Genomic DNA, 144,179 nt, shown 5'->3' on the forward strand with positions numbered 1-144,179 from the left:
AAAGAGATGAAATCTCGAAGACAGAACGTCCTGTCCATCGACAACAAAAATTTCGTGATGAGTGGCTACATATGACATGTTTACGTAATTGGCTGGAGCGCGATAGTGATCCGCTCAGGGAGCGATGCAGATATTGCAATACCAGCGTGGTTTCCGAAATCCAGAATATTAAAAACCATTCCAGAAGTAAGAAGCACCTAAAAATGGTGCAGTCTGCTACTGTGCGACAGCCTTCAGTTGCTCAATTTGTCACAAACGCACAACCAGTTAAGAGGAAGGTTGCTATAGCTGAAATCAAATTATCAGCATTCTTAGCAGAACATAATGTGGCATTTTTAGCTGCTGACCATTTATCCGGTTTGTTAAAAGATATTTTTCCAGACTTGGATATTGCAAGGGCAATGACTCTTAAACGGCACAAAGCATGTGCCATTGTTTCTAATGTTATTGGGACGTTACACAAAGAAGTGTTGGCGAAAAAACTACAACACGCCAAATTTAGCATAATGACGGACAAGTCCACCGATATCGGAACTGTGAAAAATTCCTGCGTGGCGATCCGCTTTTATGACAAAGGTTCAGGTGAGTAATAATAAGAGCTAGTTTTGAAATAAAAACCACATTAATTCTAAAATAAATTTTCCTGTTAAGTTACCACTTCGTATCACTTCTCCTTTTACAGGTTGTATTGAAAGTAAGTTTTTGGAGCTATATAAAGTTTATGAAGATGGAGACTTAAATGTTGAGAAAGCTTCTACTGCAGAAAATCTCTACAATGGTGTAGTAAAAACGTTTCAACAGCATAACATTCCATTTGCCAATATTATTGGCTTAGGAGCAGATTGTTGCAATACTGTGATGGGAATTCGTAATTTTGTAGCAAGCAGATTCCGAGATAGCTGCCCGGGAATTTTTGTAATGAAGTGTGTTTGTCATTCGGTGCATATACGCGCAAGCGAGGCGTGCAAGAACCTTCCAAGAGCTTGTGAGGGCCTCGCGAGGAATATTTATGGTTTTTTCAAACTCAGTGCGATGAGGCAGGCAGAGTTCAAGGAATTTCAGGTATTGTAGCATTTTATATATTATAGACTTTATTTTACGTCCGATCGCGTGGAAATAGGCTAAACATTGTTTTATTCCAGGTATTTTTAAACTTGGAACCACACAAATTACTACATCCTGGAACACTGGGATGCTCTAATGCTGTTTTTTAACCAAAAATGGCTTCCTGAGCGAGTTCTAAGTGCTGAACAAGTTTTTAACTGTTATATGACTCCTTTGCAAAAATATATTATATGTTCTTAGAGTGGATTCTACCAAAATTTACTACTATCAACGAGTATTTCCAGTCTAGAGCAGTAGTAATTGTTGACCTTCATGATAAGATTAGAGCTCTCTATACAGAAATACTTATGGTTGGTTTAAAACGTTATTCGTGTGTGCTGCGTGTGTAATTAAGATGATGAGGTTGAAAGTGACGGCCATTGACTGGAATAGCACTCACACAGTGCATATTGAAAAGCATATTAAGCTTGCGTTCGAAAACATAAACGCACGAATATTTCGTCAGGCAGAACTACACAGCTCTGCAGCAAGCGAATAACATAAACAAAACTAGGTCCAACTAAGAATGCTTGTAATCTGCCATCTGAAGATGGATTTGTAAACAAAAATCCGAAACCGGTCATGGTCTGAAGATAATAAACCTTTTAAACCATACATGTGGCTGGTAGCTGTTTTTTTATATAAATTATAAACCTTAAGTACAACAGCCACGGTTCTTAACATGTCGATTTTCGACAAAATAGCGTTAAGCTATCCGGAAAATTTTTTCTGGCGCGCCCAAGCTGCCAGATTCGCGCATGAGAGGAGCAAACTGAGTTATAGTGGGGGGTCTTTCCCCACGTGATCCGTGTATATGTTTCGTGTCTTCGTTTACAGCTCTCAGTCAAATGAACTCAAAACAGATTTCTGTGGCCGAGAGCCATCAAGTGAATTAATATACATTCTCATAACCATGAAAGACCAAAATAAGTTCGTAGTTTCAATTTTCTGATTTTATATTATTTCCACATTATTAGCAATCAACCATTGATGTCTTAATGAAGCTAATTCTGTCTGTTTTATAGAGAAATTTGCTTCTATGAATTTTTTTCAGCTGAGGCAGTTAGTTTATTTGAAACGAAGTGTTTCATTCCGCACTATTGGCTACTCTCAACCTCGTTCAATTTAAAGTGCAAATTTTCATTTTCTGGGACGAATGGCATTATACCATAATAAAGAACCAAACATGAGAATACAGTACTGGAACTCCAAGAAAATTATTATCATGAAAACCACATGAAAAGCTGAATATCAGGTACTGAAGAGTGCATCTGGACATAGAAATGTGTAATTACAGCGGAATGAAGCATTTTAGTATGGTTTATGAAATTCCCATGCTGCTGGAGTAGTCTCTGATGTCCTGTTCCTTTTATGACACTGTAAGATCTCATAATGCTATATACGTACGAATTTACGTAAACATTAACATTCAAGCTGCTTCGCGAAAGTAAATCGCAATAATATACTTTCGCGTGACTGTAATCATCCGTGTAACGGCCGAGAAGCTGCCACAGAGATGTGTAACTCTGAACTCGAACTAAATGTGAAAAATGAAGTATTCAAAGACTTAAAAGCAGCTAGAAAGTACATTAAATTATTAGAAAACATGATTCAGCTTCTTACTGAACCTGCTGAAACATCAGTACTTACGCCAAAAACACCGTACTCTGCCAACAGCACAGAAAATGAGGTAGGCCTAAATATTTACTCCGATAGTCATGGACGCGGTCTTACGGAAATTCTCAATAATCATCATGCCTTAAAAGCCGTAAAACCAGGCGCTCCAATGAAGGAAATTATAAAGGACGTAATAAAAGACAACAAAAAAGCTCAAATCGTTATATTTTATTAATTGGACGTGCCAATGACATGTACAGGAATGAGTTACTGAATGCTGTGCACATCTTAAGGAAATTTCTGGACGGTACTAAGAAGCAGAACGTGATTGTCACTAGCATTCCTTGTAGACATGACCCTACCCCCACTTCGTGTGTAAACGCTGAAATTAGCGAAGCCAACTCACAATTTCAGGAAATATGCAAAATGTATCCAAATACAAACTTTCTTTGTACAGATTTTCTTAAGAGAGACTGCTTCACGAAACATGGGATGCATCTGAACATAAAGGGCAAGAAACTTTTGTGTGGGAAAATCAGTGAAATGTTAGAGAGACTGAACAAACATCGTGACAGCATGTCATTACCATTAGCTCCAACAGTTTTAAAGCAAGCACCAGCAGAAGTATTTTCACAAAAAATGCTAAAAGCATCAGAAACAATCACAGCAGCAACAACAACAACAAAAGCAGCAACAGCAGCTACATCAACAGCAGAGCCACCTCTGGTACCAGCAGCGGCAACAGAATCAATGGTAGCTGGACCAACTCCACCAAAACTAGTAAAAACATCAAGAACAGTTACACTAACAACAACAAATGCAGTAACAGCTCCATCAACTACAGAGCCAGCCCTAATACCAGCAGGAAAACCAACAGCAAAAGCAACAGAACCATCCACAATAGCAGCAGAATCAACTCCAACATTAGCAGAACCAGTACTGTCAACTAAAAAAACTTCAGACAGCAGACGGGAGCCAGTGCCTCCATCCCATTTAAATGATTTTTTAGTGGAAACCAGAAAAAGGAGGAAGCCCACAAGAGAAACAGAAATATGACCTTATTTAAGTCGGTAAAGCAGAGAAATCTACAACAAGGTATTTACAACTTTAAAATAATCCACCAGAATTTACAGGTATTGAGCAAGAAATGTGAACAATTAGACGTGTTTGTAAATGAAACTATGCCTGATGTGCTTGGTATTAGTGAACACTGGCTATCTGATGCCAAATTAGAACTTTTTAAACCTCTAAACATGGTACTAGCTAGGAAGTTTTGCAGATCTGCAATCAGACGTGGGGGTGGATGAATGTATGTAGAAAGCACATTTGATTTTAATTCTGTAAATGTAAGTAAATATTCATTAGAAGGAACAATTTAATTATGTGCAGCACATATAAAGGTACCAAATGATGAAATTTATGTTATATGTTTATACAGACCACCAGGCGGAAACTTTGAAGTTTTCTTAACAAAGTTTTGTGACATGATAGAGAATATTTTTATATCACATCTGAACAAGTTAGTAATTATTGGAGACTTCAACATAAATGTATTAGCAGATAAGTTACACGCCAGACAATTCAAGAATACTCTTCTTGAATATAATGTAAGATACCTGATAAACACTGAAACCAGGGAGACTGAAACATGCCAATCTGCAATAGATAACATAATCACTGGTATTTATCTTTACGATCTTACATCTTCTGTTATCACAAGTGCTTTGTCAGACCACCATGCAGTAGAACAAAGGGTGCACATAAAAATGGTTCCTACACACAGTTGCTATAGATATATTAGGATGAATACAGACCAAAATATAACTCATTTGAATAATATGCTAAGGAATGTGGATTGGAACAGTGTTCTAACTACACTTCATAGTTATGGCAAATTCTCAAGTGAACTATTCTACATTCTTAACCAAGCCTGCCCATTAATAAAAAATAGAATTCAGTCACATGCTGTAACCTGAAACTGGATATCAAGTTCAGTCACTGAGGCTAGAGAAAAACTAAGATGGTATGAGTATGCTATGTTAAATGACTTGAGCAATAAAAAAATTAAAAGAAGAGTTCAAAAAGTATCAGAAATACTATGTAGACCTCCTAATTTTGGAAAAACAGAAACATTTTGAAAGTGTCATTCAGAGCTCAAATAATATCTCCAAAACATCATGGTCACTATTAAATACAGAAATAGGCAAATCTGAGAAACACACAACTGAAAATCACTTACTGATAAATGGCACAATAGAAACTTATCAGAATAAGATAGCAGATCTATTTAACAATTACTTTGCTTCTGTTTGCTCCAGCATAAACAATCAGCTTAAAAATCATAAATGCAAATTCAGAGGAACACCTGTGTCAGGAAGTATATTTTTGATGCCAACAAGTAAAGAAGAAATAATTAGAATAGTGAGTAGCTTAAATTATTCCCATGCAGCAGGATATGATGGTCTTAGTCTGGACACTCTTAAGAAATATATACATAAAATTGCATCACCTTCATCAACAGTTATCAACTCTCATATGGAAGACGGTCTATTTCCAGATGAGTTGAAAATTGCTCGAGTTGTGCCTATTTTTAAAAAAGGAAACAGGAATCTAGCAGAAAACTTTCGACCCATTTCTGCTCTTCCAATAATATCCTAAATCTTTGAGAAAGTAATATACATAAGAATCTGGAACTTCCTGGTACGCAAAAAAGTGATTTCTAAGGGGCAGTATGGGTTTGTCAACGGGTCGTCCACCATTACAGCAGCATCCAACTTAATCGAAGGTGTCACTCAAGCAATAGATAATAAAGAACATGTATGTGGCATCTTTCTGGACTTACAAAAAGTATTTGACTGTTTTGATACGACCATATTGCTGGACAAACTGTGGAACTATGGTATTTGAGGCACAGCCCATAATCTGACGAGGTCCTACTTGACAAATAGGAAGCAGTTTGTGCCTGTTACCACTACAGAGGGAGCATACAAATCAAACACCACTGACATAAATTTTGGTATTCCACAGGGGTCAATATTAGGACCACTTCTTTTTATTATTTATGTTAACGATATTCAGTCCATAACAAACCATGCAACAGCTATCTTATATGCAGATGATACCAAGTTAATATGCTGCAATCCAAGCTATTCGCAGCTCGAAGTGGAATCCAATACTGCAGCAAGCATAATTTTGCAGTATTTAATGAAAACAAACTAAAATTAAACACAAATAAATCTGTCGATTTTGAATTTGATCTTGGGAGGCAAAAAACTCATGAAAACCAAACCTTAATGGGTGACTCGACCAAATTTCTTGGCCTGACACTTGATGCGGAGTTAAACTGGTCTGATCATGTGAATGATATTAGCAAAAAGGTATGTACTACCATATATGTCCTAAGAAAACTGACACCTTTTTGTAACATCACCACTCTGAGGCAAATATATTTTGCACTATTTGAATCCTATCTAAGCTGTGGGATAGAGGTATGGCGATCCAGCAGTAAAGATAATATGAAAAGTGTACTTATCTTACAAAAGAAGGCACTTAGCATTATGGGAAAGAAATGTGACAGGGAGTCCTGCAGAAATTTGTTTAAAGAATTTAAAATACTAACTGTTCATAAGCTGTATGTGCTGAAGATAATCATTATGGCAGTAAACAGTAACAAAACGCTTAATAAAGAAATGCACGATCACAACACTAAAGGTAGAGAGAGACCCCACATCATCTCTCATAGAACAACACTTTATGAGAAAAGCCCTCACTATGCAGGTATAAAATTACTGAATTGCTTCCATCCTAATATCTCCAAATTGCCCATTACAAAACTGAAAACGAAATTAAAATTATGGCTCCTAAACAATCCTGCATATTCAATAGATGAGTTTCTAGATTTAGTACACTCGTATGATGGAAGACCATCTATCTAAAAATATATGTAATCTCAATCTTAGACTGTGTCACAAACTGTAAGTATTTGAATGTCAGATATGAATACTGTGTCATAAACTGTAGATTCCTTAATCTAAGCAATAACAATTTCTTTATGTATAGTCCATATATGTAACTCTGTTCTCTCAACTAAATTTAGAAAAAGTTGTGTAGATAAAAGTGCCAGCCACTAATATGAAACCCTAGTAAGTAAGGCTCTGACTTATCCAGAAGACTGGAACAAAAAAACCTTTTTTTGTAATCAGTTGATGTTGGATCAAAATAAATAAATAAATAAAGCTGACTAAGTAGGCAAATTTGGTCAGTAGTTTTAAACTAAATATTTTGTTTCAAATATAATGACAGCTGTAGCAGACTTTTACAAATCTGCCTTCTGTGAAACTGGTTTTCGATCACAAGGCACATGTCTAGTACTTCCTCTAGGCCTGAAGTTATTTCTTAATTTGTGTTTACGTCTTAAATTTATAGAATGCCATTCTATGCTAAATTTTAGACTGGCCGCATACCGTGTTTTATCTTATTAACTCCCCACATGGCTTCATATTTCTTCCTAGAGTAGAATATAAACTGTCAGTTGTACAGTTTGTTTGCCTCTCAGATAACCATGTTAATTTTTTCACAGAAATTGTCATAAAATTTACTGTCCTTTATTCCGGTGTAAGCTACACAAGAAAATTTATTTATTTATTTTTTGCAAGAAATTTGTACTCCGTCCTACTAGCTTTTTGCAGTGCTATGTAGATGCAAACCTGTTGGAAATGCTACATAACAACATTGCAGAGGACGAAAAATAAATAAATAAATAAATCTGTCAAAGTCACCCCTTAGCAAAATTTTATGGTACTTCGAGCTTGGAGTCTAATTTTGAAATGATATTTTGCCAAGAACTGCTTCCTTATTTGCATCCTTAATCAGTGTGGGATATGATAAAGCAATTGCTCTAAGTACAACTCAGTATGTCCTCTCAACAATATGCCGCAGGGCTGCACATGGTCACGTGATGCCCTACCACGCACGTAATTCCACCAATGATACGACGAAAAGCATATGAGTAGAGCAAGCACCAAGCACGGGCTGCCTACGTCAGCGTAACTGCGCATGCGCAGTAAAGCCTGTTGTCTGGCGCTTTCTGGGAACTGCTCAAACGAACCTGGCGGCGCTCACGGGAACACGTTGAACTAAGTTTGAAAATAAGCGGGAAGGATGTATCTAGTCACTGCAAAACTTTCACACATGCAGAATGAAAACTGTATTTGTACAAAAATAGTATGCATTTCTTTTGGAATGACCCTCGTATACTACGTTTCCTATTTCCTCTCCAACAATATTGCTTTCGGTCTCTTAGAATTCAGAACAGCCTGAATGTTATTTCTGAGTTACTACTACAGGTCAGTGTGGCATTTAGATTTAGAATCTTGACGAAATAAACAACAAACACAGATGACAGATTTTTCTGCCCGCAAAAAATTTCGCCTACAAAGATAATACTCACAATACCATCAACTCAAGGAAGTAAATTTTATCCTCCTTGCTTCAACTGGATATGGTAACTACTGTGAACTAAAGTAACTTCCCGTGTTTCGCTGGTCTGTTGTCGCTAGTCTTGGTAACGTGGGAGAAGTAATCTGTACCCTGTAGTAACTTCCTCGAGGGATAAGTGCTGAACGTTTAATTATTCACATTGTCTTGATCAGTAGTTTAATGGCTGTATAATTTCCATTATACTGTGTCATAAACTACGTAAACTGATTGAATTACGCTTTGTCAATACGAAACGACAAAAGCTAAAATGGTGTAAGAAAGTTTATTTATTTAATTTCGTGTTACATAGAGCAGTGCTGCGAGTGTATCGTTAGGATGTAAAACGCGTCAGATTGTTACAGTAGTAACCGTATCCAAATGGTCACGAGGATTAGAAACTAAATCGTATATAAACAGATACATGAGGTTCAAGTGTTCAAACACCACCACACATTATAGTAGTAATAATGATTACACAGACAAATTATAAGTCTTGCGTTCTAATACATATAAAAAACATTCTGTCATAAATTCATATGCTAGTGCTATATAGTCAGTTCTTATAGGAATGATCAAAATTGAACACAGTGCACTAATTGTTACACACTGTAAAGAACACAAAGAACTATTGAAAAGATACAGTTTCAGCAGTTTCTCGAATATAGGCTTATCCCCAATGACTGATTTAACATGAAATGGAAGTATGTTGCATACTTGAATAATGTAGGCCTAATAATTTCTGTACCATGCTGAGATTTTTTATATTTTTGCGAAGATCACTTTTACTTCTTGTCTCATGACTGATTTGTAAATTGTATGATTATTGTTCACAAAGCACTTTAGTGGACAAATGCACTGAGATGGCATAGTGAGGATCCTGAGCTGTTCGAATAAGTTTCTGCAAGAGCATTTGGGGCGCCCTAGAGCCATAAATCTCGTGACACTTTTCTGAGCAGTAAAGACGTTATTTGCTCGTGATTGTTTACCCCATAATATCTTGCCACGTAAGTCACTAGTGAATGGAAATATCCTAGGTATGCAGCTTTGTTTGTAAGCCAGAAACAGATGAAATTGAGTGAATGGCACATATTGCTGAATTCAGTCTTTTACATAGGTTGTTGATGTTAACAGACCAGTTTATGTGTAATCTGAGGAATTTGAAAGATTCAGCTCTCAATATTTCTTTGTCATCACACTTCATTTCAATATTTAACAGTGAGTGACAGACTGTTTGATGTAAACTAGTCTAGAGCTTCTTTGAATACAGTGGTTGCAGTAATCTCTAGACTGCAACTGGGTGTTTAGTCAATCATAATTGTTGTCATCAGCAAGTGGGGTGAAGTGTGCCTTTTGTGTCATATAGCATGGCAGATCATTGATAAAGCTGAAGAAAAGTAAGGGACCAGGCACAGCTGCCTGTGACACTCCACATTGTACTGCACTCAAGTCAGAGCAGGCAGGTGCCATTGCACAATTGTTTAATACTACCTTCTCCTTTCTGTCATCTAGATATGACTCGAGCCACATCCTTACTTTACCATTTAATCCATAGTGGAAGATTCAGTCTTCGTATGTAGGTTTTGCGATAGCACAGTCGAATGCTTTAGAGCACAGAAGATTTAAGCTAGTGACATTTGTTTATGGATTCAAGGAGCTGGTTGACAAATGAGAAAATGGCATGTTCAGTTGAAGTACCCTTTTGGAATCCAAACTGATTTTTATTGAGGATTTTATTTCTATTAAGATGATTCATGATTCTTTTGACTGTTAGCTTCTCTAAGATTTTGGAGACACTCCTTGACAGTGACATTGGCCAGTAGCAGGAACATCAGCTTTATCACCTTTTTTTTGGACAGCAGTTCCACAATTGCATATTTGAGTCTATTAGGGACAGGACCATGATTTATGGGCTCATTAAATAAGTGACAGAGAACTTCAGGAAAAAAATTGTACCAGTGGAAAAAATTTGTACCAGTGTTCCAGCACTTTGACTGATATATTATCCACACCAGCAGAATTATTATTTTTCATGTGCCTTACTACCTACTCAATCTCTTTGGTTGTAACACAGGGTACATCCAACTACGCTGCTTTTTGTAGAAGACTCATGGCTTCAACTGTAGACACTTTAAACCAATTTGATCTGCTACTGTCAAAAAATGGGCGTTGAAGATATTGGCAACTATATCACCTTCATCTACTATGCTTCCATTATGACACATTTCGATACTGTGTTTCTTCTGTCATTTTTTCTGTCTCCCTTTTGACGACCTTCCAAATATTTTTTTAAAAATTATTATTCAATCTGTTAGTTTCAGATTTAATAAACATGCTCTTGGATTTATTAAATATACATTTCTTATATTATCTTGCTTCGGTTGTTTGCATCTGTGTAGGCAAAATATATATAAAGTGCTCCTTTCGTTTTGCTGGCTACAAGTCCAACTTACAACAGCTCGTAAGCCCTGCAATCAGTCCTACAAGTGGTAAGGCAGCTTCACAGACTAATGGCCTGTTAAATAACTAAAAGCCAGTAGCCCCTGTTAAAGTAAACTGTCCCCTGCTAGAAGCCCTCTGAAAGTCACAAAAACGGAGGCCCCTATTGCGATAAATTATTTCTTGTCCAGCTCCATCGTCCTTGAAAGAAGGATATGTATTCAGAAATAATCACTCAATTGGTAACATGTGTTATTCCATTTGTTTACAAGTATTCATTACTTGTACGTGGTTTTTAGTGAATGTGGAAATTACCTTGTAAATAGATTTCACTGTCATTTTGCAACAGAGTTTTGTCAAGAGAAACATAACTTATAGAGTGTATGCTTCAAACATTACTAGTTTCAGCTTTCCTTTCTAGTGTATATTGTTGATGCTGCAGTCGATTTGATTTTTCTTTTTAATAGTTATTTAATGTTTGTCATGGTTATATTTAGGTTGAGTGATATGCATATTCAGGTTATTATCGTGAAAGCCTTTGAAACACAAACACTACGTCTTTTTTCCTTGATTTCATTTTATGTATTCTGCGTTTGAATTAAGCATTACAATTTATGCCCCTTGTTTTGTTTTTAAATGTGAGAAATTGTAGCATGCAGAAGAAATAATTAGTAGGGAATACACAGCCTTCTGAAACCCAGTGGCCCATCTTTTTAGAGTGTACATATACTGTGACTCTAAACATGAATGTGATCATATTTCGCCAAGCACTTCAGCCTCCCTGTTACCAATGACTGCCACATCTGGGGAAATTAGCCAATGAGGCTGTAGCAGCCATCTGATAAGCCAGTGTGAAAGTCTTTTCCTGTACTGATAATTAATTTGGAGGAGACACGTGTAGTGGAGAGGATTGCTGTTTCTCAGCATTTATGGTGGAAACTTCTGGCAAGGCATTCATTATGTGTTGTAGAACATTGTTCCACTAATTTGGGCACTTGCTGATACTAGAGTGATAGCCACATCTGTTCAGTGCGTTAATAGACATATACCAAACATAACTGCTTAGTCTATGATAGATGGTGATACTTTATTGAAAATAAACATGCATGGTATCCTTTTTGTACAGGTTACATTCCTCACCACTGGCAAAGAGCTCGGTTCCCTACAATACCGGTGACTCCACTGGTACAGGTTCTGAGCCAGAGGGAGAGGGAGCTGCCAGAGACTCCAGCTCCAGTGGTCCCGGTGATGACTGTTTGGTCTCCAGCTCCAACAGCCAGACACTACCCCAGCACACCATCACAACTTCAAGTTCCGCCCCCATGCCTGCTTCCAGACGCAGTTTCCACATCCCACGCGGAAGTTGGCAAGTGATGGAACAGGTCACCACTCGTATGACTGACTGGGGCAACTGCACAAAGCCCCCTCCACCCCCTTCCACAACTGCAAATTCCGCCCCCATGCCTGCTCCCAGTCGCAGTGTCCACATCCCACGCGGAAGTTGGCAAGTGATGGAACAGGTCACCACTCGTATGACTGACTGGGGCAACTGCACAAAGCCCCCTCCACCAACTGCCACAACTGGAAGTTCCGTCCCCATGCCTGCTTCCAGTCGCAGTTTCCACATCCCACGCCCAAGTTGGCGAGTGGTGGAGCAGGTCACCACTCGTACGACTGACTTGGGCAACTGCACAAAGCCCCCTCCACCCCCTGCCACATCTGCTCCCGTAGCAGCTGCAGCCACAGCCTCTACCAAGGACTTGACTCCAGGGCCACCGCAGCAGTCCCAGTGGCCTGTATCTGTGCCTTCTCAGTAAGTACTTTGAGTACTGTATCTTCCATGATTTTCCATTGGTAATATTGAATTATGGAAGTTATTGGAGTGCAGTTCTATTTTTGGATTGGTATTGTATCAAAAGAAAAATCAACTGAGGAAACTGTAAATTGTTAGGAGACAGAATGATTGGTCAGTGCTTACTTTAAGGGGACCACACCATGGTTCAGGTCGAAAAAAATCGTTTTTCAGTTTTCATCATATTTCAATAGATTAAGGTTTTATTTAAGTACTCTGAAAAGGATTTTGATGAAAAAATCTTTTTTCAAACATTTAAAGAGCATTTTCCTACCATGTGTGTTTATGTGCCATGCCCACTTCTGTCACCAACTTTTCTGCATGTATTTTAGATCTTTATGTCCCCTACATTGCAGTTTAGGCAAGTGTGCTGGCTATCCTTGGAATGCAACGGTCGGTATTCTTTTATTTCTGCTGTTTGTAAACAATACATTTTCAAGCACGCAGTTAGGGAGTGTGATTGAGACTAGTTGTTATACTTACATTTGCAGTGCTTGTTTACATGTATTTTGTTGTGTTTATTGAAGATGACAAAATATAAAGGCATTTTCAAGAAATGACAATTTAGAGTGAACAAGTTTAGAAAGCTTTCTGTACAAGAGGTTACATCATCTGGCAATGATGTTTCTAATTGTAATTCTTCAACAAGTTCATCATCAAAGCAGCTCTCACCATTTCAAGAGTGTTACAACGAATTTACTGTAGGTGGCAGGGGGTGCAGTAACGTTATTATAAACGTTATTATAAATTTGAGAATATTATCAGATGTAATTTATAAATCCCAGTTCACGTCTCACCATCTCCTGAACCCATTCACCAAATTCTAACCTTCGATCTGGATTGTCATCACTTAGCTGTTGCACCAGCTTTGGAATGTACACACGAAACTTGCCTTTCTTCAGAATGCATAGCACACTACTAGCACTTACATTACTCTCATGTGCCACTTGCCTTGAAGATTTTTGAGGCGAATGCTGAAACAGTTCCAAGACCACAGTTGTGGAATCATCACTTGTAGCCGTACGAGGTCACCCTGATCGACCTTTATGCACATCACGCACTGTTCCATGAATTTCGAATTTGTCTCGTAGAAGTGCAATTGTTAACCTTGAAGGTGGTTCTGTACCGTACTCACTTCTCCACTGTCTTCGAACTGCAGCTACATTCTCAAACTTCCAGTACCACTTAATTATCTGCTTCCACGCATCAAAGCTCAAACACACGTCTGCCATGTTGCAGTTACTTCCTTGCCACTGCTGCCACCTGTTGAAGAAACATAACATTACTTTCTCGCAGATATTTAACCTTGTAGAATGGGAAATAAATTGTCTATGACAGTTCAAAGTGTTTATACATTTTTTTGATGCACCCTGTATTTATATTTCATTTAATAATGGTTAATATTTTATTCTTATGTTTAACTTTTTTGTTTGCTTCTATTCTTTGACTGCAGTTGTAACTGATAGGAAATAGTAGTGGAAGGGAGAAGAGAGGGCATACATTGTCGTTGTCATTACTGTTTATCTTAATGAATTTTTTTACATTTTCAGAGAGTCATATTTATGGAGTGGAAGTTAAAATTTTATGTACTCCTCGAAATTCTACTTTAAGGAATGCAATAATTTAGTGTCTGGTGGCAAATAATTTGTAAGCCAGTCACACATACCAAATAGATTAGTTTTAAACACCATCCTGAAGTTATTTCACATGCCTTTGCAGCATTTTTCCATTCCATGCTGCACGTCTAGCATCTCGCTATTCTTTTCCCCCCTCCATTGGGGAACATGTCTGTGGTATTATTGGGAATGTTCTGCATTCTGTCACTGACTAGCAAACAGTCTCACCTTTGTTTTTTGCTCCATTATCCTTTCTTTGTTTTCCTTCTCCTCTCATTCCTCCGCTTCGGCATTTAAGGATCCTCTTTTTTTTTTCTTCTTCATCCCTGTGCGCTCCTGAAGGCTGGCCCACGCGACACACGTAACAGGTGACTGGGTAATGCATAATTTCCAGCCCCAGGTTGAATGGTAGGGTTCACACGTACCCCCTGGTACAGGTCAGACCCAGGGAGGGGTGATTGTCAGAGCTGTAACCTTCCCAAATTGCGGATTGGTCCCTCTGGCAGGTGTTCGGGAGGTGTGACCTTAGGTGTGAACAATCGCCTAAGGCAGGTGTGCTTCCTTGTGGAAGGGGCCACAGTTGGAAGGAGCGTGCCATTGGAGACGCTGTCAATCGTGGGGATTTCCTCATAATGAGTCACTCATCTTCCCACTCAACATCTATAAAACGTAAACGTAATGAGGCTAATGATTCAAAGACCCTATCCATTGCACCACGGTTCCTTGTGGTCTCACATACTGAAGACGATTGCTCCTTCGCCACGGTAAATCCGTTTAGTATTCAGAAAGGTGTAGATGCAATTGCTGGCCCTGTGAAATTCTGCTCTTCTTTATGGAATGGCTTTTTGCTTTTGGAGACCACTTCTGATTCTTAAGCAGAACAACTTGTTGGCCGCATTGCTTCTCCACAGTTACCCTGTTCTTGTTGAGGCCCATAGAACTTTGAATTCTTCACGTGGTGTAATTTGCACCAGGCTGCTCGATGGTCTAACAGAGGCCGAAATCCACTCTTACCTCTCTTATCAGGGTGTCATCACTGTCCATCGTGTAATGAAAAAGGTAGATTCCTTCTTAGTGCCCACCCGCACTCTTTCTCACCTTTGATAGAGTGGTGTTTCCGTCCACGCTCAAAGCAGGCTATGAAATTATCACCGTCCGATCGTACATTCTGAACCCGATGCTCTGCTACAGTGTCATCGTTTCAACCACACTCGAATGTCTTGTTGACACCCAGCCACATGTCACCTGTGGTAGGGGTGTGCACGAGAGCGATTGTCCACCGTCTTCTCCCCGCTGTATCAACTGCAATGGCAGCCATGCCACCTCCTCTTGGGATTGTCCAGTGTATCTTGATGAGCGAACTGTCCAAGAATCCGGGTAAAGGAATTGGTGCCTTATCCAGTCGCTCACAGGTTACTGGTTTTGCATTCTCCCATCTGGAACCTATAGTTCTGTTTCTGTTACCCCTCACTCCATGAAGGACATGGCCACGCAGACGTGCGACTTCTGATTAGCTCTGAGGTTGTGAAATCACCCAGTGTCAAGGTAGCATCGCCATGCAGCTGTGCAACAGGTCATCAAACTCTTGCTTCAAGGGGCGAAGCCACCAGCTACGCAACCGGTAGGCTCGGAAAGGACAGGAGTAGTACTCCCGTGAAGACTTCCTCCATCCCTCCAGCCAAACAACACCCGAGTCTTCATCGAACTGGAAAGGCTCGAAGAAGCTCACCAAAGGCAAAAGGTCTTGTCCTTCACCACCTAGATCTCTTAGATGGTGTCACCACGTGGTACCTTAGCCCGACCAGCCCCCGTGTTGCCGGTGCACACCAACAACCATTTTTCAGCGCTGGACTCCACAGACCGACCACACATGCAAGCTGATGCTTCTGTGGACCCCATGGAGCAGGATCCTCCTGCTTCTGTGTCCTGTAGTAGCCCCTCTTCCCCAGCTGTCACTTGGCAGCTACCAAGGTGACACGTCTATTTCTCTTCATCATGAAGACTCTCCTCCAAAGGAACGTTCGCGGCCTGCAGTCCCACAAATAGGATTTATGGATGCTTTTAGCATCACAACTCCCCTTGTACTCTGCCTTCAGGAAACAAAATTGCACCCTCACGACTGCTTTGAGCTTTCTCATTTCTTGCCAATTCGTTTTGATCTTCTCTCTGAGGCCGGCATTCCATCACATGGGGGCATCACGCTGCTCATGCGGGATGACGTTCGTAGTCATCCATCTCCCTGACTACCAATCTTCAAGCTGTTGCAGTTTGCCTTTTCCTTCCCCACCTGACATTGTCTCTCTGTACCATATATGTCCCACAATCATTTGCTGTCACCAGGGCAGACTTCCTTCAACTTATTGGGCAGCTACCTCCCCCCTTTTTGCTACGCAGTGACTTTAATGCACATTATCCCTTTTGGGCTTCTCCCAGGACCTGTGAGAGAGGTGTGCTCTTGGCTGACCTTCTTAACCAACTTAACCTCTTCTGCCTTAACACTGGAGCACCCACTTTCCATTCCAGCTCCTCGCACACCTATTACCATTTGGACCTCTCTTTGCGCACTACCCAGCTTGCCCCTCGTCTTGAGTGGTCTGTCCCATGTGCTATCTGTTGGCTGACTCCTATCCCATCTGCGTGCATGCCTAAATGGCAGCTTCCTAAGGCTGACTAGCAGCTTTACTCCTCCCTGGCAACCTTCGAAGGACGAGTGATGACCAGTTGGAAAATCTCACAAACTTTATCCTTACTGCTGAACAATGTTCCATCCCCAGCACTTCTTCTTTACCACATTGTGTCCCAGTCCCTTGGTGGACTGAGGCATGCAGTGACACAATGCACGCGTGGACACATGCTCTGTGTGTTTTTAATCGCCGCCCTATGCTGGCAAACTGCATTTATTATAAACAGATCTGTGCAGTGTTGTCGTGTTCTTCGGGATAGCAAAAGAACTAGCTGGATTTCTTTCACTAGTTCTTTTAACAGTTCCACAGCTTCATTTTTCATGTGGGCCAACCTCCGACGGCTCTCTGGAACCAAGATCCATTCCCCAATTTCCGACCTGACAGTAGCTGACAATGTCATCATGGACCCTGTTGTTATCTCTAACACCTTGGGCTGCCATTTTGTGGAAGTTTCGAGCTCTTCCCACTATCACTCTGCCTTCCTCTATCAGAAATGAGCAGAGGCGGCTCGGGCAATACCCTTCTGTTCTCCAAATCGTGAGTGCTACAATGCCACCTTCACTGTGAGGGAGTTATATCATGGTCTCAGTTCATCCCGATCCTCCACCCAAGGGCCAGACGCCATCCACATTCAGATGTTGCAGTACCTTTCTCTTGTCAGCAAGCACTTTCTGCTTAACGTGTACAACCGCATCTGGGCAGAGGGCACATTTCCTGGACGCTGGCATGAAGCCCCCATCATACCCATACCTAAGCCTGGTAAGAGCAAAAAAACCTTCCTTCTAGCTACTGCCTCATCTCTCTTACCAGTTGCGTTTGCAAGGTGATGGAACATATGATTCATGCCCGGCTGGTGTGGTGGCTCGAGTCTTGCCATTTACTAATGTATGCACAGTGTGGATTTAGAGTGCAGCGTTCTGCAGTTGACCATCTCATTACTTTGTCCACTCATGTCATGAATGGTTCCTGTGGAAATTCCAGTCTGTGGCCGTGTTTTTTGATTTGGAGAAGGGCTACAACACCTGCTGGAGAACTGGTATCCTTCGTATTATTTATACATGGGCCTTCTTTGGATGCCTGCCCTGTTTTCGTCAGGCATTTTTACAAGACCTAGTTTTCAAGGTGCATGTAGGTTCTGCCTTCTCAGACACCTTTATCCAGGAAAATGGTGTGCCTCAGGGTTCCATGCTGAGCATCGTCCTCTTTGCTATCGCCATTAACCCTAGAAACACGAAGCATGGACTAAAATTGCCCGTACATTTTTTTTCTATGTTTTTGGATCTTTTTCTATTTGTCTGTTAGCTTATAATACACTATGCTGTACGTTTCTATGGTTAAATTTTTATAATTGCAAGTACAAAATAGTAATTTTATGCCCAAGGGCACATTTTGCCCAGGGTTAGTACTCCACGCGACCATAATTCTTATCATCTTCCCTACAACCACCAAGCATGGGCAAAATTTTCCTGTATGTTTTTCTTTCTTTTATTCAGGTGGCAACCTTGAACATGAGTTTTACAGTGGTTTGTTGAGTGTCTAATTGTTTAGTTTCACTTGCGTTGTTGTTTTTAGACTTGCCATTATTACTATTAGCAGTTTGCCACAGTAGAGCGACGCCTTTATTGTAAAGTAGATTTTGTAAGATGAGTTATAGAGGCTTGAACGACGCAGAAGTTCTTGCAGAACTGCTACTCGATGACGAATTATCAGATTTAAGTGATTTTGAGTCAGATCATACAGAAGTAGAAAAGGATTCCAGTGAAGAAGCGGAGGACAATGAAGAAGAAACAAACCATGCAGGTAACGCTCCAAATAAATGTTAAAAGTTCTGGCAGAGTGTATCTTGAAGAAGCTCAGAGACACAGTAAAAGGGATTTTGGTAGCATAGTCCATGAACGTCAAGGAATAACCAGTGCTGGGAAAGTAAGAAGCATATGTGAATCATTTAAAAAAAAATTTTCATTCCTGAATTAGTACGGAAAATACTTGACCATACAAATGAAGAAGCTGAAAGAGAAAACGTATCTCCCATTAGTGATTCTGAAGTATATGCATTGATTGGAATTTTAATTCTAATGGGAGTTTACCAGGACACCAATATCAATTTGTCTGATTTATGGTCAAATTTATTGGGAAGAGTGATTTGTAGAGGAGCTATGGATAAGACAAAAGCATATCAGCTATTGAAAATTCTTTGGTTTGATGATAAAGGCACCAGGTCAGAAAGACATGTACACGACAAATTTGTGCCGCTGCATGAAGTATTTGAAGTATTGAATGGAATATTCCCGCGGTACTTCAGAAGTGGATCTGACAATACAATTGATGAAATGTTGTGTCTTTTCAGAGGTCTCCTTTCAAAGTTTCCCTCAGAGACAAAACTGGAAAATATGGAATATTAGTCAGAATGCTTTGTAGTGCAACTGAACGATACATAATAAAAATGGAAGTGTATGCTGGAAAATACAGTAGACCTGCCAGTGAACGAGGTCCTCTTGAGATTGTAAAGAGACTGGTGGAACCAATAAAGAACACAGGCTACAATGTCACAACTGATCGCTTCTACACTTCTGTGGAGTTGGCGGACATTCTCTATCAAGACTACAAAGTTACATTGGTTGGGACACTCAAATCAAACAGAAAACATGTACCACAGGAACTTAAGACAATGACAGGCAGAGAGCTGTATTCCTCCAAATTTGCATTCAGACACATCTTCTAAGAAGCCGCCAGTAACAATTGTCTCTTACATCACAAAGGAAAAACTAAAGAAAAACCTGTTGATGTTGTCTACACAACATCGTAATGCAGGAGTAGAAGTTGACACACCAAAAAAGAAAACACTCATAAACCTGTGCTATAATTCCACTATGGGAGGAGTGGATGCTATAGATCAAATGGTTAGGACATACTCTACAAAAAGGGGTACGAGAAGATGGCCACTATCAATGTTCTACAGCCTACTTGATATAGCTGCAGTTAACTCATACACACTGTTCAAGATGAATGCGCCTAAATGGAATGAAGGGAAACCAAATGCCAGAAAACTGTATCTTCAAGAATTAGGCCATGAACTTTTGAAATAGTACATAGAAGAGCGAGCCATGGATTTGAAAGGACTCCAGTTGCCTATTATTTGCATGATGGGAGAGATCCTAGGAAAGAAACTAGAGGTAAACAAAATTGCTGCAAATGAAGAACCAACTAGGAAAGCAAGGTGCTACTTATGCTTGAAGAATGCAAGTAACCAGAGAGCAAAAGACAACATCACAAAAACCAAATTAACGTGTGGAAGCTGTGGGCGCCATCTGTGTAAGACTGATTCAGAATCAACCATTTTGTTTGCAGGAGGTAAATGTCATCTGTAAGTGCAATTATTCTCTCCGAGTGAAAAGTGTTTTCCGAGAGTTTTCAATGTACAATGACATGTATTTTAGCAAGTGTTTTCATTTCTGTTTTTGAAACTTTCTCTCAATGACAGAGCTGTATTATTCAGTTAATAGATCAAAGAGTACATAGAAACTTTAGACAGCTTTTGTATTCAATTACAAACCTTCTTATCTTGTTTACACAAACTTTCATTGACCAAGATCGGTCAAATCTTGGTTGTTATATTCACTCTGAGAGTTAAAAAAGTAAGCTTTCAATTATGTTGTCACTATTTCCTGTTAAACTAATATCTCAGTGTAAACAGAATTACATAAAATAAATACATATTACAACAAATTACAAGATTTACAACTTATTGCAACATGGGCAAAATTTGCCCTTGATTGGTGCTCCGTGTTACCTAAAACACCTTGGTGTTTCTAGGGTTAACCCTATAATGGTCTGTCTCCTGCTGGGCATCACCGGCTCCCTTGTTGTTGATGATTTTGCCATCTATTGCAGTTCTCCACAGACATGTCTCACTGAGTAGTGGCGTCAGTGCTGTCTTGATCATCTTTACTTCTGAAGCATCGACAGTTGCTTTTGCTTTTCCACTGACAAGACTGACTCTGAATTTCTGGCAGCGCAAATGATGTCTCCCGCCATCTCTCCATCTTGGGCCTGTTGCCCTTCCATTTGTTGAAACTACGAAATTCCTGGGGCTCATGCTCGATAGGAAACACTCTTGGTCCTCACATGTATCTTTCCTGGCAGCCCGCTGTACGCAGTCCTTCAGTGTCGTACGTGTCCTCAATGGTACTTCCTGGGGTGCCAATCGAACCACCCTCCTCCGTTTGTACTGGTCCCTTGTCCGTTCGAAACTAGACTATGGGTGCTTTGTTTATGCATCTGCAAGCCCATTCCTCTTACTCAGTCTCAACACTACCCACCATCGTGGCATCCATTTGGCCACGGGTGCCTTTTACACTAGCCTGGCTGAGAGTCTGTATGCTGAACTTTCTTCTCAGCAGGTATGCATGCCATTTGTCTGCCATGCGTGGCCACCCCTCCTATACCTCCTTCTTTGATTCCTTTGATGGTGAGAGAGGGTCTTGTCCCTCTTCTCTGTTCCCTCCTAGAGTCCACTTTCAGCAGTTCTTACAGTGGCCTAATTTCACACTACCTGCAACTTTCCCAGTGGGTGTGAACCCTTCACCATCTTGGCTTTGTGAAGTGGCCAATGTTAACCTTGGCCTTCATTCGCTTCCTAAGGACACTACTCCAGCCTTGGTCTATTGCCTTCAGTTTCACGACCTTCACATGGAACTTCATGATAGCACTTTTGTATAAACTGATGGCTTTCGGACTGACTGTGGGTTCGGGTGTGCCTTCTTCATTGGCACACTTGTCTTTTGATATCAGCTTCCAGCACACTCCTCAGTATTTACAGCCGAGCTCTTCACCCACTATTAGGGCCCGGAGTACATCCAGCACCACAGCCTTTTCAGTTGTGTCCTCTGCTTACTCATTCAGTGCCCTTCCAAGTCTATGTGGGCAGTACACTGCCCTTCCCTTAGGACAGTGGGTACAGGAAAACTGTCACTTGCTCACTCTTGCTGGAGCCAGTGTCATATTTCTGTGGTTTCTTGGTCATGTCGGTCTTTCAGGAAATGAGGCTGCTGCCAAGGCTGCAGTCCTTGTACCTCAACTTGCGAGTCCCTATATTCCCTCCAATGATCTCTTCATTGTTGTCTGCAGGAGGTGGTGTCCCTTTGGCATCACCAATGGTCCTCCCTTCACGGGAATAAGCTTCGGCTTAAGCCTCTCCCAGCATCTTGGATGACCTCATCTCACCCCCTGTGGGTCTGGGAGTTAGAATAGGCCTGAGGTATTCCTGCCTGTTGTACGAGGTGACTAAAAGGAGTTTCACACATTTCGGCCTTTATGTGATGGTCCCCTGTAGGGTTTGACCTCCATTCTTCAAAATTTTCTCGAAGAGCGAGCCAATTGGGGAAGGGCGCCTGACAAGGTGCATCGTGTCCATCGTGCATTGCGATCTTTAGCCCATTTTCTCGTCATCACATTGCAGTCCTGCGCATTCTCCCTCTCTTGGGCGAGGACACCTTTCTGCTTGCGTTATGCACTATGCAGTGTAGATTTCTGCGTTGACAGTGACCATGGACTTCTTTGCACCTGATATGCACCATGCTAGCCAGTCCGTTGTGGTGGGGCTGCCATGTACCCTGTTGGTTGTTGCCCCCTGACCACACAGGGATCGCTCTGCTGGTGCCTCCGCCATTAACTCCCTATGTATGCCAAGGGGTAGATGCTCATCCCCCTGGGGCATCGGGACTCCCGGCAGTGGCCATCCTGCCAGGAGGACTTTGCTGCGGCTGGGTGGCGCCCGTGGAGTCGGCACCTGGTCGGAGTGGATGGCATCAGGGCAGATGACACGTGATGAAGCATAGTCCATCTCTTGCTGGTGGTGAAACATCAGCAGTCTCTAAGCGATCATGAGCTCAATTCAATGCACAGAAGTATGACCCCAAATCGTTCCCCTCCATGGCCACACCAAGGGAGGGACGTCAAGCTAAGGATGGCAGTGGATCTTATTAGGCCCAGTACCTTGTATATTGGAGAGCTGATGGGGAATCTTTCATGACATGAAGCCTCTGTTTTTTGTTGAGCATTTAGAAGGCAAGTTTGGGGAGGTGGAGGGCTTGTCCAAAATGAGATCTGGGTCAGTCATGATCAAAACAACATCCTCTGCCCAGTCACAGGATTTACTCACCTGTGACAAGCTGGGGGGCGTTTCTGTAACCATCACACCCCATAAGAGCTTAAATATGGTCCAGGGTATCATATTTCACAGATAACTCCTTTTGCAGTCCGACGATGAGCTGCGAGTCAATTTAGACAGGCGAGGTGTACATTTTGTCCGGCATGTCCACTGGGGTCCGAAGGATAATCAGGTTGTCACCGGTGCCTTCATCTTGGCCTTTGAGGGTGATACATTGCTCGAGAAGGTCAAGGTGATGGTCTACCGTGTGATGTAAAGCCCTATATCCCTCCCCTGATGTGGTGCTTTAAGTGCTGGAAGTTCGGCCATAGAATCACATGCTGAGATTTCGGATGCCCATTACATCCCAATACTCCATGTGCTCTGCCTCCCATCTGTGTCAACTGTGGAGAGCCCTATTTGCCTTGCTCGTCTGACTGCAGGAGTCTCCAGAAAGAAAGAAAAATCATGGAGTACAAGACCCTGGACTGACTGACCTACACTGAGGCTAAGAGAAAATTTGAATGCCTGCATCCTGTGCGTATGACTTCTTACGCCGCCACAACAGTTCTGACACCATCAGCTCTGCCAACCCCAGGTCACCTCTCAGAGCCGCAAGACAACACCTGCACCCTTGATGGTGGGGGGGGGGGGATTTCCCTCCCTGTTGCTCCTGCGCCACCTACTTTGGGAGCAACACCCCCCCAACCATGAGGGACATCCGTCCCCACTTCCAAGCTGGAGAAGTGTAAGTCGTCTTTGGCTTCTCTCGCTAGGAAGGGGTCCCTTTGGTCACTTCCTTCTCAGGTTTCTTCTAGTGGGAAAGACTACACCCGCCAGTGGCTGAAGAGCCCAAAAGCAGCTGGTCGTAGGGCTTCATGCTCATCCTCAGTCCTGGAGACTGAGCCAGTGAAGTTCTCCCAGCCATGGAAACCCAAGGAGCAGTGACAGATATCCAGAAAGAAAACCCCAAAGACCAAGTAAATTGCACTGGCCCCCACACATCCGCTACCTACAGGCTCTGTGGCTGAGGATGGGGTGGAGATTTTGGTGTCTGTTGAGGACCTACATCTCGCCAGACCCTCAGACACAATGGATATAGACTGCTGAGGCAATAAATCGGTGGCAGAAGGTGACTCTGAGGTGTAAACTGCTTCATTGAGTGTTCCATGCCTTCCCAGTCTTACGATGTCATCCTCCAGTTGAATTGCGGCAGTTTTTTCCACCGCCTGGCTGAGCTACGGCAACTGTTAAGCTTTACACCTGCTATCTGCATTGCCCTCCAGCAAACCTGGTTCCCAGCAATGTGGACCCATGCCCTCTGGAGCTATAAGGGGTATTGCAGGAACTGTAGTGACTATAATCGAGTGTCGGGTGGAGTTTGCGTTTATGTCCTAAACTCGGCCTGTAGTGAATGTGTGCCCCTTCAAACCCCTCTTGAAGCTGTGGCGGTCAGAATAAAGATGACGCAGGAAATAACTGCCTGCAATGTATATCTTCCTCCAGATGGTGCAGTACCTCTGAATGTATTAGCTACACTGATGGATTAACTCCCTAAACCTTTCCTACTTCTGGGAGATTTTTATGCCCATAACCCCCTTGTGGGGTGGTATAATGCTTACTGGCCGAAGCAGAGATGTCGAAACTTTACTGTCACAATTCAACCTCTGCCTCTTAAATACTGGGGTAGCCACACATTTCAGTGTGGCTCATGGTAGTTACTCGGCCATTGATTTATCAGTTTGCATCCCAGGACTTATCCTATCTATCCACTGGAGAGCACATGACGACCTGTGTGGTAGTGACCACTTCCCCATCTTCCTGTCACTGCCCCAGCATCAGGCACATGGACACCTGCCCAGATGGGCTTTGAACGAGGAGGAATGGGGAACTTTCAGTTCTGCTGTCACCGCTGAATCTCCCCCACACGGTAACATCAATGTGATGGTTGAGCAGGTGAGTAGCACAATTGTTTCTGCAGCAGAAAACGTGGTCCCTCGCTCTTTAGGCTACCCAAGACATAAGACAGTGCCTTGGTGGTCGCTGGATTTCACTGAAGCAATTAATGTGTGTCGGCGAGCTCCACAGTGGCATAAGCAGCACCCTTCCCTGGAGCACCTCATAGCCTTTAAACAGCTCCGTGCCCATGTTCGCTACCTTATCAAACAACGGAAGGAGTTTTGGGAGAGGTAAGTCTCCGCCATTGGATGCCACGTGTCACTTTTCCAAGCCTGGGCAAAGATCAAACGTCTTTTCGGGTACCAGACCCCAACAGCTGTTCCCGGTGTTACCATAAATAGCGAGTTATGTACTGACTCAAATGCGATTGCCGAGCACTTTGCCCGAGCCTCTGTGTCAGAGAATTACTCCCAGCCTTTCACACACTCAAACAGTAGCTGGAAGGGAACGCCCTCTCATTCACTACACGCTGCAGTGAATCCTATAATGCCCCATTTACAGAGTGGGAGCTCCTTAGTGCCCTTGCACATTGCCCCGACACAGCTCCTGAGCCTGATCGCATCCACAGCCAGATGATTACACATCTCTCATCTGTCTACAAGTCACGTCTTCTCGTCATCTTCAACCGGCTCCAGTGTGATGCCGTCTTTCCATCGCAGTGGTAGGAGAACACCATCATTCCAGTGCTCAAACCCAGTAAAAACCTGCTTGATGTGGATAGCTATTGGCCCATCAGCCTCACCAACATTCTTTGTAAGCTGCTTTAATGTATAGTATGTCGGCAGTTGGTTTGGGTTCTGGAGTCACGTGGCTTGCTGGCTTCCGCCAGGGTCACTCTACCACTGATAATCTTGTGCCCATAGAGTCTGCCATCCACACAGAGCTTTTTCCAGATGGCAACACCTGATTGCCATCTTTTTTGACTTATGTAGAGCTTACGATATGCCTTGGAGACATCATATCCTTGCCACATTGTATGAGTGGGGTCTCCGGGGACAAATCCCGATTTTTTTATCCAAAACTTCCTGTTGCTCTGCACTTTCCATGTCCAAGCTGGTGACTTCCATAGTTCCATCAGTATCCAGGAGAACGTATTCCCACAGGGCTCTGTATTGAGTGTCTATTTTTAGTGGCCATTAATGGTCTAGCAGCAGCTATCAGGCCTTCCTTTTCAGCTTCTCTGTATGCAGACGACTTCTGCATTTTGTACTGCTGCTCCAGTACTGTTGTTGCTGAGCGGCGCCTCCGGGTAGACATCCACAAGGCGCAGTCATAGGCTCTAGACCACGGCTTCCAGTTTTCAGCCGTAAAGTCATGTGTCATGCGGTTCTGTCGGCGTTGTACCGTTCATCTGGAACCCGCACTTTACCCTAATGTATATCCATTCACTGTAGTGGAGACATACCAATTCCTAGGACTGGTTTTCAATGCTTGATTGACTTGGCTCCCTCATCTTCATCAGTGTAAGCAGAAGTGCTGGTAGCTAGTCAATGCCCTCCATTGCATGAGCAACACCAATTGGGGTGCAGATCCCTGTATGCTGCTGCAGCTCTACAGAGCCCTTATCCAATCCCAAATTGACTATGGGAGTGTGGTTTATGGTTCAGAAGCACCTTCAGCATTGCATTTACTTCACCCTCTGCACCACTGTGGGGTTCAATTGGCGACAGGATCTTGTAGGACGAGTCTGGTGACCAGCGTGCTGGTTGAGGCTGGTGTCCCTCCACTGCAGATCACACGTACACAACTGCTCGCCAGTTACGCAGCACACATTGCTAGTTCCCCTGAGCATCCGAATTACCGTCTCTTTTTCCCGTCCACGACAGTCCATTTCCTGCATCGGCTGCCCAGATTGAGGCTAACGGTTGTGGTTCGCGTGAGGTTCCTTCTCTCCAAACTGGAGTCCTTCCCTTTACCACCTCTACTACCGGTCCATTCACGGGTGCCTCCATGGTGTACGCCTCGGCCACAGCTTTGTCTGGATCTTTTGCATGGCCCTAAGGATCCCGTTAACCCCGCCCCTCTCTGCTGTCACTTCCTCTTGATTCTTGATGTGTTCCGGGACTCTGAAGCGGTTTACACTGATGGCTCAGTGGCTGATGGTCACGTGGGCTTCGCATATGTTCATGGAGGACATATTGAGCAGCACTCCTTGCCAATTGGCTGCAGTGTTTTCACTGCAGAGCTGGCGGCCATATCTTGTGCTCTTGAGTACATCCGCTCATGCCCTGGCGAGTCATTTCTCCTGTGTACTGACTCATTGAGCAGCCTATAAGCTGTCGACCAGTGCTACCCTTGCCACCCTCTGGTAGCGTCCATTCAGGAGTCCATCTATGCCCTGGAACAGTCCTGCCATTCCGTGGTGTTTGTGTGGACCTCAGGACACGTCAGAATTCCCGGCAACAAACTTGCCAAGAGGTTGGCCAAACAAGCGATGCGGAAACCGCTTCTGGAGATAGGCATCTCCGAAGCTGAGTTGTGTTGTCTTACATGGCAGGGTTTTCCAGCTTTGGGAGACGGAATGGCATAACAGCACGCAGAACAAACTGCGTGTCATTAAGGAGACTTTGAATGTGTGGAAGTCTTCCATGCAGGCCTCTCGCAGGGAATCAGTTGTCCTCTGGCGGCTCTGCATTGGCCATACGTGGCTACCACATGGTTACCTACTCCGTTGCGAGGACCCACCTCAGTCTCGCTGTGGCTCCCAAATGACAGTCATCCACTTCTTGTTAGACTGCCCACTTTTAACCACTCTGCGGCAGACTTTTAACTTTCCCAGCACCTTGCCTTTGGTGTCGGGCGACAATGTCTCCACAGCGGCTTTAGTTTTGTTTTATCGGTGAGAGTGGGTTTTATACTTCAATGTAGGTTTTAGCGCTCGTCCTCTGTCCCTGTGTGTCCTCCATCCTAGTGCTTTTAGGGTGGAGGTTTTAATGTGTTGCAGGCTGGCTGGCTTTCCCTTTTTATTCTCGTGGTTGGCCAGCTACTGTAATCTGCTTTCATGTTTTACTCTCTTCTGTTTCTAGTGTCTCTCTGTTTTCTTGTCCTCTTTTGTTCCTTTTGGTGTTCGTTGCCTTCCCTTTGTTCTTGTGGCTTTTCCTCTCTTTCCGTTTTGTGCTATATGTTTCGTCCGTTTTATTCTCACACTTGTGGCGTTGTTTTATTAGAAAAAAGGGGCTGATGACCTCGTAGTTTGGTCCCTTCTCCTGCTTTTAAACCAACTAACCAACCAACCTCGTCTCAGCCAGGAGGAGATTATTTTAACTCGGCTGCATATTGGGCACTGCCTTTTTAGCCATAGTCATTTGCTAAGGGACACTACCCCACCACTTTGTACATATTGCACCCAAATTTTAACTGTCTGCCACTTTCTGATGGACTGCCCTTTTTTTAACCTTTCACGTTCCAGCTTGGGTTTGCCATCTGATTTATCAGTTGTTTTAACAAATGACGCAAGAGGTGTCGACCGTGTTTTACTTTTCATCTGCCGAAGCAATATGGCGGAGGCCATTTAATTTTTAGTTTTGGACCTCTGTTTCTGTATGGTGTCTTTTTTTAGCCCTTTTTCCACGTGCCTGTTTTTAACTATCTTCTCTTCTGTCAATAAGGACTGACGTATAGTCATTTAACTCCTCTTTGTGTTTGTGTTCTATAGTTCTGACTTGGGTGCGTATGACACCGTTTTTTTTTTTTTTTTTTTTTTTTTTTTTTTTTCACCCTAAAACAAAACATACTTCTGAGACCTTTGGATCTTCTGAAAGACAGGTCACAAAAAGTTACACATATTTTCTTCATAATTGTTGGAGCAATTAATGACAAACTGCCTGGAAGTGATGATTTTTAAGTAATTTTGGAAAATGTGCTATCAAACTTAAGTATAATAGGTCACTCATAAAGATTGAGTAGTTTATTAGCAATTCTAATCTCCTCTATTAGAGTAGTGAAAATTTTTTTCTAACTTTGTAATTTTGTCTTAGCTGTGCTCTCCAAATTTGTATACAGCCTGTTTTTATATGTTTCATAATTTTTTAGATATAAAACTTTTCAATTACTTGTAAGTTTCATTTTATCTATTCAGCCAGAGTGCTTCCCAGTGTGACACCAAAACAGGATGTTCCCTGCTGAAATATGCAAATAATCATGCTGCCGGATGGCTTAAATCCTACTATAGTAAAAGTGTTGACAGTGAAAACAATCAATTTTTGAAAATATAAGGTACTTGAATAGATAAAAAATCTCCTCACCCAAGTGGCAGCAGAACACGCACATACAAGGGTGTTATAATTATAACCCTTCTGCCATCATTTGGTGAGTAGTTTATTTACCTAAAAGTGTTAAATGGATTTTCTTAAATCCTACATATATAGGACAAGTTTATGGCTGTGCAACTACACCTTGGATATCCAGGCCAAATGAATGGTTGGCTCATGTAGAAAAGAGTACAAGGTGACAATCATTACATTTGGTGGAGGTGAGACACACACACACACACACACACACACACACACACACACACACACACACACACACTCGCCAGAATTTTATATTGTGAAGAAAATGAAAGGGATATTATATCGTGGTGTGTGTGTGTGTGTGTGTGTGTGTGTGTGTGTGTGTGTGTGTGATGAAAGTTGAGACATTTGCCAAACATGAAGGAAAACTCTAAACATATTATTTGTATATAGGTCAGATCGGCAGTGTAACGGCAGCCAGAACATCAATGATGACAGCCTGAGACTACAGCGAGACAAAGTCAGATCCATAGTTGCTAAGGAAGTAGCCAAACGAGATGACAGACACCAAGGCTATGCTGGAGCACAAGGTAAGCTCTTTTTCCATGTCACCTGCATAAAATTGTATTTAATAGTATGAAACATGGGCTAGAATAAGCACAAGAGGCAGTATGAGTAGAAACAGATACTGGAGCCTGATACAAACTATTGGGATTTAATCAGGGAGGAGTCTGAGGAAATTAGAGTATGTGTAAACATCTTTAATAGAGGTTTGGTGCCAAGAGACTGAACAGGAATACAGTAAAACCCTGAAGTAACAGGCTTGCTTTTAAGGAAATCCCACTTTTAATGAATATTTCTGTCATTTCTGGTGAAACTCCTATAAGACCAATGTTTTTCCTCCTCACTTTTAACAAATAACGCCTTAAGTAATAGTCTGCTTTTAAGGAATAAACATGAAACATTATGCAAATTAAAATCAGTTTTTACACAGCACCTAACAAGTTAGTGAGTTTCAGATTTCTTTCACTTTCACACAGATCGTATTTTTTGTCGTGTGAGACAATAAATGCTAAAAGATTCAGTTAAGCGACATGTAGCTAGATCATAGTTAATAACTTAACTTCTCTTCTAGCAATCTGGCAGATATTGAATGAATTTGAAATATATTTCCACCCTGCACAATGACTTGGGTCTCATGATCTGATGTCAGTCATAAAGTCTACGAAGCTGAAAAGTGTAATTGTTCATGTATTGAAGTGTTATCAGTCCTCCTTTTTGTCAAGTTATGGCCTGCCAGCATATAGAGATTACAGTTTAGTGAAAGCTGACTGTCCTCTGCGATTTCTATGATAATTGTAACAAAAAACTTTCCAACAAGTCAAAGAAATAAGATTTAGCACCATCGAGGTGTGTGGCACGCACAAAAATAAGGAACTGTTGTTAAATGCCAAAGCCAGCGATTCCTGTGGATTTAAGAGGAACAACATTCATATGTCTACATTCAATAATGTGGCAAATATTCTCATAAAATGGTTTCAAGGAATGAGAAAAATCGGCATTCCTATCAGCAGAAATACACTGAAAGAGATGACTTGTGAAATCACCCTGAAGTTTGATGTTGAAAATTTAATTGCATGGCATGGCTGATTTGATTATTGTAAAGAAGTCGTAATCTGTCATTTCAAAGTGTAAGTTGAGAAAGTTAGGCTGTGGCCATAGAAAGTGTATACTATCTGGAAGAACAAACATTACCACGACTGATACAGGGTCTGCCAATCTGTCGATTACTGTGGCCTCCGCTGCTACTGCATGCACTGAGGTTTGCCCCTCAACTGTAGTTGAGCGGGAAGTTGTTCAGAGCTGTGGTAGGCAACAAAAACTTTTGAGGAGGGGTGGGGGTTTGATAGCAAGGCCTCTCCAGCTTGTCTGACAAAGAGCTTTCAGGCACTATCTGTGACAGATAAAGATCCTGGGCCAGATGCTTTTGCTAATCCTGTTTCAGAGGAACCCTCAAAGATGTGAACAGTCACAGAAGGTGGGATAACTGGTTTCTTGGAGCTTCAATGTTAGGTGTGTAATGGGGCGCCTTAGGAATAGAGAGAGGAAGAAGTCCAGTGTGCTCTCTGTGTGCATACCAGGGAAGAGTCATCCCAAATGTGAAAAGGGTCCTCTCAGATGCTTCGAAGAGCACAGGGTGCAGTCATCTGCAGGTGGCATCTCATGTTGTTACCAATGATGTGTGCCACTTTGGATCGAGAGAAATTCTCTCTGGTTTCAGACAACTGTCTGGTGTGGTGAGGATTGCCAGTCTCAGTTGCAAGATGAAAATAGAGCTCATCATCTGTAGCATCATTTATAGGATTGCTCCCCCCTCCCCCCTCCTCCTCCTCCTCCTCCTCCTCCTCCTCCTCCTCCTCCAGACCTTTGATGCAAAGGCTGGAAAGGTTGGTATAGTATCGGTTTCCGCTTAATGGGTCTGGGGTCCATTACACACAGGAGGTGTCTGTGGTGGGGGCTGTGTGGAGTAGACTGGGTAGCTTTTTAGGTTAGAGAGCTTCAGTCTCAAAGGGTGCAAATCGAACACAGGATGAGGTTAGACCCAGGGACTGTAGGTATTACAGTAGTAAACTGTTGTAGCTGTGTTGGGAAAGAACAAGACCACCAAGTGCTAATAGAAAGCACTGAAGCTTAAATCATTGTTGGAACTGAAAGCTGGCTAAAGCAGGAGAAAAGGGCAGCTGAAGTTTTGCAAAGTACTCTAGTGGTTTTTCAGACAGTATAGATTATATACAGTCAGTTGTAGCATGTCTGCTGCTATTAGCAGTAGCTTATCTGGTAGCAGAATTGAAGTAGATAGGTTCTGCGAATTAGTATGGGCAAAGGTTGTACTCGACAGTTGAAACAGATTGATAATTGGTTTCTTTTACCAACCACTGTGACTCAAAATATATAGTTGCTGAAAGGTTCGAAGAAAACTTGAGTATCGTCTAAAATAGATAGGTCACTGATACAGTTATAGTTGGTGGTGACTTCAGTCTACCTTCGATGTGTTGATGAAAATGCATGTTCAAAACTGATGATAGGTGTAAAACATTGTCTGAAATTGTAATAAATGCTTACTTCGAAAATTGTTTGAGCAGATACTTCAGGAGCTCGCAGGATGTGTAAATAGTTGCAAAAACATACTTGACCTTTTAGCAATAAATAATCCCAAGGAAGCATCATGATGGATCCAAGGATTTGTGACCACAATATTGTTGTAGCGAAGCTGAATACTGTAACATTCAAATGTCGACAAAAATAAAAGCGAAATATATCTGTTTAAAAAATCACCTTAAAATTAACTTGACATCTTCAGCATCTTCATAAGAGCGAGTCTATATTCCTTATGAAATAATTATGGAAGCGTGGACCAGATGTGTCTTAAATTTAGAAAAATAACATTGATAGCAATTGAAATATTTATGCCATATAAATTAATAATAGATGGAATTATTACCCTATAGTACACAAAACAGATCAAAACATTGTCAAAAAAAAAAAAAGAATAATGCAAAATCCCCAAGACTGACGAAGTTTTGTGGAAGCTTGAAATTAAGTGCAGATTTCAGTGCGAGGTGCTTTTGATAGTTTCCACAATGAAACTTCGTCACAAAACAGGCAGAAAATCCAGAGAGATTCTGGCCATACATAAAGTACACCAATTGCAAGACACATTCAATACCTTCACTGTGTGACAGCAATGGTAACGTTGCTGACGACAGTGCCACTAAAGCGGAGTTACTAAATACAGTTTTTTTTTTTCCCCCCAGATTCCTTTACTAAAGGAGAAGAAATAAATATTCCAGAATTCTGATCAAAAACTGCTGCCAACATGAGTAACTTGGCAGTAGATATCCTCGGTGTAGTAAAGCAAGTCAAATCTCTTAATAGAGGCATGTATTCTTGGCCAGACTGTATGCCAGTTAGATACTTTCCAGAATATGGTGATATAACAGCTCCATATCTAGCAATTGTATGCAGTCACTTCCTCTATGAAAGATCCTTACCTAAAGACTGGAAAATTGCACAGGTCACACCGATACTCAATAAAAGAAATAGGAGTAATCCGCTGAATTAAAATTCATATTCTTGAGGAAAAAACATAGTTTCACAAAGCGACTAGCATCCAGCGCACATTAGTCTATTTTTTATTCATATGATATCAATATAATGGAAGGAAACATTCCACGTGGGAAAAATTATATATAAAAACAAAGATGAGGTGACTTACCGAACAAAAGCGCTGGCAGGTCGATAGACACACAAACAAACACAAACACACACACAAAATTCCAGCTTTCGCAACAAACTGTTGCCTCATCAGGAAAGAGGGAAGGAGAGGGGAAGACGAAAGGAAGTGGGTTTTAAGGGAGAGGGTAAGGAGTCATTCCAATCCCGGGAGCGGAAAGACTTACCTTAGGGGGAAAAAAGGACAGGTATACACACGCACATATCCATCCACACATACAGACACAAGCAGACATATTTATGTCTGCTTGTGTCTGTATGTGTGGATGGATATGTGCGTGTGTGCGAGTGTATACCTGTCCTTTTTTCCCCCTAAGGTAAGTCTTTCCGCTCCCGGGATTGGAATGACTCCTTACCCTCTCCCTTAAAACCCACTTCCTTTCGTCTTCCCCTCTCCTTCCCTCTTTCCTGATGAGGCAACAGTTTGTTGCGAAAGCTGGAATTTTGTGTGTATGTTTGTGTTTGTTTGTGTGTCTATCGACCTGCCAGCGCTTTTGTTCGGTAAGTCACCTCATCTTTGTTTTTATATATAATTTTATTCATATGACTTTGAAACACATCCCTGTCGGTTTTTGAACACATTCTAAGTTGATTTCTGAATGAATTGTAAGTTGATTTGTGAATGCGTGCATGGTGTACATATCTCTGTCAGGGGAATCTTCGTCGCGTGTAGAAACAGACTTTCCTACAGGCAAAAGGGGCTATACGAGCTGAGCGGAGTAAGGCGGAACAGATGAATGCCAACCACTGCCTGGTTATGTAGTTGATTGGGATTCTGAATGATGAGCGTTGTTATAATTACTAGCGAAATCCATCGATTCAGACTACAGGAGTGGAAATAAATGAATAACAGGTAAGAAAGATTACGCATTACCTTCTCGTTGTATCCAAGAAAATGAAATTTTGACAGAAAATTTTTGGCCAGATGGCTATACTAGTAAAGGCCAGTTGTACAGCCCCGGCTAGCAGCCACTCTAAGTTCTATTCTGGACGAAGCGGAAAACACGTTGTACGAACACGTAACAATGCCTAAGCGGAGAATAATCGCAGGATAACTAAACCGGTGATTCTGGAAGAGTTAGTGAAGTTAACCTGCAAATACGCTTTGACATTGGCAGGAATAGTTACAGAATTAATGATAACAAGACTGTTTGTTAGAACGAGGAAGGAGAAGAAACGGAGAAGTCACACATATTATGGAACAATATGACAATTCGAAGTTTGTACAAAAATTTCATACTACTACTTTTCGATCTCATGTTTGAGAAACTGGTGCATATGAATGAAATGTGAAACTACACTACTGGCCATTAAAATTCCTACACCACGAAAATGACATGCTACAGACGCGAAATTTAACCAACAGGAAGAAGATGCTGCGATATACAAATGATTAGCTTTTCAGAGCACTCACACAAGGTTGTGGCGCCAGTGGCGACACCTACAACATGCTGACATGAGGAAAGTTTCCAAGCGATTTCTCATACAGAAACAGCAGTTGACCAGCGTTTCCTGGTGAAACATTTTTGTGATACCTTGTGTAAGGAGGAGAAATGCGTACCATCACGTTTCCGACTTTGATAAAGGTCGGATTGTAGCCTGCCGCGATTGTGGTTTATTGTATCGCAACTTTGCTGCTCGCGTTGGTCGAGATCCAATGACTGTCAGCAGAATATGGAATCGGTGGGTTCAGGAGGGTAATACGGAACGCCGTGCTGGATCCCAACGGCCTCGTATCACTAGCAGTCGAAATGACGGGCATTTTATCTGCATGGCTGTAAAGGATCATGCAGCCACGTCTCGATGCCGGAGTCAGCAGATGGGGGCGTTTGCAAGACAACAACCATCTGCACAAACAGTTCGATGATGTTTGCAGCAGCATGGACTATCAGCTCCGAGACCACGGCTGTGTTACCCTTGACGCTGCATCACAGACAGGAACGCCAGCGATGGTGTACTCAACAACGAACCTGGATGCACGAATGGCAAAACGTCAGTTTTTCGGATGAATCCGGGTTCTGTTTGCAGCATCATGATGGTTCCATCAGTGTTTGGCGACATCGCGGTGAACGCACATTGGGAGCGTGTATTTGTCATCGCCATACTGGCATATCACCCGGCGGTATGGGGTGGGGTGCCATTGGTTACACATCTCGGTCACCTCTTGTTCGCATTGACGGCACTTTGAACAGTGGACGTTACATTTCAGATGTGTTAAGACCCGTGGCTCTACCCTTCATTCGATCCCTGCGAAACCCTACATTTCAGCAGGATAATGCACGACTGCATGTTGCAGGTCCTGTACAGGCCTTTCTGGATACAGAAAATGTTAGACTCCTGCCCTGGCCAGCACATTCTCCAGATCTCTCACCAATTGAAAACGTCTGGTCAATGGTGGCCGAGCAACTGGCTCGTCACAATACGCCAGTCACTACTCTTGATGAACTGTGGTATTGTGTTGAAGCTGCATGGGCAGCTGTACCTGTACACTCCATCCAAGCTCTGTTTGACTCAATGCCCAGGCGTATCAAGGCCGTTATTACGGCCAGAGGTGGTTGTTCTGGGTACTGATTTCTCAGGATCTATGCACCCAAATTGCATTAAAATGTAATCGGATGTCAGTTCTAGTATAATATATTTGCCCAATGAATACCCGTTTATCATCTGCATTTCTTCTTGGTGTAGCACTTTTAATGGCCAGTAGTGTATTTCCTAACGTAAAGCTTTTTGCTTGTAGTAGGCCTAATAGGCATTTGATATTGGTACACCGTGAATTATATTCTGTCGTTACAAAAAAGACCGTTTGTGCCAAAACAGTCTCGTTTGTTTGATGTGTATTACAATTGTTGCAGTATTAGAAAGGCTTATTTTGTTTTATCTAGCAGACAGTGACAAAATAGACTTAATCAGATCGAGAAACTGCGCCAGTCTTGGGTGTTATTTGTATTAACAGCTTTTTCAGTATTAGACTACAACATTTCGATTTTTCAGTTAGCAAATTGTTTGACGAACTTTGATGAGGGATAGATTCTTTTGCAGAAAGGAAATCACACCATTAAAGCTGTAGCAAGATTACAGAGAAAAAACTCCAGACACTAAGGATTGAAGAAATGTGTATTGTCTTGCTTGTCTCATGTCTTTACTGGGTTTATGTGTCCTATATTTAATTTTGTCACACAAAGCAGCAAGTTGTTAGCTGATAGGGAATATAGGGTGCAAATTTTCTGAAGAGGGACAGGATGTCAAACCCGCCGACTGTAAGCAGGAGAGGCACCACAGGACATTTTAATTTCCACTGTCCTGAATATGGTTTGATGGCATCCATTACAAAATATACACGTTTTCAATTCCACAGAGCGAAATACGGTGACGTAATATAGAAGAATGCTCTGTGGGGAGGCGAGGCTGTGCAGTTTGGCACACTTACCACCAAATTTATGCTTTCGTAATGAGAAAATATGCAGCGTGCATGTTGCTGCACACCAAAGATCTTTCCAAAACATGTTTTTTTCCCCTGTGTTTAGTTTTTTAAAGCGCTGGGAAATTCTACGCCCATGTATAAAACCATAATCATTCAAAGGACTGATAAGTTATACAGTTCCGAAAGAAAATACACTGTCAGTTAACAGGGAAAAAGTATGTTTTCACCCGGGACAAAGTGTATTTTTAATGACGAAATCCGGGTGAAATCCGGGAATTTTTTTTCCTTGTCTGCATATACACTCTGTTACTGTTATGAATAACTTAAATTGGAATGATCACATACATAATGTTGTGGGGAAGGCAAAACATAGGCTGTGTTTTATTAGTAGATCACTTAAAAGATGCAACAAATCCACTGAAGAGGCTGCCTGTATAAAGTTAACCATAAACTGCTGGAGTACTGTTGCACATTATGGGATCCTTACCTGACTATAGAGGACATCAAAAAAAGTTTAGAGGATTATAGCTCATTTTGTACTATTCCAAAATAGAGGATAGAGCATCACAGATATGATACGCGAGTTGGGGCAGCTGTCATTAAACTTAAGTTTCTCACTGCAGCAAGATCTTTTCATGAAATTTCAATCTCCTCCAAATGTGAAAAGATTCTGTTGATGTCCACCTACATAGAGGAAAGAGATCATGTGATCGTTGTAATAAAATAAGAGAAATCATAGGTCACTTGGAGAGATGTCAGTGTTCATTTTTCCCCCATGCTGTTTGAGAGTGGCACAGTAGAGAAATAGTGTGAAAATGGTTCAGTGAACCCTCTGCCAGGCACTTTGGTGTGAGTTCTAGAGAAGATGTTATGAGCCCAGAGATATTTTCAATGCTTGAAAGTGGCACCCTTTATTGATTTACACAAATGACAGCTTTCGTAATTACTTGCTGCAAAATCATATTTACTTAAGGGAGAAAAATGACATGGAGGTAAAAAAGGAAAGAATGGATGATAGAACTAGAGTGTGTATATAGGGATGGAAGTGAAAAGTTGGTTTCACTTAAAATAGGAAAATTTCAAGTTCCCAGGTGTTTCATAAACATGTGAAGATACTTTGTAACCCTTGAGTTCAACAGCAGTGCTTGGTTGATGTCAGAAATCTTTAACACAATTTTTCAGGCTTTTGGATGCCAAGGTAGTTCCAGAAAATTCTTAATTCTTAATTATTATTGATTGATGGCCTGTACATACCAAGGAAACATGATTTCTAAGGGCTATAAGCATTGTGTTCCTTTCTCCAAACTGCGCAAGTCATCTGCAGCATCTGGACCTGGACAAACATCATTTGTGAAGAAGTCAGTTTCATTTTTGGACAGGAAGAAAGTGATGAGACTCAACATTCCACATGGCATGCATACGTTTCTTGCTACCAGGAATTCTGTGGTACATCAGACAGTATTTGTTTCACGGAGGCTGGCTGCAATACATCAGTTGCTGTTGAAGATGACATTGTTCCAGAAGAAGAATGGAACAGGATTACTGATATTTCTGAAAATGGGACATTCCAGGCTATTGTTTGTTGTGATGAAGAAATCCTGATTTCGGCACCTGAGATTGATGCAAGTGAAATGTGGGAAATGCTGGTAAAGGAACACTGAAGTAGGTGTTGGGTGGGTGTTGGGTGGGTGTTGGGTGGGTGTTGGGTGGGTGTTGGGTGGGTGTTGGGTGGGTGTTGGGTGGGTGTTGGGTGGGTGTTGGGTGGGTGTTGGGTGGGTGTTGGGTGGGTGTTGGGTGGGTGTTGGGTGGGTGTTGGGTGGGTGTTGGGTGGGTGTCAAGGAATTTCTTGTCCTGTAGTAATGATGATTAATATTAATGAATCGGTGTATTGGAGCCACAACTTTGTTGACAACAACAGTCTGCCTGCTTAGCTGGGTGGTAACATGCTTGCCTCCCGTGCAAGCAAGGGTTCTAGTCACGGCCGGGTTGTAGGTTTTCTCCACTCTGGGACTGGGTGTTGTGTTTTCCTCATTACCGGTGTCAAAAGTTGCCCAATGTGGTGTCTAATGAAATAAGACTTGCACTTGGCAGCCGAACTTCCCTGAATAGGGGCCTCCTGGCCAACGATGCCATACGCTCATTTCTATTTTCACTACAACACACTGGTAGGACAAAACAAAAGTCTTCTTCCAGAATGAGATTTTCACTCTGCAGCAGAGTGTGCGCTGATATGAAACTTCCTGGCAGATTAAAACTGTGTGCCCGACCGAGACTCGAACTCGGGACCTTTGCCTTTCGCGGGCAAGTGCTCTACCAACTGAGCTACCGAAGCACGACTCACACAGTTTTAATCTGCCAGGAAGTTTCATATCAGCGCACACTCCGCTGCAGAGTGAAAATCTCACTCTGGAAACATCCCCCAGGCTGTGGCTAAGCCATGTCTCCGCAATATCCTTTCTTTCAGGAGTGCTAGTTCTGCAAGGTTCGCAGGAGAGCTTCTGTAAAGTTTGGAAGGTAGGAGACGAGGTACTGGCAGAAGTAAAGCTGTGAGTACCGGGCGTGAGTCATGCTTCGGTAGCTCAGTTGGTAGAGCACTTGCCCGCGAAAGGCAAAGGTCCCGAGTTCGAGTCTCGGTCGGGCACACACACAGTTTTAATCTGCCAGGAAGTTTCAAAAGTGTTCTTGATATTTTATTTATTTCTTTATTTTGAAAGCTGAAGGGTGCATTCCCCCCTGCGGGTCTGGAGGTTAGAATAGGCACGAGGTATTCGTGCCTGTTGTAAGAGGCGACTTAAAGTAGTCTAACATGTTTCGGCCTTTATGTGATGGTCCCCTGTAGGGTTTGACATCCATTTTTCAAAATTTTCCCGAAGAGTGAGCCAGTTGGGGGAGGGTGCCTTACGTGGTACATATTGTCCATCATGTGCTGAGACCTCCCGCATCCTTCATCGACGTGGATCTGCACTTCCTCTCACTCCAGCTGTTTGGCGAGGTCACCCTCCTGGGTGCATTTTCCTCCATCCTCTGTGCAGTATTGCTTTCTGCGCTGTCAACGATAATGTACTTCTTAGCTTGTTTGCACGTGATATCCAGCATGGTAGCCAGTCTGTTGTGGTGGGGCTGTCATGTACCCTGTTGGTTGTAGCACCCGGACCACACAGGGCTCTCTCTGCTGATGCTGCGCTGTTAACTCCCCATGTATGCCAAGGAGTAGATGCCCATCACCCTGGGGCCAGGGTTCTTTTGCTGCGGCTGGGTGGTGCCTGTGGGGAGGTCCCTTGGTCAGAGTGGGTGGCGTCAGGATGGATGACATGCCATGAAGTGTAGAACGTCATCTCTTGCTGGTGGTCAAACACCAGCAGTCTCTAAGTGATTGAGGTCTAACTTCAATGCTAAGAAATACGACCCCAAAGCTCCGTGCCTGCATTCACCAGCTTATAGAACGACAGAAACGAGACGGCTGGGAGAGGTATGTGTCAACCATTGGGTGACACTGATGACTCAAAGACCACATTTGGTGTCGGGAGTGCCTATATTGTTGGTGACATCCCTAATATATTTTGGCTTCCCGACCAGTGTTTGGTTTTTACTGCAGAGCTTTATGCTGTTCTCCAGGCTGTCCTATACATGCGTCGCCATAAGCAACTACAGTGTATTATATGCTCGGATTCGCTCAGCTCTCTTACCAACCTACAAGTTCTTTATCCCATCCACCCTCTGGTCCACTGGATTCAGGACAGCCTCCACTTGCTCAGAGTCTCTGTGGCATTCCTTTGGATCCTAGGGCACGTCGGTGTCTGCGGAAATGAGGCAGTGTTATAGTGGCCAAGGCTGCAGTCTCGGCCCACTGTTAGCATGGTTCCCTTTGCTGATCAACAGACTGTTTTATGCAGTTGTGAGTGTTTTATGCTGTCGTGAGCATTTTATGCTGTCGTGTTTTTCTTTTATGACACGCACATTGGTCTACACTTCCCGATAATAAATTTCAGGGTGTAAAACCTCTTCCCCCCGTCCTCGTTGTCGAAAGGAGGTAATTTTAACTATTATTTATTACTTATTTTAATCCGCCACGTGCCGGTTTACATTTGTTGCCCAATATATCTTCCCTTTCAGCAGATGACATGCACTCAGCCAATTACGTCCTTGAGATGACATCACTCATTTGAAGCTTCTTTTTGGGGGATACAAACCCCCCCTCCCCCTTTAATAGTAGTTTTATAAGGTTTTCTTTCCGTTTTTAGTTTTCCTCCTTCTTGAGTTTCGCTCCCATTGCTGCCGATTTCACATTCGGTTCTTTTACCCTTCCCTAAGCTTCAGAATGGGCGCTTATGACCATAGCACCATAGCAGTTTTGCACCCTAAAACCATAACAAAAAAACGAAACAAAAATGAGTGAGGTCTTCAGGATCTGCTCCTGATTTTTATCCAAAACTTCCTGTCGCTCCGTACTTTCCATGTCCAAGTCAGTGCCTCCCGTAGTTCCCCCCAATATTCAGGAAAATGGCATTCCACAGGGCTCCGTACTGAGTGTCTCTCTATTTTTAGTGGCTATTGACGGTCTAGCAGCAGCTGTAGGGCAGTCACTCTCACCTTCTCTGTATGCGGATGACTTCTGCATTTTGTACTGCTCCTCCAGCCTGAGTGGTGCCTACAGGGAGCCATTCACAAGGTGCTGTCGTGGGCTCTAGCCCACGGCTTCCAGTTTTCAGCTGCGAAGTTGTGTGTGTCATGCATTTCTGGCGGTCTCGCACCGTTCATCCATAATGACAGTCCACTCACTGTAATGGAGACATATCGATTCTTACGACTGGTTTTTGACGCCCGATTGTCTTGGCTGCCTCAGCTTTGTCAGCTTAAGCAGAAGTGCTGACAGCACCTCAATGCCCTCTGCTGCTTGAGCAACACGAACTGGGGTGCAGTTCGCTCTATGCTGCTGCAGCTCTACAGAGGCCTTGTTCAATCCCACCTTGACTATGGGAGTCGGGTATACGATTTACTCAACCCAGTGCACCACTGTGGCGTACGCCTAGCAGCGGGAGCTTTTAGATAGAGTCCGGTGACCAGTGTCCTGGTGGAAGCCGGAGTCCCTCCATTGAAGGTTAGGCATGCACAGCTGCTCACCAGTTACGTTGCATGTGTTTGTAGTTCTCCTGTGCATCCGAATTACCGTCTCCTTTTCCCAACTACAGCAGTTCATCACCCGCATCGACAGCCCGGGTCAGGACTTAAGATTGTGGTTCGTGTCCTGTCCCTTCTGTCTGAACTGGAGTCCTTCCCGCTATCACCTCTCCTTGAGTTTCATTCACGTACACCTCCCTGGTGTACACCTAGGCCGCAGATTCTTCTGGACCTTTCATATGGCCCTAAGGACTCCATTAACCCAGCGGCTCTATATCACTTCCTTTCGATTCTCGACATGTACCGGGGCCCTGGCAAGTCATTTCTCTTGTGTAATGACTCCTTGAGCAGCCTACAAGCTATCGACCAGTGCTACCCTTGCCATCCTTTGGTAGCGTCCATTCAGGAGTCCACCTATGCCGTGGAACAGTGCTGTCGTTCAGTGGTGTTTATGTGGACCTCAGGACACGTCGGAATCCCTGGCAACGAACTTGCCGACAGGCTGGCCAAACAGGCTACGTGGAAATCGCTTCTAGAGATGAGCATCTCCGAAACTGACCTGCATTTTGTCTTATGCCGCAGGTATTTTCGGCTTTGGAAGACGGAATGGCATAACAGTACACCCAACAAACTATGTATCATTAAGGATACTACGAATGTGTGGAAGTCTTCCATGCGGTCCTCTCGCATTGGCCATACGTGGCTAATGCATGGTTACCTCCTCCGTTGCGAGGACTCACCTCAGTGTCGCTGTGGCTCACAAATGACGGTTGTCCACCTCTTGCTGGACTGCCCACTTTTAGCCACTCTGAGGCGTACTTTTAACAGGGTGTATATGATCTGGGACAACCGGGAGATCCGGGAAAAACCCAGGAATGTTTTCATCTGGGAGAAAACCGGGAAAAACCTGGGATATTTTTAGAATTCCGGGAATTTTTCGTTGTTTTAGTTTTCAGTTAGATTTTTGTAATTTTGGCTGGTAAGAACCGATACTCTAACAAAGGATATTACTGTATCCCGCTACTGCAGAATAATACTTCAACAATACAACATAAACGAGAGAAAAAAACGAAAATAATTTAAATTGCAAAGTAAATGCGCCATATACAACACACAGTGCTCATGCAAGCATCTGCCAATTGAAAATGTGTCAAAGGCTTTAGGAAGACTATGCAGTGCTTCGTAACAACAAATTGCCTCCAATCTACCAGGAAAAGGAAGGCGCCAAATTCATATTCTTGAGGAAAAAAACTTGTTTCACAAAGCGCCTAGCATCCAGCGCACATTTGTATATCGATTTTTGAATATTTTTGAACACATTTTAAGTTGATTTCTGAATGAATCGTAAGTTGACTTACGAATCCATGCATAGTGTACGTGATGTCTCTGTCAGAAGAATCCTCATCGCATCTAGAAATAAACTTTCTGCAGACAAAAGGGGACGGTGCTATACGAGCTGAGGGAGTAAAGCCGAACGGATGAATGCCAATCGCTGTCTGATTGTGTTTGATTAGGTTTGAGAATGATCAGCATAGTTATAATTACTAGTGAAATCCATAGATTCAGACTACCAGAATGGAAATAAACGACTGACAGGAATAACAGGTGAGAAAGATTATGTAGTATCTTCTCGGTGTATCCAAGAAAATGAAATTTTGACTGGAAATTTTTGGCCTGATCGCTACGCTAGTAAGGACCAGTAGTACAGTCCCCGGCTAGCAGCTGCGTAAGTTCTATTCTGGAAGTAACGCGGAAAAAGTGTTGTTCAAACATGTAATAACGCCTAACCGGAAAATAATCACGGGATAACTAAACCTGTGATTCTGGCAGGGTTAGTGGTTAGTGAAGTTAATCAGTGAACAGAATTGGTGATGACAAGATTGTTTGTTAGAACGAGGAAGGAGAAGAAACGTGGACATCACACAAATTATGGAAGAATAAGAAGATTCCAAATTTATATAATAATTTCGTAATATTACTATTCAATCTCATGCTTGAGAAGCTGATGCATATGAATGAAATGTGAAACTGTTTCCTAACATAAAGCTTTTTGCTTCTAGTAGGCCTAATAGGCATTTGATATTTGTACTTCGTGGATTATATTCTGCCGTGTTATAAAAATGGCCATTTGTGCCAAAACAATCTCGTTTATTTGGTGTGTTACAAAATTGCTGCCACATTAGAAAGGCCTATTTTGTTTTATCTAGCAGACAGTGACAAAATAGACGTAATCAGATTGAGAAACCACACCAGTCTTGGGTATTGTTTGTATTAACAGATTTTTCAGTATTAGATAACGACATTTCAATTTTTCATGTAGCAAAACATTTGACGAACTTTGATGAGGTAATAGATTCTTTCGCAGAAAGGAAAGCACGCCATGTTAAGCTGTAGCAAGATTAGAGAGAAAAAAAATGCTAGTAGCTAAGGTTTGAAGAAATGTGTAATTTCTTACTTAACTCTTGTCAGTATTGGTTTTATACATCCTGTATTTAATTTTATGTCGCACAAAACACCAGGTTATTAACTAATAGGCAATAAAGAGTTCAGATTTTCTGAAGAGTTCTTGTTCTCTTGATTACAAATAATCCCATCAGCTATTAAATAGTTTGGACGTGTAGTAGAAAAATGCTTTATGAAGAGTCGTGGCACTGCACTTTGGCATACTTAAGATCAAATAATGTCTTTCATTTCCTCGAATACATATGTTTTATGTTTCAGACTTTTCAGAAAGATGTGCGCTACAAGATGAACATATTTTGAAAATTCGATTTTCTTTTAGCATTGACCCAGTTTGCAAATGTTGTAGATCCGGGGCTGATGCACAGAGCAGTCTGAGTTATAGTGGGTAGTCTCCACGTGACCTGTGTTTACATTTTGTAGAACAATGAAGTTATTTTTGTCTGTTTGCTAAAAAAATTTGACTTTTGTTAACCTTTTCTGCACAGGCAGTCAATGTATTTGAAACAAAATGTTGAATTCCACAGTACTGGCTGGTTTCAACTGTTCGCTGCATTTCTAGTGCACATTTTCATTTTCTAGCACATATGGCATTATGCCATAATAAAGAACCAAACATGATGTAATACAGTACTGGTGCTCCAAGAAAATTTACATCCCGAAAACCACATTGAAAAGCTTAATATCAGGTCAAGGTCTACTTCATTGGGATTCTGGACATATGAATGTGCCCTTTAAGTATGCACTTTAAATGTGCACACTTTAATATGATTCACGAAATTTCAATGCTCTTTCAGTATCCTCTCATGTCTTGTTTCTTTTATGACATAATGTATGATCTTTCAATGTTTTACACATACGTACATACGGGCTTCCTACGTCATGATAACCACCCAAGAGCGGTGTCACCTGTTATCTGCGCTCTCTGTTAACTGCTGAAACGAACCTATTTCCAACACTTCATGGGAAAATATTGTGAATGGTGGTTTGAAAAGCGTTACTTTCAGAGTAAATATCCTTTTACATAAGTTGAACTATGTGCAAGAATGTAGCATGAATTTATTAAGTCACAGAGCGTTTGACTCCCATTTAAAAACCAACTCTTCGATGACGAGCCATTTAGAAGAATTTCAAACCTTGAAGATCCGACATTTATGTCATTATTAAAAATTTTACTGCCACATTTGTGTGAAATATCTCAAAGTGTAACACGCGCAAAAAGATCAACAGTATACGCTAAAGCGTAGCTTCTCTTGCAGCTTGAGAACAATATCATATGTGAAAGCTTTTCTTTTCTTGTAGCAACACTATGTATATTAATTTAAACTATTAAATTTCCCCTGTTTGTGTGTTCGTGCTACTTACCAGTGATGTTGCTGTTGGCTGACTACATCGCATGTCCTTTTCTCAGAATATCCGCTCTCGTCGGCTGGTGAGATCACGTGACATGAGCTACAAACAGCTTACAAAAGCACATCGAAATCTCGATTTCAATGATTCGGAAAGTAACATGCTGTGTTTGGTGGAATTCCAATGTATACTTATGTAATACGAAAATACACAGTGTACATGTTGCTGCAGATAAAAGATATTTCCAAAACATCTTTTTCCCTGAGTTTCATTTTCTGAAGTGCCGGGAAATTGTACGCCTGTTTATAAAACCATAACCATTCAAAGGGTTGATAAGGGAAAATATACTGTCACCTGGGAGAAAGTGTATTTTTAACTGGGAAATCCAGGAATTTTTTTTCCTTGTCCACGTATACACCCTGTTTAACGTTCCCAGCACTCTGTCTTTGTTATTGGGTGACAGTGCCTCAGCAGCAGCTTTAGTTTTATGTTTCATTAGTGAGGGTGGGTTTTATCATTTGATCTAAGTTTTAGCACATGTCCTTTGTCCTCTGTCCCTAAATGCACTAGGGTGGAGATTTTAATGTTCACTCTCCACCCTCTCTTCACGCTCTCTCCACCCTCTCTCCACCCTCTCTCCACGCTCTCTCTCTCTCCACGCTCTCTCTCTCTCCACGCTCTCTCTCTCTCCACGCTCTCTCTCTCTCCACGCTCTCTCTCTCTCCACGCTCTCTCTCTCTCCACGCTCTCTCTCTCTCCACGCTCTCTCTCTCTCCACGCTCTCTCTCTCTCCACGCTCTCTCTCTCTCCACGCTCTCTCTCTCTCCACGCTCTCTCTCTCTCCACGCTCTCTCTCTCTCCACGCTCTCTCTCTCTCCACGCTCTCTCTCTCTCCACGCTCTCTCTCTCTCCACGCTCTCTCTCTCTCCACGCTCTCTCTCTCTCCACGCTCTCTCTCTCTCCACGCTCTCTCTCTCTCCACGCTCTCTCTCTCTCCACGCTCTCTCTCTCTCCACGCTCTCTCTCTCTCCACGCTCTCTCTCTCTCCACGCTCTCTCTCTCTCCACGCTCTCTCTCTCTCCACGCTCTCTCTCTCTCCACGCTCTCTCTCTCTCCACGCTCTCTCTCTCTCCACGCTCTCTCTCTCTCCACGCTCTCTCTCTCTCCACGCTCTCTCTCTCTCCACGCTCTCTCTCTCTCCACGCTCTCTCTCTCTCCACGCTCTCTCTCTCTCCACGCTCTCTCTCTCTCCACGCTCTCTCTCTCTCCACGCTCTCTCTCTCTCCACGCTCTCTCTCTCTCCACGCTCTCTCTCTCTCCACGCTCTCTCTCTCTCCACGCTCTCTCTCTCTCCACGCTCTCTCTCTCTCCACGCTCTCTCTCTCTCCACGCTCTCTCTCTCTCCACGCTCTCTCTCTCTCCACGCTCTCTCTCTCTCCACGCTCTCTCTCTCTCCACGCTCTCTCTCTCTCCACGCTCTCTCTCTCTCCACGCTCTCTCTCTCTCCACGCTCTCTCTCTCTCCACGCTCTCTCTCTCTCCACGCTCTCTCTCTCTCCACGCTCTCTCTCTCTCCACGCTCTCTCTCTCTCCACGCTCTCTCTCTCTCCACGCTCTCTCTCTCTCCACGCTCTCTCTCTCTCCACGCTCTCTCTCTCTCCACGCTCTCTCTCTCTCCACGCTCTCTCTCTCTCCACGCTCTCTCTCTCTCCACGCTCTCTCTCTCTCCACGCTCTCTCTCTCTCCACGCTCTCTCTCTCTCCACGCTCTCTCTCTCTCCACGCTCTCTCTCTCTCCACGCTCTCTCTCTCTCCACGCTCTCTCTCTCTCCACGCTCTCTCTCTCTCCACGCTCTCTCTCTCTCCACGCTCTCTCTCTCTCCACGCTCTCTCTCTCTCCACGCTCTCTCTCTCTCCACGCTCTCTCTCTCTCCACGCTCTCTCTCTCTCCACGCTCTCTCTCTCTCCACGCTCTCTCTCTCTCCACGCTCTCTCTCTCTCCACGCTCTCTCTCTCTCCACGCTCTCTCTCTCTCCACGCTCTCTCTCTCTCCACGCTCTCTCTCTCTCCACGCTCTCTCTCTCTCCACGCTCTCTCTCTCTCCACGCTCTCTCTCTCTCCACGCTCTCTCTCTCTCCACGCTCTCTCTCTCTCCACGCTCTCTCTCTCTCCACGCTCTCTCTCTCTCCACGCTCTCTCTCTCTCCACGCTCTCTCTCTCTCCACGCTCTCTCTCTCTCCACGCTCTCTCTCTCTCCACGCTCTCTCTCTCTCCACGCTCTCTCTCTCTCCACGCTCTCTCTCTCTCCACGCTCTCTCTCTCTCCACGCTCTCTCTCTCTCCACGCTCTCTCTCTCTCCACGCTCTCTCTCTCTCCACGCTCTCTCTCTCTCCACGCTCTCTCTCTCTCCACGCTCTCTCTCTCTCCACGCTCTCTCTCTCTCCACGCTCTCTCTCTCTCCACGCTCTCTCTCTCTCCACGCTCTCTCTCTCTCCACGCTCTCTCTCTCTCCACGCTCTCTCTCTCTCCACGCTCTCTCTCTCTCCACGCTCTCTCTCTCTCCACGCTCTCTCTCTCTCCACGCTCTCTCTCTCTCCACGCTCTCTCTCTCTCCACGCTCTCTCTCTCTCCACGCTCTCTCTCTCTCCACGCTCTCTCTCTCTCCACGCTCTCTCTCTCTCCACGCTCTCTCTCTCTCCACGCTCTCTCTCTCTCCACGCTCTCTCTCTCTCCACGCTCTCTCTCTCTCCACGCTCTCTCTCTCTCCACGCTCTCTCTCTCTCCACGCTCTCTCTCTCTCCACGCTCTCTCTCTCTCCACGCTCTCTCTCTCTCCACGCTCTCTCTCTCTCCACGCTCTCTCTCTCTCCACGCTCTCTCTCTCTCCACGCTCTCTCTCTCTCCACGCTCTCTCTCTCTCCACGCTCTCTCTCTCTCCACGCTCTCTCTCTCTCCACGCTCTCTCTCTCTCCACGCTCTCTCTCTCTCCACGCTCTCTCTCTCTCCACGCTCTCTCTCTCTCCACGCTCTCTCTCTCTCCACGCTCTCTCTCTCTCCACGCTCTCTCTCTCTCCACGCTCTCTCTCTCTCCACGCTCTCTCTCTCTCCACGCTCTCTCTCTCTCCACGCTCTCTCTCTCTCCACGCTCTCTCTCTCTCCACGCTCTCTCTCTCTCCACGCTCTCTCTCTCTCCACGCTCTCTCTCTCTCCACGCTCTCTCTCTCTCCACGCTCTCTCTCTCTCCACGCTCTCTCTCTCTCCACGCTCTCTCTCTCTCCACGCTCTCTCTCTCTCCACGCTCTCTCTCTCTCCACGCTCTCTCTCTCTCCACGCTCTCTCTCTCTCCACGCTCTCTCTCTCTCCACGCTCTCTCTCTCTCCACGCTCTCTCTCTCTCCACGCTCTCTCTCTCTCCACGCTCTCTCTCTCTCCACGCTCTCTCTCTCTCCACGCTCTCTCTCTCTCCACGCTCTCTCTCTCTCCACGCTCTCTCTCTCTCCACGCTCTCTCTCTCTCCACGCTCTCTCTCTCTCCACGCTCTCTCTCTCTCCACGCTCTCTCTCTCTCCACGCTCTCTCTCTCTCCACGCTCTCTCTCTCTCCACGCTCTCTCTCTCTCCACGCTCTCTCTCTCTCCACGCTCTCTCTCTCTCCACGCTCTCTCTCTCTCCACGCTCTCTCTCTCTCCACGCTCTCTCTCTCTCCACGCTCTCTCTCTCTCCACGCTCTCTCTCTCGCCACGCTCTCTCTCTCGCCACGCTCTCTCTCTCGCCACGCTCTCTCTCTCTCCACGCTCTCTCTCTCTCCACGCCAATCATAAAGGATGCATTCTGTGAAAAGTTTATTAATTATATATTTACTGCACAGGATATGGATATGGATAATTTTGTGATTAAATACCACCTGTGTTACCTAAATTTCCTTGAATTATGATTCTGGGTCATTCCGTGAGTGTACTCTTGGCAAACCACCATGTAAGGAATAATTTTCGAACGTACAGTGACCAGTTAAAATTGGGTTTTAGTGACGTCCTGTAGTATAAATTGTAATGAACATGAAGAGTATGCGGATTATGTATCATCACTGGCACCAGTGCAATACCTGGTTGCAGTTGTCACTATTACATCATTTACATCTGTTTGATTCTTTTTCTTCTGTGAGTCAGCTGCTGTCCTGGCAAATGAATTATTTTTTAGTTGCACATTGAATAGTTAATGTAGTTAGTTTCAACTTGGTGTGTTGCCTGTTCTCTCTAGTCTCTAGGTTTTTGACTGACATTTATGTAATGATTTTTCTGGTGCTCCACCAGCAATGAGAAATGAATCTTTGACATTTCCAGCCATTGGTGCTGGTGAAATGTCTCTAAAGTCATTTAATAAGTGCCAGGTGAAGATCCCAAGGCAAAAGCCAACAGACAAAATGTTCAACAACTGGCCATAAAAACCTGAACAGTTTTTTAGTTTTATATGGTTTGCTCTTGGTTAGCCTGGGTGGTAGATTAGTCAGTCAAAGCTGAGTATTTCCAGTAACTTCAGATTTCAGTGGTTTTAACATATTGTTGATATTACATACTTTCAAGATTGTTTCAAATTATGTTATACTAGCCATGAAAACAGTCATGTGATTAGTTATAAGAGCTGTTAGCTTAGCATATAGTAAATGTGATCAAGCAGTTTAAAATTTATCCATAAAGACCAGTTTAGTTAATACTTGATGCCCTGAGCAACACTGTAAAATTGGTCTCATCAGAGCTACCCTCAGGTTTGCAAGAAAATGGGTGGGTGGGGGCAGAACAATGACATCATTTCTTTTCACAAATATGGTAATTTACATCTTTAAACAGCTATTTCATCCTCAAAGAAATTACAAATATGTTCAGTGCAAACCAGTCACTACATGTTTTCCAATTGTGGTTTCACATTCGGCACATTGACAGCTGGCCCAGCACCCCACAAGGGATGCTAAAAGTTTTTCTCTCTTACAACCATCTTAAGTAAGTTGCTTTGCACATGAGACCACATACAGTGTTGGTGTACATAAGTATTTTCTATTCCATATTGTTTAAATCCTTAGACTTCCTACATCAGTTCAGGGGAAAACCAGTCCAAAGTTACAAATTTAACTTTTTTTTTTTAATTCACTAAATGACTAGTTTGAGCAATGAAAGATTTAGACTGAAGAGAAGTTGCTGTTCGTGTAGGGTTGCACATGCCACACTGTTTGACAGTGTGTACAAAGGAGTCTGCTTAATAACTTTGTTACTCTAGACAGTACCTAATTTAGAAAGCACAGAGATGCAGCATAATGTATTTCTCAAAATGACTTGGCACTAAAGGGCACATTGGAGACCAGAAAAAGTGGGAAATTGGTCTTAAGTAGCATACAGTTCCTTTTTTTTATGCGGCATTTCTTCCATTTTTTTCATTATGTAAAATAACCCTGGCACAGTGCACTTTACTAAAGATTCTCCCCCCCCAACTTCACTTTTTGGAAAAGATCAAATTGAAGCTGTGGTGTGTTTCGTTAAGTGTTGGTTTCACTACATATCTCCCTGTGCCCTTCTTGTCTTAACTTGCCACATCATTCATATAGTTTCTTTCTGTTGCAGTGACTAGTTGTCGTGGTGAATGGAGCTATGTGGGCACTGAACTGGAGGAAGAGCATGGTAAGGAACCTAAGAGGTGTTCAGAAAATTCGTATGATGAAGAGCTCAAAAGAGGAAGGGTAAGTTTGTTTGCTGATAAATTTCGTAGTTTTCGGTGACTGCAAAGTTTCTGATAATGCTCAGTAAGGGTTGTAATCGGTACATTAATTTAAGACTGGGGTTGATGCATGTGGGTCAATCCATATGCAATGGTCCAGTGATGGTTGCTTGACCATTTTTAAATATTTTAATTTTTTTGTATGTGATTGTCCTATATTTGAGAAGTTCAAAACAGTTTTTTAAAATAATTTATCTTGCACCTTTACTGGATGGTGGCCATTTTTATTTGTAGACGTGTGACTATTTTTCAGTCTGTAGACATTAGTGAAAATTTGAATATTTCTGCACTGGGTTAGGTTACAACATTGCAATTGACATGATTGTTTTTAGAAAAGTGTCCTCTACAACATTGCCTACTATACAAAATACCTTAAATTCAAAAATAACCAGTGAAAATGACATCCAAAGTTTGGTATCCAAATGTTCAAAAATCCACATTTTAGGCCCAAAAATAACAAACAAGGAGTGATTTATGAGAGTATTTTTTTTCCTGTAGTTAGATATCATACACTACTAGCCTTATATAGAGCAAGAACACTTACAAATGTTTCCTTAATTTTTTTATGAATTTTTGAAAATTGAAAATTTTCATTTTTTGTAAAGTTTGGGCTTATCTCAGGGGTGTCCCAAGAGTATATGTCTAACATACGATGACAAGAAGATAGAAGAAGTGGACAGTGTTAAATTCTTGGGATTACAGCTTGATAATACATTCAACTGGGAGGAGCACACCACAGAACTGCTGAAGCGTCTTAACAAATCTCTGTTTGCAATGCGAATTTTGTCAGACATAGGGGATATAAAAATGAAAAAGCTGGCATACTATGCTTACTTTCATTCCATAATGTCATATGGGATTATTTTTTGGGGTAATTCATCAAGCCAAGCTAAAGTTTTCCGGGCACAAAAACTTGCAGTAAGAGTTATATGTGGTGTGAACTCAAGAACATCCTGCAGAAGCCTGTTTAGGGAACTAGGGATACTAACTACTGCTTCCCAATATATTTATTCCTTAATGAAATTTGTCATTAAAAATATATCACTTTTTCAAACCAACAGCTCAATTCATGGAATCAATACTAGAAATAAGAATAATCTTCACAAGGATTTAAAGTCACTTAGTCTTGTACAAAAAGGTGTGCATTATTCAGGAACACACATTTTCAATAACTTGCCAGCAGCCATAAAAAGCTTAACAACCAATGAAATTCAGTTTAAGAGAAGCCCAAAGGATTTATTGGTGGCCAACTCCTTCTACTCCATTGATGAATTTCTTAGTAAAACCAACTGATTTCTATAATAACATTTATTCAACATCGAATAATCAAATACAATCCCTAGAAATAATACACTTTCAGGACATCATACAGATTATTCTTCTGCACCATTTCAGTGCAGTAATGTGTTCATTGTAAATAAGTATTACAGTAGTTGTATTACATGTTTATTACCTTATAAATAAATAAAAAACTTTTTTATTTTAAATTCAGTGCATTAGTATTTGTAAAATGACTCATAGTGTTCATTAAAAAATGACGATCATTCCACTTGGGACCTGTAGAATGGTACATTAGCTTATTTGTTTTAGTTGTAAATATTTGTCATGTATTGTTGTTTTTCTGACATGTTCCACATCCTGGAGGACCTCCTCACTACGGATCAATTGGAATGAAAGTAAATCTAATCTAAGTAGCAGAAAAGAATAGCAGCTATTGAAAATAAGGTACAACAAATTTCAGACAAAATTAGAAGAAACTTAATGCTTTAATAATACAGCTGCCAACATTATTTCTAAAGAAGAAGAAAACCTACCACCAGCATCATCAGACACTGAATATTTGAGCTTAATAGAGAAATTAAAAATTAAATGTTCAGTAACATCTAAAGAGGAAAAAGTTAAATAAGTTTGCTCCCTGACTCACGGTCAAGAGAAAAAATAGTTCATGAATTCAACATTTCTCATCGTTTGGTTAAACTAACCCATAAATTAGTGAAAGACCAAGGCATTCTTCCAGTTTTAGGAAAGAAGAAAGGAGTAGGTGTAAGTGAATAAGCAATTAAAAAGATCCAGCAGTTTTTTGAAGATGATGAAAACAGTAGAATGTGCCCAGGTTGTAAAGATAGCAAAAGAGTTGTTATAAATTGAGTTAAATTAACAAAGCAGAAACAACTAGTGCTGTCAAATTTAAATGAACTTTATGTAGTGTTCAAAAATTCTCATCCTGAATGCAAAATTGGAAGGTAAAAATTTTGTGACCTCTACCCTAAGTGGTGTATTTTTGCTGGATCCTCAGGGACACACTCTGTATGTGTTTGTTTATATCAGCAAAATGTCAAACTGATGAATGTGGGTGCAAAACTCAGTGATCTTAACTACAAAGAGTTACTAGATTTAATGGTCTGTGACACTGACAGCTATGACTGCATTATGAGTTTGTGTAATAAATGCCCTGGTAAAGAAACCTTTATTGAATTTTCACGAATATGATGAGGAAATGCCAGACAGTATTACCTTCAAACATTGGGTCACAACTGACAGGGTAGAAATGATAACAGTGGTTAAATCTCAGGAAGAGTACTTGGAATCTTTAATTGATAACATAACAAAAACTCAAAAGTCACCACTATGTTTCTAAAATCCAAGGTACGTTTTTGAAGGACAAAAAAGCACAACTTCATGAGACTGAATGCATAGTGCTAGCTGATTTTGCAGAAAATTTCACATTTGTGATTCAGGATGAAATACAGGGGTACCACTGGGTCAATGACCAGGCTAAAGTGCATCCATTTATTCTCTACTTTAAAAATGAGAAAGATGAAGTTTGCAGTTCTTCAGTTTGCATTCTAAGTGACTACTTGTAGCACAACACTTTGGCTGTACATGTGTTTCAAAAGTATGTAATAAATTACATAAACGAAAATTTTTCCCCAGGTTGAGAAACTGCTATACTTTTCGAATGGAAGGTGGTAGTCAGTGTAAGAACAAAAAGAATTTTTGAGATCTGTGCAACCACAAAGTAGACTTTGGGTTGGAGGCTGAATGGCACTTTTTTGCATCATGCCCTGTTAAAAATGCATGTGATTTAGTAGGAGGTACAACAAAATGTGAAGTAAAACCAGCCTACAAAGACCAGCCACAGACCATATTCTCACAGTACAGGACATGTATGTCTTTTGCAAGAATAATATTAAAGGCATTACCTCTTTTCTGATCAAGAAAGAAGAATTAGTCCTGCATATGAAAACAACACTCCAAACCAGATTTGAAAACTGTATAGCAATAAAAGGAACAAAGCATTTCCATAAATTCCTTGGCATTGCAGAAAAGTTAGTTCGATGCTATGTAACATCAGAAACTGAATTTTATGAGGATCATTGTGTCAATAAAATTACATCTCTGTCTTTAACATTGATGGACAGCGGTGGCTTGCAGAGGTTGAAAGAATAAGTTTGGAAGACAATGATGTTTTTGTGCATTTTTACCACCGTGCTGGCCCAATGAAAAATGTTTTAAGGAAACTTTCAGTGCATTTGTTCTGTCAGATATCAATGTTGAAATTTTTGCAGTACATTATCAGATAGGTGTACAAACTGTGCAGAAATCATATTTTTATATTCAGCCCCCCCCTCCCGAGATAACTAACCCCAAACTTAACAAAAATGAAAATTTTCAAATTTCAAAAATTCATAAAAATTAAGGAATCATTTATAAGTGTTCTTGCCCTATATGAGGCTAGTTGTGTATGATATCTAACTATAGGAAAACAATACTCTCATAAATCACTCCTTGTTTGTTATTTTTGGGCCTAAAAAGTGGATTTTTGAACATTTGGATACCAAACTTTGGATGTCAGTTTGACTGGTTATTTTTGAATTTAGGGTATTTTGTGTAGTAGACAATGTTGTAGAGGACATTTTCTAAGTCATGTCAGTTGCAATGTTGTAACTTCACCCAGTGCAAAGATATTCATGTTTTTGCTAACATCTCTAAACTGAAACATTGCCCTGTGCTTACAAACAAAAATGGCCGCCATTCAGTAAAGGTGAAAGGTAAAAAATTTTTAAAAACCGTTTTGAACTTCACAATTATAGGGTACGCACATATAAAAAATTAAAATATTTAAAAATGGCCAAGCAACCAACTTAATTTTTATTGGACCACCTCATTTGGATTGGCCCATGTGTAAGGAAGAAATAAACATATGATTCATATCTGAGTAACAAATTAATGAGGGCATAGTTGCTTGAAAAAATGCTGCAAAGGTTAGTAGGGTTGCTGAAGAATAGATGTGGAATGGCATAAGAGGAGCTTCTTAATACTGAGGATCATAGGCCTGTGAGGTAGTTGAAAGGCAGTCAATTATGAGACATGAAATCACTAAACAGTTTGAGCAGTGTCAGGGGAAAATGTTTACTAACCTATGAACTTTACCATTATTACGACTCCTCCTGTAGTTATTCTTCCATCTGATCAACTAGTTTTTTAAAAAAATATCTGTTGTGTGTTTGGATCTGTCTCCCATAATCTGTTTCATGTACCCTTGAAGGAAATGCAGTGGCACATTGTGGTTCTGAACTTTCATATTTCCTTTCTTCTATTTATGTTTCCTCCTCATTGTCTGTATTAAGATTTGAAACGTTTTTTAAACAGTGAATAACTAAATATTATGTTCACAGGTAAAGATTATGAAATCCAACAATAACAGCAGCTCACAGCACAATTTCCAACACAAGTCCAATTCATTCCAGCAGTTATCACAGCGAGAAGATTCGTTGGAATAACTCTGGTCACAGGTCTACAACCGCCCACACCATTCATATCCTCATCCATTAGGAAGTGTACTTTTGAGTTGCAGTGGCCTAAGGACCTACTCTGCCCAGTTTATTTATTTGTAAATGTTATTTCTTGTAGGAGTAGTACAAGAAATAGCATGTTTACTCATCTTGTGTTATGACAAGTGTTCCTGCCGTGGTATGTGTAGAGTTATGCTGCATTAAAAAACAAACCAGAATTATTATTTTCATTCTTTATGCTCTGCATGTATTTAATTCTGTTGATGTTAAATAACAGCCAAAGGCAATCTGTGTAAAACAAATCTTTATCAGTGTGATACTAAGTATTTCAAAAAATGAATGGTTTCCCCAATGCCGAATTTAAATACTTCTCTGTATTTACATGTTTATACGTATTTGTGTGCATAAGTGTATGGATCATTGCAGTATTATATTGAATTGTGATACCTGCAAAAGATGGCAATAAAATCAAATTACTAAAGTGGTTTCATTTCTATTGATTTCTATTGTGCAGACTATTAAAGATAAATGTGCAGCTGTTAAACAATTGTTACAAGAGGTTAAAACTGTAAAATGCTTCATGGTACATTATTAGTATACTACACTTTTCTTCTATAGGTTTAAAGAGTAGTTATAAAATTGTTATGCTTTGTCTGATTTTCAGTAATTAGGAATGATTCCAAGATAAACATGTTGGGTACTATTCATTTATTTAATCGAAATTAAAATTGTTGATTTATTGTCATCCCCCACCAACATGGCTTTTAATTAAAAGTTAATTTTGAATACCTCACCAACATTGATATCATTACATGAAAAAGTGTACTCTTTTCAGCCCATGTGTGGGGGAAGGGGAAGAGGAATGTGGAAATTGGGATGTCCTGTTCAGTATATAAAATGCTGAACATGATGTAAAAGTATGACTCAACGATATGAGTTAAAATTGCCTCCAATGGCAAAAAAACGAAGCAGACTTTGTTTTGATGAAAAAGCTTTGGGACAGTTATAAACAGTCTACATTAGACATCACCGCCGGTGTGGCCGAGCAGTTCTAGGCACTTGAGTCTGGAAACGCGTGGCCGCTACGGTCGCAGGTTCGAAACCTGTTTCAGGCATAGATGTGTGTGATGTCCTTAGGTTAGTTAGGTTTAAGCAGTTCTAAGTTCTAGGGGACGATGACCTCAGATGTTAAGTGCCATAGTGCTCAGAGCCAGTACAGACATCAGTGCAGACATGTTTCCAGAAAACTTCATCATGTTCTCTGATATTCTTTTCATACAGTACTACCACATGTTCTGTTTGATTGAATGTCATTAGAGTAAATGTGAAAGTAAATGGATGTTGCAACGTAAATGTTGTGACTAACATTATTGACCACACCATGGATGTGGTTGAGTTCAGAGTGGCCTGGGCCGATGGAGGAGTTATGTGACCACTACACAAATTGGTCCAGGTGCAAGAATACGTGTTTCGTGTAACTCAAATACCTGAACACCCAACTCTGATTACACAATGGTTCTGTACAGACGAAGGACTTACGTTGCATAGCTGATAGATTCTAAAGAAAGGGACTAATCCTGTAGCATCATTGCTGTGCTTTGGCTGTGACGTTTCCAGTCGTGCTGGCAGTTTAAGATAACTGTCCCACAGTGGCATTTGCCAACTGTAGTCTACTCTCTCTGAGGACTGCCAACTGTAAACTGAATACAGAAGACTACAGACCATGGGTTTTATCACTGCTCAGATTACTACATTGAATCCATGCAATTGGCTGCTGCAGCTGGAGATCCTGTGCTTCTTGCCTGTTGGCTCTCCAAGCAGTGTGGTGTCGTGGCATCTAGTTTGTGCTCATGATGGATGTGGCAAAATAGTTCAGTCACTGCTGTCAGTTTCTGATGAGCAACCACCAAAGTGTATGGTGCTCCTGGCCTCACATGTGATGTATGCTATGGAGTAAAAGGGGAGGACCACCTGGCATGGGTAATAGTGTGGGTTACAATAATGAAGGTGTCCTTAATTTGATTTGAACTCCAGAGTGTTTTTGTAAACCATGACCATGTTGTAAGTGGATGGTATGCTCTTTATTTCCTCTGACTTTAGAATTGACGTGTCCAACTAGATACCTTAAATACACTGTGGGACAATGAAAGGTTTGTGGCCTACAATACATATGATGGAATCTTTAATAATAATTTTCTCTTGCTGGTTTTGCAAGTTAAATGAGTAAGTTATTGGTGTGGGCCAATACTTAAAATTTTTACATGTTGGTCACATGGGAGACAATGAGGAGCCTGTTGGATTGCTCATTAAAGCTATGAGGTCCATGTTGGTGAGACATCCGCTAAACCCGCAGGGCAGAACGGGTGATTAGGATTGTGGAAAGGGCCAAATAAGGTGTCGGTCAGGTTCACTCAAAACTGTAATTTATTATAATTCAATAACACCTTTAAACCAAAATGGCACATAGCCAAACCTTTAGAACTAAGAGTTTCAAAGAGGCAATTATTTCATGGCTGAGGGCCTCCAAACAAGAAATCTTAAGTCATCAAAATATAAATGCAGTTAAAAAGCAAATAAAATAATTAAAATATATATGGTATCACGGCTAGGCTGGAAAGCCTAAAAGCAAAGTAGATAGAACAAACATGTGCAAGGTGCAATACAAGCAGCTGAGGGCCACAATTAAAATTGAAATTTTTAAAATGTATTACCATAAACATTTAAGGCAGAAGGCCGGAATGTTATGGCTTAAAGGGTAATTTCAAGAATAAGGTTTTAAGCGTCTTAAGGCCCACAATTTTCAAAAATACATAATGTCCAGAAAAAACAAGAAATTTTAAATCATTGGATATGATAGATTATAAGTAGACAATTAAACACTGGTGAGGACAATAAAGAAATCAGCACTCGGAAGCCTCCAGGGAGGCCCAACTACACTTGATCCATCGGAACCCAACCAGGGGACAGACATGGACTGACGGACACGATGACTTGCTTGCCACCAATCAGTACATGAGAACTCACACAAAAGGTTATGAATGTGATTATCCACAAGTATGTATTAGCTGTTGAAACTACACACCATGATGGACAGCAATAACAGGTGAGCAAAGGACACTGCCTGAAATTACATCAATGGCCAGGGCAGGTAACCGGGACACTAACGGCCACAAGGCAGAAAACTCCGCTGATGCACTCTAATTGTAGTCAACCAATATAGTTAACTGCACCGCATGATGGCTAAATTTCAGCAATAGAAACACTCAGTGTTGCTCACAGGAAAACTTCCCCAACAGCGAACCACCGAAATGAACCACACAACATGAATGGACGTGGCTTGGGTAGTTGAAACCACTACTCAATATTGATGTCCTGGGTCGGTGAACCACAAAGCTCATAGTGATCAGACAGCTCCATACACACTCCGACACTGTGCAGAGACTGCCAGCGAACCCAGCTGACTGCAACATGTGGAGATAACTTCCCTGGTCCACAGCAGCCGACCGACTTGCCTCAGAATGCCGAGATTTAAAATCATCGTCACGCCAACTACACACACAACTTGACAAACACTAGCACGAAGTCCTGAATGATTACGCACGAAGATAAATCGGTAGTTGATGCGCACACACACACACACACACACACACACACACACACACACACACACACACACACACACACACACAAAAAAAAAAAACAACCGACTCGTGAATGATCGGCGAGCCAAAACGCATCGTCCAGTAGGATGCCTGACCGACGATCCACCAAGACCGCGGCCCAGCTCAAGTGATGCGTGGCGACAGTGGTCGGGCGAGCCATGTCGATGCAGACCTCACTGCTACTCCAACCCGACTGCACTAGTGCCGCATTGCAACTCCCAGACTGGCAGGTCTGGACTGCGCTCCAGACGCATCCCAACTGACTGGCAGATCCGAACTCGCAACCCAAACTGCCTACGAAAGACGACGACTGGGAAGTAATAGCAGTAGAGCAAAGATATTTATTAGAGGGGATATATCGATACATGCTGCTAGCACTGGTCACGGTCAGGCAAAGCATCAACTCAGTGACAGTAGTAATTTAAATTAATTTAGTGAGGAGGGGGGGGGGGAAGTACATTAAAAACAGGGTGCAAAATACATGATGGCAGAAACATGAGCCACGCACGGCTCAGTGGGTACTGACCATTATCGAGTACAGTTGTGAAGTAGAGCTGTACTAAGTTACCTTTGAATTGTGTCTTTTTTTTTCAGTTGCAGTAAGCTTCCATTTTACTCTCTGTGTTCTCTCTGGTTTTCTCATCATGACTGATTAATGATGTGCTTTATGATGTACACGTTAAAGTATACCATTAAAATTACTCTTTAGTGAAACAAGTTAAAAAAAGACATGCTGCAGACCAACATCACTTCTAAATTTTCTGTAGTTGTATGAAAATATTCTACAAAATAATAGCAACATATCCCAGGACATTTAACCTGCTAATTTGGCATCAATATTATGAAAAGGATAGTAGCTACTCTCCATATAGCTGAGCTGCTGAGTCGCAGATAGGCACAACAAAAAGATTGACAGAAAGTGAGCTTTTGGCCAACAAGGCTTTCATCGGAAATAGACAACATACACATACGCACCCCCGCAAATGCAAATCACACTGACATGACCACAGTCTTTGGCTGCTATGGCTAGACTGCGAGCAACAGCGGCAGTTTATTACGGGAGTGGCAACTGGGTGGGGCTAAGGAGGAAGTTAGGGTGGGGAGGGGGAGACTGAAGTGCTGCTGGGGAGTGCGCAAGGGCAAGGTGGAGAGATTAGGGGAGCTAGGTGCAGTCAGGAGGTTAGACGGACTGGTGGTGGTGGTGGTGGTGGCGGCGGCGTCGGCGGCGTCGGCGGCGGGGGTTATGGAAAAGGAGAGAAGTAAAAAGACTGGGTGCATTGGTGGAATGAGGGCTGTGTTGTGCTGGAGTGGGAATAGGGAAGGGGTTGGATGGGTGAGAAAAATGATGTAATGAATGTTGAGGCCAGGAGGATTACAGGAACGTAGGATATATTGCAGGTAGAGTTCCCACCTGCACAATTCAGAAAAGCTAGTGTTGGTGGGAAGGATCCATATGACACAGGCTGTGAAGCAGTCGTTGAAATGAGGGATGTTGTGTTGGACAGCGCTCAGCAACAGGGTGGTCTACTTGTTTCTTGGCCATAGTTCGTCGGTGGCCATTCAGGCGGACAGACAGCTTGTTGGTTGTCATACCCACATAGAATGCAGCACAGTGGTTGCACGACTGGTTTCACAGGTGGGCTGCCTTTGATGGGATAAGTGACGTTTGTAACCGGACTGGAGCAGATGGTGATGGGAGGATGTACGGGACATGTCTTGCATCTAGGTCTATTACAGGTGTTTGAGCCATGAGGTAAGGGATTGAGAACAGGGGTTATGTAGGGATGGGCGAGCATATTGTGTAGGTTTGGTGGACGGCAGAATACAACTGTGGGAAGGATAGTGGGCAGGACATTTCTCATTTCTGGGCAAGACAAGAGGTAATCGAAACCCTGCTGGAGAATGTAATTCAGTTGCTCCAGTCTGGGTGGTACTGAGTTACAAAGGGAATGTTCCTCTGTGGCCGGACACAGACTTTGGGAGGTTGTGGGAGACTGGAAAGATAAGGCACAGGAGATTGGAGTTTGTACAAGGTAGGGAGGATAATTACAGTCTGTGAAGGCCTCAGTGAGACCCTCGGTATATTTAGAGAGGGACTGTGCATCACTGCAGATGTGACAACCAGGGGTGTATGGAAGGGACTTCTTGGTACGGAATGGGTGGCAGCTGTTGAAGTGGAGGTATTGCGTATGGTTAGTAGGTTTGATATGGGCAGAGGTACTGATTTAGCCATCTTTGAGGTGGAGGTTAACATCTAGAAAGGTGGTTTGTTGGATTGAGTAGGATCAGGTGAACCAAATGGGGGGAGAAGGTGTTGTTCTGATAGGGTGTCCTCACCCTCAATCCAGATCAATGTGTTGCAGAAGAATGCTGAGGATTAGATGGCTGCGTTGGATAACTGATGATGAAATGCTGGATCAGATTAGAGGAGATAGAAATCTATGGAAAAATGAGGGATATGACAATGAAAATATAAGGTAATAATTAATTTGATAATTGAAAGAAAAGTGTGCTGTAAAAGTTTAAGATGGAACCAACATTTGAATATGGTAAGCTGTTCAGGTGAATGTAGATTGTAGCAGCATACAGAGATAATAATGCTTGTGCATGACAAACTGCAGTGACTTACACTCCTGGAAATGGAAAAAAGAACACATTGACACCGGTGTGTCAGACCCACCATACTTGCTCCAGACACTGCGAGAGGGCTGTACAAGCAATGATCACACGCACGGCACACCGGACACACCAGGAACCGCGGTGTTGGCCGTCGAATGGCGCTAGCTGCGCAGCATTTGTGCACCGCCGCCGTCAGTGTCAGCCAGTTTGCCGTGGCATACGGAGCTCCATCGCAGTCTTTAACACTGGTAGCATGCCGCGACAGCGTGGACGTGAACCGTATGTGCAGTTGACGGACTTTGAGCGCGGGCGTATAGTGGGCATGCGGGAGGCCGGGTGGACGTACCACCGAATTGCTCAACACGTGGTGTGTGAGGTCTCCACAGTACATCGATGTTGTCGCCAGTGGTCGGCGGAAGGTGCACGTGCCCGTCGACCTGGGACCGGACCGCAGCGACGCACGGATGCACGCCAAGACCGTAGGATCCTACGCAGTGCCGTAGGGGACCGCACCGCCACTTCCCAGCAAATTAGGGACACTGTTGCTCCTGGCGTATCGGCGGGGACCATTCGCAACCGTCTCCATGAAGCTGGGCTACGGTCCCGCACACCGTTAGGCCGTCTTCCGCTCACGCCCCAACATCGTGCAGCCCGCCTCCAGTGGTGTCGCGACAGGCGTGAATGGAGGGACGAATGGAGACGTGTCGTCTTCAGCGATGAGAGTCGCTTCTGCCTTGGTGCCAATGATGCTCGTATGCGTGTTTGGCGCCGTGCAGGTGAGCGCCACAATCAGGACTGCATACGACCGAGGCACACAGGGCCAACACCCGGCATCATGGTGTGGGGAGCGATCTCCTACACTGGCTGTACACCACTGGTGATCGTCGAGGGGACACTGAATAGTGCATGGTACATCCAAACCGTCATCGAACCCATCGTTCTACCATTCCTAGACCGGCAAGGGAACTTGCTGTTCCAACAGGACAATGCACGTCCGCATGTATCCCGTGCCACCCAACGTGCTCTAGAAGGTGTAAGTCAACTACCCTGGCCAGCAAGATCTCCGGATCTGTCCCCCATTGAGCATGTTTGGGACTGGATGAAGCGTCGTCTCACGCGGTCTGCACGTCCAGCACGAACGCTGGTCCAACTGAGGCGCCAGGTGGAAATGGCATGGCAAGCCGTTCCACAGGACTACATCCAGCATCTCTACGATCGTCTCCATGGGAGAATAGCAGCCTGCATTGCTGCGAAAGGTGGATATACACTGTACTAGTGCCGACATTGTGCATGCTCTGTTGCCTGTGTCTATGTGCCTGTGGTTCTGTCAGTGTGATCATGTGATGTATCTGACCCCAGGAATGTGTCAATAAAGTTTCCCCTTCCTGGGACAATGAATTCACGGTGTTCTTATTTCAATTTCCAGGAGTGTATTTACACAGACATACGTTACTAGACTGGCAGAGGTACATCTTTTATGGAAGACTAACATTTTATGAGGAAGATGGTGGCATCTGCTGTAAGAAAAAGTATAGCCAAACATTACACATGCATTGACCATTATGTCAGAACCACAAAAGTAACATAGTTATGGCAATTTAGCCCCATTCTCATGAATGTTTCATCAGTAAATAAACAACTGGTTACACGCCCCCCTGTGTTTGCTGTCATACTGCGGTTCTTCAGCGATATGGTGTATGGTATTGCCAGTTGTAATGTGTGTCTGTGGTTACCTGTCAACATGTGACAATCAATAGGCCAGAAAAATGAAATGTAAGTTATCTTGTCCTGATTTCAGTTGTCCTTGGAATCATTTTATTGTACCAATTTGATGAAAATGAGATGTGATTTTAAAAATAGGACATATTCTTTAACACCAAATTGAACAAGCTACCAGTTCTAGATCTTTGAATAAAATCTGTTGAAGCATTGAATATTTGCAAGAGCCTAAGCAGATATGGCCTGGGAAACTTGCTGTGACTCAACTGTCTGCAAGGCATTTATTCAAACCCAGTTTGACACCAAGTTCATCATCTATGGCACAGAAAAGAATTGGAAATTATTTGATGCTGTTCATCATGAGAGAATTAGGGTGTCTGGAATTGCTTACAGAACTAAGCCCTCATCCAGCATATATGCTGAAGCTGGTGAGCTACTAGTTACTAGTTACTAGTGACAGTTACTAGGGTTAGAACAAACTTAAAAATTACATGTCTGCTTATTTTGGTTGCCATTGTCACTGAGGGTAAAATCTTTTGGATGCTTAGACCGCATCATATTACTCTTGAATGTATCCAAACTCAACCCATTCCTGTGCATGGGGAAGTTTACCCAGTAGCTTCACTTCTTTGGAAAAGCAATGGGAAACACAAGGCCAGCTTGTGAACATGTTTCTACATCTACATCTATACTCCGCTATCCACCAAGCAGTGTGTGGCGGAGGGCACAATTCGCGCCAAAATCATATTGCCCCCTCTGTTCCACTTGCGGATCGCGCGAGGGAAAAACGACTGTCTGAACACCTCAGTATGAGCTCTGATTTCCCTTATCTTTGAATGATGATAATTGCGTGATTTGAAAGTTGGTGGTTATAATATATGCACTACATCCTCGGCGAAGATTAGATTTTGGAATTTAGTGAGCAGCCCCTTCTGTTTAATGCGTCGTCTATCTGCAAGTTTGTCCCACTTCAAACTTTCTATGAGATCTATAATGCCCTCGCAATGGCTAAATGTACCAGTCACGAATCTTGTCACTCTTTTTTGGACCTTCTCAATCTCTTTAATGAGACCGAACTGGTAAGGGTGCCATACAGACGAACAATACTCTAAGACTGTACGAACTAACGTATTGTAAGCTATTTCCTTTGTTGAAGGACTACATCACTTCAGGATTCTACCAATAAACTGCAATCTAGAGTGACTTACAATTTGCCACTCAACCCCCCCCCCCCCCACCCTCCCCCCTTAATCTTCTCTACGAATCACTACCTTACAATGCTGTGCTCCAGATGTACATTCTCAGAAATTTCATCCTTGAATTAAGTTTATGTTTGATATTAGGAGATTTTGTTTGGTCCAGAATGCCTTCTTTGTTCTTGCTAGTCTGCTGTTAATGTTCTCTTGCTTTGTCAATCGTCTGTTATTTTGCTTCTGAGGCAGCAGAAGTCCTTAACTTCCTCTATTGTATAATCAGCAATTTTGGTGTTAAGTTTACCCCTGATCTCATTTCTGCTACTCCTCGTCAATTCTGCCCTTCTTTGGTTTACACTCAATTCATATTCTGTGTTCATTAAACTGTTTATTCCATTCAATAGGACCTGTAATTCTTCATATTCACTGGGGATAACAGCGTCATCAGCAAATCTTATCACTGATACCCTTTCATGGTGAATTTTAATCCCAATCTTGAGCTCTTCTATCATATCCATCCTTGCTTTTTCAACATACATATCAAACAGTAAGGGAAAAAGGCTACAGCACTATCTTACATGTTCTGTTACATATTGTATATTACCATCTTTCCCTATAGCTTGCATTTATTTACCTTAGAATTTCAAACATCGTGCACCATTTTACATTGTCAAACACTTTTTCTAGGTTGACAGATCCTATGGCATTTTGTTGATGTTTCTGAAGTCATGTTCCAATATCACTCATATCAGACCTGTGTCTCTTGAGCCTTTACCTTTCTGAAAGCTAAACTGATCATCATGTAACAAAACCTCAATTTTCTTGTTCAGAGTTCCTCACCCACATCAGTTTTGTTATAGTCTGTCGGTATACTGAAGAGCGAGCGAGCGAGTCCCCACTCTGCCTACCCAGTTACGTCACAAGGCGCTTCTACAGGCTGTTTCACAACGTAGTGCCGGCCCTGCCGCGGCGCGCGCTTTAAATGTGTGGCGACGCTGTGTACAGATACATCCCGGCTGCTGCTTTTATTTTTAGACAAATGCGTTAAGACCAAAGGGATACAAAGACGACAGCTTCTTCCAAAACACAATATTATAGAGTAAATAATATTAACATAAGGGCGGAAGTCAGGATTCTACTGCCGCACGGGGTAGCCTCCTGGTCTGTGGCGCCTTGCCACGGTGTGCGCAGCTCCCCCCATTGGAGGTTCGAGTCCTCCCTCTGGCATGGGTGTGTGTGTTGTCCTTAGTGTAAGTTAGTTTAATTTAGATTAAGTAGTGTGTAAGCCTAGGGACCGATGACCTTAGCAGTTTGGTCCAATAGGAACTTGCCACAAATTCCCAATTTCCAGGATTCTACTACAAACATAGAACTGAATGCCTGTTCATGTGAATGTATGTTCCTCTATTGTTATTCGTAAAAAGAACTCCACTTAACGCAATCAGTCTGTGGAATTTAAGGCTTGTTATTACTTTGTGATTCTACTAAAATATAGTTTTCTTTGAAGGGCTGCATTGAAACTGAACAATTCTTGCAACACGAAGAGTGTTTAAAAAGTAACTAAAAATTTATAATTTTGTGTGTTGTACTAGTCAGATTTTCAATACTTTTTTTCTCACTGTCTTCGTAAACATGTCTGAAAAGTATGTGAAAAATGTTATGCATATTGAGTATTTACTCTGTTGTCAGCTGTCAAAAATGTTACATGTGTTTTGGTAGCACCAACGATTATTTATTTTGTATAAAAACAGATTAGAAAATCTGTATTAAATTTTGTTATAAGAATTGAATAAAGTGTATGAAGTTTTTCGGAATGTTAAATGTTGCTTTTGGTGTATCTGTTATGAATAAACCAAGGACATACAACTGGTATAAACATTTCAAGGCATGTCCTAAAGGACAGCGGTTTTACAAGCACAGATGAGTTTAAAAGTGCACAGTTAAGAGACCTATAAACTATCCTGAGGAAACAGTTCCTAAAGTGTTGCAGAAATTGGATAAAGCTCTGGCATAAGTGTATAATATGTAATGGGGTATATTTTGAAGATAACATTGCTGTAGATTAACAAATGAAGTTATTAGCAAAAATAAAAATTAATATGTGAACGCACCTCATATGTCAAGCTTTTTACTTAGAAGTCCAATATCGATTTACATATTTCAAAGGAAATTTCAGCAGTGTTTAGAATAGCTATTGCTCACATGTTTTAAGCAATATGTCTTAGAACCAGATGAATAGTAACTGAAATAGATATTTAGTGACAGAATACATTCAAACGCTGCTGTTTCATAAGCATCAAAGTTTTTACGCGATTGTGCAACTGTCTATAACGATGGGTTTCCTCCCAAAATTATTAGTTTTATTTCGTGACGATTCCAGTAAAGCACACGGCTTAATTTTGTTTTTACTTCCTTGTGCGTCCTATTGTGGTGAGGCTGATGTTTGCATAAACTGCAGCCCTTTGATTGGGACTGGTGATATTGCGCCAACAGTTCTTTTTGTGACGCCTCTTTAACACACGCTGTAATAACATTAGAGACGATTGAACGCTCGTTACTCCGCAAATACCTCCTCTTCTTCTTATTCTGCACATTTTCTTGCAATGCAGTGTGAACATCAATCACTTCCGGATACCGAAGTTTATCAGTGAGCATACAAGGTTAACTGATTGACACTGGCAACTAAGACCCCATGAACAGAAACAATGTATCACTACACGCCGGTCTATACCGCTAGACAGGTAACGGGAAACTGATTTTGGGTGCCCCTGTAAGCCTGTGGCAGCATTCTTTCAGGAAAGGCCACTTCCCCCACCAAAAGTGCCGCTCGCTCTTGAGTTTACAGACATACTATAGCACTCTGTGATCCAATTTGTAGAGCTAAGAAAAGGAACTTTTTCTTGGATACCGTGGCATACTGGAATGGAGTAAAATGTACTAGCAAATGGTAGCATGCATACTAGAATAGTGGGCAAATTTATGGGCCCTACATAAATTAAGACAATAGTGACTGGAAAATTATATTTGAGGTGAGAGTAAATTGGCTCAATATCATCCATTCTGCAGAGAAGCAGCTTTGTGGCTTGTAAAGTTCAATAATATTCAATGATAAAGATTGTTTGTGAGTGAAAAATCACTGGCTGGAAATAAAGAATTATAAACTAAGGCGAGTAGAGGCAACAAATATTGCTCAGCCACTGGAAATCTTTTTATGGCTTTTTATGTGGAAGAAATTAGGCTTTGTGCATGACACTGATCAGTAATGTGGCTTTCTCTTCTAAAAAGCCCCGTAGTGTGTGTATGTTTGGATGTGCCATTATTTGTGCAACGTATTTTATTATATGTTTATAGTCTGACTAGAGATATTTTCTGTTGCTCTGCATTCCATTTTAGTGTGAAAAAGATTTTAAAGTTTTTTGTGTTGCCTACTTATGACCCAAATTATGGGGAAAAAGATTTTAACATTTATCAGGATAGCTCTGTCAACCTGCCATGTATATCTAATTTATTGCTTCAGCCATTTTAGTGTATAACAGTAATTATTTTTTACATTTATTATTAAGAGGTGCTTTTGTATGTGTCATGTCTTATTCCATTCCCAAAACTTCTCCGTGTTCTGACTTTCGGGCTCCCTCTGTTTATCTGTTTCGATCCTCTACTGTTTCTTGGAATTTTTTTATGATCTTCTGTTACTCTCTTATAATTTTCTTTTATATATGATTTTGTTCATCATGACTTCCATGATTAGTCTTGATTCCTTCAAATATTTCGTAATTTCTTTCATCCGTATCAATGTGGTAGTTACGCATATCTTAGTGTAAGCCCAGATTTTTCCAGTCAGTTTGTTGTTGATCATCATGTAAATACTTCTAGCAAACATCAGATGTCTTTTTCTTTTTTCATGTGGTAGGTCTTTGGTCTGTGTGTAAGCTGTTCTTTCAAATGTTGCTTTCTTTGTGCCCAATATTTGTGTTAGTATTTTCCTCTGTCCTTTGTGTCTCCTCATTGATTGTTTCTTGTTGTGACTGATATTTTTATGTGTATGCTGCTCTGACCTTGCCATATTCTGTAATACCCGAGCTTTGTTCTGATGGATTACAACTTCCTATAAATGTGCTATATGAGCTTCCTACGCTAGATATATTTTCTTAAGCATATTATTGATTGCATCTTCGTCATGTCCATTTGACTGTACCCACTCTCTCACATATTTGCATTGTAAAATTTCTTAATTATTCTGTGCTTTATATTCCAATATGCCATTCCATTGATGAATTGTGTATTTTCAGAGGAAATGCTTTTGAGGCATCAACTTTCCCTGGTCTTCTGTTTAGCAAAGGAATATCTTAATTATACAAAGGTAAATTAATATATTCTATACATTTAAATATAAGAGCACAAACCCTGGCCCTTGTAACAGATGCTTCCCTGCCATTCCAACCCCCCACCCCCCCTCCCGACCCCTTTTTTCCCAATCTTCCCCATCCATCCTTCTTATATGTAAATTGGCTGATCTAGTGAGTAATAAATCTCTCATATCTTAGGGGCTGTTGCTATTGGGTAACTCGTGTCATATTAGCATTGCACTACCGATTCACAAAAAGGTGTTACAAATTATGTGCAAGGTTGGTCCAAGAGAACACTGCAGTTGTTTATTCGCTAAGATCATAATACTGACAGTGATAAATATTTATATCCATGCATCATTGATCTATGCTAAAAACAACATGAGAATTTTAAAACCAGAGAGAATATACACGTCATGACACCAGAAACAAAAAGAGTATTGGCATTCATAGACATAGGCTGACAAAAACAGGCAGCTCTCACAAAGTGAACTACTTGAAATTATTTAATGGACTGCCACATTCTGCACTCAAGACACGTGTCGGTAATTTAAAAAGCAAGTTGATTAACTGGTTAACAGGCAACCCATTCTACAGTTTAAGAGACTTCTTGAATGCTTGTAGCATGGAAATTGAATTTTAAGACTATGATTGTAATTCTGTATAACAGGTTAATGAAAGATCAATAATTTGTACATGTAATATGAACATTAATTAATATAGTGATTGTTATTCTATCATGTCATCAATGTAAAGCCTGCCCCACTGTATGTGGTTTATGGCAAATAAAGAATTTGAATCTGTTTCCTATATGGTGAAGGAACATATAAATTTGTAAAGATTATTATTTTCAAACACTGGAAAATCCAGGATGGATCATAACAATATTATGAAAAGAGATGCCATATCGTAGATAGGCGCAACAAAAAGGGTCTCTCTCTCTCTCTCTCTCTCTCTCTCTCTAAGCATGTGCGACCACAGTCTCTGGCTGCTAGGCCAGACTGTGCAGCACAAGAGAGGCAGCTAAGTGGCAGGAGTGAAAAGGCTGGGGCAGGGAGGAGGGGTAGCAGGGTAGGGGTGGGGGATGGTAAAGTGTTGCTTGTGGGAGGGTACAGGAACAAGATGGAGAGAGAGTAGGGCAGCTAGGTCCGGAGTCCATATATCTCCACACCACTACCACTCCCTACATCCCTACCTCCTACATTCTTCCTAAAGTCCTTAAACCCAACCACCCAGGACACCCCATTGTGGCCAGTTACTGTGCCCCCACTGAGAGAATCTCTGCTTTCATAGACCAGTGCCTTACCCACAACCTACATTCCTATATAAAAGATACCAACCACTTCCTTCACCAACTCTCCACTGTTCTTGTTCCTGTACCACATTTTGCTGTGCTTGTCACTGTTGTACTAACATCCCTGATGACCATGGCCTTACTACTATCGAACACTACAGATTCCAAACCTACAACCTCCTTCCTAGTCACTTTGTCCAATGATATCCTCACCCACAATTATATCTCCTTTGAAGGCATTACCCACAAACAAATCTGGAGTACAGCTATGGACACCTGCATGCCAGTGTCCTATGCCAACATAATATGGGCCATCTAGAGGAATCCTTCCTAAACACCCAGATCTGAATCAAGTGTGAGGACACCCTATCCACATTCCTCCAGCACCTCAACACTTTCTCCCACTTCATTTCTCCTGATGCTACTCGACCCAACAAGCCACCTTCCTCGATCTTGACTTCCACCTCAGAGATGGGTACATCAGTATCTCAGTGCATATCAGACCTAACAACCAGCAGCAATACCTCCACTTCGACAGCTGCTACCCATTCCACTCCAAGAAGTCCCTTCAGTACAGCTTAGCCACCTGTGGCTATCGCGCATCTGCAGTGATGAGCGGTCCCCCTCAAAACGTATCGAGGGTCTCACTGAGGCCTTCACAGAGCATAATTACCATCCCAACCTTATATGAAATCAGATCTCCCATGCCTTATGTCTCCAGCCACCCACCGCCTCTCAAAGTCCCACCTTCTGGTCACAGACTCAGTAACATCCAGGACTTGAGCAACTGAATCACATTCTCCGCCAGTGTTTCAACTACCTCTCGTTGTGCCCTGTAATGAGTAATATCCTACCCACCATCCTTCCCACTCCTCCTACAGTGGTATTCCCCCAGCCACTGAACACACAATATCCTCATCCATCCCTACACATCCTCTGCTCCTAACCCCTTACCTCATAGCTCATATCCTTGTAATAGTCCTAGATGCATCCTCTCACCAACACTACCACCACCACCACCTACTCCAGTCCAGTCACAAGCATCAGCTATTCCATCTAAGGCATGGCTCCCTGTGAAATCAGTCTTAATCTACAAGTAAGCTGCAACCACTTTGCTGCATTCTGCAGGGGCATGACAACCAACAAGCTGTCTGTCCACTTGAATGGCCACTGGAAAATGTGGCTAAGGAACACCTGGACCACCCCATTGCTGAGCACACTGCCCAACATGATGCTCTTGATTTCAGTGATTGCTTCACAGCCTGTGCCATCTGGATCCTTCCCACCAAAACAATCTTTTCCGAAATGCACAGGTGGGAATGCTCCCTGTAATACATCCTACATTCCCATAATCTGCTGGCTTCAGTGTCATCCATCTTGGCCTTTCCCTGTTCCAATTTCAATCCTTGCCCTCCATCCAACCACCCGACTGCACCTAGCTGCCCTACCCTCTCTCCACCTCATCCCCGTACGCTCCCATAAGCAGCACTTTATTGTTAACCACCCCTACTCTGCTCTCCCTCCTGCTCCCCACCCCAGTCTCCTCCTTACCCCCACCACCCAGTTGCCTCTCTCTTCATTTGCTGCTGCTTACAGTCTGGCCTCAGAAGCCAAACGATATGGTCTTGTGTGTGTGTGTGTTTGAGATGTGCTGACCACTGCAACTTACTTCCACTTGAACCTGCTTTCTGTGTTCAAGACTTGTTCTGTCTCTACAAAGTTTTGTTCCTACACTTAACTTACTAAACTGTCAATTCGTTGATGCCCAAGGATGTGACCTATGAACCTAAGTCTCTCTCTTTTGTCATATCGTGCTGTAAAGCCCTTTATCCCCAATGCTGTTATGTGTTTCTTCATAAGTTGGCTGTTATACCTACGTTTCTTCAGGATGATTCTGTAACAACACACTTCAAAAGCTTCTCTTCTCTTTGTGCTAATTTTTGTCCTTGTTTCCATATAAGGGTATACTCCAGACAAATCTACACCTACATACACATACTGGAAGTCACCATACAGCATTTGGCACAGGGTACCTTTTGCCACTACTAGTTATTTTCTTTCCTGTTCCACTCATCTATAAGGTGAGGGAAAAACAACTTTCTGTGTGCCTCCACATGAGCCCTAATTTCTCTTATCTTTGTGGTCCTTACACAAAATGTTTGTTGGTGACAGTGGTACTGTTCTGCAGTCAGCTTCAAATGCTGATCTCAAAAATTTATCAATGGTGCTTTGCAAAAAAAATGTTGTCTTCTCTCCAGGGCTTCCCACTTGAGTTGCTTGGTTCGTAAGTAATTGTTCATATATCACAGCTCAATCTGGCGCTGGGACGCAACTGTGCAGTCGCATATTGCTGTTTTATTGGTCACAACTCTATATGGCCAGATATTAGCAGTAGGGTGGACAGGGTGTGTGTGTGCTGTGTGCGGACACAGGAGGAACTGGCCACGGTTCGCGAGCAGCTGAGCGTGCTGTTGGCCACGGTCAGCCGCCTTCAGGCTGCTGCCTCGAGGTGCAGTGATGGTGGAGGGTCTGGCGCGTCGCTTGAGACACCCCAGGTGTTGCTTGCTGCATCCGCTGACTCAGCCACTGAGGCACCTTCTAGTGTACCTGGCGTGTTGGGGCTGCCCTCACCTCAGGGTGAGTGGCGGACTGCAACGCGTTCGCGTCGCTTGAGGTGGAGGGTTAATGTGGAGGCTGGCCTCATGTGTTCATCCTGTCAGTGGGCAGGTGGCTGCTGCTTGAGCAGGGCCCGAGCTGGCACACGGGGGCAAAGCAGTGATGGGATGGTGAGGCGCGGCGACTCGAGCGCACCGAGAATTCCTCTAGCCTCTACTTCTCAAGCAATTCTCGAGAAGCTCACGAGAACAGCTCAGCAGCGTATGCCACTGTACGCCAGTTGTCTGTGACAACATACGCCGCGCCACTGTTGTTTTATGAATTAAATGCCGCCACTAGACAAACATGCTCGCTGCTTGCTCTGCTCGTAACTAGTATGTCTCAGATTTCATTTGAGTAAAGTTGTTAATCAAATCAGTATAGACACTACTTATAAGCAAACAAAGAAGCAGACTAAAAGCCCAATTGTTTAATAAAATCATATTTCTAAACAAAAATCGTTGGCAGCGCAGCAATGGGATGTAAAAATACCTTCTGCTGAACAACTTTTGTTTGCATGTACACAGTTTCTGTATATAAAAGGCTATAGCACTTCTCTTTTATGTTTAAGCATGCATACATGCAGAATGTACAATGTAATTTATTTTGTAAGAATAAAGCTTCTGTTTCATGCGAATTCTGTGCTTTATTTTAAACAACAATTCTATTATCTTTGTTTTGTATGCTAATACTTCAGTACACATTAATAACGGTAGTACAGTTGATATCAATCATAGAATTTCAAAGTTTTCCATGCACGTACATACAATGTGTGGTGTCACCGCCAGACACCACATTTGCTAGGTGGTAGCCTTTAAATCGGCCGCGGTCCGGTAGTATATGTCGGACCCGCGTGTCGCCACTGTCAGTGACAGCAGCCCGAGCGCCACTACACGGCAGCTCTAGAGAGACGTCCTGGAACTCGCCCCAGTTGTACAGCTGACTTAGCCACAGATGGATCACTGGCAACTACGCTCTCATTTGCTGAGACGATAGTTAGCATAGCCTTCAGCTACGTCATTTGCTACGACCTAGCAAGGCGCCATAGCATTTGATATTATTTTATATTGTGGTTATAACATGTACCGCCAAGAGAGATGTTCTACAATTGTGGATTAAAGTTAAGTATTACATCAACTACGTACTTTATTTGCTACTATTAATTCCTTTAACTGTTCCAGACCTCGCGCCAGTCAGCGTGTAATTAAACACATGCATTTTGGCTTCCTCTCATTGTGACTTGGCTGTCTTGCCAAGTCACAACACAATGAGTACGACCGCTGTGGCTCAGTGCTTCATGTACTGAAGGTTTGCGCAATTCCTCAGAGAGCGCAGCACTGTCAACTTCTCGAGCGTACCCGAGACATTCTCGAGAAATTGCCTTCGCGTCGCGCATTTCTCGAGTGCGGTTATAGCCCATCCCTAGGGCAAAGGCTTGCTGGCTATTGGGAGCTCCAACGTTAGGCAGGTGATGGAGCCCCTTAAGGAAATAGTGTACAGGGCTGGAAAGAATTCCAACGTGCACTTGGTTTGTCTGCCGGGGGTCTCATCCAAGATGTGGAGGCGGCCTTGCCTGTGGCTATCGAGCGTACGGGGTGCAGTCGTCTGCAAGTAGTTGCTCATGTTGGCACCAATGATGCCTGTTGCTTGGGTTCTGAGACGATCCTCAGTTCGTACAGGTGGCTGGCGGATTTGGTGAAGACCGCTGCCTCGTACACAGGGTGCAAGCAGAGCTCTCTATTTGCAGCATCGTTCCCAGAGTGGATCGGGGTCCTTTGGTTTGGAGCCGAGTGGAGGGTCTCAACCAGAGGATTCGTCGACTCTGTGATAGTCTTGGCTGCAGATTTCTAGACTTGCGCTATTGGGTGTGGAATTGTAGGACGCCCCTAGATAGGTCAGGGGTGCACTACACAAAGGAAGCGGCTACTTGGGTAGCAGAGTACTTGTGGCGTGCACATGGGGGTCTTTTAGGCTAGGCAGTAGTGCGAGGTGTCCTGATGAACTCTCAACAGTCGACGTGCAGGCAGGGAAATCAAGATGTGCTCAGTGTAAAGGCACTTCAGCTATCAAAATATTAGCAGTAAATTTTCAGAGTGTACGGAATAAAGTTCCTGAATTTACTGCCCTCCAGGAAGCGTGTGGCGCGCAAGTTATTCTCAGGACTGAGACCTGGCTGAACCCTGAGATAGGAAGTTCTGAAATATTCAGTGAGGGTTGGAACGTGTATCGGAAAGACAGATTAGACACCATAGGAGGTGGTATCTTAATTGCAGTTGACAAAAATATTGTGTCTACTGAGGTCGAAGCAGAGTGTAATTGTGAAGTTATCTGGACACGTTTAACAGGGCTAGGAGAAATAAAGTTAGTTGTTGGGTGTTATTACTGGCCACCAGGTTCCACCGTGACAGTTCTAGAATCATTGAAAGGGAGTCTACACTCTGTATCGCAGAAGTACCTGGATCACGCTATATTAGTCAGAGGCGACTTCAAGCTACCTACTATAGACTGGGTTGTCCATGGATTCATTACAGGTGGTATAGACAAGCCGTTGTGTGAATTGCTTCTGAACACTTTATCCAAAAACTGTCTTGAGCAGCTAGATCGACAGCCAACGCATAATGGAAATATTTTAGATCTGGTAGCCACGAACAGACCAGACCTCATTGACAGTGTCAGTGTTGAGACAGGGATTAGTGATCATGATGTTGCTCATTACAACTATGATTACAAAAGCTAAAAAGTCGGTCAAGAAGGCTAGGAGAATATTCGTACTAGAAAGAGCAGATAAGCAGTTATTAGCATCCCACTTAGTAAATGAATCGACTTCATTTACTTCCGGTACAATGGATGTGGAAAAATTACGGGCAAATTTTAAACACATTATAAACCACGCATTAGAGAAGTATGTGCTGAAAAAGTGGGTTACGGACGGAAAAGACACACTGTAGTTTAACAGCGCAATACGGAGAATGCTCAGGAAGCAAAGACAGTTGCACTTGCGGTACAAGAAAGATTGGCAGAATGAGGACAGGCAAAAGTTAGTAGAGATTCATACTGCTGTAAAAAGAGCAATGCGTGAAGCATACAACCACTACCACCATCATACCTTAGCAAAAGATCTTGCTGAAGACCCAAGGAAATTCTGGTCTTATGTAAAACCGGTAAGCGGGTCAAAGGCTTCCATCCAGTCACTCACTGATCTACATCTACATCTACATCTACATTTATACTCCGCAAGCCACCCAAAGGTGTGTGGCAGAGGGCACTTTACGTGCCACTGTCATTACCTTCCTTTCCTGTTCCACTCGTGTATGGTTCGCGGGAAGAACGACTGCCGGAAAGCCTCATGCGCACACGAATCTCTATAATTTTACATTCATGATCTCCTTGGGAGGTATAAGTAGGGGGAAGCAATATATTCGATACCTCATCCAGAAACGCACCCTTTCAAAACCTGGACAGCAAGCTACACCGTGATCCAGAGCGCCTCTCTTGAAAAGTCTACCACTTGAGTTTGCTATACATCTCAGTAACGCTATCATGCTTACCAAATAACGCTGTGATGAAACGCGCCACTCTTCTTTGGATCTTCTCTATCTCCTCTGTCAACCCGACCTGGTACGGATCCCACACTGATGAGCAATACTCAAGTATAGGTCGAACGAGTGTTTTGTAAGCCAGCTCCTTTGCTGATGGACTATATTTTCTAAGAACTCTCCCAATGAATCTCAACCTGGCACCCGCCTTACCAACAATTAATTTTATATGATCATTCCTCTTCAAAACGTTCCGTATGCATGTTCCCAGATATTTTACAGAAGTAACTGCGACCAGTGTTTGTTCCGCTATCATATAATCGTACAATAAAGGATCCTTCTTTCTATGTATTCGCAATACATTACATTTGTCTATGTTAAGGATCAGTTGCCACTCCCTGCAACAAGTGCCTATCTGCTGCAGATCTTCCTGCATTTTGCTGCAATTTTCTAATGCTGCAACTTCTCTGTATACTACAGCATTATCCGCGAAAAGCCGCATGGAACTTCCGACACTATCTACTAGGCCATTTATATATATTGTGAAAAGCAATGATCCCATAACACTCCCCTGTGGTACACCAGATGTTACTTTAACATCTGTAGACATCTCTCCATTGAGAACAACATGCTGTGTTCTGTTTGCTAAAAACTCTTTAATCCTGCCACACAGCTGGTCTGATATTCCGTAGGCTCTTACTTTGTTTATCAGGCGACAGTGCGGAACTGTATCAAACACCTTCTGGAAGTTGAGGAAAATGGCATCTACCTGGAAGCCTGTATCTAATATTTTCTGGGTCTTGAACAAATAAAGCGAGTTGGGTCTCACACGATCGCTGATTCCGGAATCCATGTTGATTCCTACAGAGTAGATTCTGGGTTTCCAGAAATGACATGATACGTGAGCAATAAACATGTTCTAAAATTATACAGCAGATCGATATCAGAGATATAGCCCTATAGTTTTGCGCATCTGCTCGACGACCCTTCTTGAAAACTGGGACTACCTGTGCTCTTTTCCAATCATTTGGAAACTTCTGTTCCTTTAGAGACTTGCGGTACACCGCTGTTAGAAGGGGGGGCAAGTTCTTTCGCGTACTCTGTGTAGAATCAAATTGGTATCCCGTCAGGTCCAGTGGACTTTCCTCTGTTGAGTGATTTCAGTTGCTTTTCTATTCCTTGGACACGTATTTCGATGTCAGCCATTTTTTCGTTTGTGCGAGGATTTAGAGAAGGAACTGCAGTGCGGTCTTCCTCTGTGAAACAGCTTTGGAAAAAGGTGTTTAGTATTTCAGCTTTACGCGTGTCATCCTCTGTTTCAATGCCATCATCATCCCGGAGTGTCTGGATATGCTGTTTCGATCCACTTACTGATTTAACGTAAGACCAGAACTTCCTAGGATTTTCTGTCAAGTTGGTACATAGAATTTTACTTTCGAATTCACTGAACGCTTCACACATAGCCCTCCTTACGCTAACTTTGACATTGTTTAGCTTCTATTTTGTCTGAGAGGTTTTGGCTGCATTTAACTTTGCAGTGAAGCTCTCTTTGCTTTCGCAGTAGTTTCCTAACTTTGTTGTTGAACCACAGTGGGTTTTTCCCGTCCCTCACAGTTATACTTGGCACGTACCTGTTTAAAACGCATTTTATGATTGCCTTGATCTTTTTCCATAAACACTCAACATTTTCAGTGTCGGAACAGAAATTTTTGATTTGATCTGTTAGGTAGTCTGAAATCTGCCTCCTATTACTTTTGCTAAACAGATAAACCTTCCTCCCTTTTTTTATATTCCTATTTACTTCCATATTCAGGGATGCTGATCAGTCTGGCCTCGCAACGGAAGACAGCAAAACGAAAGCTGAAATTTTAAATGTAACATTTGAGAAATCTTTCGTGCAGGAGAATCGTACAAACATACCGTCGTTTGAGTCTCATTCAGATTCCCGTATGGAGGACATAGTGATAGACATCCCTGGGGCTGTGAAGCAACTGAATGGGTTGAAAATAAATAAATCGCCAGGTCCTGATGGGATTCCAATTCAGTTTTACAGAGAGTACTCTACTGCATTGGCTCCATACTTATCGTGAATCTCTTGCCCAAGGTAAAGTCCTGAGTGACTGGAAAAAAGCGCAGTTGACGCCTGTATATAAGAAGGGTAGAAGGATGGAACCTCAAAATTACAGACCAATATCCTTAACATTGGTTTGTTGCAGGATTCTTGAACATATTCTCAGTTCGAATATAATGAATTTCCTTGAGACAGAGAAGGTGCTGTCCATGCATCAGCATGGCTTTAGAAAGCATCGCTCCTGCGAAAAGCAACTCACACTTTTTTCACATGATATCTTGCGAACCATGGATGAAGGGTATCAGACAGATACCATATTCCTTGACTTCCGGAAAGCGTTTGACTCGGTGCCCCATTGCAGACTCCTAACTAAGGTACGAGTATATGGGATTGGTTCCCAAATATGTGAGTGGCTCAAAGACTTCTTAAGTAATAGAACCCAGTATGTTGTCCTCGATGGTGAGTGTTCATCGGAGGTGAGGGTATCATCTGGAGTGCCCCAGGGAAGTGTGGTGGGTCTGCTGTTGTTTTCTATCTAAATAAATGATCTTTTGGATAGGATGGATAGCAATGTGCGGCTGTTTGTTGATGATGCTATGGTGTATGAGAAGGTGTCATCGTTGAGTGACTGTAGGAGGATACGAGATGACTTGGACATATTTGTGATTGGTGTAAAGAATGGAAGCTAACTCTAAATATAGATAAATGTAAATTAATGCAGATGAATAGGAAAAACAATCCCATAATGTTTGAATACTCCATTAGTAGTGTAGCGCTTGACACAGTCACATCGATTAAATATTTGGGCATAACATTGCAGAGCGATATGAAGTGGGACAAGCATGTAATGGCAGTTGTGGGGAAAGCGGATAGTCGTCTTCAGCTCATTGGTAGAATTTTGGGAAGATGTGGTTCATCTGTGAAGGAGACCACTTATAAAACACTAATACGACCTATTCTTGAGTACTGCTTGAGCGTTTGGGATCCCTATCAGGTCAGATTGAGGGAGGATATAGAAGCAATTCAGAGGCGGGCTGCTAGATTTGTTACTGGTAGGTTAGATCATCACGCGAGTGTTACGGAAATGCTTCAGGAACTCGGGTGGGAGTCTCTAGAGGAAAGGAGGCATTCTTTTCGTGAATTACTACTGGGGAAATTTAGAGAACCAGCATTTGAGGCTGACTGCAGTACAATTTTACTGCCGCCAACTTATATTTCACGGAAAGACCATAAAGATAAGATTAGAGAGATTAGGACTCATACAGAGGCATATAGGCAGTCCTTTTTCCCTCGCTCTGTTTGGGAGTGGAACAGGGAGAGAAGATGCTAGTTGTGGTATGAGGTACCCTCCGCCATGCACCGTATGGTGGATTGTGGAGTATGTATGTAGATGTAGATGTAGACGTAGATGTAGAGTTCACAAAGCATCTCTGTAATAGTTGCATGTTGATCAAACATCCTGGTAACAAATCTAGGATCTTGCCTCTGAACTGGTTCAGTGTCTTCCTTTAACCTGTTCTGGTGGGGATCACAAACACTCAGGCAGTTCTCAATAATGGTTTGCAGCAGTGTTGTATAAGTGGTCTCTGTTACAGATGAACTACACTTTGCTAAAATTCTTCCAGTTAACCGAAGTTGACCATACACCTTGCTTACTACCGCCCTTGTGTGCTCATTCCATTTCATATCATTTTGCAACATTACACATTGACATTTAATTAACATGTCTGTGTCAAGCAGTAAACTACTAATGCTGTATTTGAACATTATGGGCTTGTTCTTAGTACTCATTTGCATTAACTGACATTTTTCTCCATTTAGTGCAAGCTGCCATTCATCATATCAACTAGAAATTTTGTCTAAGTCATCTTGTATCCTCCTGTAGTCATCTCATTGCCTGCTTGAAAAACTCAGTAAAGAAAAAAGGAAAAAAGATAATCATAGCTGCTGACTTCAATATTAATATCATAGTTGAAAGCAATCTTCTTTTCTTCTTTTGCTTGTGCCTTTTTCCTGCAGATTTCGCAGGGTCAGCATGTTACAACACATTTGGGATGTTTAAGTTAAAGGGGTGGCCGGATGCCCTTCCTGCTGCCACCCTATACCCCCGGGAAGGAATCAGTGTACTCCAGTTGTTTGCGCCTAGTGTAAACCATGGAATAGTGTGAACGTATTTCAAATGTCTGTGAGTCGTGTAACTCAGGCGGGATGTGGGGACCAGCCCAGTATTCACCTAGTGGGATGTGGAAAACTTCCTAAAAACTACATCCAGGCTGGCTGGCACACCGGCTCACATCATTAATCTGCCGGGCGGATTTGATCTGGGGTCGGCGCGCCTACCCAAATCCAGGAAACAGCACATTAGTGCTCTCGGCTAACCTGGCGGGTAGTTGAAAGCAATGACGTGTCCAAATTCACTGACTTAATAAAAAAAATTTTGGCTTCAAAATAAACTTCATGCAACCCGCTAGAGCAAATGCATAGTGAGCTACCTGTATTGCTAATATTCTAACAAATCATGTATTTGTAGTTGTGTATAAATTTGCATAGATTTAGGAATCTCTGACCACTGTGTGCTACTCATTAAACTACCAAAAATTAAGAAAGAAAACTTCATGTAACAAAAGCCATATGAAAAGTAATTTCAATGAAAAAAAATCAGTTACATTTGGAAAAAAGTAAAGATAGGTTGAATGGCCGAGTGATAATAAGTTTAACAAATTTTTAAGTAGTGTCCTTGAAATATTTAATGAAACTTTTCCACTTAGAACCACATGCAACAAAATGACCAATAAACTTAAATGTATAACCCGGGGTATAAAAATTTCTAGTGCCAGGAAGAGGAAACTCCACAGTGAACTGAAATATAATAAAAACAGATGTTGTGCTAAGTATGTTTGTCAGTGTAAAGCTATATTTAAAAAAGCCGTGAAGGCAGCCAAACAAATGGCAAACAAGAAATTCATTGTACAACATAAAAATGAAACAAAAGCAGTGTGATCTGTTGTGAAATCAGAGTTAGATGTTAGGGTTAGTAGTAATGAAATATCTAGTTTAAAGTAGATGATAGCTTTATTGTAAACCCAGCTCAAATATCAGAGTGTTTAAATAAAATCTTCATAAATGTGGCAAAATAAAATGTTGATGTAGCAGAGTATCAGAGTAAAGTAAATCCCTTTGGAATCCACCAAGAAGCTGAGTATCTTGTTGTTATGGTCTGCAGTCCAGACTGGTTTGATGCAGCTCTCCATGCTACACTATCCTGTGCAAGCTTCTTCATCTCCAAGTAACTACTGCACCCTACATCCTTCTGAATCTGCTTAGTGTATTCATCTCTTGGTCTTCCTCTACGATGTTTACCCTACATGCTGCCCTCCAATACTAACTTGGTGATATCTTGATGTCTCAGAACATGTCCTACCAACTGATCCCTTCTTCTAATCAAGTTGTGTCACAAATTCCTCTTCTTCCCAATTCTATTCAGTACCTCAGCATTAGTTACGTGATCTGAGTATCTTACGGATTTTTAAAAAAGTCACAGAAAAGGATGTAGAAAATGTTATATCATCATTAAAAAATTAAAATTGTGATGGGATACCCACTAAATTGGTGAAAACAGTGTATGACATAATAGCACCTCCTCTAACTAAAACAGTCAACCAACTTTCGAAAAGAGATGCGTTCCTGATTGATGTTTTGAAGTATGCCAAAGTCAGACCTCTGTTCAAGAAAGAGTCAAGGTACGATATGGGAAACTGTCGGCCTATTTCTATTCTTCCAGTCCTGTCAAAAGTGTTAGAGAAAGTAGCTGCAAACCAGATCAAAAACTTTATTGTAAAAACATGATATTATTGTAAGTAACCAATTTGAATTTCATTCAACCAGGAAAAAAAAACAGTCTGGATGCTGTGAATGACTTTTAGAAGTGATAGGCAAATCATTGGATCAGAGCAGTAAAGTTGCAGGTATCTTCAGTGATCTCACAAAACTGTTTGAGTTTGTGAACCATGACTTGCTTATCTACGAATTTGACAAGTATGAAATTAAGGATAGTGCTCTAAATGGGCTAACATCATACTTAAACAACAGAAAACAAACGGTAACTATCACCTCAGATGCAGCGAATTATTATTCTACATGGAATACAGTATCAAAATATGTGCCTCAAGGCTCCATTTTGGGGCCAATCCTGTGCCCATTCTACACTCCTGGAAATTGAAATAAGAACACCGTGAATTCATTGTCCCAGGAAGAGGAAACTTTATTGACACATTCCTGGGGTCAGATACATCACATGATCACACTGACAGAACCACAGGCACATAGACACAGGCAACAGAGCATGCACAATGTCGGCACTAGTACAGTGTATATCCACCTTTCGCAGCAATGCAGGCTGCTATTCTCCCATGGAGACGATCGTAGAGATGCTGGATGTAGTCCTGTGGAACGGCTTGCCATGCCATTTCCACCTGGCGCCTCAGTTGGACCAGCGTACGTGCTGGACGTGCAGACCGCGTGAGACGACGCTTCATCCAGTCCCAAACATGCTCAATGGGGGACAGATCCGGAGATCTTGCTGGCCAGGGTAGTTGACTTACACCTTCTAGAGCACGTTGGGTGGCACGGGATACATGCGGATGTGCGTTGTCCTGTTGGAACAGCAAGTTCCCTTGCCGGTCTAGGAATGGTAGAACGATGGGTTCGATGATGGTTTGGATGTACCGTGCACTATTCAGTGTCCCCTCGATGATCACCAGTGGTGTACGGCCAGTGTAGGAGATCGCTCCCCACACCATGATGCCGGGTGTTGGGCCTGTGTGCCTCGGTCGTATGCAGTCCTGATTGTGGCGCTCACCTGCACGGCGCCAAACACGCATACGACCATCATTGGCACCAAGGCAGAAGCGACTCTCATCGCTGAAGACGACACGTCTCCATTCGTCCCTCCATTCACGCCTGTCACGACACCACTGGAGGCGGGCTGCACGATGTTGGGGCGTGAGCGGAAGACGGCCTAACGGTGTGCGGGACCGTAGCCCAGCTTCATGGAGACGGTTGCGAATGGTCCTCGCCGATACCCCAGGAGCAACAGTGTCCCTAATTTGCTGGGAAGTGGCGGTGCGGTCCCCTACGGCACTGCGTAGGATCCTACGGTCTTGGCGTGCATCCGTGCGTCGCTGCGGTCCGGTCCCAGGTCGACGGGCACGTGCACCTTCCGCCGACCACTGGCGACAACATCGATGTACTGTGGAGACCTCACGCCCCACGTGTTGAGCAATTCGGCGGTACGTCCACCCGGCCTCCCGCATGCCCACTATACGCCCTCGCTCAAAGTCCATCAGCTGCACATACGGTTCACGTCCACGCTGTCGCGGCATGCTACCAGTGTTAAAGACTGCGATGGAGCTCCGTATGCCACGGCAAACTGGCTGACACTGACGGCGGCGGTGCACAAATGCTGCGCAGCTAGCGCCATTCGACGGCCAACACCGCGGTTCCTGGTGTGTCCGCTGTGCCGTGCGTGTGATCATCGCTTGTACAGCCCTCTTGCAGTGTCTGGAGCAAGTATAGTGGGTCTGACACACCGGTGTCAATGTGATCTTTTTTCCATTTCCAGGAGTGTATGTACATGACTTACCCATAAATATACATTCCCTGTCATTCTGTTTGCAGATGATACTTCTGTTTCAATTGAAGACGATTATGTAGAAAAAATTCTGAGCTCCATTGTAAGCACACTGGATAACTTAGAAGACTGGATCCATTTAATGGGTTGAAACTTAACATTGCAAAAACCCATATGGTACATTTCTAAACCAAGCATTTAAAATGTGTGTAACTTAAAATACAACATAACAATCAACCTTTGAAAGAACTTGACACGGTAAAATTCCTGGGACTAAATGTGGACAAGAACTTTAGTTGGAATACGCATATTGACTTCCTATCAAATAAGCTAAGCAGTTTTGCATATGCAATACAAGAACTAGCAAATTTCCCTGACTTGAGTAAATGGAAAATTGCTTATGTTAGTTAATTTGAATCTGTTATTAGATGTGGAATAATTTTCTGAGGAAGTTCAAGTAGTGTATCTCGAGTACTGAAACTGCAAAAAAAATTATCCGATACGTGTATACTGCACAACAAACAGTCTTGCCACCCATTATTTCAGAAACTACAAATCCTAACTGTTCCCTACATACGCATTTATGAAATTATAATCTTCCTACACAACAGACAAAAATTATTTGAGGATACTCATTTTAACCATACATATAACACAAGAAATAAAAATAATTTTATGCTGCCCACACACCAGTTGAAATTATATGCATGGACTCCACAGTATGGGAGTGACAATATATGACAAGTTAACAGGCAAAAACACGTTAAATATGAAGCTGGAAACTTTAAAAATGAGGCTACAGCATATTCTGTGGGAGAAATGCTTCTATTTGATAGAAGAATTTATAGAGGATGAAATGATAATCTGAGCAAGGGGTAATTAAGTGTTAGATTTTATTCTATGTATATAACAAAACTGTATTCTGACTGTGATGCATTTGTTAATATCAAATGTCTTTGTTTATGGTGAAATTTTACCACAATTTTTCGTGTCTCCTGTATCTGAATCAAGTGATTTAGATTACGTACGTTATGAGACAAATAAACCACGATTCACAAACCACTCAATGATGACACCTTCCGATACATCACAGCAACATCTGAAAATGACCACGGGTTGCTGCTCATCCAGTCTGTCAGATCATCTAAGTATATAAATAATAAGAGCTTTAATATCACACTTCCCTGGGACACTCCTTCTGACAATACCCTTGTGTCTGATGAACCACTGAGGACTAGATACTGGATTATATTACTTAAGAAACTATTCAGCGTCCTTGTACCTTCATTAACAGCTTGCAGTGGGACACCATGTCAAATGCTTTCTGCGAATGTAGGAATACGGAATCTGCTTGTTGCCCTTCTCACATGGTTCACAGAATATCATGTGAAATAATTTCAGAAATGACTTTGTAACACTCATGAATTTATAAGCCACTTGTCACCAATTCATGATGGGACATTATTATTATTTTTTCTTTTCTTTCTCAGATGTTATGTCTGGTTAAAAATGGAAAGTGATGCGGATCTTGATCAAGCGTGACTTCCTTTTAACTGTACGGTATATGTTACATTGCATTTAGGAACTTTCGGGTAATTGAACAAGTATCAATAATTACAGATTTCTGTAGTTGTATATATAAGTTTGGATGTAGCTGTATTGCGTTGATGTACTGGTGGATATCATGTGGTATGGCTCCTGTAGTTGATAGTATAATCGGTATAATGTCAACTTTATCCTGATGCCACATGTCCTTGACTTCCTCAGCCAGTTGGATGTATTTTTCAATTTTTTCTCCTGTTTTCTTCTGTATATTTGTTGTATTGGGTATGGATATTTCGATTAGTTGTGTTATTATTATTATTATTATTATGTGTATGGACCCTGTTGGATCACGCCTTACATTTATGATTCACCTTTCTAATAGCCCATTTAGCTTTCATTCTTTTGCTGTGTGCTTTCTTCCTTTCTTCTGACCACTTGAACCCTGATCTTTTAGGGACTTCATTCTCTGGCTTTACTACCCATCTATTAATCTTCTGACAGTAAAGTTTCATGTCTAGTATGTCCAGTGTTTCTATCTGTGACTTTTCTAAGTCGTATGTGACTTCTTCTGTCCATGGAATGTACTTCAGTTTTGCAGTGTATGTCAAAATCTTGTGGGTTAGCCTTGAAGATGGGAGTCTATGAATGTGTCCATAGAATTTCAGCCTTTGTTTCCCGATATATGCAACAAGGTTGGACAGTTCTTCTGTTGCTTTGCACGATTTGAGTCTATACCCCTCTTCTGTTTTATCTGGTCCCAGCATTTTCCTCATGACCTTTCTTTCCTCCTTCAAGATGCTCTCCAGATCACTTTTTCTATTAAGTACCAAGGTTTCGCTCACATACAGCACTTCAGGTTTAATCATTGTATTATAATGTTTGATCTCTGTATGAATGGCCATACATTTCTTGTTGTAGATTTCACGCATTCTCCCATATGCTCGTTTGAGCTTTTGTAACCAAACTTTCTGTGCTTCCTTTTCCAACCCTGTTGGTTCTATAATCTCTGAAGTGTGGAACTAATTTGATCTGCCCGTATTTTGTGTTCAGTTCCTGAATGTCAAATTTAGTGCAAATGAACTCGGTCTTCTCGAATGAAATTTGTAGTCCAGTTTTCTCAGCGCATTCCATGAGCACTTCAATCAGTTTGATCACTATATTTTTGCAGCTAAACAACTGACCTTGATGTCATCATTCTTTCGTCTGACTTGAATGGGCTTCCAGTGGTCCTGGGTTTTCAGTTCTTTCTCCCATTCTTGGATGACTTTATCCAGAACAAGGCTGAAGAGCAGTGATGACAATCCATCACCTTGTCACACACCAGTCTTTATCTCAAAGGGCTCTGACAATTCACCCATGAATTTCACTTTTGACTTCATGCCTGTGAGTGTTTCCTTGATGAGTCTTAACGCCTTTAGATGCTCATCCAGTATGTATGAATTTCAACAACCTCTAATGAGACAGTGTTATGAGAGGGGAGACATTCTAAGTGCATTAATGTCAAATATGCTCGTTAGAAAAGCTATGTGCTTGCTTTCATTTCCAAAATGAACATTTTTTTTTTTTTTTTTTTTTTTTTAGTCATTTGTGTCTTGTAGGGAGGATATAAGATGAACATCAACAAAAGCAAAATGAGGATATGAGGATAATGGAATGTAGTCGAATTAAGTCGGGCGATACTGAGGGAATTAGATTAGGAAATGAGACACTTAAAGTAGTAAATGAGTTTTGCTATTTGGGGAGCAAAGTAACTGATGATGCTCGAAGTAGAGAGGATATAAAATGTAGACTGGCAATGGCAAGGAAAGCGTTTCTAAGGAAGAGAAATTTGTTAACATCGAGTATAGATTTAAATGTCAGGAAGTCGTTTCTGAAAGTATTAGTATGGAGTGTAGCCATGTATGGAAGTGAAACATGGACAATAAATAGTTTGGACAAGAAGAGAATAGAAGCCTTTGAAATGTGGTGCTACAGAAGAATGCTGAAGATTAGATGGGTAGATCATGTAACTAATGAGGAAGTATTGAATAGGATTGGAGAGAAGAGGAGTTTGTGGCACAACTTGACAAGAAGAAGGGATCAGTTGGTAGGACATGTTCTGAGGCATCAAGGGATCACCAACTTAGTATTGGAGGGCAGTGTGGAGGGTAAAAATTGCAGAGGGAGACCAAGAGATGAATACACTAAACAGATGCAGAAGGATGTAGGCTGCAGTACGTATTGGGAGATGAAGAAGCTTGCACAGGATAGAGTAGCATGGAGAGCTGCATCAAACCAGTCTCAGGACTGAAGACCACAACAACAACAACAACAACAACAACATTTGTACTCGTGTCCAGTTGCATTAGAGGCAGACATTGTGTTGGAGAGAAAGTTTCTTTATCATGCTGAGTGGAATAATTCAGCATATTGTGTCCATGAGATGTCATCAGATTATGTACTGGTCATTTTCATTACAATCAAGCACAAGATGGGCAACATGCACAGTATCAGCACATTTGATCATCGCAAAACTGTTGTTGCCCAAAGCATTGGACACACTGTTTATACTTTTCTTTCAGTATATCTGTTTTACGACAGATATTAACTAAATGTGCTGTATGTTTTTCTGTCCTTTCTTAATTTGCTGGTAACTTCACCCATTTTTGTCATCCCAGCAATCCAAGCCTTCTTCTTCCTCTCCCATATATATGTTTGAGTTCTGTGTTTGCTCCTTCAAGATGTTCCACATCATAATATTTATTGTGAATATGATTGAACAAGTAACTAACTAACCAGCCCTTGCTTCCCTGCTGTCTTTCCTTCTATGACTCTTTGTTGCAGGCAGTCTCTGTGCAATATCTGTTCCAACAAAAAAATTTCATATTCAGTTTTCTTTTGTGACCTGTTTTGTGAAGTACTTTTAACTCTTTGCATTTTCCTCCACAACCACATTTTGCCCTCTTTCTTTTGGAAAGTTTGCAATTAGCTCATTCCTTCCAGTTATTCCAAAAGTGTTTGACAAAGCTGCCTAAGATTGAATACTGAACCATTTTTCCAAGCAGAACTTGTTAACAGCCTCTCAGTTTAACTATTGCAAAAGATTCTCTCCATATAAGCCCATGCTAGACCTCACAAATGAAGTTCTGGTAGTCGGACAAGAAAAATTATCCTGCTGGTTTATTTTGTTGGCTTGCCAAAGCCAGTGATTGTAAATTCCCTGTAACAAGCTAAAATCTTATGGCATTAATGAGATTCCTCTTGTGTTAGTGGACCCTTACCTACATATCAGAAAGCAGATGGGCCTCACTGACAGTCACACACATAAAAATTAACTTCAGAATGGGTAAACATGAGTATACACAAGGATGAGAACTAGGTTCACTCATGTTTGTAAGCTACATAAATGATCTTATAAAAGCTTTGAAGCACAATTCAAAAGCTCTCTGTGTATGACTGTCTAAACTCAACTCTAACAGACACATCTTGGATGATAGTTAAACAAGCATACATCTGGTTTACAACAAACAGTTTGCCTTAATGTCACAAGGACACAAAGTATGCAATTTCTAACAACTAAAAAACACCACTAGATTAATAGTCACACACCAAATGAAATGTAGCACAAAAAATTGCTTCAAGTCCCACTCAATAACAACATCAATTGCAGACAGCAAATAGATGAACTAATCAAAAAAGCACAGTTCAGGTTTTTTTTTTCTTAGTAGTAGTCCAAGCTGAACTAAAAATGGTCATGAATACCTTTATATATTTTCACTTCTTGCTATGCTGATTATCTTCTGGAGCAGTATGACTGAAGTACATAAAGTATTTATTCAGCAGAAGTGGACAGTAAGAATATTTTGCATAATATAAAATTGTGCATCTTGCAAAGATCTCCTTATAAATCTTGGATTTCTTAAATTCACATCTGAACACAGTTACTCTTTAATGGTTTTTGTTGGTGACAGTAAAAACTAGTTATCTAGTGAACTGTGATTATATAAACATAATATGAGACAAGAAATGATTTTTATGTAGCCTCTGCATCCTTGTCTAGGGTTCAGAATGACTTTATGTGCTTTATTGTAGTCAACAAGTTCACAAGTAAAATAAAGTGAGATATTGAGAAACATTGCTAGTTCAATGAGAATTTTAAAATATACATTATTACCCACTTCTTTAAATTATGGAGTACAATTAATGAATGAATGACATTCCAGTTAATTTTACACTCCTGACAAAAGAAAGTTCTTTTACACATAGGTAGTCTACTTGTTATTGGAAGCTGTCTTCATTTATTGTCACCAGACTACCTGAAGGATTTTACTTTTTATGCAGTCTTTCTTTCCAGTGATATTTTGACAGAAGCTTCATGTTCACAGATTATAATCACTTTGTTCTGTCCCACATTTAACCTGATTCTTCTCCACCTACACTATCCTTTCCATCATATGCTATAGTTTGAGCTTTGTTCATGCTCACATTGATACCTTTGCTTGTTGAACACTTTTGGTTTTGTTACCTAGTTGAAGTTTCTTTGGCATCTTGGTAGTGGCTTCCTTACATGCCTCAAGTGGCATTTAAGTGTGTTCATATCTCATGTGAAATTTCTGTTTGCTGGGACAATGTCTCTGGGTTTTAGCCTGATCTTGCTGGCCATGGAGGTCTGCTTGCCACATTTGGAAGGGTATGCCTGCACCAACTGGAGAGTCACCACTTCCCTTTGCCTTTGTGGTAGCAAGCCAGCTGGAGTTCAGTTAGGCCTGTTTTCTACTGCCTTGGTTGGTAGATGCGGCCATATACGCACCTGATGCTGGAATAATGGTGAATATTATTTCCTGTGTGTGGTAAAGTCTCCACCAAAGTTTATGAAAACCAATGTACTGTTGCAACTGTTTTTCATTTTATGTTTTTGCCCTAATACTGTTGGATGTTGGTTTTTGCCGAACTACTTAATGCGGATTGGCATCCCAGTAATAAGGACATGCCCAAGTTAAACATTTATTCAATTATAAGGAGACTTCCATTTTATCTTGTTCTGTTTGTGAATACATGTTCAAGAAAGACTTTGGTTTACCTGCTCTACTGGTTCATATGATTTGTATGTTTAGGTGTCTTTAAATTTTCTTTCTATTGTCTGTTAACTATAAGGATTTGTCCTTGGTTGGTCTTGTGAATAATTACTTTATTTATTGGTCCAAGAATTGTTTCGTACATTGTTTGTACATGTGATATAGGACAGTGGTAAACCTAGTTAGTTTACAATACAGAAGTCATTTTGACTACATTGTTGATATAATAAAAATGCATAATAATGTAGGGTGGTGTACTACATTGCTTCTACATGTGATAGTAGCGGTTATTAAGTGAGGTGACATGATAAGAACAATGTAAACTATATTATGAATTGAAAATTAGTGAAATTTGGTAAATGAGGTTTACTTATTATGATGTTCCATAAACTCAGACAAAGAATAGAAGCAGTGGTCAAGCAAGAACTGTTTTAACTTTATTATAGATGTGTTTAATGTTGGTATGCATTTTAGGTAAGAAGGCATATGGTTATATAATGTAGATCCAGAATGATACACTCCTTTTTCACATAAGTTTGTATTTACTGTGTTCCTGTGTAGATTCATCTTCTGTCTAGTTTCATATGTGTGTATTTCATAGTTGTGTTTGAATGGATTTTCTTTTTTAAGATGTTCCCTTTTGTGAAAATTAGTATTTCTTATATATACAAGCAAGGCAGTGGCAAAATTTTCAGATTTTTAAAAAAGGGTCTACAGGAATCCTTACATTTACCTTTTTTATCACCCTGATAATTTCTTTCTGTATTTCAAATGTTTTTGTAGTATTTGTGGAATTCCCCCAAAAAATTATCCCATACATAAGTAGCGACTGTATATTGCAATGATACATTGTCAGCACTGATGAGCAGCTTGTATTTTGAGTGAGGATCCTAACAGCATATGCTAGTGAATTCAGTCTCTTATTTAAATTGTTTAGGTGTACCTCCCACTTCAGATCTGCCTGAACATGTACACCTAAAATTTTTGTATGACTGACCTTCAACACATTTTTTCCTTCGATAGTGAAAACAGGGTTTGCAGGATGGAGCTTTTGTGTGGTATGAAAGGTAACTGCCACAGTTTTTTTAGAATTTATGATGAGCTTATTGGTCTTGAACCAGTGTATTAAGGTACACATAAATGATACTGCAGCTTCCTGCAGATTTTCCTCATTATGTGATTTAATTAGAATAATAGTGTCATCTGCAAACAGTACAGTGGTTCCATCATGTATTTTACTAGCCAAGTCATTTACATACAGCAGAAATAGGACAGGTCCTAGAACTGACCCTTGTGGGACTCCATATTCGATTTTCTGCTGATCACTGAAAAAACTAGAAATTTTTTATGTTTCACTATCTTTGTGTTTTATTTCTGTAATCTGCTGATGATTACTGCGGTACGACTGGATCCACTTTTCAGACTGGCCTCTAATTCGATAATTATTTAATTTACACAAGAGAATGCCATGATCAATTACCTCAAAGGCTTTACTTAGATCCAGAAATATCCCAGATACATGTCATTTATCATCCACTGCTTTTAATTCTTCATTTAAGAAGGCAAAAATTGCTGACTGAGTTGACTTTCCAGCTCTAAGCCCATGTTGGGAGTCACTTATCAGCCCCTCTTTGTTTAAGAAAACTGTTAATCTTCTAAGGAACATTTTTTCCATAATTTTGCTTAAGCCTAACAAAACTGAAACTGGTCTGTAATTAGCAATATCACTTTTTGCACCCTTTGTATACAAAGATGTTACTTTGTCAGTTTTTAGATTATTTGGAAATAACTCTCAAACGGTGAATTTACTATGTCTGTTAGTGGTTCCACAATAAATGTTGCACTAGCTTTGATAATAGCATCTGGTATCTCATCAACACCCACTGAATATTTATTAGGTAATTCTTTTAGGATTCTTGACAGTCCCTCTGGTGTTGCTGGATACAGGAATAATGTGTTTGAATGAATTATTTGATCTGAGTGACTGGTTGGCTGTTTGTCATGGTGCGTATTTATTAACTACTGTGCTATATTTGAGAAGTAATTGTTGAAAGCACTAGCAACATGTTTGGGGTCAGTTAGTTTATTTTTATTCATAATCAGCTCTATATTACTGTGATTAACTGGCCTGGTACTCATTTCTTTCCTTAAAATTTGCCAGATTGCTTTAGTTTTATTCTTGGCATCACACAATATTTTTTCATTTTCTAGTTTTTTAGCTTTTGAAATAACTCGTGTTAGTATTCTGTTTTATCTTTTGAAATATGCACTAAAGTCAGGACTGGTATTATTCTTGGAGTACTCATACTATCTCCTTTTATTTTGACATGATATCCTTATCCCTTTTGTAATCCACCTGTTTGTTTTTTGAGTAAAGGTCAACATAGTTGTTTTCTTGGGAAAAGCTATTTCAAAAAAATGTTTGAAAGTAGCCATAAACTTACATTTCTCATTGGTCTCATTACAGTCATATACATCTTTCCAACTTTCACCCTCTAGAAGAGAACAAAAATATTCCACATTTTTTATACTGAAATTCCTTACAGTGTGTTGTATTCGACTGGGAATTTGGTGTCCTGAAACATTCATTGCAAGAATTTGAGCGTAGTGATAGCTAAAACCCATGTTTAAAACTTGTGTTTATATGAATATTTGCATGTATTTATCAAGATCTAATCAATAATAGATGTAGAGGTAGGTGTTTCTCGAGTTGGTTCAGTTACCGTTGGACTGATGTTGAACGATTATAGTAAAATTATAATGTCACCTCGAATTTATTGGATTTCGAGAAATCAATATTAAAGTCACAACATATAATTATATTTTTCATGGGAGAGTGAATTTCTTCCAAGAGTTCCTCCATGTGAATGTAAAACACTTTTTTGTTTCCATCTGGTGACCTGCATACACAACTGTATTCAGCCTTGGTAGTCCAGCAATAGAGAGTTTACCTTTTTCACAGGACAGTTTATGGTATTTAGTTACACTATTGAATTCAATACCCTCTCAGGGGACACCGCCTTATAGTAGGCACCTTCAGTGCCGGGCGGGAGGGTTTGCGTGCTTCGGTGAAGTCGAGAGCTATGCCGGCGGTAGCATAGCTACTGGCAGGGTCTCCCAAGCCGGACTGGTCCCGACAGAGGAGCCAGACAAAGTGTGTCCCACAACATAGGGCAGGGAGGGCTCTAGAGGCGTAGTGAAGCCAGCTTCCCTAGAGGAGTAAACCTCATACAAATCCTGGTCCTCCAGTTTGGGGGTTGGGCATGGGGCTAATAACCCCATACTGTAAAAAAAAAGAATATTACGGAAATTCAACAGAAGCCTCGGAAACTGGATGGAAAGCATGTATCACGACCCCGGCAAAGGAAACGGATAAAGGATCTAACAGTGGCATCATGGAATGTGAGGACAATGCTTCAGCCTGGAAAGATGAAAGAAATAGCTAATGAAATTTTAAAATTCAAATATGATATTGTAGGGCTACAGGAAATAAGGTGGCAGGGGAATGGGCAGATAGATAAACCTGAGTACTCGTTGGTATATAGTGGACCAGAAGAAAGAACAGGCCAACTTGGAACAGGGTTTATAATAACTAGGGAAGTTAGGAAAAGCCTTCTAGAATTTGAACCCATAAATGAAAGGATGTGCAGACTCAGACTAAAAGGTAAATTTAGGAATATATCAATAGTTAATGCACATGCACCAACAGAGGAAAAAGAGGATATAATTAAAGAACATTTCTACGAAGACTTGGAAAAAGTATACGGTGCAGTACCTAAATATGACCTGATGCTAGTAATAGGAGATTTTAATGCAAAAATAGGGAGGAATGAACATCTGTATGGAGTTTCTGGAAAATATTCACTACATGAAGAAAACAATGAGAATGGAGACTTATTATGCCAATTCGCAGCAAGGAATAATATGATTATTAAAAGTACCTGCTTTCCACATAAAAGGATCCATCTGGGAACTTGGAAGTCTGCAGCCAATGGAGTAGTCAATCAGATTGATCATATTTTAGTGATTGCACGCCACTCCACGTCAGTTACGGATGTACGGAGCTGCAGAGGACCAAACTGTGATTCAGACCACTTTCTGATAAAATCAGTCTTGAGAGAGAAACTGTCACTAACAAATGGCAACAGAATGGGAAAGATGATGAAATGGAATACAGACAAACTGAACATCCCCGATGAAGTAAAAAAATACCAAGCAACACTAAGCAGAAAGTTGAGCAATGAAGAGACCACAGAAGGAGTAGATGGAAGGTGGAACAGGTTTGAAAAAGCCATTAAGGATGCTGCAGAGGAAATAATAGGCATAAGAAGGAACAGAAGAACCCAGGAGTGGTTTGATGAAGATTGCAGGTCAGCAATAGAGGAAAAGAACAGGGCAAGAACAAAAATGCTACAGAGAGAAACCAGAAATAATGTGGAACAATATAGAGAATTAAGGAGAAGAGCTAACAGACTGTGCAAGAGAAAGAAAAGAGAGTGGAATAAGAAGAAATTTCAAGAACTAGAAGAACTAAAGGAACAGAGTGAAATAAGAAAGTTCTATCATGCCATAGGCAAAATGAAGAATAGATTCCAACCAAAAACAATGGCCTGTTCCAGTAAAGATGGGAAAATGATAAGGGAGGAAGAACAGATAGTGGGAAGATGGGCAGAATATTTCAAAGATACACTAAGCACCAGCCTAGAAGATGAAGAGACAGCTGCACAGGAGGGAAGAGTGGAGCTGGAAGTAGACAATGAAACCAATGAGGCAAGAAAACCAACACTACAAGAGGTCTCCCAGGCTGTGCACAAGTCAAAAAACAATCGAGCCCCTGGGGAAGACAGCATAATTGCTGAATTAATAAAAACTGGTGGTGAGGCTGTAATAAAGGAACTGCACACATTAATATCAGATATATGGGAAACAGAAACTATGCCAGATAATTGGAAAATTGGAATAATAGTCCCCATTTATAAGAAAGGGGACAGAACAGCATGTGAAAACTATAGAGGTGTAACACTCCTAAGTACAGCTTATAAGATCTTCACAAGTATATTAAACGAAAGGATACGGAAGTGTGCAGAAGGCATACTAGGGGAATATCAGTGTGGCTTTCGACCGGGCAGAGGAACAACTGATCAAATATTTGTGATAAGGCAAATGATGGAAAAGTTCTATGAATATGATATAGATCTGCATTTCTTATTCATCGATTTCAAACAAGCCTTTGACAGCATAATTCGGCAAGAACTATACAGAGTACTGAAAGAAGTTGGTATATGTGCTAAATTAATAAGACTAATCAGAATGACAATGACAGAGACAAGAGCAAAAGTAAAGGTCCTTAGCAGAACAAGTGAGAGCTTTGACTTTAATAAAGGTGTGAAGCAAGGGGATAGCCTCTCCACTGTCCTATTCAACATTGCCCTGCATAGTGCAGTAAATAAAATCAACAAAAGAGGCACCATATTTATGAAAACTAGCCAGATATGTGCATACGCTGATGACATTGCTATAGTAGGAAGAAATACCAATACACTCCTAGAAACATACCGGGCAATGGAAACAGAAGCCTTAAAAATTGGCCTCATAGTAAATGTAAACAAAACAAAATATATGGTAATGTCACAATCTGAGGCCAGAAGAACCCCTAAAAACCTAAACATCAATGGGAAATGCTTCAATGGAGTGTCCTCTTTTAACTATTTGGGAGCCCTAATAACAAATGATAACAGTATTGGAAAGGCTATAAGGGAAAGAATACAAGCAGGAAACAGAGCTTACTTTGCAAATATGCAGCTTTTCAAAAGTAGCCTTGTTACAAGAAAAACTAAATTGCTAATATATAATTCCCTAGTCCGCCCAGTTATCACATACGGCTCAGAGGTATGGACATTGACAGAACACGATAAAAATGCTCTAAGAAGCGTTGAGCGGAAAATACTACGCAAAATCTAAGGGCCAATAAGGGAGGAAGAAGGCTGGAGAATACGCTACAATGCTGAATTACAGGAGTTAATACAAGGCAGGGACATAGTAAAATTTGTTAAATCACAGCGAATACGATGGCTAGGACACTTGGAGAGAATGGCAGAGGATAGAATGCCAAAGAAAATGATGAAAGGTATGATCCATTCAGTTAGGCGAAAAGGGAGACCTAGAAGAAGATGGATCGATGAGGTAATAATGGATATCAGCAATATGGGAGTCCGGGGGTGGAAAAGAGCAGCAAATAACCGAGAAGTGTGGAGGAAGATTGTTGAAGAAGCCAAGGCTCACCAAGGGCTGTAGAGCTACTGAAGAAGAGGAGAAGAAGAAGATTGAATTCAATATTTTCTTTAACATATATACAGATACCCCCATGACTCGATATTTTCCACAAAACATGCTTGCAAGTTTGAACTGAGATAGGTATGTTTGCTCTAACATATCTTGTTTGAGCCAGTGTTCCGTAAAGCATAGAACAGAGATATCATTTAGCCTAGATCATTTAATATTATTTCTATTTCATTTAGTTTATTAGGGGAGCGACTGAACATTTTGATGGAGTAATTTAAAATTAGGGACAGGGAGGGAATCATTTCTTGCTTGACCACTTACCTCGCTATTTGAGCTAGTTTACTTAGTGGTAAAAAATCCTCATGTTTTCGAGGGATGGTATTCATGGTGTTTGCCATGTGGCTTGCTGGTTCACTGTTTGTGGGTTCCTGCATTTCTTCTGTCGAAATGTTCCCAATTTTCACCTTTTTTCTGTCCATTTTCACCCATCTGTCCATTAACGACAGCCTTGTTGCTGCATTTGATGGCTTGAAATTCGACCTAGTAAGTGTGTTGCTATGACTTTCATTGTGCGTATTTTTTATTATAAAATGGTCCATAACTGTCTGTTTTTTCATGGGTGGCACTTTCAATTCAAGACTGGCAGTCGGACGACTGTCTGTTTGCGTATGCTTTTTTCCTGTACTGATACTTGGTTTTTCAGTTTTCACCATGTGTATGAAAGAAGCAAGCCTATTACAAATGCAAACCTTTCCTTGTTTGTTTAGATGTAAACCATGAGTTGTACATTTATTTATTTTCAGGTGTTCATTCGATTTCAAAATTCACAGATCCGGTAATCTCTTACTACACTCACCTGTGACAGTGTTGATTTTTTCTAACATAATGCGGTTTGCAGCTTTAATTTTTACATTTAGACCTTGTGTGTCATGTCTAAGTGGTATTGGATGAATTATTACATTTGTTTTTTGCGTGAGTTTTAGTATGTATTCCAAAGAATCTTTCATGTTCCTCTGCAATTCTTCCAGAGGTTTATCAGTGTCATTTGTGCCACCAATAATGATTAAAGTATCGTTGATGGAGAAGGTACCAGTTAATTTGTCTGTGTTTTTCACAGCTTCCTTAATTGGCACCCAAGGTTTTATAATAATTTGCAAACTGAATTTTTGCCTAATTCGTCTTATAGTATACTCCCACAGTTTCTGCCATGACTGTCACTTAAAACAAGAACTTTATTTCCTTTTTGTAGCAGTTGTTTGATGCCTAACAGGTCACGAGTTTTCACACAAAACATGGTTACAGTTTTTCACTGTATTTTGCTCATTATGAGGTATTTCTGCTTCTGAATCCTCGATTTCAATCTTCATAACACTGTTTTCTTCTTGCAACACTTTTTTAACTTCGTTCTTGATCACTTGAGACCACTCGTCAGGAAAGGGCGTGGTTTCTGGCGGAATTTTTGGCGCACTTTTCTTTATCAGCGGTTTACATTTTGGTGTTTGAAGTTTAGTAACTTCCATTTTTAGTGTACTGATAATAAACTGTAGACTGGATACTTGTTCGTGTAGTTTTGATATTTCGTCTTTACAATTTGGACATGATTTCTTTTTACTGGCAATATTTACATTTTTCTGAGGAGATGCATGACATACTTTTGCACTGGCTGCCATATTGAACGTATGATCATTGATGTACTAATGCTCACTTACTTATATTAAAACCCGTGTAGAAGTTGCCTATTCCGTTATCCGAAAAGTTCTGTTTAATGATCAAAATGTATCCACATTGTGGTCTTTGTAATATCGATTTCCAAGTAGCCAAGACTATTATTAGACCCAGTAAGTGCCTCTGGCAAGATTTTCTAATGTTACGAAGTTCAACGAGTCTGTTCAGACTTAAATAAAAGGAAAATGGGAATTCTCTGTACTATCGTGGATACTGTAATTTAAATTTTTGCTAGCATTTTTGTGGCATTTCCATGAACTTGATGGTTTTTAATTGTTTGTGTTAAACTTTGCCTCTGTGGTGAATAAGAACTACTCATCTCTGGTAAGGGCAAGTCATCTGTCAACTTCTGTAGAAACTTGCTACAGGAAAATTTGTCAGGTAGAATTTAGAATAAGGTTGCCAGCCAACGTTTTTATATTGTGCAGAATAGTAGCGAGACATTTGTCTGGTACATTGATGATGTTAGAGTAGCCTATCCAGCTCCCTGCCTTAGGGTTACTGAACCGTAGTCAGTAAACAACATTCTAGAAGGTATGCATCCAGAAGATCGATAATATACACTCTTCACTAACACACCTTAGTCTTTCATTGAGTGGAAAGTATAGAAAATATCCGTTTTGGTGATGTAAGGCACAGCATTCATGAACAGAGATCACAACCCTTTGCAGCTAACACATTCCCTGATAATAAATCAAAGCCGGTGGCTTCTGCTAATAGGACAGATTTTTGGTGCAGTCAATCGAGTCATTCAGTATGGAGCTTTCTACTACCCTGAGAAAGGATAATATGGAACTGCAGGTGGCAGCTCATGGTATGAAGTGCTGGGGGGCACTCGGGGGCTGTAATAGTGGGTGGTCACCACGTGAGAAATCACACTATTAAAACAAAACCTCCTGAATTCCCAGGACAAAAGGGCTTGTGCATTACTGCTCACTAAAATGTTGCTCACTGGCATGGTCCAGCAGTGATGAATCGCACCCAAAGCATCTTACCAGTCTGTGTAACCTGCACCATTGCTGCTCATCCCCTGCTTACTACGATCCTCACAAGGTGATGATATCGATCTGGTTTGTGTTCCATGCGGTGACCATTGCTGTATGCCTGAAATCTGAGTCATGATTGGCCGCTTCAAGGTCACTGCAGCAGCACTGTGCTCAATATTTGAACAACTGCAGAGTAATTACTACTGGGAGGCAGTGAGCACCCAGGCTGCAGTGTAAATGCAACAACACTATCAGCTAACAGTGAGGTGTGATGTGTCAGCCGTGAGCTGTGTGGTACCAACAGCAAGGATGTGGCATAAACATACCCTTATGTAGCATAAATCCAACAACACTACCAGCCGACAGCGAGATGTGATGTGTCAGCAGCAGGATTTGAGGTGCCAACAGCAAGGATGGATGATAAAATGTACCCTTATGTGCCCCGAACACTGAAAGTATTTTGGCCAGGTGCTCAACGGTAACCCCAGATGTCATAATTTAACTCAAAAGTAACCAAACAAAATAAGTAAATCTATCAGCCACCACAAATATGTATCTTTTGTATTCCGCCTGGAAGGCAGCACGTGGGTAGGAGCAGGAAAAGGTGAAAATCTCTTGGTACTGCAGAGTGAATTAAAATCACCTTTACTTTAGCAACAAGAGTAATACATAACTTGTACAGATGAGTACAGTCTCAAGCTGAAGCTAAGTGTCCTGGCTGTCTGCTCTTGATCAAATGGGCAGCACCTACTAGAGGGCGCTGTCATCGTTGTCTGGCATAGTGCCAACTTAACTGGCAGCAACGCCGTGGCATCCTTGCTATCAATACCACAGTATCAAGTACCACTTTTTATTCAATAAATTCTTTAATTGAATCTCATTATTAAAAAAGAAACTGTAAAGAATTAAATAGTTTTAATCAATTATAAAAAAAATTAAAAAGTCTTGCACATGGAAAAAGTTTTAAGATTTGAGATTAAAGGGATAAAACAAGTTTTTTACTATTGAAATCAAATCATTTATTAAGAAACTCAACAATGCTATTAATACTAATTTGTTCAAAAAATTAATGTGTTTGAATTAAGTTTGCCATATAATATTACTAGCTGTGAATATTTTAATACTAGATATGAAGGAAAGATTTGTTTGGAACTCAATAATGAGTTTAAAATTTTTTACCAAACAAATATAACAAATTAATTAATAGATATGATTTTAATTATTTTGGAGAAAAAATATTTAATTAAAATATAAAGGAATGAAAAATATAAAAATAATGAGTTCAGAACCTGGAATTCACACAGCAAATCAATCTAAAAAAAATTTAAACTAAAAAAAAAAGTAACATATTTTTTGTATTTTCCATTTTTAAGTCTAATAAATTTTTATTTTTTCATTTTTTATTTTTTGTAATAATTATATATATATAAATGGAAGTTAAAATTTGAGAAATCAATTGATTATTTAACTTCACAGAAATTTACAAAAGATGGCTATAGAACAATGTGCAGACCTGGTTTAAACTTCTGTCATAAAAATGTATGTAATAAAAATCAAATTCTTTGTGTATATGGAAAAAATACTTCTAAATTTTATTATTGAGAACATATAAAATGAATTCCAAGTAATGAAGATTTGAATGTATTATTGTCAATGAAAAAGATGAACATACAAAAAATGATGATGAAAACACAAATTTAAAATAGTACAAATTGTCAAGAAATTAAAGATTTAAATTATTTTTATAAGTATCGGACATCTAAGGATAAATATTCTAATAAGTGTAAAAAATGTATCCTAGAATATAACAAAAATGAGAAAATTTATAATAATTCTCAATTATCATTTTTTTACATTTTTTGTTTAGATTTAATTCTTTTATTTTACAATGTCCCCATGGTAAAGTATCCTTTCCCAGTTTTTAATATAAATATTTTATCAACCTCTGTACTTAAAAATGTTTTATTACATTCAACACTATATAATTCATGTTTGTAAGATCCATATTCTTTTATTGTTTAAACTTACATTTTTTACAACAGGAATCTTAAGGGGAGTTGGAATGCCCTATCTCGCCAATGTTAAATTTGCTAACTTTGTGTACCTTTTTCTTTGGAACTATTATCTTCAGAACTTTGAAATTCTGGCAGAGGTTTTCAGCATATATTGTGAGCCCACTGAACTAGAACCAATGTTTTCTTTTTGTTGGTATAGTATTTATGAATTTTTTACCATTAAGCCATTTTTTATTGGAAAAAGTATAACATAAACTTCCCTAGTTCAGAGAATAAGCCAGTTCTTGTCATGATTCTAGTTCAGTGGCCTCTTTGAACTGTTTTGCAGCATTTCTGAAAATTTGAATGTTGTTGGTTGAGTGGTTTATGAGATAAAGGTACATGTAACACTAAAAATGTCAAATGCCAGAAAATGCGATTAAAGTAATTTATTATGAAAATTCACAAATACCTTTTATTCTATTATCAAAAGTGTCCAGCAGAGTAATCAGGGTCATCTTCTAGTTCTTCTTCTTCACCTAGAAGCTTTCTTCTCCTTGCTGCCCTTGCTTTTTTTGTATTAAATTCAGCTGCATACTGAGCCTTCCTTACTCGCACGCTGTCCAGAAGCTGAAGACCTCTGATGGTGTTGATACCAGGAGCAATGCCGAGCCTTGCCATGACCTTTAGCCTACCCATATGACCATCATTGAATGAAATAACAGCATCACTGACTCCCCATTTCAATGTTTTTATCCCAACAAATACATTCTTAGGTACACGAGTCCAAATGAGGTTGTTGAACGACTCGTTTTGATTCTGGGTACAACCATGAAGACATTTTCGCAGAAGATCAGGATGCCCCAAGTCTCTATATATTGGTTTAATTACTTCCATAACAGCCAATGGAATATAATTTTTATGGTGATAAGGATCCCCAGTAGCTTGAGATTTTCTATAATTGCACCATGACTGAGGACCATCTGGACAAGCAAAATGTTGAGGATTATCATCAGTTGATGATCGATGTAAATATGTGGCCCATACAGCTTGTCTCATTTCCTGCAAATTATTTGCATTATTTCTTATTGCCATACCATAGTATTGTTGTAATTCATTTATAATTTTATCTGACAGGCGACCTCTAATGGTTTTACCATCTGACAAAATTTTGTCCTTCAGATTCTGTTTCAGTTTCCTTAGACGAGTGCCCATTCGTTTCTGAACATGACCGACACATTCTAGTTTAGTTATTGTCTTATTGACATATGGCATGGATTCTGTAACACTTTTGTATGCCTTGGAGTCCCCATCTCCAAGGAATTTTGTGTAAAATACTCCCCGTTCTTTTTCTGATCTGCTAAACATTTTCACAGCAGCGGCAGCCTCCATGCCTCCACTCGTACCTTCATAATTCTTGCTACATATGTGAGCTGCTTCTATCTTACCAGATGCACAATGGTAACAATGTTTAGTGAGCACTTCATAGTCCAAAACTTTACCGCTGTCCACACTAGTAACAGTAGCAACAGCATTTTTGGATGTGTGACCCCTTTTCTGCCAGGTTCCATCAAAAGCAACAGGGATATCTGGGTTTCCTTCATTTATATATTTTGCTTCACTGGCAGCAGCTTTCATTGATAAATCTGCTACAGACTGAACAGCATCTCCTATCACTTCAGTGTAATTGTCAATTTTAGCAGGTGGAGGTGGAAGATTCATTATGGCACAAAATGTTTGAGCAGCAGTATGTCCTTTACCAATTGCTCTCATTGCATACATTAGCCTGATATTACTCTCAAACAAATTGCTACTGCATGTTTTAGAGCTCCAAAAACAGGTCTCATTTTCACAACTGGCACAAACTATAGCAATTTTGCAGGAAAGTCCTATAGATTTTGTTATGTTCATATCAAAAGAACCTCCACAAAGATTACAACACAAACATTTCTTCATAAACTCAGTAAAAACAGGAAAGTCGACTAAAACATATTGTTCATTAGAAGCTTCATCTGTAATTTCACTTGCACAGTTTGATAACTTCTTTTTTGATGCACTGGTGGGCGTGTCTCCTTCACACATCTCAGCTGTACAAACGTCAGAACTTTCACCAGCATCAACAGGTGCTGAAGCAGAATCACTTGAACAAACGTTATTTGTAAATCTATTACCGCGAAACTTTCGCTTTTTAAATAATGATGCACTCCTAGGCATCGTAGAAACTACGCACTCACCACTGAAAGTCAAAACAAGACAGATAACAAACTCCAAATGAGCGACAAACTAAACTCGAGGCTCAAAACAAACACTCACAGATCAAAAACTGAACAATAAACACAGCTAGTCGTAAAAACAATGGTACCTATGGAAGGATCAAAGATTCTACAACTGAAGAGTGAAATCCACAGCCTTCTATATGTAATGTTTTCGGAAATGCGAAGATTTAAATGTGTACAAATCACAAGATGGGTAACTTTGCTGGGCGCACATGTAATTTTGAAAAATTAAATAAAAATACTTCCAATTGGAATTTCTTAACAAATTTTGCACCATTTTAAGCAGAAAATTTCAAATTAAGTTATAAGGTTAAAAACTGAAAATGTGAATTTTTTCCATTTTCCGGCATTCCAACTCCCCTTAACTCCTTCAGATTTTTTATATTCTTTATCCTCAACTTTATAAGCATACGTTTTCGATTTAAAGGTAACATGATCTAACATAATGTGTCCACAGTTTTGTATTTCATTTTTCATAAAACTTTTTGTTCACTTGTGGTAAACCTTAATTACAGTGGAACTTGCTTGATGAGTGCCTCTCATAATGTGCAATTCATACAATGAGCAAAACAAATTGTAAGAAAATGATTCACTTAACGAGCTATGTTTCTCATAACAAGTGATTACAATTTAGTGTGACATCACCAGCCATTAGTGCCCGACGGGGAAACATTCAACAATATGAACACCTTTAATTCTCGGGAACGGCATACAAACAACGTGTTTAGTACGTACTGCAGACTGGGTTTAGTATTCTTTCTGCTACCATCTTAGTGCAGCTTGTGATCACACATTTTTCTAAGCTTGGGTTCACACAAAATTTTTTCTTTTTCTTTTTTTTGTGCAAATTTTAATAACCTTTGTAGAACTGTCCCCAAAGATAAAGCTGCAATAAGATGACCACAAGAGAAAGAAAATGGCCTTGTGTGTGTGTGTGTGTGTGTGTGTGTGTGTGTGTGTGTGTGTGTGAGAGAGAGAGAGAGAGAGAGAGAGAGAGAGAGAGTGAGTGAGTGAGTGAGTGAGTGAAGTCCAGGAAGTCACAGCCTAGCTTGTCGCAAAACCTTCGAAGTCTCTGGTTCAGTTCTTCCACTCAACTTAGAACCAAAGGGCCATGACCAGTTCTGGGGTCAATGCTGCAAGCTGTGAGTTCATTGAAACTCCATGCACAAGGCTGGTCTTTTCAATCTTCTCTTAACCCAGATGACAGGCATCATTTGTTCCACCATTTGCCTCAATCTGCAATTTGTTGCACCCTGCTCCCTCAATGGATGCTGGAATAGCCTCTTCAATATCTTGCTGCCATCTTTAGCCATACATTATTTATTTATTTATTTATTTATCTCTTGTTCCGGTGATCCATGTTGTGACAGTATCACAGGATATGGAACGTGTCAATTTTACAAGCTTTTGGCCAGAATTTATGGTAATACATAAAACAAAACAAAAACAGTAAACAGTAACTTAGGTCCCACTACAAAAAAATACATTTTAGATATAGATAGAGATTACAAAACAAAAAACAGTGAACAGTAACTTAGGTCCCACTACAAAAATACATTTTAGAGAGAGATAAAGATTACAAAATAATAAGTGTTACAAAGAAATAAATATTGCAAAATATATGTTCACAATAAAAATATTCGGTATTACAAACACAAATTTGGGCATTTCACAATACAAGAGATGTTAAACACTGTAGTTCAGGAACTCTTCTAATGTATAAAATGATCCTTGCAATAGGAACTGCCTTAAGGTTTTTTTGAACAGGAGATCATCATCTATCAAACACTTAATTCTTGAAGGGAGGGCATTAAAAATCTTACAGCCACTGAAATGGACTCCTTTCTGCACCATACTTAGATTTGGCTGTTCATAGTGGATATCATGTTTCCTTCTAGTATTGTGACTGTGATATGCACTATTCAGCTTAAAGATGGATTTTTCTTTCCTTATGAAGCACATCAATGAGAATATATATTGCGCAGTGGATGTAAGTATTTCAAGCTTCTTAAAAAGATTCCTGCATGTGGCTCTAGGATTGACTCCACACATGATCCTTATGGCTCTTTTTTGTACACACAGTACTTTTTTAGCCAGTGGCTGATTTCCCCAAAATATAATTCCAAATGCCATAATTGCATGAAAGTAACCATAATATGCTGACTTCATGGTTTCCATATTTCTATAAGAAGAAACAATGCGCAATGCATATGTTGCTGAACTTAGTCTTTTGCACAGATCCACGATGTGGCTGGACCAATTCAGTTTGCTATCAATATGCAAGCCTAGGTATTTTGAGGAATCTACCCTGTTCATTGTCTGCTCACCTACCTTTACAAATATTTCCTCATCTTTGGATGTTTTGTGGAACTGAATGTAGTTTGTTTTACAGTAATTTAAAATAAGACCATTAATGTTGAACCAGTTCACCGTTTCATTTAAAATCTTATTTGCCGTTACCTCAAGCTTATCTTCCGAATTATCAATAAGTAGTGTAGTGTCATCCGCGAAAATGGTGAATCTACAATATTCCGTAGAGAGAGGAAGATCATTTATAAATATAATAAAAAGTAGGGGGCCCAGAACTGAGCCCTGCGGCACTCCACATGAGATGGTACCCCATTCTGAAGATATAGGGACACCAACTTGACTATCTACTACAACTTTTTGTTTTCTGTTTGACAGATATGAGTCGAGCCATTTCCCTGCTGCACCACTTATACCGAGATGTGCAGCTTTTTGTAAAAGAATTTGGTGATTTACACAGTCAAATGCTTTTGTTAGGTCACAAAATATGCCAATCACTTTCAGTTTTTTGTTGATAGATTCCAAGAGTTTGCCAGTAAATGCAAATATTGCATCTTCTGTTGACAAACCTTTCTGAAACCCAAATTGACTTTTGCTGAAGCTATTGTGTTCACTGAGATGCTTAACTATCCTGGCATGCATTAGTTTCTCTAAAACTTTCGAAAAGCTTGTCAGTAGTGATATTGGCCTATAGTTAGCAGTATCCGTCTTATCCCCCTTCTTATACAGCGGTTTTACAACTGCATACTTAAGCCTCTCAGGAACTATTCCTTGCTTAAGTGATGCATCAAAAATGTGGCAAAGGACTTTACTTACATGGCTGGAGCAGTATTTTAATAATTTGTTAGAAATGTTGTCAATTCCAGCAGAGTTTTTACTTTTCAGGGATTTAATAACTCTTTCAATTTCTTGAACAGTGACTGTTTTTACCTTCATGTGTTGCACTAAACCAGGTACTCTAGCTTTCAAAAGATTGATGGCTTGCTTCATGGACCCTTGTAAACCTATTTTTTCTGTTACTGTTAAAAAATTGTAGTTGAATGTGTCTGCAACTGTTTTTGGATCGCTAACAAGATTACCCTCACTTTTGATTTGGATATTTTCACTACAAACTGCATTTTTCCCGGTTTCCTTCTTTACAAATTTCCAGATAGTTTTTACTTTATTGCTTGAGTTGTCAATTTCTGCCTTCAAGCACATGTTCTTTGCTGCCTGAATTGTCTTATTCAGAACTTTATTGTAGATTTTATAGTGTGTAATCCTACTGTTATCATTTGAACTCCTGGCTGCAGCATATAGTTCTCTTCTTGTTTTACAAGAGATTTTGATGCCTTTAGTAATCCAAGGCTTGTTTCCAGATTTGCACAGGTTTTCTCTCACTGATTTTTTAGGAAATGCTTCTTCAAAAAGGCTTGTAACTTCATTGATAAATATATTAAATTTTGAATTAACACCAACTGTAGCATATACAGGAGACCAGTCCACAAGCCGTAATTGCTGATTAAAGGTTTCAGTGGTGTGTCTGTTTATAATCCTAAATGTTTTCCAAATGAAATTTTCTTTTCTTCGTACATTCATTTGGTTTAGAGTGAGGAATTGCCCTTCATGATCAGAGAGACCATTTATAATATTTTTCATGGTTAAATTATTGCAAATATCCTTATCTACAAATACATTATCTATTAAAGTGCTAGAGCTGGCAGTTACTCTAGTTGGAGTGTTCACAAGTGGTACTAAATTGTAACAGTACATTAAATGTTCAAAATCTGTCTTGTTTCTATTTTCTGTTAAAAGGTCCACATTGAAGTCACCCATAACAATGATAGATTTAGTTTTCCTACATAGGTGGACCAGAAGTGATTCAGTTTGTCTTAGAAATACATTTAGATTTCCAGCAGGTGCCCTGTAAACAGCCAGAACAATAACAGTTGCACTATCTGCTGTTAACTCAATGCCACACACCTCAAAATGTTGTTCATCACAGTATTTGCTTAAATCTAGGGATTTATACACTATATTATTTTTTATAAATATTGCAACACCACCTTTTTCCATAACAGATCTACAGTAATGAGTAGCTAAACTAAAGTTCTCAATCTGTATCATGTGGATCCCATTCTTAACGTGATGTTCTGAGAAACACAGTATATCAGGCTCACTTTCACACTCGTCTTTTAAATTTATTAGCAACTGGTCTATTTTATTCTTGAGGCTACATATATTTTGGTGGAATAAAGACAAAGTTTGATTTTTCCTCACCTCTGCATTTGCGTGATGTTTGCTAGGAATGGCTTTTTTCAGTACATTTGTTGATAGTATTGCTTGGGGTGTGGAAAACTCATATTGAACACACGAGAGAGATGCTTCACGCAACTTTGAATCCTCATCTCTCGTGTTACTCACCATAAAAAACGCTGAGTTTGTTTTCTGTTGCGTGTAGGACGGGCAATAGTTACCGCTGAATATGTTGTTTTAGCTGTTGGTTCCGCCACTGACGATTCTGCTGCTTTTGAGGATGCTTCTTCTTCTTTTGCTGAGACTGGTCCCATACCGGTACATGGAATTTTTCTGTTCGCTCTCTCTCTGTTCGCAATGATTTCTTTTATCATTTTACATACAACGTTTTTTCCTTCATAATTTAGATGCATTCCGTGTTTGGTATGCTGGCATCTGTCCAATTTGCCTATATCAAGGACGCTACATTTTCCAAACAAAGAACACATCTGTTTTATTTTAATGTTAGTTTTACGAATTTCTTTATTTACACACGAGTGATACATTAGATCATATCTGTGTGGTAATGTTGCAACTATCGTATTTTTTTGTTTACTGCGTTCCAGGAATTTCTTTAGTTCAGTGAGACAGTTATTTGCTTCGTTTTTCGCAACATCATTTGCGCCCGCTATACACACGACATAGTCATTTTTTCCCGACATTTTGTCTTGTAAATCAACACCAATAATGTTTTTTGCTGTTGCTCCTGGCTTCACAAAACCTGTTGCGTCGTATTTCGTCTTTTCTTTGAATAGTCTCGTCATTTTTCTGCCGTGACTGTCCGTTAAAAATAATACATTACTTTCGTCTTTGCACTGTTGTACGTTTTGATCGATAGTGTCTTTCTCATTACTTCGTGCAATAGATGCCCCATTATTATGTACAATAGAGGGCATGCTCAATATCGCACCTTTATTGTTTGTGTTAATGCTGAACTCAGAGCCTGTATCACCATTCTGATTACAAAGTTTGTTCAAAAGTTCATGTTCCCTTACCGATGTTAGGCCTAAATCCGCCTCTTCACTCACGGAAAGAACTTGAAATTTGTTTTTAACAGCCCACTGCTTCGTGTTTTTACTCCCTGGTGATGCTTTCGTATTCACACCTCTGTTTTTATATGGTATATTTGTCCACTCATTAGAGTTTTTTTGGGGAAGAGAACTGGCCGTTTGTTTGACTAATGACTCACTTATTTCTTTTCGAAGTTCTGACATCTCACTACTCAATACACTGACGATTTGCTGAAGGCTAGAAATACACTCATTTAACTTAATAATTTCGTCCTTACAATTCACACACACTGTACTTTTACCGATATTATTTTCGTTTTTCGCAGGAACACTACTCACTTGTACACACAACATCTCCGCCATCTTTGCACACAACCTGCATAAGGCGTACACGTTCACAGGAGCAAATTATAGAATAAGATGGGACTTTAGTAGTTAGCATAATGCACTATAGCATCGTGTGCTAGTTCTGATGCCTAATACACACATTAACAAGTCGAAAAGAACTGGTTACATTGTTACATGACCAGGTTTTTCTGTCAGGCTATCGTCTGTTATCCCTTGACATGAAGAATTTATACACAAATGTGCCAATAGAAGAAACCATTATGATTATCCAGGAGAATCTCTTTCATAATAAGCGATTAATAACAGAAGAAATTTTTGTGGTTATCTCTCTTCTTCGAATTCTTACAGCATATAATTTTTTCTCGTTTAATGAGAACATGTACAGTCAGAAAGATAGCCTGGCTATGGGCAACGTTTTGCCTGGTTTCTTAGCTAATGTTTTCGTTAACTACATTGAGCTCCAGGTGTTTAAGCGCAAGTCCTATTTCTGTCAAAAAATTCTAGTTTATTGGCATTATGTTGACGGCATTTTGATCGTGTTTAAAGGCAATGAATCAGAAATTTTGGGTGTAGTTGATGAATTTAATGCCCTTCACCCAAAGATGATTTTCACACATGAGGATATGAATACTGACGGAGTCCTCAATTACGTAGACCTGTGGTTACACCTACATGATAACAAAGTATCGGTAGATATTTTTAGGAAACCCACAACCACAGATGCTATCATTCACGGTTACTCCTGCCATCCTCACCAGCATAAGATTAGATTCTTCAGAGCTATGATCGCGCATCTAAGCAAATTGGCATTATCTGAAGACGCCGTTAATAGAGAGCTTGACAATCTAAAGTATATCGCCCGTAATAATGGCTACAGTGTCATGCTTGTTGAAAAGTTATACCAAGACAAAGAACAATGCCTCTTCAGAGTTCACCCAATGCAGCTTCTGTCGAGGAGCACAATTACATTTCTTTGCCATTTATGGGCAATTTTAGTTTTGAACAGGAGATACGTTTTTGGGGAGTGGGATCTTGTACAGTATTTTCCGCAGCTGCCAATCGCCAGTTTATGTGCATACATAATTAATCACCTAAAAAGAACAACCATTTGGCATTGGGTGTATATCTGCTGGAGTGTCACTATTTTAATGTAGGATATGTCAGACAAACAGGCAGAACCTTTAAAGTTAGATTACAAGAACATCTCCTCAATAGATGGGGAGAGGTAAAACAGAACTCTGCCTTTGGTCAACACCTTAAAGCCAGTGGCCATAGTCCTTCTCAAGCACAAAATCTTAAGATTTTGTATTCTGCACATAAGGGTAAGAAGTTAAACATTTTGGAAGAAATTGAAATAATTAGGCATAGGGAGGACAAAGTTTTGTCCCTCCTTAACGACCAAATATTGGCGCTAATTAGGCCTTTTTAGAAATTATGAAATCAGTGTTATTAATGTAATCCTGGGGCTCTCGCATTTCTGCCTAAATATGACCTCTTCCCTCTCTGGCCTTATGTCTTCTTGTTAGCCAAGCCTTTAGAGCTTTTTGACTAGAAAATGATATTGCGAGTTTTTCGCTTCAAATGTCGACGTATCTTATACTTTTTAATGTAAGTATAAAATTGATATGGGAAAGAAGTTCACTCACATTACATCTTCCTCCCACGCTGGTGTGTATCTTTCAAGCGTAATAATTTTACTATGGTATTTTCATAAAAAGAATTTTATTGTTTATTAGTAGTTCTTGCTCCAAATGATGCAGTATTGCCTGTTATAGACGGGCTTCTTCATCAGAAATTATGGTCCCGTGTTAGTTATGTTCTCGTTCTAGTGATATATGATATGTAATACCTGTTTAGGCATCGCATCTGTATGTTGTATTACACCCTGGTATTATATTTTAAATTTACCACCTTCTTTTGTATTTTTACCTCGTCATACTTTTTGGATAAATTAATGCTTGGGTGCTGCTTCTAGTAATTCTATCTTATTAATGTTTTATGTGCATTATATTTATATTTATATCTATTTATTTGTCCATATAGATCTCTTTTTGAGTAGATATATTGTATACAGGATATTGGACAGAAAACCTTTTTAGCTATTGGTTTTTCAAACATCAAACAAACATTATTTAATTTTTATGACAAATTGGATCTATACAGTTAATAATTACAAATTTCTGAAATACTGTATATTTATAACTTATTTCTACCAATAAAGATACAAATTAGATTTTTTCCTTGCATAAGATACTGTGAGATTGAATAGTAGCAGTTTTTCAGGAGGTAGGCTGTCACAGACTTTTTAAAGCTTTGTAGTTCAGGAAGAGATTTTATGTCTTGTAATCTGTTGTAAAGTTTTGTTCCTGCATGATATACACTTTTTTGGCATAATGTTGTGTTACAATGATTAACATGTATGTCACTGTCTCATCTGGTACTGTAATCATGGACACTTTTGTTTTGAGGACAAAGGTTTTCTTTTCTCAGTATGCTTTTTTTTGACATGCATGACTTCTTCCAGTATATATATGCAGGGAAGGGGTAGGATCTTTACATCTTTAAAAAAAGGTTTGCATGGTTTTCAGCTACTCACTCATTTCATTGTTCTTATAATAAATTCTTATAATAAAAGTTTTAGTGGCAATGTATATCTGGTTTACGGTCTTTCATTCTTCCCAGCAGCTGCGTGGCAGCGCCATCTAATGAAGTGATTCTGTATTAGGCTCAGTACTAGCACACGACACTGTGGGCATTATGCTATCTACTAAAGCCCCATCTTGTTCTATAATTTGCTCCTGTGAATGTGTATGCGTTTTGAAGTCACTCTTGTCCATCTAGAAAGGGAGGGCATTATCTTAAGGCTTCGGCAATATGATTGCATTTCTGAGTGTCCGATCATTGGTCAGTTCTCTTATCTGTTTTTATTATTTTATATTTCTAGTATTTACTGAGGTTAACGAAGGCGATGTACTCGACGATGCCCTTTAGCTACACTGTCTAAAGAATCATCGTAAGAAATACCAAATTAAGGTATTTGGTCTTTTAGTATTTGATCTGTTTATACATGCTTTTAGGTTATCCATGTCTGCACAACACGATCGCAATCCTTAAATAGATGTATTTTGTTCTTTGTTTTCTATGTAGATCCGATTGAAGATGAATAAATAAAAAAAACTAAAAATGCAACCAAGGCTTTTCAACTAATAAGACGACAGTGCAGCTTGCAGTGATACATCGATATCACCGTGTGGATCGACTGTGCAGCCATAGATCTATTTCTATGCATATGCCATGCATACCACTTGCTAGAGGTGGGCCAAACGGTTATTGTGGAGTAACCGTTATCACAGTTCCACTTATTGTTTACGGTTATTAATAACTGCCAAGTTATTTTTCGCTAGCGAATACCGAATACAACGAGAGTTAAATAACGACATAGTTGGAATCCATCAGTTTGGTTATCAGTGTAACTGCGAGTAGTGTGAAATGGCAGGAATGTCGTATGAATCGTGTCATAACCTTAGCTTATTAACTCCGGGTACATTTTAGTTGATGTTAGAACGATTATTAGTGTTTCATATTATATGTTTGTAGGTTATCGGTCGCTATTAGAAATATTATCTTCGCAGCTGCATCAGAAATTACGCGGAACTTCGCCACAGCACTGTTTAAGTAAAATGTTAACAACGTGCGTTTTTAAGTATGAAGTAATATGTAAACTGAGTACTGTAGGTTAAATTCGAAGCTTAATTTCTTGTGCTGCTCACAACGTTAACAACGTGCGTTTTTAAGTATGAAGTAATATGTAAACTGAGTACTGTAGGTTAAATTCGAAGCTTAATTTCTTGTGCTGCTCACATGATAGAATAAAGTGTACAGCCTTGTAATACAACAAAAAATCTACGTAATGTGACAGATTCGTTTACTCCTGTGCTGTAAAAGATAGTCCTATTGGGGAAAGTGTGAGTACGCTAATCCAAGTTATATGTGAGGTTTGGAAACTGCTCGATTTCTCCAGCTACAGCATGTTTATAACATATGAAGACATGCAGATCGAAAAGGTTGACAGTGTTACATTTCTGGGACTACAACTCGATAATAAATTCAGTTGGGAAGGGCATAACACATTTTTTCACTTTATTATTTCATAAGGGAGCATATTCTATGGTAACTCACCAAACGTAGCAAAAGTTTTTTGCATGTAAAAGCGTGTAATAAAAATCGTTTGTGGTATAAATTCAGAAACATCATGTAGGAACCTGTTCAAGGAACTTTGTATTCTAACCACTGCTTCCTAGTATATTTATTCCTTGATGAAATTTGTTACAAGTATTTCCAACCAATAGCTTAATACATAATATCAGTACCATACTAGAAATAGGAACAGCAGTCTACATCTTGGTCCAAAAGGGGTCCAATATTCAGGAACATGCATTTTCAATAAACTGCCAGCAAGTCAGCAACCATTAAAAACTTGGTTTCAGATAAAGCACGGTTTACAGTGTGTTTGAAAGACTTTTTGATACAGAAGTGTCTGATTCCACCCGTCATCAATGGCTATTTTAAGTGTGTCCATGACGTCACTACACACACACACACACACACACACACACACACACACACATGGCAACAAACACGAAGATACATATAAATAATACAATAACATCAACCACCAAAAATACAATCAAACCAACGGGACAACTGCGGGAAGTTGGGGGTTTTAGGGTGAGGACAAGCTAGTAAAAAAAAACACACCATGATCCCAAAACACAAAATGAAGAACAAAAAGAAAAAAAATTACAGCATTCTGCTACACGAACAAAAATCTGCAGGAATCGGACACTTCCCTTGAACACTATAGATCAACCATAGGTGACCATACCAAAACACCAATACCCACAAACTAAAAGCATGAAAATTGGAATCGGACATTTCCCTTGACCTACATGGGTAAACCTCAGATGACAATAGCAAAACATCAACACGTACAACTATGAAAATGGGAATTGGTCATTCCCGGTGACCTATATAGGCCCACCACAGCTACTGTTGCCCAAAAACCAACACCTACAACTGCGAAAAATAGAACCACAATCCCAAAAGTCCACAAATCAATCATCCCTACATAAATTAAATCACATTCAATACTCTATAAACACACAAAACATCACAGCTAGGAAAAAATTATAATAATAATTACCATCAGCAAATTCCAGCACTGTTGACATTTGACAGTTATTGGAATAACTGCCTGTATCAGAGGAACGGTTATCGCAGTAACCGTTACTTCTCAATAGCCGGTTATTTCTATCAGTTACGTTATTTTTTGCCACCTCTGCCACTTGCGTCTAGGGGGAGGAATTGGGTCTGCTGATTGCTTGATGCTCATCAGGGAGACAGAACGTGCGTACCATGGTTTGTACTATGTAGCAGTGCCGCACAGGCGTCTAAAGCTAGCGAAATGAGGGATGCTCAACTACCGGACCTACCTATAGATGGCTCTAGCGCGTGCCGGCCAAAGATCATATCATAGAGTGTGGTCCGCCATATCTGAATTTGGCGAGAACCGAGAAACGAAGTGTCAAAACACGGATAAAAATGTTTTTCGTTCTGCGCCCTGATAAGTCTTTTATATTGGATGTTCTAGATATCTACACATCAACATAATGAAGTGTTTCTAATCTAGCGAGAAAAAACAGTGACAGTTCTGCTATGAAATTCCTAAATTCGAGTGTGTTTTGGAAGTTTAACAAGCTGGCCTATAAATTGTTTACTATTAATTTTATGAGCGCTTTACTTATTTGCCCGTTTTAAAATACTATTTAAGATTCAATGGATCTCAACAAATTACCTTGGTTGCCAAAGCTTTTAACTGCAGGTATAATTAGGAAAATCAAGTGTGGAAAACAGTGAAGATGTCTCTTGAAAAAAAGTTGACTGACAACAGAAATTACAACTGAACTATTAAAGTATTACTTAGTTATAAACGGAAAAACTGTTATTTTTCTTTATCTGAAGTGATGCATTACCGATCTGCATCTATGCTGACACTGTAATTGCAACATGAACTTACGAATTTGGCTCTCTCTTTGATCAGAAATTTAAATGCCATGATTTTATTAACGCCTGTACATGACACAGTGTATTTTAACTGAGTGATAAGGTAGAACCACCAGTTTTTGACAGTGCTTCAGTCTTTGATACGAGACAAGAAATACATTTAAATGAGACAAACACAAAGGCCAACGTTAAGGCTCCTCTTAAATGCATAACTGGTATCATTTGGAAGTTAAGTGTAGTAATAATATTACATTGGACTGATCCATGATGATGTAGGAAGTGAAGGAACTTGTTGAAAATAACATCGATCACAGCTGTTAATTTTAAGGTTGGGCTGTCTAAAAACTGTAATTTTCCTGTCTGACGCAGTTCTAGGTGCTCAGTCCGGAACCGCGCGACTGCTACGGTCGCAGGTTCGAATCCTACCTCGGGCATGAATGTGTGTGATGTCCTTAGGTTAGTTAGGTTTAAATAGTTCTAAGTTCTAGGGGACTGATGACCACAGATGTTAAGTCCCGTAGTGCTCAGAGCCATTTGAACCATTTTTTCCAGTCTGACACCCAAATAATGACTGGTACCATGGTTTTATTTTAAAATTGAATTCAAAACATGTCAGTGAGCAAAATTAATTACACTATGAATTACAACCATGGAATTTAATTTCTGTGAATCTTGGTTCCAGTCTTTGACATGGTGTCAATCACTGGAATGACTGGTTGTCATGATACGGCCCAAGCAAAAAACAAACCTGAAAGCGAAAGCTGCAGAAGCTGGCCAGACAGGCACCCCAATGGCTGCTACAATCTGTGTGAGACAAGGGTGACATTATATTGCAAATTTAGTGTAAAAAGTTCCATATTGTCTGAATTTGTCCTATACTGACAGGACATTCTAGTCCAGTCGATTTTCTTATCTGCAAAAGTACACTAGCCAATACCAGTGGTACAAAGGTAGTGCCAAATTGCAAACTATCCAGTAACAACAGAAGTATTGCTGGATAATGTACAGTAAATAATATGTAATAACCTGAGAAATTCAGAGTTGGTTTGAAGAAATAGAATACCATTTGGAAAGAGTAACATTTCGAAAATAAGAAATGACACAAGTAGGGTTTTCAGTTCTTATGAAACCTCACTTAATTTTCTCTCTCTCTCTCTCTCTCTCTCTCTCTCTCTCTCTCTCTCTCTCTCCATTCTTACGGGAAAAATGTGATAAAATAAAACTGCAAGAAAGTTGTGTACAATGTTGGAAATGATGAAAAAGAAAATCTCACTATGCTTTTAACAGCATATGCTGCTGTAAAGCTTGCTCCTCGTAAGAACATCATTTTCTCAGAGGGAAACATTCCACGTGGGAAAAATATATCTAAAAACAAAGATGATGCGACTTACCAAACGAAAGCGCTGGCAGGTCGATAGACACACTAACAAACACAAACATACACAAAAAATTCAAGCTTTCACAACAAACTGTTGCCTCATCAGGAAAGAGGGAAGGAGAGGGAAAGACGAAAGGATGTGGGTTTTAAGGGAGAGGGTAAGGAGTCATTCCAATCCCGGGAGCGGAAAGACTTACCTTGGGGGAAAAAAGGATGGGTATACACTCGCGCGCACACACACACACACACACACACACACACACACACACACACACACACACATATATATCCATCCACACATATACAGACACAAGCAGACATATTTATATTAAATAAGTCTGCTTGTGTCTGTATATATATATATATATATATATATATATGTGTGTGTGTGTGTGTGTGTGTGTGTGTGTGCGATGTGAAGAGTATTCCTGTAATAATAGCTAATAGCATACCAAGAACATGAGGGTGTCACAGTGGAGATTCGTTTTCTGGTACAGACGTCTGATACAACTATTCCACAGCAAGACTTACTTTCAATAGGTGTGGTAGCAGTGCATTCCCATAGGATAACAGAATGTTATGTCCTCCAGGAATCACATTGGGTACACCACTTACAGCATAAACTGTACAGCAACTACAATGTTTTGTGAGCAAGTAATACCAGTCAGTATCTTTAATTTTAACATAAGTCTTGACTCCCTTAATTACCTGGTTATACGTGTGCTTGTACTACAGGTTATTGGTAAAGTAAATACTTATTGAATAGGTCTTCACACTTTTAATACTTACAAGGGGAGGCCGTCAATTGTGAAATTCAGATTCGATTCATACTGCGCATAATAAAAGCTCATGGCCAGAGGTGTAATGTGGCAAAGCACCAAGATGCACTTTTCACACCGTTGTCGAGCAAATTGACAGTTAAAAGAAACCGTTGCCGTGAAATACTCACTACGATTAACAGTTTTCTACAGCGTCGTGGCGCAGCGGTAAGCCCTCGGGTTCGTAATCCGAAGATCGCCAGATCGAATCTCGCATCATGCAATTTTTTTTTAGTATTTGTTTTTTATAATTCAAATATACATATATATATATATATATATATATATATATATATATATATAATTCCCGGCAATCAGTTGCAACAATTATGCATATAATAAGTTGTTGAAAGTCGTTTGTCGTGGAAAAACTGGCGACTTCGAACATCATTATGTTTTCCGCAAAGTTGTATTTCACAAATGTTATTAATTGTCATCATAATTTTAACCACGTATAGTTAACGGAAGACGTAGAAACGATATTCCGAAACGAATACGTATAGCGTAAGTCAAGCGTTCGAATTAGAATAGAGACCCCACGAACACAAATTCGCTGTGGCAGGTATGAAATATAGACTCCATTACTCGCTCGTAACACTTGAAGGACAGATGGTGAATGGGCCGAAACGAGCCGCCGCATAACAGCGTAGTTGCCCGCTAACTTCGAAAGAAGGTAGATCCGGTCCCTAGCGCAACTTATAACATCGTCGAAAATCAGTGGGGACGGGAGAGCTTTGGTACACCCTGTTAAAGAAACGGAAAAATGGAGGCGGTACAATTGGAGAGCGATCCGCCTTCACCAGCATGCATAAGCAATTCATTAATAGTTTGAATTACAAAAAACTAATAATAAAAAAAATTGCATGGCGCGAGATTCGATCCGGCGACCTTCGGATTACGAACGCGAGCGCTTACCGCTGTGCCACGACGCTGTAGAAAACTATTGATCATAGAGAGTATTTCACCGCAACGGTTTCTTTTAACCGTCGATTTTCTCGACAACGGCTGAGAAGTGCATCTTGGTGCTTTGCCACATTGCACCTCTGGCCATGAGCTTTTATTATGCGCAGTATGAATCCAATCTGAATTTCACAATTGGCGGCCTCCCCGTGTTAGCAGAATTTCTGAAAAAAGTAAATTCTTTTATTACTGTATCACCTCTATGGTGAATTAAGAGGTACTGACTGGTTTCGTTAAACATTTAATAGAAGCCTTCTTTTTACCTGCTCTTGATAAAGAGCCATTCCAGGTTCTGTACATTACAATCTCTCGCATTTTTCATGAGGTTTGTTATTCTGTACACTAATATTTCTTCTTCTAAATGGTAAATATTGCATTCAGACATTGTTGGTATTAAAGGTAATTCACAAAATAAATTATATTTAAACCAGAAAATTATAGGTTCCACATGACACATGAAAAGTACCTTGTTACACACATGTATGTACAGATTCCAAAATGTCTGTGAATTTGAGTTACAAACCTTTTTAAATAGAAATATGAAGATCACAATACTTTGGCTCTGCAATAACTCAAACGTAAAATACCTTAGTTCCCTATGGGAAACTTTGTTCTTTACGTGACTCGAGCAACTGCTTTCATTCTTAATGGAAAACTAAATGGTTTATGTTGAAGTTAACTTGCAAAAAGTGTAACCATTGTTACATAATTTCTGTGAAGTAAGATTCCTTAATGTTAATTCCTTCCTTTGTCATCGTAACTTGATAATTTCAGTTCCATATGGGACATATGACCTTAAAAAAAATGAAATGCTGTTATTACTATGACCAAACAAAATCTTTTTAACATGTAGTACACAGTTCAAATCAGCAAAAAGTGTAACTGTATAATTAAGGTAAATGTTGATGAAAATTAGGCATGTAACATGAATACTGAAATTTCCTAATCCGCAGCTTATGGTCGTGTGGTAGCGTTCTCGCTTCCCGCACCCGGGTTCGGTTCCCGGCGGGGTCAGGGATTTTCTCTGCCTCGTGATGACTGGGTGTTGTGTGATGTCCTTAGGTTAGTTAGGTTTAAGTAGTTATAAGTTCTAGGGGACTAATGACCATAGATGTTAAGTCCCATTGTGCTCAGAGCCATTTGAACCATTTTTTGAAATTTCCTAGATTTCCAAGTGTAACTGTAATCACTGTATTCAGTACTTTGTAGTGCTAGAGAGATAATTCTATATGATTATTTGCATTCTCTTCACCTCCCCCCTCCCTCAACACAGGAAAATATAATAGAAAGACCTCCTAGCAAAATAAAGACAAAATTCAGAAAATTAGGTTTTGCCTGAATCAGGCCCCCTTATTCTAGAATGGTTCTAAAGTAATAAGAATGCTCACGATCAATTGAAATAATGTGTTCATTCTAGGAAGTATTAAAACAAGAATTAAGAGTGTAACAATTTTATTGCTGCTCTTATGTTGCAGAGTATCCACAAACATTACTGTTTGAAACACAGGGCCACTGCATACTCCATTAGATCACACCCATTCTGTGATCAAACTGTTTTCTTAAAGTGAAAAATCAAGTTAACATAGTTATTGCGGGAAATATTTTCTCACACTGAAAGCTATCTGTCAAATAAGTCTCAGAACTTTTTTTTCCATTAATTTCACACAAATCACCTGTTTTTAATGCAAGTGCATGTTTTGTAACACCAAACATCATAAAATAAGCTTATATAATAAACAATTATAATTTTGTTACAATATCTACACAGGATGTAAAGAGTTAATTTTACTTCAATGTGATTCATCCTTTGAAGTTCATCATTATACAACAACAAATCTATGGACAAAATAGTTTTAAAAAAATCTGTCAAAATGTCACACCCATCTGCATGAAATATACCAATACATAATCTTTTCCAATTTGAGCACTATACATGATTAAACAATATGAGTTTATTTGACTTCTGCCTTATACTTGATTTGTTGTTTAAAATTTTCTCAGCAGGCTTTTTTTCCATATGTTTTTAAGTGTGTACAGGAGTACAGGGCAATCTTACAAACAAGTTTAGTCTGATGTAAGTCCTCAATCCGAATTTCATAATGGTAATCATGACCAAGAGCAGGAGCAGGAGATGGGTAATCTACAAATTTAATTTTAACACAATGCAAAATCTTGGCCTGTATATATTTCTGTCGCATATCCCCAGCAATCACAAACATCTGAAACAGTTTCTGAGTATTCTACAACAGAGTACACGCAGTCACTTGTTTTAACCAGTTTTCCCCAGTTAACAAAATTTACAAATGCATTTTTATTGGCCATATTGGGAAAAGCATAGAGATAAATACATTCTAATGCAGATTTAACTACTGATGGGTCCAGTATGTGAAGACAGTCTTTGCATGTGATCTGCCTTGAAAGGTGCAATGACACATACCCTGCAATATAATAAAGTATGTTTTGCTTGAAAAATGAGAACTTAATCTTATCATCAAGAATTGCACACCACTTCTCTACTTCATTTCCTGCAGCACTTTCATCACTTTCTACTACATGCTTTGTCCGCAGCTCGTAGTCGTGCGGTAGCGTTCTCGCTTCCCGTGCCCAGGTTCCCGGGTTCGATTCCCGGCGGGGTCAGGGATTTTCTCTGCCTCGTGATGACTGGGTGTTGTGTGATGTCCTTAGGTTAGTTAGGTTTAAGTAGTTCTAAGTTCAGGAGACTGATGACCATAGATGTTAAGTCCCATAGTGCTCAGAGCCATTTCAACCATTTTGAACTACATGCTTTCTTGCATGAAAATCATAAACAGGTGGCAAACAACACACATTAAAATGTGAGCAATTCCCATTCATTGCAGTGACACTGTTACTCAAGAGAAACTTTCTCATGGCACATTTGAACTGGTATGCATTTGCAATGTTGTTCCAACCACCTCTGGACTGAATGCTGGAAAAAAAAGCTCTATGTGGTTTTGTGACAGTTTATAAGTTAGCAAATACTTCAGAGGAGATTCAACACGAAGCATAATTGCCAGAGCTATGTGCCTGACTGATTGGATATTGAAAATTATCCCAAAAGCAAATGTATTTCTCGCATGGAGCAGCAATGGAACACCAATGATTTTTAAGCTTTTGATATAATTTTCAGTGTGTCTGAAAATACCAAGCCAATAAGATTTGTTGTCATGTCTCAGGGGGCTCTTATACCCTTTGCGTAATGGATTTCTGGAGTTCAGAATATCAAAAATCCTATTAATATAATACAAAAATTCTACTGTTGCTTCACTTCCTTTAAAATTTGGATCACCAACCCTCCTCAAAAACTATATACTATCTGCCACACTAGAACTCAAAAGTCTGTGCAGCTAATGAAACATTCATTTTTCTATTTACATTACTTATACATTGTCCTGATAGTTTGTTGGCAAATGTCATACCTTCTTCTTGTTGTACCTTGTTCAATTTCTCAATGAAATGCCATCTAATAATGACAGTTGGAGACTCAATAGCAGATACTTCTGCTAGAGCATTTCTGGCAAACTTAATCATATGACACATGCCCAAGATACAATAAACATTGTATTTTTCCACAGGATGAGGAAAGTAGCTTTTAAAATCACCCTTGGAAAAATTTAAAGTACAGCCAAGCGAACGTAAAGTGCTTATATTTACCTTACAGCCATCACATGTAACACACCAAACCATAATGCCAGAACTATACAGCCTCTCTAAAGCAGATTTTATCAGTGTGGCTTGATTATTTGCCTGTACACCATTGATAAAGAAATATGCAATCGGGCATTTAAATTTGCCTTTAATAGAGACAAGCATGAAAACCAGAGCCCCAGATGCCTCTATTACTTCTTTTGACTGAGGCACGGAAATACGGAAGCGTCCGATCCCGCCCGTTTGCTTTGACCCATGACGTCACAAATATGGCGGAAACGACCATAAACCACGATTCCAATATGGCGCATATAAAGTCGTTATGTTAAAACAAGCGTTCAGCGCATAGTGCTGTGGAATGTGGAAAAAACAGCAAATTGGCGCTCATAGGAAGAAGAACAACACCAAAAATGCAACAGGAGCGTAATATGTAAGAAACTGTCCACGCAACCTGCCACTGATGATGCCTTGCAGAAAATAAAGGCGAACCGCGTATGGCACTAAGATTGTGTTTTATTCAGTTGCTGTCAGACGGTCCATAAGTGAAACTTATCAATATAACGTAACGTTATGTACACATTGTGAGGACGAAAATACATCGAAAAACAAACACACACACTTTCCACAAGAAGCCTAATGACACTAACGGGACAAGCGCGGGAAATGGGGTGTTTTGGGTGGGGGGAAAACTAAATATAAACAAATTTAGACGCCTTGCGTAGCTACAACGTGTAAGTGAAGACAGCCATGCATGAATACCCACCCACCTCCCCAGGGGTCGTAACCCCTGCAACCCATAGAAGATAAAGATGCTTCAGTAGCAGATTAGTGTTTTTTGTCTTAAAAAAAAATCTCACGGGATAGAACGAACAGATCAGAAAAGTAAATAAAATATGATAAAACAGAACTGGAGACAGCCACACTCAAACCAAACTCCGCGCCGTCATGACGTCACACACGACAACACCCTTACGTCACGGGTCAAAGCCGACGCGTGGGATCGGACGCTTCTGTCGACCCTCTACACTTGCCACCCATTTGGAAATCAATGATGTATGGGGCAGAGGCACTAATTTTTGCAGGTATTCATATGCTGCTGGTGAATAAAAGTAAACAGTCATAGCAAACATTTTCACATTTGTTGTGTATCTATTACTCTTCGACGAGAGAGAGGTGTTCACTACATTGCACACTAATTCCACTTCTGTTCCTTTCTGATGATTGAGGAAGTTATGTAACTTCTCAGGAAGATGCCCCTTCTCCTTCAATGAACTTATGATGTCATCCATGGAAAACACTTTCTTCTTCGAAGTTTTTCACGGACGCACTTCAGTTTAGGTTTTAATTCGTGCACAATGTCTGAGGGGGAAAAAAAAAAAAAAAAAAAAATGCGAGTTTCGGTCGCCATGTCTTCCATTTCTACTTTCGACTGTATACCACAATCAATTACTGAAGAACCAACTGCACTCTGAAATAAAGAAATAATTTCGTTATATATGATTGAAATAACTCAAGGCTTGATGAAAAAATATTATAAGAAAACGATGGGGGTGTGAAAACATCCTTATGCTAACGTTTTCGACACAATTCGCAGCTTCTGCATTGGATAAGTGGGACATGCTTTCCACGGAAGAATTTTCATTGACAACATTCTCCACGCAATCAGTAGCGTCTGCAATGGGCAAATCGAGCACAGATTCCATGACAGAACGCCAAAAACAAAAATATGGACCTGTATTACAACATTGCTTAGACCTATGTAGCGTACGAAATAAATTCACAAAAGTAAAAAGCACACACATAGCAAGGAAATTAATTAGCTACCTCAAATGGAGAATCATCGTTGTCACTCAAAATCCTAACAACATGTCGTCGTGGCTGTTTATTTGGTGGCATCAAATGTGTCGGAAAGTCAAAAACTGATGGCACTGCTTCGGGTTTGAGACGTTTCTTCCACGTTCCAGGGCTCACTACGTAATCATCTTGTCGGAAATGGTTTCCACAAAGTAACTGCAGGACGTAGGATTAAAATCTTTCCGCTTCACGGAAGTAATCCACGTCTTTAGTAGCTCTGGGTGCTTTAGAGGAAACCTGGTCAAAAACATCGAATTAGCAAACGCACTAAGTCTGTATTTTTATCGCATTGCATCGGTAGTCCTATTACCTGTGAAATGGTAAGTCACTCTCCTTACTCCACCGCTTCGTACAACTGAAAGCGGAACAAGAAATCACCATTTCGATAATCCATAATTCCTTATACACCGTACAGACCGAGAGAAACTTCTTGCCAAATTTGAATATGGCGGGCAATACAGACGACAGTAATCAGCTGGTAGAGCCATCTATCGGTAGGTCCGGTAGTTGAGCATCCCTCATTTCGCTAGCTTTAGACGCCTGTCAGTGCCGCCTGGTGACAAGAAGTGTGATGAGCAATATTGACCTTAGCGACGTCGCTTACCTGTTGTTTAAAAAGCCATTGCATGTAGATTGCCCACAGCTGTCGTTTCGGAGCGTCAAATAAGCCCAGATTGTTCAATGGAGCTTAAAAAATGGTTCAAATGGCTCTGAGCACTATGGGACTCAACTGCTGAGGTCATAAGTCCCCTAGAACTTAGAACTACTTAAACCTAACTAACCGAAGGACAACACACACATCCATGCCCGAGGCAGGATTCGAACCTGCGAACGTAGCGGTCGCGCGGTTCCAGACTGTAGCGCCAGAACCGCTCGGCCACCAGCGGCCGGCAATGGAGCTTAACTTATGGGAATTAAATGTAAAAACCTGTTTCGAATGCGAATAATCGATAATGCGGTGACAGACTAACTCTGTTGCAGCTGTGGCAAATGCAGAAAAGCGGACCAAATATATATAAAAGTCACATACATATTCCATGCATTTTCTGCAGTTTATGTATGATATCGTTCATAATATGTATCAAAATATTCTTTGAATGCTTACTCATTAACTATATTTTCCGATTTTACCTTGTTCTTTTACGTTTTATTGCGAGAAGTGCGATAAATATGGTACCTTCAAATATAGCGCAAACGTAAATATTAGGCAATGCCATATGTCCATTTGTCACCACAACAATTATCCCGCGCTCAAACTTTACGAGTTCCACAACTAACGAAATTATCACCCTTCAACTAACCTAGGCCTCAGACAACATTATACAGAAGTCCATAGAATAGATTTCCAGGGGGGGAGGGGTGTCCCAATATTGTGCTCCGGGCAAAGCATGTGTTATGCTTCAATTTTGGTCGTTGTTATGTAAACAAGGAGCTATGTGTCAGTGTCATGCACGAACTGTGTCTTCCTACACCTTGCCTAGTTTTTCTGAATCCGGGTTATGTTCATATGGCATTGTGATAAACAATGCTGAATGAGGAATTAGATTAATTTTCTTTCCGACCTGCATGCCTCCATGCATTGCTTAATTATACTAATTAATTTGAAATTGTGTAAAAATATTGTGTTATATTCATATATACTGCCTCATATGCAACATGTGGTCTGTTCTTGTATTAGAAAATAGCAAATAAATAAACTGATAATTACATAGCCAGTGTGTATATTGTGATCATACAGTCTAATTTCAGCTGCTTCCGTAATTACAGAGACCCAACAGCTAGAAATATGGGCCAGATCCTCATCGCATTTACTCAGTAAACAGTTCTCGGAAACAGCTGATTTTCATTTTTTCATGCTTGAGATGATGATCAACACAGCAATTAGCAGTAGTTTGTATAGGCTGTCCCACATAACTGATACCATAGTTACAAGGAATATTATAAATCCCTGGTACACTGAGCCTGAGAGTATGTTTGTCATGTCACAAACTTTCTTTAATTTTGTTTGGTGACAGAAAGACTCATCTGATTCCTTGCCTGTTTACACTCTAACTTACCCATTGCACCACAGAATGGAGGCCATGCTGTGTCTTTGTCCTCATGGCTTGGCTGATGATTTCTTCAACAGATTTGACCTAATTTCATATAGAGAATGTTTGTTTGGAGGGAGGGGGGGGGGGGGGTGGATTGTGAAGATGAGGAGGTATGGTCAAGGGTATATGTAAAATAAATAGTGACTAAATGGTGGTGGTAAGTGGGCAGGGGGGTGGTTTTGATTCGTAATAAATACAAATCCAGATGAGATTGTGTCACAGCATTATGACAAGACTATGGACTTCATGTCATAGGCACGATCCCAATTTATACAGTAGTGTTCTATCTGAATTAATATCAAACTTACTTCCAACTGGGAATTTGCATAGATAGCCAATACATATATAACATGCCTAATACTGCAAAGAATTCAAACATTATAAACAATGTCATGCTTTGCTGAATATGCAAACACACCCAACAATTCAATAATAATCATGAGGATAAAAACATTGTTTGTACTATATATATATATATACATCAAAACAAGTGTAGAAGGAAAAATGCCTTCTGCTGATTCCAAAATCACAGAGCAGACTAGTATCACAAAGACCATCATACTACACCTAATGACTGCCAATATCAATCATTATAAGATGATATCCAAATTTACCTGTTAGTGTTGACATTGATAGCCATCAAAACATATAGAGGGTAGTTTCTGGAGTATAGTTCTGCAATCAGACAAAGATATTCCTCTCTTCTGTTCTTATTTTGTACACCTCCATGCCCCAACCCTCCTTCCACCGACCCTTTAATCCGTGTTCTGCTTACATCTTTCCTTGATCATGAATGCTCACTTTACCATGTGCAATCCCCCCCCCCCCCCCTCCCACCCCCCAGTCCAAATGATCTGTCTCAATGCTGACCCTTTGCCTCAAGTGATGCAAATGTATTACCGACTGCCACCCACCACATAAGATACACTAGAAGGTGCCTCAACAGCAGAGCCTATGGTGAAACAAATGATACCTGAGCTGTTTCAAGCAATGCACCAGTTACTCCGCCACCATTACACCTGAATGCAGCAGCCTGAAGACAGCTGACCATAGTTAAAAGCACCTTCAGCCAATCATGAACTGCAGCCAGCTCCTATTGTGTCCAACACACATCCTACCATTTCTAACTTAAGAATTAAACTATGAAAACAAACAGAAAAAAGCTAAATATGTGACTTATTATTGTTTGACAGAGGCTGATGGCTTCTCCCCGCTCAAATAACATTATATTGAATATATTGTGTGTTCTTATCTAAGTGCTGGAATAATTTAATAAACTGTTTATGCACTTTAAAGAAATTTCACCTTCAACTTATCATGTGTATGTGCAATACCTAATAGACTTACAGTATGCCTCTATTCCCTATTTTAAGTTTATTAATACCAGAGATTGCTGGTTCTCATTTACATAAACTGAGATTAATTTGTAAGCCTCTCACCACATCCCCCTTGTCCCTTCCCTTCCCTCTGTCTCTTGCCCATACCACCTGTATTAATACTGTACTTTTGTTCCAATGTGAACTTAGCACTCTCAATTGTGATTATTAGTTTTCCTAAAGGAATAAAAAATCATTTAGCATGATGTACTGTTTTCATGGTTTTACAGTTGATTTTTGTTAATTATCTGTCAAAATATGACAAATGAACTCAGCACTTCTACAACCAAGTCAATTAGTGGTATGTTATAACAGCTAATTATGTGATGGCAGAATGCTGTGAGTTGAGAGGTCCAAAGTTTTGATAGATAACACTTGACATGATACTCTGAAGTAAAGTTTTTTTCTCTGGTATGTTAGCTTATTTGCCTATGAATCTAAGTACGCTTAATGTGTCATACATATTTTGTGATGTTTCTGGACAGATATTCTGATGATGGGCAATGTCTGAAATCCATTACTAATTAGTCATCAAAAGTGGCTAAAACATATACTGTTGTTTGCTTAACTTTTTCTGGTGATTTACCCATAATTATTTAATCCTTCCACACTATTTCCTTTTGCATTTATTTTAAAAATAAAAGTAACTTCCTAAAAAGATATAATGGTACATTGTACATGGAAATTCAATCTTTATTTTTTATTTCATGCTCCTGCTAGTGTTTCAGCTTGTATTTACTTTATTTATTTTTAATTGAATTATTAGAATTTTTTGCTGTTTTCAGTGTGTTCACTTAAATTATGAATAATTTATAAGTACATAAAACATGAATCATATAACGTGCTGAAATACTAAGAAGCACTTCCAGAATTTCTGTAGAATGGGTTAACACCATTATTCTGATCACTTTACAGAAAACTATCGAAACAATCATTTTAACTCTTTACTGTACAATTTATTACTGTATTTGGTGGGATGAATTTTTACAAGATACATCACTTCTTGAAAAGCTGCTGGCAACCAAAACTTTTTTATTGAAAATGTATGTACAATATTATGCAAGTGTTTATTTTGGCAAATAGTAATATTATTTAAATAAACCGAAAGTTAGTTGTTTCTGTACGCTGCAACATTTTGAAATATTTTCCAATTAATTCACAAAATTTAATTCCTTTATGCAATTTTTAAGTGCATCTTTACTTCAATGATACTTACTCTTTACTTTCACTTGCCTCTTTTTTTTTCCATCACCTCAGTTAACTACCTTCATTTCTTTCTTTTACAAATGTCTGCCAAGTCATCAGGCGTAGCCTATCTAGCCAATAACCAGTGTGGTGGGGTAATACAGATGCCAGGGAATTTTTTTTATGTTTAGATTGAATGCTTGTAAAGTTGTAGTGCTGTAGGTCTGCATACTTTGCACTCTGAACTGTAAAACCAAGTGGTTGTGTTCAAAGCAGTTTGGGGCCAGACTGATTCCACCATACTGCTTGTGGGATTTCTCTAGCGAACTGTTTCCTGTTCCTATAGATTGAAACGATGTTATATTCTCGTAAAGAAATGAAAATAAGTGATCAACTTGATGAATGGCTACAGTCTATCCTTGACTAAGTACAGCTACACACACTGATTAACCAGAACCTTTTGATCATCTACCTAATAGCCAGTATGTCTATCTTCAGCACGGATAACAGTGACGGTGTGTTTTAGCATGGAATCAATGAAGCCTGGATAGGTCGCTGGAGGGAGCTGGCACCACATCTGTGCACACAAGTCCCCTAATTCTTGTAAATTGTGGTGAGTGAGATCTGATGCCACATTCAGGTTCAATCACATGCCAGTCTGTGTGATGGGCAAAATCAAGTGTGTCTGTATGATCACCCTGTGTGAACGAGTTCTTAAATGCAAAATTTACGACTTCTGCCTTCCTTTTGCCCTCTTCTACAGAAAGTAACCAGCTACAATGCCGAGTCGGGCCTTTATCCGGATTATATAGCAGCCATGACAGTAATTCAGAGTTAGGTGAAGAGGAAGAAAATGAAAACGAGGTAGAAAATGAAGAGGTGTTGGAAGAGGTCATATTTTGATCTAGCACTTACCAGGCATTGGTCCTGCATAGGTCTCCAAAATTCTTGTTCTGAATGCAGCATCTGGTCATTCCATGTAATGGGTAACATTTTTGGAGAAATTCTTAGGGCAATGAATGATTTTTTCTTCTTTTTGTGAATCCATCAGAGATGGGATATAGGACTGCAGCTGGCCTCAAATTCTTGTGAAAAACCTTGTACCAAACAGCTGTTTTACTTTTTATAAATCCTTTACTATATACTCCCATTAATCTTAAGGCTATACACAAACCACCAGATAAATGTATCACGTAGTTGGTCTGCATTACGCAGGTGCCACCATTTTTTTTTTTACTAGATTCCACGGACTTCTTCATGCTGACATGGACACCTCAGTCATAAGACAACTAGTTATATTTCTACAATTATATGCATGGTATCCATTCTTTCAGACAGTCAAAAGAACAGTCACCATGCATATAATTGTATCTATACATAGCATAGCTTGGCATTGGGAAACTTTCTTCAGTTCAGATGCACTCATACACTCAGAGCCATTTGCAGGAATATCTCATGGATACAGCGAGTGAGATGGACTACTGTAGTGAGGGTACTACTGAAGTAGTAGTGACATATGGAATTTTGGGTCAGATGGGAGACTTGCACAGGTAATCCACATAGTCATGATGGGCACTGTGTCTGGGTAGTGAAGTAGTCAGTGCAACTGCCTTGAGAGCAGGAGAGACGGGTCAAATCCCGATCCAGTAAAAATTTTCTTGTGTCACCATTGATACAGATCAACACAGCAAGAAAGCATTTAATAAAATTATCATAATACTTTTATGTCAGAGGCATCCACATGGAACTGAAGGAGACATTCACAGAATCTAATAAACTGTTGGGACCTGCACAATGCAGACCAACTATGTAGACATGTTTATCTGGTTGTTTGCATACAGCCTTAAGATGGCTGCCATTGGGTCACCAAAACTACGTGCATGTAATAATGGATTGATCGTAGAAAAACAGCTGTTTGATACAAGGTTTTTCACAAGAACAAATGAAAAAAATTCTGAAAACCAGACTATTTCTCCAACAGAAAGTACCTGATTGGTGATATGTGTCATGCAATATAAGGCATCTTGAGATTATTATCCTATTCAGCTTTCTTGAAGTAAAAATGTATTTACAATGATGCCCACACAAGTTTATCTTGTTGTCCATCTTTTCTATAACCTTTGCAAGCTTTATAATAAAATTTATATGAAAAGTTTTCTGTACATGTTTACTTATCCTGTAACTGCAGCTAATTGATGCATAACATAGTGCTATTGTGATGGGTTTACTCATATATTAATTCAATCGATAGGTTTGGTTCTTAAGGTTTCAAGAAAATATAACATTTCGATATATTATGCACATGTCAGAACCATTTCAATGTAAACATTTAAATTATGGTGAGGAGTATGTGATTTTCAACATGCTTCACAAGTTTGATTTTAATTGCTTTAACCAAAGAAAACTAGTTTCAACCTCTTGCACAGCCCACTTTTGTATATTATCCCTTAAAAGTCACAAAGTTGCCAGCAGCCATGGCAGACAGCTCAGCTGTGGCTGGTGTTGGCCTCACAGCACTTACCATGTTAAGTAATTACCAGACATTAACTGAATTATTGGGCAAAAACATTCCATTAAAGGAAAATTCTTCAGACAGTCATTAGAATTTTGGCTGCACTTTTTAAACAAGACTTCTAGATGCAGATAAATTTAATTCTTCATGCTCAAGGTCCCGAAAAGCTGTTAACACGTTGACTGCAGTATTGTCGCGAAAAGCCACACACCTGATGCCATATGCCTGGTGACAAAACATCCATCACCATGCATGTTGTAACCGACATGTTAAATATAGAAAATTAGACCAAGAAAGTCAGCAAAATAGATTCTTGGGGACTGTTTTAATATAAAAAATAATAACAGCAACTGAATAAACAATTTTCAGCTTGTCCAAGCAAATTTTGCTTTTTGACTTCATTCAGTTGTCAATTGGAAACCATTCGTACTGTAGGGTTCTAGTGAATACTCATACTTTATCTGTGAAAAATAGCAAAACCATTTGAAATGACTATGTACATAGTCCAGTTAATGTTATAGTTTAGTAGATATTTCAGTTACATTTTGTTAACTATATGCAATAGAATAAATGAGTCAAAAGAAACACACAAACAGTGACATTTTCTTTATTAAGTACACTCGGATTTCCACATCACCCTGAGGTACCGGTATGATGCGGTACTCATTTTTTTACATGGCGAGTTTCCCCAGTAGGCCTATAAACCATGATACACAAACATGCACACACAACTGTAGGACGAATAAATTTAATTCTTAGAGTATGTGTGATCAAAGTCAACATGTACACTCAACACTTCACCGTCAAGTTGCACCAAAGCACTAGCAACATTTGACTTTTCAGCCAGGGTTGGTTTACCAAAGACACTTTTTGGACTGAAGTTCTGTTTGTTAGATGTTTGTTGAACTGGCATCTTCTCATTGCTGGCACAGTGTTGACCTTCTTTCTTGGAGCGAGAGTTAACAAGTGACAGCAATTTCTTACCACAGCTTCAGAATTTGCTCACTATCTCCCGGTATGTCCAAATTGTTCCTTTTGCTAAGAGAAATCTGTTACACATGAAACTGGATTCCAATCTGGGTTGCATGCGTTGAGTGATACGGAGGGGGGGGGGGGGGGGGGGGGGAAGTTTCTTCACAATTTATGGACAGTAAAAATAAGGTTTGTTAATTACCCATTGTGGATTACAATGATTGCGACTTTAATGTCTTCTAAGACTAGGCCGTTAATACAAATGATGCTTTCATGTGAACTGAAAGAAACTTTGCAGTAAAACATTGCACCAGGTTACTGAATGCACAAAGAATGAAATTCAATAGTTTTACCAGAAACGATCCTACTATTGAATAGTAAAAACTTATTATTATGCAGTGTTTCTTACCGTCCATTGACTGGAATACAATCTTTTCATCCGCAGTTCGAACCATGTGCTTTTTCTCCACATGTGCTCTCAAACTAGCCAATGTATTGAAGGAATAGCTGCAGTCATCTTGTGGGCACTTAATCTTACCTTCTGTATTTGGCTCTACATCATGCATTTTCCTGATATGCGGGTATAAAGTTTTTCGAAGCTGAAATGCTTTATCGCACACAAAACAAGTGTTGGAATCTGCCAGTATAAACACAGGCCTAGAACACACAACAGTGAAGTACTATAATGAGTGAGCCACACAATGTATCAACAGACGAATGGCCTCGTTTAAAGAACAGCGCATTTGAGAAAGTAGCAACGATCTGTATTGGCTGGTGTGGGAGACGACGTCATGGCACGACATGGCCAATCAACAAAGCCAATTCCTTGATGTCCCCTAGACGCAAGTCATACATACCTCTCTGCTGCTGATTAACGTCTCTGGTGCCTTCTGTATCTGTGCCGCATACACAGTGGTGCGGTCCATGAGTTTAAAACGACAGGGTAAGTGCTGCAGCGTCAGTCACCTCGGCTCACTCTGAAGATGGGTGGAGTGTATTCAGCCGAAATATTTGAAGAAGAAGAAGTCGAATTTATGTGGCTGCACATCCGAAATTTTGTGAATTGGACTGTATTTGTGTGCGTCTGTGGAATGGTTCGGAATGGGGTCAATCTGTTGTCATGATACCGATTTAATTTAGCATCTTACACATGTAGATCAAGTACGGATAAAGGAGGATTTGCCATTTTCATAAAACAAGGGTATAAATATAGAACTGTTGAAGTAAGCACATTTTGTGTTGATCAGCACTTTGAGGTTTGTGCATGTGAACTTCAGCTAGATAATGTTGTGTTGATATTAGCAACAGTGTACAGGTCTCCACTAGGAGATTGGGAGCTATTCATAAAAAAGTTTGACTCCCTATTATGCTGTCTGTCAGACAAAAAGAAGAAGTTATTAATCTGTGGTGATTGCAATGTTAACTTTCTAAGCAATTCTGGTAGAAAAGTGAACTAGAAGTGTTGTTAACAACATATAACTTACAAACAGTGATCAATTTCCCTACACATGTAGCTCAGGACAGTAGTACTCCAGTAGACAATGTATTTGTACAGCAAGAGGATGTAGAACAAAACACATGCTTTCCCTGTGGTAAATGGATTATCTGACCATGATGATCAACTGATTAACTTACAAAACGTAACAGGGTGTACACTTCAGATACCATTAAGTAAAAGTGTGAGGGTGCTCAACCATCTATCCAGAGAAAGTTTAGGAAATGTAAACTAGTAAGATGTATATAATGAGTCAAATGCTAATGATAAATGCAGCATATTTCTTGATAAATTTATATGTCTTTTAGAACATTGTTTTCCAAAGAAAATTACTAAATGTAACACCAAAAACTTTTCAAATAAACCTCAGATTACAACAGGTATTAAAGTGTCTTCAGAAAGAAAAAGAAAACTGTATGAGACAGCAAGAACTAGTAAAGATCCAGAAGTAGTTTTAAACTATAAAAATTACTGTAACATACTGAGAAAAGTTGTAAGGAAATCAAGAAATATGTATGTTAGAGAAGAAATTAACAACTCCAGCAATAAAATAAAATCAATATGGAATGTTGTTAGAAGGGAGACAGGAAAAGTAACCACTGGGGTAGGCAGTATTACCGTTAAAGAGAATGAGAACATCTTAACCAACAGTACACAAGTAGCACCAATGTATTTAACAATCACTTCTTAAGTGTAGGAGAAAAAATTGGTGAGAATAGTTCAAAAGAAAAAGCCAGGCCGTACATGGGAGAGACAGTTTTGAAAAATTTTAGTCAGATTAGGTTTCATCTAACAACCTCTTGTGAAATAAGGAAAATTATTAAATCTGTGAAAAATAAATGTTCTGTTGTAGTAGATGACATCTCTAACAAGTTATTAAAACAATGTGGAGCAATTACAGCTGATGTTTTGAGTCACATATGTGATGCATCACTGACTCAGGGTATTTTTCCAGACAGGTTTAAATATGCCATTGTGAGGCCTCTCTACAAAAAGGGGGAAACCACATATGTCAATAATTACCGGCCAGTATCACCGCTTACAGCATTTTCAAAAATCTTGAGAAAGCAATGTACTCAAGAGTGGTTAGCCATCTCAACAGTAATGGGATACTTAGTAAATCACAGTTCAGATTTCAGAAATGCTGTTCCACTGAGACAACAATATACAATTTCACTGTCCACATAATAGAGTCTTTAAATAGTAAAACGTCACCAGTAGGAATATTCTGTGACTTATCCAAAGCATTTGATTGTGTGAACCATGACATTATGTTAGAGAAATTACAATTCTATGGTATAAATGGAACAGTATAAGAGTGGTTTAAGCACATCTACAGAACAGGAAGCAAAAAGTCTCTTTATATGCTTCAAGTGACTCAAAGGAGTTTGCCACTTCATCAAACTGGGGTGAAATTACATTAGGTGTTCCACAAGGTTCGATCATGGGTCCTCTACTGTTCTTGATATAGGTGAATGACCTCCGTTCTTATGTGAAACAAGATGCTGAACTGACACTGTTTGCTGATGATACAAGCATAATTATTAATCCAGTAAAAAAAAGTCCAATAGAAAATGATACAAATAAGGTCTCTGGAAAAGTTATTAATTGGTTTCCTGTGAATGGGCTTGCTCTGCACTTTGAAAAAACACAGTAAGTCCAATTTTATGCTGCAAAAAGTATAATTCCTGCAATAAACATAACACATCAAAAGAAGTCAGTAGCCAGGGTAGAGCATACTAAGTTTTTGGGTGTACATATAGATGAGAATCTTAATTGAAAAATTCATATTTTGGATTTCCTAAAGCACTAGGTTCAGCAACTTTTGCAATCAGAATAATTGCCAATTTTGAGGATGTAGAAATTAGTAAGCTAACATACTTTGCATACTTCCACTCTCTGATGTTATACGGAATAATATTCTGGGGCAACTCAACACTTAGGCAAAAGGTATTCACTGCTCAAAAGAAAGTAGTTAGAATAATGTGTGGGGTTCATAGTTGCACATCTTGTAGGCATCTGTTTAAAAGGTTAGGAATTCTTACAACTGCTTCGCAGTACATTTACTCAGTAATGAAATTTTTTCTCAACAACATGGACCAGTTTAAGATCAACAGCGATATTCATGATTACAATACCAGAAAAAAGAAGGACCTACACTATCCTTTACTTAACCTATCTTTGGCACAGAAAGGGGTAAAATATGCTGCTATAAAACTTTTTGATAAATTTCAGATGAAATAAAATGTCTGACAGACAGCAGTAAGTTTCAAAAACAAAATGAAATCATACCTCCTTGACAACTCCTTCTTTATAATATATGCATTTTGTGCCATTTAAGGGAATGGGATAGATAATAGAAATATTTAGGTATAACACTGTAATGTAAAAAAAAAAAAAAAACAAACTTGTTTCCTATGCACATTTCTTGTGCATTTGACACATTCCACATCAGAACGGTTTTCCGCACTATTGATCAATGTAACACGTAACTAACTAACTGAAGCAATGTGTCAAAAGCATCCTTATGTGTCAGGTCGCTGACACATTGAAGTGGTGGTTTCTGCTAAGTTGTGTCATCAGCGTTTGAAAGTCCACACCTATTCTGTTGTAAGGGGGGGGGGGGGGGGGGGAGTGTTTCGGGATCTTATGGGTGCCCAGCGACGAGGTTATTAGCAACCTAACAATGATTAAAATAAACGAATGTGGATAAGAACGAAAACCGTCGTACACGCATGCACACGAAATGACCACACAATTACTCTATCGCGAGTTTATCTACTGATGTTACACCTAAGATGATGTACTTTATATTAGTAAAAGCCTTCAGACAGCAGCAATAAGAAAGTAAAAAAATAATAATAAGTATTTACCAGCACTGGATAACTGAATGTAATGAAACACACTCATGACTGGCTCCACTACCAACCCAAGCAATTGGTTCCCCAATGCTGTCTTTATCACTAGAACTCCAGTGAACCATATTAAACACAATTTAAATAAGTTAAGGCTTATTACTGGAACCACCAGAAGATTGATTGATCACAATGAATTGAGAAAACTCAAAACAAATGCAAGCACAGTGGTGTAACTCCCAGCTCCGCCGTGTTAGGTGTCAGCAGATATGGCTAAACTAACAGCACGGATTTGCTATGGGTGTTAGTAACTGTGCCATTAGTGTTGTTAATGGTATTCCACCACTTGCTGAACATGGTAAAAAAGTAGAGTTAAACCACTTGAGCTTTAAAACGTACATAAATAAAGTGATGGAAAAGTAGTTAAAATAATTATCAGTGTGTGTTGATTGACATTAGTCATAGTTTATTGCAAGTATACTTTCCTCAAATAGCTTGCAATGGCTTTTAATTGGATTTGGAACACAATGTTTGAATGAATCTTTCTATATGGAGAAAGTTCCAACGTATAGCACAGTACGAACAAAAACAAAACATCGTTGATGCTACTGCAGAATTTCTGGTTGAGAGCTTCCCAGATAAGCTATTACTTTAAGCAGTTTCATGAAAATCAATATTATTCAAGTAGTTCATTGGGCTATTTATACACAGAATAGGAATATGTTTTTTGGGACTTTCTTTAATTTATGAATTTTTGAGCTGTCTGCTAAGTTTCCTGACAACTGATTGTCAGACTGTTTGTGAACATGGCACCTTTTAAATTAGAAGACACTTTGTATTTTGTAATAAATCCGTTCTGTGTTCAGGTATTCATATGTAATCTAATATACGTGTAATCTACATCTTGGATGCAATCGTCAGTGCATGGAATGTGAATTCAACAGTGCATTTGCCATTAGCTACATTTCTTGGTCAATATTTGTCATTACTTGGGCCATGTCTTGGAAGATTCTCCTTGTCTGTGTAGCAGTGAATGAACGAACAAATGAGTATTACTTTTGTTGATGGAATTCCAAACATAATTCTACTGAGCTATTTTCACTTAAGTTGCTTCCTTAGTGATATATGTAATGCATCAGCAGTGCAGGAAACTTTTCCAGTAAGATTAAAATTCTTAAATCGCTTTATAAAGAAGATAATTGGAAAGATTTAAATAATTATTGTCCAATGTCCTTACTACTGTCATCTTCTTTCAGAACTACTGCTACAGTAATTTACTCTACAGTAGTGTTGCACTTAAAGGTGTGTGTAAAATCCCAAGCCAACTGGCTCACAAGCCACTCACGAGGACACTCACAAATTGTACATTACTTGTAAGCCACCTCCTGCCTGCCTTGCTGGCAATTTTTTGTGTGAGAGAAAAAAAATCACAAAGGGAGTCTAATGAGATTTAATTTTAACCCACTCCTATTCCATGTATGTGTGTTTGACCTCCCAATATGCCAAAATTTAAACAGAATTTTTGAAGACTTAAACAAGCATTCAATTAATCCTGTTAAGACAGAAACAATGAAACCAAAATCACAGATCTACTTGAGGAACAACAAGCTCCCATTACCTCAAAAGGAGGGGGAAACACTCAAACATATGAAAGGAGGGAAGACACCCACAGATGGTCAGTAACTGTATCTATGATGGCAGTGCCAAAAATCAATAGAATGTACAAAACAAACCCTGCACCAAACAGAGTGATATGAAAACAAGGTACCCAGTGATTGGAAAACAGAACTGTAATATCTGTGTACGAAAGTTCCAGTAGAATTTAAATACTTTTGGATTACAGTATACAGCTTACCAGAAAGCAGAATTATTGAGTCACCAATAGGCACATGAAAAAAAGCAAGAAAACTTGCTAACCTTCCTCAGGCTTTACTCTAGCTCAAGAAAGGATTACTTCGAAAGCTAACAAGTTATCTGTCTTTTTGTGTGTGCCTATCAATGACTCAACTATTCTACTTTTTGGTGAGTGGTCTCCTGTAATCCAAAAGAACTACAATACTGATATTTAGAAAAGAAAATACAAAAAGTGTACCAACTCTAGGAAGATCACTTTATTACTCAACTGCCCAAATATCTTGCAAAAGATTTTGAGAAATAAGTTGACTCTTATCCTACGGCATCAACAGGAAGAATAACAACATGGATTTTGATTTAACAGAGGAGCAACTGACTTTATTTTTGTACTCAGACAAACAATGGAAAGATTTTGAGAGAAAAGAAGAGACTCAATAAAAGTGTTCCTAGATTTGGTGACGGCAAATGACAGTGTGCCAAGGCGTCAGAGAGACTGCTTGGGAAAAAGTGATTGCCCATAAAGCTCTATTTACAAAAATTCAGACGTGGTATGACAGTTGTCAGAGCAGGGGATACATAGAGGGACAAACTGGTTTAGAGCAAGAGAGGTGTGCAACAGGGCAATTCCGTTTCCCCATTACTCTTCATGAGATTCATCGATGACTACCATAATGAAGGATATCAGGGAAGTGGAAAAAACAATACCTAAAGGCGCTTATATTTGATACTGCCATCTGGGATGAAACCCAAAATGGAGTTACAAAAGAAATTTTATGTGTGAAATATCAACTTCAAAGGGTTTGATTTAACTGTAAGTGAAAACAGAACAGTGGTAATGCTACTGAGTAGAGCACCCACTCTGTGTGGCCTGTTTGTGGAGTGGAAGGAGATTGAGAAAATGAATAATTTGACACTTCTTGGTCATGTCATGGCAAGTGACCCGAGTGCCAATCTTGAGGTTCTGAACAGTATAACTTCAGGATCTAACTTCTTCACTCTAATACAGAAGACTTTTGTGGGATAAAGATGTTCCTCAAAGAGCTAAACAGACTATGTCCAAAATTTAACTCGTGCTCATCTTGTACGAAAGTCTAGAGACATGCATTGCAACCAAAAGACACTTAAGTCGACTACAAGCTTGTACCACTACTTACTGAGGTCTGCTCTTGTTGTGTTAAATGGATGCAGCTTAACTGAATTTCCTGTCAATACTATGAAAGTTGTGTGCCAGGACAAGGACTACTTGGATATCTGAGAAAGAAATGGCTAGATAATATTAAAGATGACCTTGAAACGACAGGAGGTATACGATCTGCTGTGATGAGAGGGGAAATCTAACAAAACAGAATCCGATGGAGGCAGATCATTCCGAAACATCCTACACGGGTTGCTGGAAGGACTCCCTGACAGTAGTAGGGAAATGAACAGAAGCAATTTTTTTTTTTTTAAGCAGGTACCCGAAAATATACAATGCCTTAACCTTATTTTTTTTTTTTTTGGGGGGGGGGGGGGGGGGGGTTGCAACTAACTCAGTCATAGAAGAACGTATCACATGAAAAGGTGTTAGTAAATAGGACGCAATTTTCCAAATTTTTGGGGCAATCTATTGATGAGAACTCTAACTATTATAAACATATAACTAAGCTCCTCAAACATCTCAGGTACACAACGTTTGATTACTATCTTAGCAAAAACAAAATCACATCTTTTTTTTCATACTTCTCCTCTCATCTTATGTCATTAGCTATTAGTGCACATCGCTTGGAATGATAGTAACACCTGCACAAAGGTAAGAATAATATGTGGGGTCTTCCATCAATCATCTAGTATACAACTTTTCAAAGAGTAGGCATTTTAACTGCTCCTTCGTAACATGTATTAGAGCTGGTTGTAATGTTTTAATTATCAACTATAAAGAAATAAAAGACGTGTATTTTTTTTTGTTTGTCTGCAGGTACATACCTGCAGTCTCACTCTACACACCCGTCCTCCAACCACACTGCAGTAATGTAGCAAGCCACCATAGGATCCAAAGTGAAATGATGCAGTCCATTGATGAAGTGGAGAATTGTGTGGTAATTCATCTAAAATTCGCACAATGCAAAATGAAATTGGAGATATAAAGAAATAAATTCCGGGTCTGCAATTGCACACATTTTCCAAATGTGACAAAATTCACAGCTGAGCTAAGGAGAAATTTAGAATGGTGAATGACATTGTTCAGTTCTGTTGTTACTTTCCCCATGATGGAGTTCCTCAACCAAATTCAAAATGGCAGCCAAACACACGTTTGGTTTTACATACTTATGTGAACAACTTTTCTCAGCATTAAATCTTTGCAAATCGAAACATCGATCTCGAATGACGGCCACCAGAGGCTGCCCCCAGACTGCAAACCACCAGTAGTACTGCTCCAGACACTCCCTCACAGCAAAACAAGGGAATAAACATCATAATATGCATAAATGAAAAACAACACAACTACTGCATTTTTGTATGTAATGTAAATACATGTTGTTGTGGTCATCAGTCTTAAGACTGGTTTCATGCAGCTCTCCACATTACTATGTCCTGTGGGAGCCTCTTCATCTCCGAATAACTACTGCAACCAACATCCTTCTGAATCTGCTTACTATAATCACCTCTTGGTCTCCCTCTACAATTTTTACCCCTAACACTTCCCTCCAATACTAAGTTGGTGATACCTTGATTTCTCAGAATGTGTCCTACCAACCAATACCTTTTGGTCAAGATGTGCCACAAATTTCTTTTCTCCCCAATTCTGTTCACTACTTCCTCATTAGTAATGTGATCTGCTCATCCAATCTTCAGCATTCTTCTGTATCACCAAATTTTGTCAGCTTATGTTGTCTTTTTGTCTGAACTGTTTATCATCCATGTTTCAATTCCATATGTGGCTATACTCCAGACAAATACTTTCTGAAAAGACTTCTTGACACTTAAATCTGTATTCAGTGTTACCAACAAATTTCTTTTCTTCGTAAAGGTTTTTCATTCCATTGTGTCTACATTTTATGTTATCTCTACTTTGACTCTCATCAGTTGTCTTGCTGCCCAAATGGCAAAACTCATTTGGTACTTGAAGTCTCTTGTTTCCTAATCTAATTTTCTTAGCATCATGTGATTTAATTCAACTACTTTCCATTATCCTCATTTTGTTTACGTTGATTTTCATCTTATATCCTCCTTTCAAGACAATGCCCATTGCGTTAAACTACTCTTCCAAGTTCTTTGCCGTCTCTGATAAAATAACTATGTCATCAGCAAACCTCAAGGTTTTCATTTCTCCCTCCTGAATTTTAATTGCTACTCCAAATTTTTCTTTGGTTCCCGTACTGCTCAGTGTACAGATTGAACAACAACGAGGATAGGCTACAACTCCCTCTCACGCCTTTCTCAATCACTGCTTCTCTTTTGACTGTTCTAACTGCCATCTGGTTTCTGTACAAGTTGTAAATAGCCCTTCGCTCACCGTATTTTATTCCTACTACCCTCAGAATTTCAAAGAGAGAATTCCAGTCAACATTGTCAAGAGCTTTATGTAAGCCTTCAAATGCTATAAACATAGGTTTGCCTGTCCTTAACCTATCTTCTAAGATAAGGCAATAAGGCATAAGGTAAGTATTGCCTTGCATATTCCTATATTTCTCCATAACCCAAACTGATCTTCCTTGATGTGAGCTTCGATCAGTTTTCCTGTTCTTCTGTAAAGAACCCATGTTAGTATTTTGCAACTATGACTTATTAAACTAATAGTTTGGTAATTTCCTACCTGTAGCAACTGCTTTCTTAGCAACTGTAACTATTACATTCTTCTTGAAGTCTGAGGGTATTTTGCCTGTCTCACAGATATTGCACACCAGATGGAAAAGTTTCATCATGGCTGGCTCTCCCAAGGCTATCAGTAGATCTTTCAGAGCCCTGTTAAATTCTTCTTGCAGTATCATATCTCCCATCTCTTCTTCATCCATGTCCACTTCCCTTTCTATAAAATTGCCTTCAAGTTTCTCTCTCTTGTATATACCCTCTACATACTACTTCCACCTTTAAGCTTTCCCTTCTTTGCTTAAGACTGATTTTCCATTTGAGCTCTTGATATTCGTACAGCTGCTTCTCTTCTCCCCAAAGGCCTCTTTAATTTTCCTGTTGGTGGTATCTACCTTTCCTCTAGTGAAATATGCTTCTAAATCCTTACATTTGCCCTGAAGCACTTCCTGTCAATCTACTTTTT

This window comes from Schistocerca americana, chromosome 3 (assembly GCF_021461395.2).
Source record: "Schistocerca americana isolate TAMUIC-IGC-003095 chromosome 3, iqSchAmer2.1, whole genome shotgun sequence".
Taxonomy (NCBI): Eukaryota; Metazoa; Arthropoda; class Insecta; order Orthoptera; family Acrididae; genus Schistocerca; species Schistocerca americana.